The sequence below is a fragment of the Bos indicus x Bos taurus genome, chromosome 10, assembly GCF_003369695.1.
Source record: "Bos indicus x Bos taurus breed Angus x Brahman F1 hybrid chromosome 10, Bos_hybrid_MaternalHap_v2.0, whole genome shotgun sequence".
Lineage (NCBI taxonomy): Eukaryota > Metazoa > Chordata > Mammalia > Artiodactyla > Bovidae > Bos > Bos indicus x Bos taurus.
The window spans coordinates 44,635,163-44,779,341 of record NC_040085.1 but is presented as its reverse complement, the minus strand read 5'-3'; the positions used below and the strand labels follow the sequence as shown (position 1 = coordinate 44,779,341).

General features: G+C 41.9%; 1 protein-coding gene across 2 annotated transcripts; it reads left to right on the top strand.

Moving 5' to 3' along the window:
• The first annotated feature begins 40,356 nt into the window (after positions 1-40,356).
• FAM81A (family with sequence similarity 81 member A) lies at positions 40,357-125,898 on the top strand. 2 transcript variants are annotated; one of them, XM_027553868.1, is made up of 9 exons: positions 40,357-40,453; positions 62,952-63,048; positions 63,982-64,255; positions 86,858-86,976; positions 107,708-107,837; positions 109,422-109,528; positions 117,381-117,516; positions 119,072-119,267; positions 123,593-125,235. In XM_027553868.1, exons 2-9 carry the CDS (start codon positions 63,029-63,031, stop codon positions 123,715-123,717), a joined length of 1,107 nt encoding a protein of 368 aa, XP_027409669.1. In that variant the 5' UTR covers positions 40,357-40,453; positions 62,952-63,028; the 3' UTR covers positions 123,718-125,235. The 2 variants fall into 2 exon arrangements, with proteins under 2 accessions (XP_027409669.1, XP_027409668.1); XM_027553867.1 differs by having other exon boundaries at positions 40,439-40,453; positions 62,952-63,019; positions 123,593-125,898.
• Positions 125,899-144,179: the final 18,281 nt, after the last annotated feature.

The window sequence follows — 144,179 nt, the reverse complement described above, 5'->3', positions numbered from 1 at the left end:
TCTAGAACCAGAAGAGCAAGCATCAATTCATGACAAGGAGAGTAGTACTCAGAACTGTGCTCTGTACCACTGGTCAAATATAATGTGATAAAGTATCTGGTTCTGTTTATTATGAAACCCTAAGACTAGGGGAGTTTTTCCTGATTTTACCTTTTCATTAACCAGTTTACTCTGTGTCTCAATATGTGGCCATAAGGAAAATTGGAAATGCTAGGGAGGCACTAGGGGGAATTTATTATAAAGACAGAGATAAATCCCCAGAACATAAAGAAGTCTGCTTCTTTTGAGGAAGACAAGCAGGAAGGAACTTCAGACCAGTTTTTCATCTCAACCCCTAACTCTAGTCAGGCAATAAATGCTTTTGTGCTGGACTCTCTTGGGTCTTCAGGACGCTATAGTCCATGGAGTCGCAAAGGAGTCAGACATGACTTAGCAACTAAACATCAACAGTGGTGGTATTATCTTAATATCTCTTAACTGCTTTGCAGACCCAAAACATTTCTGCCTCCAGCTCCAGCAGGAATTTGAGGGTTGAGGGTCTCAGGAGAGCTGCCCATGGAGAGCTACCTTCAGGAAGAAGGGTTTGCTTGAATTCTGTTCCAACAGCTTACAGTTGGAAACAAGCTTCACATCCATTATGCTCATCAGAGGTTACAAATTAGTGGCCTACAGTCCACATTAGTACTTTAAATGTGTTTTGTTTGGCTAAAAGGATGTTCAAAATTTTTTACCGTTTGAAAATGCTAAATGCATTTGATTTTTTTTTTGGCTTATAAAATCCATTTCTGTTGACATGTATGTCATCTGCTCTCTTGGGAACACTGAGTTTGAGACCCTCATGGAGGTGGCATTGACAACATGAGGACTTCTCAAGTGTGAGGCATGTGACCTTGGGTTAAATGAAAATATGGTTGGAAATTGCAGGCCACAGACATAGGGTCCCCAGGTGAGATACCAGAGCTCCCTCTCCATGCTTGTACATAGGAAAAAAGACCATGTGAGGACATGGCGAGAGGTGGCCATCTGCAAGTGAAGGAGACAGGCCTTACCAGAACCCAACCAGGCTGGCAACTTGATCTTGGACTTCCAGCCTCTAGAACTGTGAACAAAGAAATTTCTGTTGTTAAAACCATATAGTTTGTGGTATTTTGTTATGGCAGCCTTAGCAAACTAACAAGCACCTTTCTCTGGGTTACTTTATGGACAAACGCATCTGGCTAGAAAGCCCTGGTCTTCCCAGGGGTGCTGGTGATAAAGAACCACTTACCAAAGGAGACAAAAGAAACTAGAGTTCAATTCCTGGGTCAGAAAGATCCCCTGGAGAGGAAATGGCTACCCACTCCAATATTCTTGCCTGGAGAATCCCATGGACAGAGGATCCTGGTGGCTACAGTCCATGGGGCTGCAAAGAATCAGACACGACAGAAGTGACTTAGTACATCCACAGAAAACCTTACCCAAGGCCTTCTTTTAGTCCAGCAATGGAGATCTGGTTACAGCTGTAGAGATGTTTCAAAAAAAAAAAAAAAAAAGGAAAGATTTAGCATGCATGGCACATGGGGAAGAAATTAATTCTTTCCATGTTAAAACATTTTATATGGTAAATTTGCTCCAAATCATAATAAAAGTTTTCTTCAATGTCTTCAAGACTCAGTGCCAGAGAATTAATGGGGATTAGATTGTTTCTAAAGGTAAATCTTTACAAACAAACAAACCCATTTATTCTTGAGGCTGGAGAGGAGGTGAAAGACACATTCAAGAACCTAAACAGGAAATGGAAGACCCATTGGGACAAGAAAGCAGGAGGGATCTCATTATCCTAGCAATGTGAGACCCACGGTCCTTATTTCTTCCCCACTCAGAGAGTCACTAGGGTTTCTTGGTAGAAGGGGCTGTCCACTCTGGTGTGGAATCTGTACCAGTAGTTCAGTGAGAATATTCCGGCACCTAGAAGTCTGTTCTCTCCATAGCCAGAATGAGCTTCTATACATCACATCACTTGTCTCCCCTGCCCCCAAAGCACTCCTCCAAATGGCTTCCCATCATACCTCAAATGAAATTCATGTTTCCTGTGGCCAGCGAGGCCAACCGGTCTGGGCCCTGACCACTGCCCCGAACTCATTTCCCATCACCATGCCTTCCTCTTACTCCACTCTAGCTACAGAGTGGGAATGAGAAATGTGAAGGTGTGCGTGATGCAACTATATGCCTCTTTTGTCCAAGAATGTCTGCTACTTCATTCTGTCCACCATTGTCCCTAAGAACTTTAGGAAGGAGTATCCTCCACATGCAAGGAGAGAACAAGCCCTCCCAACTGGTCTTGGGACCATCCACCTTCCTCCTGCACTCCCTCTTTCTAGAGGCAAACTCCAGTTATACTATTTTGATCCCAGCAGTCAAATCAGACATGACTTTTCTGGGCTTATTTAGGCATCTCTCAGGAGATAAGGACTCTGTGCACATCTCGTTGCCTCAATCTGGTAGAGCATATGGTAGGGCAGTCAGCTTGGGATAGTCAGCAAGGAGCCTAGAGCATCTGCTCTCTCTGTGTGCCTGGCCACAAATCTCATTCCTGTCTCCTTCACAACTTGATCCAGGACGAAATGAAAGAATGTCTGGGTACTCCTGGACAGGAAAGGTGGAACTGTGGAACCATTGGACACAGAGGCATTGGTGGGCCTAAGAGACTGGAGACAATGCTATGGTAGATCTTTCTAGATCATTCTCATTAAAATATCCAGAATGAACTTCCCTCCCAAGTCAAGAAGAGATTAATATTCACACTTACCTATAGGGCATTCCCTGCCTTTCTAGTTCTGGATAAAATATAGTATTCAAGAAGCAGTGGCTTTTATATTTAAAATGGATAACCAACAAGGACCTACTATATAGCCATGGAATTATGCTCAGTGTTCTGTGGCAGTCTAGATGGGAGGGGAGTTTGGGGGAGAGTGGACACATGTATATGTATGGCTGAGATCTTTTGCTGTTCACCTGAAACTCTCACAACATTGTTAATCAGCTGTACCCCAATATAAAAAAAGACCGTGATGCTGGGCAGATTGAGGGCAGGGGCAGAAAGGGGTGACAGAGGATGAGATGGTTGGATGGCATCACTGACTCAATGGACATGAGTTTGAGAGAACTCCGGGAGATAGTGAAGGACAGGGAAGACTGGCATGCTGCGGTCCATGGGGTCTCAGAGCTGGACGTGACTTAGCAACTGAACAACAGCAACAATACAAAATAAAAGGTTAAAAAAAAAAAGCAGTAGCTTTGTGCCAGCTACAGAACTAAATGCTTTCTGCAAGTTATCCCATCTAATTGCTGTTCTGTTTAAGAGATGTGCCTTGTCACCTTCCGTGTTACACGTGGGGCGGCTGAAGCTGAGGGATGCGAACTACTTTTCTCCAACTCACATGGTTTGCAAGTAGTCAGGACCATAATGGATACTAACTAACCACTGTTATTTGGTACATTAATTTAAACCAGTTACCTACACTATTTTAAAAACAGCTTTATTGAGGCATAATTTACATATCATAAAAGTCGCCCACTGTAAGTTGGCGATTGAATGCATCCATCACCATACTGCAGTTTCAGAATGTTTCCACTGCCCCAAATGTTTCCTCATGCCTATTTGCAGGTAATCCCCCTCCCACTCTCTGCCCTGGGCAACCACCTATCTGTTTTTCATCTCTACAGATTTGCTTCTCTAGATACTTTGTATAAATGAAATCATCCTGCATTATCTTTTATGAAAAAACACACTTGTTTTGTGAAGACTGTTTATCATTTCTCAACATTCAGTTCAGAGGTGTGCTGTGGATAAACCCAAGAAGGAAGGCATTGTACCTCCACTTCCGCAGCAGGCCTGGAGGGGAAATGTGTGTTTGTTAACTGGTCCTGGCTTCTAAGGAGGCAGGCCTGGGTGCTGCCAGGCTGGGAGCAGAAAATCAAAGTAGGGGGAATCATATGTGTTGATTTTTCTGTTTTCTTATTTCTTCAAACATGTGGAATCATTGATCTTAATTCATGAACTTCTACTCGAAACAGTTTCAGGAAAGTTTTCATTTTAAATAAAATGCAGAGTGAAATGAAGCCCTACAAATCTTATTGAAAAAACATAATCCAGGGGACCAACCTACATTGCACCAGCCCAGCTTCTACCCAGTAAGGAAGCGCCTCCCTGGAAGTGGAAGCATGAAAGACAATAGCCAAGAGTCAATTCCTCTGACTCTCTCCCCGATTCCCACCCACGATGGCCATAAAATCTTGTAACATTTATTTCTGCTCCAGACCTGGGTCTCCCTAGGGATCTTGCTCCACTGCTTCCAGACCCTCCGTTACTCCTGAGACATCTTGCTCTGGGGCGAAGACCTAAGTTCCTTTCCTAGGTGGAGAGATAAACAAGGGAGCTGAACCCTTTCCTTCCTGCCAACACCATCCCTGTTCCTCTGAATTAAACTTCCATTCCCCCCAGGGAGAGAACAAAACCCCTGCCAATGACCACTTAGTCATTTCTGACCCCTCTCATACCCAATTCTTTTCTTGCCAAGAACAAATTCTCTCCAGAGGCAGAAAGACGGTAAGTGGGTTCATGAAGCCCTCGGGGCAAAGTGATGCTCTCCCCTTTCCCCATCTCTCAGAGGTGTTCCTTTCTTTACCAAGACCTGAAAACAATCCAGTTTTTTTGAAATATAATTGATTTACAAAATTTCAGATGTACAGCAAAGTGATTAGGTGGGCCTTGGAGTAAAGCAAGCAAAGGCTAACAGAGTTTTGCCAGGAGAATGCACTGGTCATAGAAAACACCCTCTTCCAACAACACAAGACTCTACACATGGACATCACCGGATGGTCAATACTCAAATCAGACTGATTATATTCTTTGCAGCCAAAGATGGAGAAGCTCTATACAGTCAACAAAAACAAGACAAGGAGCAGACTGTGGCTCAGATCATGAACTCCTTATTGCCAAATTCAGACTTAAAAATTTAAGAAAGTAGGGAAAACCACTAGACCATTCAGGTATGACTGAAATCCCTTACAATCAAATCCCTTACAATTATACAGTGAAAGTGACAAATAGATTCTAGGGATTAGATCTGATAGAATGCCTGAAGAACTATGGACGGAGGTTCGTGACATTGTACAAGAGGCAGTGATCAAGACCATCCCCAAGAAAAAGAAATGCAAAAAGGCAAAATGGTTCTCTGAGGAGGCCTTACAAAAAAGAGAGAAGCCAAAAAGAAAAGAAGAGAAGCTAAAGGCAAAGGAGAAAAGGAAAATATACCCATTTGAATGGAGAGTTTCAAAGAATAGCAAGGAGAGATAAGAAAATCTTCCTCAGCGATCAATGCAAAGAACTAGAAGAAAACAATAGAATGGGAAAGACTAGAGATCTCTTCAAGAAAATTAGAGATACCAAGGGAACATTTCATGCAAAGATGGGCTCGATAAAAGACAGAAATGGTATGGACCTAACAGAAGCAGAAGATATTAAGAAGAGGTGGCAAGAACACCCAGAACTATACAAAAAAGATCTTCATGACCCAGATAACCACAATTGTGTGCTCACTCACCTAGAGCCAGCCATCCTGGAATGCGAAGTCAAGTGGGCTTTAGGAAGCATCACTACGAACAAAGCTACTGGAGGTGATGAAATTCCAGTTGAGCTATTTCAAATCCTGAAAGATGATGCTGTGAAAGTGCTGCACTCAATGTGCCAGCAAATTTGGAAAACTCAGAGGTAGCCACAGGACTGGAAAAGGTCAGTTTTCATTCCAATCCCAAAGAAAGGCAATGCCAAAGAATGTTCAAACTATCACACAATTGAACTTATCTCACATGCTAGACTTCCCTGGTGGCTCAGACGGTAAAAGCATCTGCCTACAATGCGAGAAACCCGGGTTTGATCCCTGGGTTGGGAAGATCCCCTGGAGAAGGAAATGGCAACCCACTCCAGTATTCTTGCCTGGAAAATCCCATGGACAGAGGAGCCTGGCAGGCTACAGTCCATGGGGTCGCAAAGAGTCAGACATGACTGAGCGACTTCACTTCACTTCACATGCTAGAAAATAATGCTCAAAATTCTCCAAGCCAGGCTTCAATAGTACATGAACCATGAACTTCCAGATGTTCAAGCTGAATTTAGAAAAGGTAGAGGAATCGGAGATCAAATTGCCAACATCTGTTGGATCATCGAAAAAGCAAGAGAGTTCCAGAAAAACATCTATTTCTGCTTTATTGACTATGCTAAAGCCTTTGACTATGTGGATCACAATCAACTGTGGAAAATTCTGAAAGAGATGGGAATACTAGACCACCTTACCTGACTCCTGAGAAATATGTATGCAGGTCAAGAAGCAACAGTTAGAACCGGACATGGAACTACAGACTGGTTCCAATTTGGGAAAGGAGTATGTCAAGGTTGTGTATTGTCATGTTGCTTATTTAACTTCTATGCAGAGTGAGTGAGTGAGTGAAAGTCGCTCAGTCACGTTAGACTTTTTGCGACCCCATGGACGGTAGCCTGTCAGGCTCCTCTGTCCATGGAATTCTCCAGGCCAGAATACTGGAGTGGGTTGCCATTTCCTTCTCCAATATTCAGAGTACATCATGTGAAATGCTGAGCTAGATGAAGCACAAGCTGGAATCAAGATTGCCAAGAGAAATATCAGTAACCTCAGATATGCAGATGACACCACTCTTACGGCAGAAAGTGAAGAACTAAAGAGCATCTTGATGAAAGTGAAAGAGGAGAGTGAAAAAGTTGGCTTAAAACTCAACATTCAAAAAATGAAGATCATTGCATCTGGTCCCGTCACTTCATGGCAAATGGGGAAACAGTGAGAAACTTTATTTTTGGGGGCTCCAGAATCACTGCAGATGGTGACTACAACCATGAAATTAAAAGATGCTTGCTCCTTGGAAGAAAAGCTATGACCAACCTAGACAGCATATTAAAAAGTAGAGACATTACTTTGCTGACAAAGCTCTGTCTAGTCAAAGTTATCATTTTTCCAGTAGTCATGTATGGATGTGAGAGTTGGACCATAAAGAAAGCTGAGCACTGAAGAATTGATGCTTTTGAACTGTGGTGTTGGAGAAGGCTCTTGAGAGTCCCTTGGACTGCAAGGAGATCCAACCAGTCCATCCTAAAGGAAATCAGTCCTAAATATTCATTGGAAGGACTCATGCTAAAACTGAAGCTCCAATACTTTGGCCACCTAATGCAAAAAACTGACTCCTTGGAAAAGACCCTGATGCTGGGAAAGATTGAAGGCAGGAGGAGAAGGGGATGACAGAGGATAAGATGGTTGGATGGCATCATCAACTCAATGGACATGAGTTTGAGCAAGCTCCGGGAGTTAGTGATGGACAGAGAAGCCGGGTGTGCTGCAGTCCATGGGTCGCAAAGAGTCAGATACGACTGAGCAACTGAATTGAACTGAGTGGTAAAGAATCCATCTGCCGAAGCAAGAAGACGAAGGAGACCTGGCTTCTATCCCTGGTTCGGGAAGATCCCCTGGAGAAGGAAATGGCAATTCACTCCAGTATTCTTTCCTGGAGAATCCCATGGACAGAGGAGCCTGGTGGGCTACTGTCCATGGGGTCATGAAGAGTTGGACATGACTGAGTACATATATATACACACACACACAAACACACTATATGCAATATCTTAATAATAAACTATAGTGGAATGACTCCAAAAAGAATAGATATATTCTTTTCCATTATAGGTTATTATAATATATTGAATATAATTCTCTGTGCTATACAGTAGGTCCTCGCTGTTTATCTATTTTATATAAAGTAGTGTGTATTTGTTAACCCCAAATAACAAATACTTATTATTTGTTACCTGTATCGACCCCTCATTCCTCCTTGAGTGTAACTCCCCCTCATTCCCCTTCTGGTAACCATTAGTTTGTTTTCTAAGTCTGTGAGACTTTCTGCTTTGTAAATAAGTTAATTTGTATTATTTTTTGAGGCTCTATATGTGTGAGATCGTGTGGTATTTGTGTTCTCTGTCTGACTTATTTAACTTAGTATGATAATCTCTAGGCTCATCCATGTTCCTCAAATGAACAAGCCAGTTTTAAGTTTTATTCATAAACTTCTCTGGTGCAAACTTCTCTGGTGCAGGAATTGCAGGGAGACTGACTAGAAGCCTAACAACAGCAACAATAATAATAGCTAACATTTGTTAAGCATCACTCTGTGTCATGCTCTGTATATGTCATATAATGCTCAGAATAACTATATAAAATCAGTAGCATTATTAGCCCCACTCTACTGAAAACAGCATTATTAGTATAGATATTGTTAGCGTAGAAGTTATACAGAATTATTATTATTAAAGTATTAGTAGTGCAGACTTTTAATTATATCTGGAAGATATAGAGTATATATATATATACTCTCTCTATATAGATATATCTGAAAGAGTAGAAATTCTTAGTACAGAAAATAGTATCAGTATTATCACTATAGTGCAGAAATTATTCAGTGTTACTTAGTGGGGGAATTCCCTGGCAGTCCTCTGGGTAGGACTCAGTACCTTCACTGCTGTGACCCCTGGTCAGGGAACTAAGATCACACAAGTCATGCGGTATGAAAAAAATACTATTACTGTAGGACATGCTGCTGCTGCTGCTAAGTCGCTTCAGTCGTGTCCGACTCTGTGCGACCCCATAGACGGCAGCCCACCAGGCTCCCCTGTCCCTGGGATTCTCCAGGCAAGAACACTGGAGTGGGTTGCCATTTCCTTCTCCAATGTATGAGAGTGAAAAAATAAAGTGAAGTCACTCAGTCGTGTCTGACTCTCAGCGACCCCATGGACTGCAGCTCACCAGGCCCCTCCGTCCATGGGATTTTCCAGGCAAGAGTACTGGAGTGGGGTGCCATTGCCTTCTCCACTGTAGGACATAAATTATTGCAAAAACAATATAATACTGTTATTAGTACAGAAAATAGTATCAATACTATTATCACTGGCCCCATTTTTTAGGAAAGTGAGGCTCGGAGAGGTTAAGTGAACTGATCTGAGGTTACAGAGTTGGCAGTGGAGCTAGCTGAATGTGCTCAGCTCTTTAGTTCAGTTCAGTTCAGTCACTCAGTCGTGTCCGACTCTTTGCGACCCCATGAACCGCAGCACGCCAGGCCTCCCTGTCCATCACCAACCCCTGGAGTCCACCCAAACCCATGTCCATCGAGTCGGTGATGCCATCCAACCATCTCATCCTCTGTCATCCCCTTCTCCTCCCACCCTCAATCTTTCCCAGCATCAGGGTCTTTTCAAAAGAGTCAGCTCTTTGCATCAGGTGGCCAAAGTATTGGAGTTTTAGCTTCAACATCAGTCCTTCCAATGAACATTCAGGACTGATTTCCTTTAGGATGGACTGGTTGGATCTCCTTGCAGTCCAAAGGACTCTTAAGAGTCTTATCCAACACCACAGTTCTAAGGCATCAATTCTTCTGCGCTCAGCTTTCTTTATAGTCCAACTCTCACATTCAGACATGACTAGTGGAAAAACCACAGCCTTGACTAGATGGACCTTTGTTGGCAAAGTAATGTCTCTGCTTTTTAATATGCTGTCGAGGTTGGTCATAACTTTCCTTCCAAGGAGCAAGCATCTTTTAATTTCATGGCTGCAATCACCATCTGCAGTGATTTTGGAGCCCCCCAAAATAAAGTCAGCCACTCTTTCCACTGTTTCCCCATCTACTTGCCATGAAGTGATGGGACCATATGCCATGCTCTTAGTTTTCTGAATGTTGAGCTTTAAACCAACTTTTTCACTATCCTCTTTCACTTTCATCAAGAGGCTCTTTAGTTCTTCTTCACTTTCTTCCATAAGGGTGGTATCATCTGCATATCTGAGGTTATTGATATTTCTCTTGGCAATCTTGATTCCAGCTGTGCTTCCTCCAGCCCAGTGTTTCTCGTGATGTACTCTGCATATAAGTTAAATAAGCAGGGTGAGGCAATACTCTTCCCACGTCCATCTTCCCCCGCCCAGGGCAGGGGATGAATGTGCACAGGGGAAGGAGGATCTGAGATGGGACTTTGAGAATTCATCATAGTAGCTGAAGGAGAAAGAATTTCAGGTATTTTCTGGTAACCGAGGGCCTGCAGTGAAATGGGTAACTAACCTGGGAAATGTTCCCACATCCTATGTTGGGAAGAAAGAAACCATCTTGAAAGTTAGAAATGAGTTCTGCTGTATGAATGAACACAAATCTCAGTCCCACAGGTAGGGAGGGGCGTGGACAGAACACAGAACACTGGCTGGGATTTGCTGTGGGAGGGGTAACTGGGGCAGGGGACACACGGGAGGGAGGGGAGTCTGGAACTGTGAGGTTGTGGGGAGCCCGGAGCTGGATGTGGAGGCCTGGAAGAAGAAGCAGAATGAACCTCGGTCCTCAGCAGAAATAGTGTTATGTATGTATCTTCCCATAGAGAACACTGGCGTTCCAGTAAGAATTCAGCTGGAAGCAAGACTAGGGGAAGGAAATTACTCCAAGTATTAATGATAATTTCTTGTTTTAAAAATATTTGTTTATTTATTTGGCTGTGACAGGTTTTAGTTGCAGCATGTGGGATCTACCATCTTTCTTGTGGCCTGCGAGATCTTTAGTTGCAGCATGCGGGATCTCGTTCCCTGACCAAGGATCAAACCTGGATTCCCTGAATTGGGAGTCTTAGCCACTGGACCACCAGGGAAGTCCTTAGGGAATTTCTGTAGCAGTCCTCAAACATAACAGATTTGTCACAACTGCACCACGTCTCCTTCAGAGCAGGGCAGAGACACAAGTGTAGGAGAGGTGACCATCTCTCTACTTCTCTCCACCAGAGGAATCAGGGGCTTTGTCTGTGTCTCTCCTGGGTCCCTGCCTCTGGGTGGAATCTGCTGCTGCCCTTGTTTGAGTGGGTAGGTGAAAAGTGAAGGAGAAGAGACTACACTGGGGAAGAGAAAGGGGGAGAATGGGACAGAGTGAGACAGGAGGGGAGCAATTGGGGGAGGGCTTTGAATTCACGGCCTGGTTACCTAGATGTGTACATGGATTTAGCTTTCTGCTGCCCCCTGAGTGTGGAGATGATGTTGGAGAGAGCTAGGGCTCCTGAGTGGAAAGAGGCCTGTGATGTATAAGGTGGAGAGGAAAGGTTGGAAGTTTGGGGCAGATGGTGCAGCATTTGTGGTGGGGAAGGAACCGTGGGAGTTTTGTTGGAAAGACTTGCTGGAGTGTCGTGGATCTGAGAAGCAGTCTGGGTTCTTTGTGATGAGGAGCCATTGCTTCCAGTCAGAATTCCTGTTCCTACCCTGGAGGCTGGTTTGTGAACCAATCAAAAGCTAGTTCCAAAGGCCCGCTTTGCAGTCAGTGTCCTTCCCTGCACTTTCTTTCCTGCCATCGGCTATGGAGTGGCCTGAGCAGATCTCTTAGCATCAGGGGTGAGAGAACACCAGGGTGCCCTCAGCAGAGCGGCCTCGGGCTTTCTGGACTTCCCTTTTTTGGTATTAAAATTTGCCTTGAACCCAGTGAGAAAGGTCTTTTCTGAACCGTTTGTGGAGAGAAAAATCAATTAAAAAAAAATTTTTTTTTTTGGCTCAGCCATGTGGCATGTGGGATCTTAGTTCCCCCACCAGGGGTGAACCTGTGCCCTCTGCATTGGATTTCCAAGGAAGCCCCAGTCAAAATTTAAAGTGAGAAAAATCAATTAAACACATTTACCCCGTGTTTTAACTGTATTACCTTGAGTGAAGCCAGACATGATCATGAGAGCAACTGGAAAGAGTGTTACAGTTTTGCTGTGCTCACAGCTCCCTGGGGAGAATTGAGAAGCCGTTCCAGGGCCACTCAGAGAAGCTGGGCCACGGCCGGGAAATACTGGGGCCGGCCACAGGCATAAGAAAGCAGAACCACGTGCAAGCACCTTATTGTGGATTCTGTGAGAAGGAACAAGCGAGGTTTAGCACTGGCTGACGTGAATGATTTCAGCAGGTTCTGGGGCACAGGGGCTGTCCTTGCTTGTCTGGTGCCTGGCCCTGGAGTGACTAGTGTGGTGCATAGCAGCATGGAGTATGAGCACCTGATGAGGGAGGGGTGTGGACTCAATCGACTGCTCAGAGAGAGGAGGTGACTGCACTCTAGCCAGGCCCTCAAAACGGAGTCGTCAGTATTTGAATAAACCATATGACACTTTATGAACCTAAGGATGCAACCTTCATTTCCTTATTTTAGGGGACATATAAACCTAGAAGCATACAAAAGTGTCTCTGAAGTGAAAGAAGTGAACACGTTTGTGACCCTATGGACTGTAGCCTTCCAGACTCTTCTGTCCATGGGATTCTCCAGGCAAGAATACTGGAGTGGGTTGCCATGTCCTCCTCCAGGGGATCTTCCCTACCTAGGGGTCAAACCTGGGTCTCCTGCATTGCAGGCAGATTCTTTACCACTGAGTTACCTGAGAAGACCCCAAAATCTCTCTACTTAAGCCTAAATTTTAAGAGTTCTAAGCCATTACCTGCTCTTCCTTATTTGCATGCAGGAGTTCTTACTTAGGCCACAGGTAGATGGTTGTGCTCATTTGTTAGGAAAAGACCTGGAAACTTATTGGTTTGGGAAGCCACAGCCTCCTCCCAGGTGATCCTGTCAATCTTAGGGAGATGGGGATCAAGCTGTCTTGAGGCTCTGATAGGTAGAACAATGGTGTTCCCAAAGATGTCCAAAGATATTCTTGATCCCAGAACTTTAAAATGTGTTACTTGGCAAAAGGGAATTAAGGTTGCAGGTGCAGTTAAGATTGCTAGTCAGTTAATCTTGAGATGGGGCCAATCTAGTCATAGGAGTTATTCAAAATGAAGGAGGGAGGCAGAGAGGGTTGAAAAAGACTCAACCCATTTGCTGCTGGCTTTGAAAGTAGAGGAAGTGGCCACATGCCAAGGAATGTGGGCAGCCCCTAGAAGCTGGAAAGGACAATGGAAGGGAGCCTTTTCTGAAGCCTCCAGAAAGGAATGCAGCTCTGCCAACACCTCCCATTTGTGAAATCTATATAGGACCTCTTACCTATAGAATTGTGAGATGATAATCTGTGTCATGATAAGCCACCAAATTCATGGTAATTTTTTAATGGTGGAAAGAGGAGATATCTTTAAATGACAGAATGATTACTCCTTCAGAACCATTCTTCTGTACCTCTTGTTACTAAATACCGAAGATTTCTCTTTAAGCAGAAATAGATTTATAAAGAGACATTCTGTAGCTTACAGGAACTCTGGGAGGGCCATAGAACAGGCTAGAGAGCATACAGCCAGGAACAACGCCCAACCATACCATGGGGCTGCTTTTCTAAAACATTTTTTAAAAATCTATTTATTTACTTTGAAAAGACAGGAAAGGAAAAACAGCAATAATGTGTGTTTTAATAAGACAGTGGACCATTTGGGCTCAGTCCTGCTGGGGGACCATCTGGGAAACTGTACAACACATTTCACAGTTGTCTCACTAGAGAATGGAAGGGGGGAACTGGGGCTTTGTTCCACTGCTTCCTGTCTCCCATTGGTTGAATGTTGACTCTGAGGAAGTCAACGACCTCAGGTTGCAAGTTGTGTCTAAGCATCAGTTTAACAAACTCCTTTGAGCTGAAAAGAGCTCTCTGGCAGTGAAGCAGAGCTGTGTACCATGTGAGAGATAAAAGTCTTCAGCACAGCAGAAACTGTGCCCCACAGGAGTGCATGAACTCAAACATGGGCTGAGGAGATGTGGTGTGAAACATCGGTATCACCTGCTACAACCCCTCCTAAGACTAACAGCTAACATCTTGCCACCTCTCTCCACCTCTCTCCACACCACATAGACATAGCAAATGCATAGTGTTCATCATGTGCAGGGCACTGTCATCCCTTAAGTCCTTGAGTCTTTATAATGACCCTATCAGGTACATTTCAAAGAGCTTTAGTGCTTAGAGGATATTGGAATCATTCCAAAGTGTGCTGGAACAGTTCAGTTCTAAAATGTTATTGTGCCAGAAATTACATCTTTTGCAACTATTTAAATTTATGGTGAACATTTTGAGATGTCAACTTTAAAATGCATGTGGGGGTTTGTAGTTTTTCAAAATCCTTTGTAAGCAGTTGAAGAGTCTATAAACCACTGTCCTAGACTTCTGCATGTGTGTCTCCCCGAGTGATGTGCCCAGAACCACTGAAAGAGTTGATGGGGGGTAGGGTGGGGAGTGTGTAGTGAAGCAGCTAGAGGAGCTTCTGTCATTACCCTTGAAGAACCTTGGGAAATAACTTAAAGGAAAATCAGAACCGGAGACTTTATAGGTTAAAAACATAGGTGGAGCTCTCTGCAGTTCCAAAGGGATGAATGCTGAGATCTCCAGCATCTTGATTCAGTAGTTTCCCACCCCCCAGAGTCTGTGGCTGCCAAGTCAGTGGCTCCACTGCCATCTCAGCTTGGCATCTCCCTCTCCACTTTTTTTTGGCCAAGCAGTGCAGCATGCAGGCTCTTAGTCCCCCGACCCAGGGACCAAACCTGTGCCCCCTGCAGTGGAAGCTTGGAGTCTCAACCAATGGACCACTAGCAAATTCTCTCATCTCCCCTTTCATATTTACTTGATTTTCTAAATATCATCTCAAATTCTAAGTGTTAAATTTACTCTGGGATCAACATAGCTATCAGTTCAGTTCAGTTCAGTCGCTTAGTCGTGTCTGATTCTTTGCGACCCCATGAATTGCAGCACGCCAGGCCTCCCTGTCCGTCACCATCTCCTGGAGTTCACTCAAACTCACATCCATCGAGTCAGTGATGCCATCCAGCCATCTCATCCTCTGTTGTCCCCTTCTCCTCCTGCCCCCAATCCCTCCCAGCATCAGAGTCTTTTCCAATGAGTCAACTCTTTGAATGAGGTGGCCAAAGGACTGGAGTTTCAGCTTTAGCATCATTCCTTCCAAAGAACACCCAGGACTGATCTCCTTTAGAATGGACTGGTTGGATATCCTTGCAGTCCAAGGGACTCTCAAGAGTCTTCTCCAACACCATAGTTCAAAAGCATCAATTCTTCGGCGCTCAGCTTTCTTCACAGTCCAACTCTCACATCCATACATGACCACTGGAAAAACCATAGCCTTGACTAGACGGACCTTTGTTGACAAAGTAATGTCTCTGCTTTTGAATATGCTATCTAGGTTGGTCATAACTTTCCTTCCAAGGAGTAAGCGTCTTAATTTCATGGCTGCAATCACCATCTGCAGTGATTTTGGAGCCCCCCAAAATAAAGTCTGACACTGTTTCCACTGTTTCCCCATATATTTCCCATGAAGTGATGGGACTAGATGCCATGATCTTCATTTTCTGAATGTTAGCTTTAAGCCAGAGAAGGCAATGGCACCCCACTCCAGTACTCTCGCCTGGAAAATCCCATGGATGGAGGAGCCTGGTAGGCTGCAGTCCATGAGGTCGCTAAGAGTCAGACACGACTGAGCGACTTCACTTTCACTTTTCACTTTCATGCATCGGAGAAGGAAATGGCAACCCACTCCAGTGTTCTTGCCTGGAGAATACCAGGGACTGAGGAGCCTGGTGGGCTGCCGTCTATGGGGTCACACAGAGTTGGCCACAACTGAAGCGATTTAGCAGCAGCAGCAGCTTTAAGCCAACTTTTTCACTCTCCTCTTTCACTTTCATCAAGAGGCTTTTTAGTTCCTCTTCACTTTCTGCCATAAGTGTGATGTCATCTGCATATCTGAGGTTATTGATATTTCTCCCGGCAATCTTGATTCCAGCTTGTGCTTCTTCCAGCCCAGCGTTTCTTATGATGTACTCTGCATATAAGTTAAATAAGCAGGGTGACAATATACAGCCTTGACGTACTCCTTTTCCTATTTGGAACCAGTCTGTTGTTCATGTCCAGTTCTAATTGTTGCTTCCTGACCTGCATATAGGTTTCTCAAGAAGCTCACATGGTCTGGTATTCCCATGTCTTTCAGAATTTTCCACAGTTTATTGTGATCCACACAGTCAAAGGCTTTGGCATAGTCAATAAAGCAGAAATAGATGTTTTTCTGGAACTCTTTTGCTTTTTTGATGATCCAGTGGATGTTGGCAATTTGATCTCTGGTTCCTCTGCTTTTTCTAAAACCAGCTTGAACATCTGGAGGTTCACAGTTCACGTATTGCTGAATACACAGAAGAACTGTACAAAAAAGATCATCACGACCGAGTTAATCACGATGGTATGATCACTCACCTAGAGCCAGACATCCTGGAATGTGAAGTCAAGTGGGCCTTAGAAAGCATCACTACGAACAAAGCTAGTGAAGGTGATGGAATCCCAGTTGAGCTATTTCAAATCCTGAAAGATGATGCTGCAAAAGTGCTGCACTCAATATGCCAGCAAATTTGGAAAACTCAGCAGTGGCCACAGGACTGGAAAAGGTCAGTTTTTATTCCAATCCCAAAGAAAGGCAATGCCAAAGAATGCTCAAACTACCACACAACATGGCTATATGGGGGGAAAAAAGCCAAAAACTCATTCTGCTTTACTAGGAAGGCATTAAGCCCTTCTCTTCTAGGGAACCAAATGAACATTCTAGTATAAGCTTCATGGTACATTGAGGATACAATATGAGCTGGGAGGTAGTTCTAAGACTGGGCTGATGAACTAGTTGCAGAGGTGAGGCAGTGAACAGTGGCAACAGAAAACCTACCTACCTGATGCAGGAAAAAGGTGCTTGGTAACTTACCCAAACTGATTTTCACAATCCATCAAACTCATGAGCTGTAGCTTAATGTTTCCTCTTTTAGAAAACAATATTCTCTACTTCACAGGGATAAGCACAGTAGTTCTGTGATCTCTCTGGAATCTAGTCTTGCCAAGAGTGAGTTAAGAAAGCTGAAACAGGTTGTTAGAATGTAGTCTGATTGATAGCTCATAAGTTGCAAAAGTGCTTCTCAAGACTGGTATAAGGACCACTTCACTTTTTCAGCTATTTTTTCCTCCAAATGTTGTTTATGCTAACAAGAGGCAAGGTAGGGAAAACTTTAATAAATAATATTTCTTGCTGTATGAAATATGATGAAAGTCACTCAGTTGTGTCCAACTCTTTGCAACCCCATGGAATAAACAGTCCATGGAATTCTCCAGGTCAGAATGCTGGAGTCAGTAACCGTTCCCTTCTCCAGGGGTTCCTCCCAACCCTGGGATCAAATCCAGGTCTCCTGCCTTGCAGACAGATTCTTTACCAGCTGAGCCACCAAGGAAGCCCAAGAATACTGGAGTGGGTAGCCTATCCCTTCTCCAGGGGATCTGCCTGACCCAGGAATCGACCTGGGGTCTCCTGCATTGCAGGTGGCTTCTTTACCAGCTGAGCTACCAGGAAAGCCCATTTCTTGCAATGATTCCTTTCAAGAATTAGTTTATTTACTTATTTGGCTGTGCCGGGCTTTAGTTGTGGCATATGAACTCTTAGTTGTGGCACGTGGAATCGAGTTCAATGACCAGGAATTGAACCCAGGCCCCCTGCCTTGGGAGTGCAGAGCCTTAACCACTGGACCATCACTTACAAGCTGTGAAGCTTGGCCAGTGCGGAGTAGTGCTGACACTTCCTCCTCACAGAACCGCTGTGAAGAATCAGCAAGGTCATGAGGACAAAGAGCCCAGGACAATGGGACACAGTAAATGGTGGTCAGTATTATCAGGATCATCACTCTCCTTTTGATTTGTAATTCGATTTCTAGATAGACTGACTGCAGGAAAAAACCTTATGTAGAAGATTGATACAAGTCTTTGGGTTATTTTTTCTCTAGTTAGTCATGAGAAATTGATATTCTGGTTTCAAATCACTACTGATAATTTAGTTACTGAAGTAATTTCATCTGTTTGATTAACTGCTGCTACTGCTAAGTCGCTTCAGTCGTGTCCGACTCTGTGCGACCCCATAGGCAGCAGCCCACCAGGCTCCCCCGTCCCTGGGATTCTCCAGGCAAGAACACTGGAGTGGGTTGCCATTTCCTTCTCCAATGCATGAAAGTGAAAAGTGAAAGTGAAGTCGCTCAGTCGTGTCTGACTCTTAGCAACCTCATGGACTGCAGCCTACCAGGCTCCTCCATCCATGGGATTTTCCAGGCAAGAGTACTGGAGTGGGGTGCCATCGCCTTCTCCGGTTTGATTAACTATTTGGATATAAAACATTTATAAGCATAATCTCATTTAATTCACATTAAAAACCTATGAATCAATCAAAACAAATACTATTAATTTTTTTCCCATTTAGGCAAGTGAAAAGGCAGATGGAGAGAGATTAAATAGCTCATTTTTACTCTCCTTTTTCTCTCTAGAAACTGCTCTAATCCCACTTATATACACTAAAATGCCATGCATTCATTGGAGCCCATTTTAAGCTTTCCTTTCCCCCTTTTCAGAAGAAAAGAACTCCATCTTTTCTGACTTCTCTAGCACTCAAAGTGTGAACCATATAATTTAGCACTGTATTACTCTCTTTCATTTCTTCCCAATGGTTTCTGGGGTTTTTTGTTTGTGTCATTTTGTGTGTGTGTGTGTGTGTGTGTGTGTGTATCTTTTTAATTTTAATTCAAGCCAGCAAGACAAGAAACCTGTCAAGGCTAGGAATCGTAGAACTTAAATACACTTTGGGTCTCACTGCCCAATTCCCTTCCCTTCACCCCTTCACGCTCCCCAGCTGGAACTGGACTCAGAGCAAGTGCCTGGTGCATATTTGATTGATTCACAGAGAATTTCCCTGAAATGATGACCTAGAAAATCCATTGCAAGATAAAAATGGAGAATCACTCCTTGGGGACTGGCATCTAAGAAACAGGACAAAAATGCTCCTGCTGGGAAACTGAAATGCAAAAAGCAAACACAAGCAGCAAACACATCACTTTATACAACTTCTGATTCTGATTCTGGCAATTCCCTTCATATCCCTCTAAGTTAATATGACCAGAACATGCCTTTAGTCACAGTGTCCCCTAGTCATAGCACTGTGACCATGTGTAAGTGGGGACATCCTTCTTGACTTTATGACACTCTGTTCTCCCTTCTGTGGTGATGAGAATCAACTCCATTGTCTATAGGAAAATTAAACAACTCTTAACCAAGGGAGGCTAAATAGCAACTGATATTTTTGGAGAGTCTCTTAAATTAGTACAGCTGAGTTTAATGGAAAAATAAACAGGTTTCATACTGAATATCTGTCGCATATTTGCCTGCTGAATATCAGCCTAGAGAGAATTTTCCCATTTGTTTCTTCCTTTTAATCACATGTCTTCCTGGTTGTTTATAGGAGTTATTATATAATCAAATAGATATTTCTTATAAATTCCAAATGTCAAGACATCACTAGGATTCTTTTTGAACACAACATTCTAGATTTTTTCCAGTGGTTCCAATGACCAGGGTTCCTGCCTTGAACCACTGTTTCTTATCCAGGGAAAAAAACAAAGGTCTTCAAGAATCTGATTCTGGTGGAGTCATGTTGCCAGACAAATGCTTCTCAGTGTTTGAGATACATGTGAGTCAACTGGAAATCTTGTTAAGATGCAGATTCACTTTCACAGACTTGTGGATCTCCATTCTAACACAGAAATGGTGCTGGTGCTCCTGGTGCACAGACCGCATTTTGGGTAGCAATGTCTAACTACTTTGGGTAGTTAGGTCTCTGTGGAGAGGCAGGTCCTTGAAAGCTTGACTGAAGTTTCTTGTGTGCAAGAAGATGTGGTCCCTATGATTTGAGGTCAGAAAGGTCCTTAAGTTTTAGATGGCCCAGTTTTTTCTTTTTTTTAATTGCCATTTAAGAAAAAATGGGAGTATAGGTGTTTTACACTGCTGTGTCACTTTCTGCTATACAGCAAAGTAAATCAGTCATACTTATACATATATTCCCTCTTCTGTGGATTTCCTTCCCATTTAAGGATAGCCCTGTACTGAAAGCAGAACAAGCTGAGGATGACCTGAGTTTCTGAAGGAAAATGGGTAGCTTGTTCTTAAGTAGGCAGAAATGCCTACTGGCTGGGAGCTCTCCCTGGTGCTGCTTGAGACTTCTCCCAAGTCTCCTTTCCTTGCAGGATCCCCTCCTGAATTTTAGCTCTTATCCAAAACATCAATCTAAATCCTTGTTTGCAAATGTGCCCTTCTTGGACTTTGATGCTTGACTACCCCTCGTGTTTATTTCTAGCTAACATCTGGAGCCTTTGGTCCTGCCTGGGAAAAAATATTGATGTCTTTAAGCTCTTTCCTTGGGGATAGACTCTCTAAACCATGAAACCCTGATCATTTGTCTGTGTCTTGTCTATCTATCTTCTACTTATCCATCTATCCATCCACCTATGTATCATCCACCTCTGCTTTAATTTGATGTTCTTGACCAAGAAAGGAAAAGAAAGTTCTTCGTGGCTTTTCCAGGGGATCTTCCCAACCCAGGGATGAAACCTGGGTCTCCTGTATTGCAGGCAGATTCTTTACATCTGAGGCACCACCAGGGAAGCCCACATTGTGGCTATATTTTCATAAACAAAATAAAATAGAGGCACAGAGTATGTGCTTTGCACATAGCAGGTATTCATTGCACACTTTTTAAAAAATTGAGGTAAAATTCATGAAAATAAAATCAAGCATTTGCAAGTGTGTGATTCATGTATTAAAGTGTACAGTATACACTCATGCTTGGTGCAACCACCTCTGTCTAGTCCCCAAAACAATTAACACTTACCTTTTGAAAGCTGTATGAAAGTAAAGATTACTTGGGTAATTCAGAAGAAATTTCTGTCATTTATTGAATTCATTAGGCAAATCATTAACTCTGAAAATTGTAAATATTTTAACTGCATGAATATTTTTTCATTTTGTTTTTTATTTGCTTCAGTGGTAATGATAATATTAGCTGTTATTTATGGAATGCCTACTACATGCCAGACGCTTTTCGTATAGCTTCTTATTTAAGCTCAGAATAGCCTAATGAACTAGGTATTATCATGAATGATAGAAAATACCCCTGAAGCTCAGAGTTTAGTTAACGCATGTCAAGGCCACTCAGCTACCAAGTTGCAGTGCTGTGTGGTGCTTAGTTGCTCAGTTGTGTCCGATTCTTTGTGACCCGAGGCACTGTAGCCAGGCAGGCTCCTCTTTCTACCAAGTGGCAGAGCTGAGGCTTAATCCAAGCCAATCTGACTCCAGGACTCGATCTCTTAATCACAACAAAATAATACCTCATGTGGACACAGACTTATTATCTGTGACAAGTATGGATTATAAAGAAAGTTAAACTCTCAGAAAGCAAAAAAAACTAGATACGTGTAAACTCAAGTTTAAATGCTTAAAAACAAGGAATGAGAAAAAGCTAACAAAACACCAGAAATCATGCGTGCATGTGATTACTCAGTCATGTCTGACTCTTTGCCACCCTTTTGGACTATAGCCCTCCAGGCTCCTCTGTCCATGGGAATTTTCAGGCAAGAATACTGGAGTGGTTTTCCATATCCTCCTCCAGGAGATCTTCCCAATCCAGAGATCTAACCTGAGTTTCCTGTGTTTCCTGCATTGCAGGTGGATTCTTTACCCAGGGAAGACCCAGACATCTTCATAGAACTATTCAAAGTTAGGGAGTTTTGCTGCAAGTTTTTCATATAATTTAATGGACTTCTATTTAATTATTCAACTGTTAGGATTCTTTTTTTTTTTAACTTTTTTTTGGTTGCACCCCATAGCATGTGGGATCTTAATTCCCCAACCAGGGATTGATCCCACACTTGTGTTGGGAAGTGGTTAAGCTGGACTACCAGGGAAGTCCTGTCAGGATTTTAAAATCATGATTCTCTTGCATCACCCAGGTGATCTTTTCCTGATCACCACTATCAGAAAGGAAACTTGTTCTAATGTCTTCTGTTTTAAAAAACAAAATAAAAAGTCATTCTGATTACTTTCCTGTTTTTCTGCTCCTCTTCACTGCAGGCCTCCTTGAAAGCATTGTCTGTGGTCACTCCTTCAATCATCTCCCATCTTTTCGTCAACTTGCTCAAATAGATTCCATCCCCATGACTCCATTGAAACAGCCCTCATCAAGGTCTCCTTTGACCTCCATGTTGCTAAATCCATCATTCTCTTTTGGCGCCTTCTGAAACTTTTTGGCAGCCTTTGCCCCTGCTGATTGCAGGGTCAACACCCTCCTTGAAACTCCTCTTTGCCTTCTGCATCACCATACTTCCTTGACTCTCTTTCATCTACACAGGCTCCTCCTTCTCAGTCTCCTTTCTGATTCTTGGTTGTGGATTCCAGCATATAGTTTGTTTTTCTCTGTCTCAGGGCTTGGTTCCAGGACACAGACTATTCCTCATCTGCCTGTCAGTATTCCCTATATGATCTTATCTGGTCCCTTGACTGGAAGTACCTCCCATATGCTAATGCTAATCCAATTATATCTTCTGCTCAAACTCTCCCCAAGAGTTCAAACTCATAGTTCCAGCATAGTTCTTTCTTGGAGGTCTAATAAGCATGTCATACTTAACATGATTAAAACTGAACTCTTGATTTCTACCCCTAAACTCGATCCTCCCAGAGATATATATCCATCTTATAAATGGCATCAAAATTTACCCATCTGCTCAGATTTGGAAAAAAAAAAAAAAACCTTAATTTTTTTTCCTTCAGAATTAAAAGATGCTTGCTCTTTGGAAGAAAAGCTATGACCAACCTATTAAAAAGCAGAGACATTACTTTGCCAACAAAGGTCTGTCTAGTAAAACCTATGGTTTTTCCATGTATGGATGTCATGTATGGATGTGAGAGTTGGACCATAAAGAAAGCTGAGCACTGAAGAATTGATGCTTTTTAACTGTGATGTTGGAGAAGACTCTTGAGAGTCCCTTGGACTGTGAGGAGATCAAACCAGACCCATCCTAAAGGAAATCAGTCCTAAATATTCATTGGGAGGACTGATGCTGAAGCTGAAACTCCAATACTTTGGCCACCTGATGTGAAGAACTGACTCATTGGAAAAGACCCTGATGCTGGGAAAGATTGAATGCAGGAGGAGAAGGGGCCGACAGAGGATGAGATGGTTGGATGGCATCACTGACTCGATGGACATGAATTTGAGCAAGCCCTGGGAGTTGGTGATTGACAGGGAGGCCTGGCGTGCTGCAGTCCATGGGGTCGCAAAGAGTCGGACATGACTGAATGACTGAACTGAATTTTTCTTTCCTTCATCCCTAACTAATTCTTGGTAAGTTTAAATCTGTCTTTACATTGTATTCCAAATCAGTACAATCCATCTCCCCTGCAACCATTGTAATCCACCCATACCTCATTACAATACACACAATAGCTTAAAACTAGCTTCTCTGCTTTCTCTTATGCCCTCCTGTAATTCATTTTCAGAACAGCCATCAGAGCAAATCAGATCAGGTTATTCCCCTACTTAAAACAGTCCTTTGTTTCTCTTCTCAGATAAAACTCAAACTCTTTCCTGTGGCTTTCAAGCTCCTGCACACAATGCCCTCTGAATTCATTCAGTAAACAGCCCTCCCTGTCCCTGCCCCCATTCTGCATTTAAGCCGCACCAGCTTTCTCTTTTCTTGCCTGGAGAATCCCAGGGACACGGAGCTGGTGGGCTGCCCTCTATGGGGTCACACAGAATCGGACACGACTGAAGCGACTTAGCAGCAGTAGCAGCAGCAGCTTTCTCTTAGCCTCAAGCACGCCAAGCCCCTTCTTGACTGGCTGTTCCTTCTGCCTGGAATTCTCTTCCCCTAGATCTTCACATAGCCGACTTTGGATCATCCAGGTGTCAAATGCCAGTTTCTCAGAGAAGTCCATGCTGCTGCTGCTAAGTCGCTTCAGTCATGTCCGACTCTGTGCGACCCCATAGACGGCAGCCCACCAGGCTCCCCCGTCCCTGGGATTCTCCAGGCAAGAACACTGGAGTGGGTTGCCATTTCCTTCTCCAATGCATGAAAGTGAAAAGTGAAATCACTCAGTCATGTCCAACTCCAGCGACCCCATGGACTGCAGCTCACCAGGCTCCTCCATCCATGGGATTTTCCAGGCAAGAGTACTGGAGTGGGGTGCCATTGCCTCCTCCGGAAGTCCATGCTAGCTCTCCTTTTAAAGTTGACCGACATTGCTCCACATTGGTCACCATCTTATGGGTCTTTAAAAATATATATCTATATATTTGGGTGCGCAAGGTCTTAGTTGCAGTATGTGGGATTTTTAATTGTGGCATGTGGAATCCTTTTTTTTTTTCAGTTGAGGTATGTGGGATCTAGTTCCCTGACCTACTTTGGGAGTGCAGAGTTTTAGACACTGGACTTCCAGGGAAGTTCCCCTATGGCTCTTTTAGTTTTCTCCAGGAGCCTCATTACTCTAAAATTGCTTTGCTTGCTTAGTGTTTTCCCCTTTTAAAATATGAATTTCATGAGGTCATAAACTACGCATGACTACTGTACCCCCATGCTTAGAATAGTGCCTATTACAGTCTAGGTTCTCAACAGATGAAGCAATTAAGGCTCAAAGAAATTAAATGATGTGTACAAAATCATCCAGTGAGTGAGTAAGAGATGAAGCCAAAATTTGAACCTAAGTCTTTCACATTGAATTCTGGAGCCCTTCTATTACATGATAATGCATGTAATATACATTCAGAATGCAATTATTTTCATTATCTGAGTAATCTAAAAAAGTCCCCTGGCTTTTTGTTATTTGTATAGCTTATAAAAAGCTAACTAAAATAATTTTCTTCTTTTTCCTTGCTGTAAAACATTATTATATTCATACACACACACCTTAAATGAATACTCTTATGTATCTGGAAAATGTTTTTGTGTTAATAAAATAGGCCTTACCTCGACTATCCTATTTTTAATGGGCTAAAACTGATAGGAAAAGCCATATACTGATTTTTTTGTCAGAAAGTTATTAAAATAAATTTGGAACAATTTACTATGCAGTCAATGGGTTTATGTTCTTTTGAACAAAATTGGCTTTTAAATTAGTGTCTTACGTCCTCTGAAAAAGGTTTCATAATGCCATTCTCAAAGGGGAGAATTGTGGTTTGCTAACCACACATTTTGAAAGTGTCTGAAATAGAAATACAGAAATTATGTCCTAGGAAGAAAGGCGGTAATAAGACAAATAAATAACCTGAGGATTTTCAAAATAATAGGTACATGTATTTTTAAAATACTCTATAATTTTCTCCTCATAACTCTGGATTTTTTCCTTTAACTTTTTTGCATCAAAGAAATATATGTACTTAGTTTATAAAGTCAAAGATGCTTCAGCAACATAAATGGACCTAGAGATTGTCAGGCTGGATGATATTACTTATATATGGGATCTTTAAAAATGGTACAAATGAACTTATTCACATAACAGAACAGAGTCACAGGTGTAGAAAACAATCTTTTGGTTACCAGGAGGGGAAGGGAGAGAGGGATAAACTGGGAGATTGGGATTGGTGTATACACACTACTATATATAAAATATATAATAAGGACCTACTGTACACCACAGGGAACTCTACTCAATACTCTATAATGATATACGCAGGAGAAGAATTTAAAGTAGAGGGGATATATGTAGATGCATCACTGATCCACTTTGCTGTCCACCTGAAACTACCACAACATTGTAAATCAACTATACTCCAATAAAAAGAATTTCTAAAAGTTGCTTATATGATGTTTCTTGGTCTTTCACAGTTGCCTATGGACTTTCTGCCACATATGCTTTTCCTCCAATCTTCCCAATTTGGCAATGTACCAGCTTTTGATTAAACTGGTAATCAACATTTACATTATGTCTGTTGTTCACAGCTGAGCTATGTATGGTTGTACAACTATTTTTCTTCTCTTCATATTAATAATTGCCTTCTTTGGCCATTGCTTTAGTTCTTTTTGCACTTCTCACCAGTTCATCTATAAACTTTTTGATAGAATTGTAACTCCTTTCACTGTGGTACAAACATACTAGGTAAGCTGTTTTGTCTTTCTCTCACACATTCTCTCTAGCTCTCTTTCATTTTCTTGGGAATATCTTCCTTGTGGTGTTCCACTTCTTGCTTCTGTCTGCACTAATTGCTCTCCATAAGGCCTGCTGGATATCAGTCCTGGGATGACTTTTGTCATAATCCTAAGAATTTTCTTTTGGAGTGGATTTTCTACTTCTTGGACCCATGTCTATTTTTGGTTCACTTTCTTTTAAAATTATTTTTATTTATTTAATTTTTTAGGTGTATAATGAAGGGATTCAGTTACAGATACATATATGTGTGTGTATATATGTATATATATATTTTAGATTCCTTTCCCATATAAGTTATTATAAAATATTGAATACAGTTCTATGTGCTGTATAGTAAATTCTTGTTGTTTATATATTTTATACATAGTGTGACTTGGTTTACTTCTCACATGGTTTACATTTCTAAGTAAATTCCTTAGGAAGTGTGCAGATGGGGTACATTTGTGGGAAGAAGCATATATGACAATGTCTTTGTTTTGCCCTCAGACTCAATGGATAGTTTATCTGGATGTAGAATTTTAGAGTGGAAATATGCATCTCTCAGAATTTCACAGGTACTGATCTTGCTTCCAGTGTTACTAAAGTGGTGGCTTCTTCAGCCTGAACGCAGATGTGATGGCCCTTCCCTGCTCCCTCCCTGGTGCCAGTCTCAGTGCTCTGTTGAGGCAGGAGCTGCTGACCCTAGGCTCCACCTAGCCCACTAGGCCAACCTGCTCCCACCACCCACCCACTAGGCAAGCGGGCAGGTGGGAGCTCTGCTCCAGGGCACCAGCTTCCAGGCCTCCTCGCTGGCACAAGCTGACTGCTGGGGCCAGTGGTGAGCTGATCCCTCGGCGCCCGCAGCCTCAGACAGTGATCCTGGTTAACAAGCATGTCCGCTGCCTCTGCATGGCCACTGTGGTCTCTGCCGCTTGCATGCCTCTCTACACGGAGGGTGGAGGAGGACGTTCTGCAGCAGCAGGGTCCTTCAGACCAGCCGCTTTCTGGAGTTGCACCTTTCTGCTTGTCCTGCAGAGGCACTCAGTAATTGGTTGGTGCCATTAGCGGTCCTGCTCAGCCATTGGTTGGTGCCATAGTGGGCCCCGCCCCTTCCCTCTTGTATGTAAAAGTTGCCTGAATTCAGACTGAGGGAAGCTGGTTTTTTGAGCTGCTGTCTGCCATCTTCTCCATCTGCTAGCTTTCTAATTAAAGTCGTTATTCCTTGTTCCAATAACAGAGTCTCTCAGTTTATTGGCCTGTCGTGTGGTGAGCAGAATGAGCTTGGGCTTGATAATATTACTACCAAGATGTGCTTCTGACGTCTGATTCTTTGTATGTGGTTCTTACAGCCTGGAAGATTTTAGGATCTTCTCTTTATCTTTGGTGGCCTGATATTTCAAAATGAATTGCCTTGATATGAGTCTTTTTTCATTCACTGTCCCAGGGACTTGGTGAAAGTGAAAGTTGCTCAGTTATGCCCAACTCTTTGCGATCCCATGGACTATATACAGTCCATGGAATTCTCCAGGCCAGAATACTGGAGTGGGTAGCCTTTCCCTTCTCCAGGGGATTTTCCTAACCCACAGATTGAACCTAGATCAACTAGTAAGGCGGATTCCTTACTAGCTGAGCCACAAGGGAAGCCCTTGAAGGGACTTGGTGACTCTTTTCAATCTAGATGATCATGTCCTTCAGTTATAAGACATTTTCTTGTTTAATTTCTGCAACTTTAAAGGGCTTGCTTTGGGATATCTGATTGGTTGGCCTGTCATCCAATACTGGTCATAAAATGCCTGTGTTGAAGTTTTTTTAAGGCTTTACTTATAATTTTCTCTCTTTCAATTTAATAAAAGGAAAGTTGATATTTCTTGAGAAAAATTTTCTACAGATACCATTATTATTTCCTCCCCTTGGAAAGAGAGTAAGCTCTTCTTTGCAAAAAGAAATGTCAAACTTATTATATTAAGATTAGATAATATGTTGAGAAGGAAATGGCAACCCACTCCAGTATTCTTGCCTGGAAAAGTCCATGGACAGAGGAGCCTAGTGGGCTGCAGTCCATGGGGTTACATGACTGAACACATGTGCATGGGGGTGGAGGGAGATGGGTTGGTAGCAATAAACTGGGAGAAGTAAAAAAAAAAAAAAAGATTAGATACTATGTATGCTTGTGTTTTAAACTTATAATGAATTAGCAAGAAATTTGTATTTGTCAACTCCTCAGCCATTGCTGGCTACATTCAGCCTCATAGATGTTCACTGTGAGTAGAATGACTTCAATTTGCAGTGGGAGGAAGGAGGATGGACTAGTGATGTCATTTGCACTTTTCCCATGGCACCAGATACATAGGCCTCTTTCCGTTTTCAAGGGCCTGGGTGTGTGCTTAATTTGGTTGAATCATATAGGTGGGACAGGAAGGACTCAGATAAATAAGGCAGGAGCTGTACTGTGACAATCTCACTCATTGTTCTTAGAGGAGACCTTGGCATTTGTATTAGGTGCAGCCCAAAATGATCTAGGATGTTGGAACTGTACATCCACTGACTAGGACTTGATAGTTTCATGCAAGGGAAAGAGATGGTTTGGGATGTGGCTGACACCAGAAGGAAAACTTAGAATTGTTCCAAGACAAGCAACATCAGAAAACAGTGTGGGGTGTGAGTCAACCAGATTAATTACCAACTTCTGTCTGCATATGTAAGATAAAATAGTTGAGCCAATATTAATTAGACTTCCACTCTTCTGATTGGGGCCTTGGAAAAAATAGTAATAATAAAACATATATGATATTAAGTATGCTGCTGCTGCTGCTGCTAAGTCACTGTCTGACTCTGTGAGACCACATAGATGGCAGCCCACCAGGCTCCCCCGTCCCTGGGATTCTCCAGGCAAGAACACTGGAGTGGGTTGCCATTTCCTTCTCCAATGCATGCAAGTGAAAAGTGAAAGTGAAGTCGCTCAGTTGTGTCCAACTCTCAGCGATCCCATGGACTGCAGCCTTCCAGGCTTCTTCGTCCATGGGATTTTCCAGGCAAGAGTACTGAAGTGGGGTGCCATTGCCTTCTCTGGATATTAAGTATAACAAACAACATTAAAATAGTAACTTAAATGTTCTAAATTTTTTTACATGAATTAGTGCTTTTGTTCTCAATTAGAACCCAATGAAGTAAGCACTGCATTACCCCCATTTTACAGATGATGCAACTGAGTCAAAAAGAGGTTAAGTAACTAGTCTAAACACATATCAATAGTGTTCAGCAAGTTCACAGCATGAATCCTCCTAAAGAAAAAAAAGTGTCAAGTTTACAATTTATGATTCTAAGGGGAAGAAAAAGTTGCTTCCTGAGTCTGTAGTGATGAAAACCTGCTACATGACTATGTGGGGTGGGGGAACCACAGCTTCTGCTAGAAAATCCTAAAACTCATTTATATTACCTTGGGAAATCTGTTATATGTACATGAATACAAAGTATCTAAATGCTAGAGAGGAAACAAAGAGGATTATACTTGATATTTCTCTCTTAAGAGCAATCAGATAATATTAAAGTACAGAATGTGTACTGTCTATCAATTAGGACTTAAAAAATCACTCTGTGTACGTTTTGCTAGCAAGCATGCACTCATAAAGCTCTTGGTTCAGTTTCATTATTTAAGAAGGTGCTCAAATCCCAAAATGCTTTTGGTTCTTTGTATATCAAACTAAAGATGCTTTTATCAGGTTCATTTGGAAAATGACACTAAATCTTCACTCTTTTCCAGGGTAGACCTGGGTGAAGGGGTAAGAAATCAGAGTGTTAAAATTAATTTGCTCTCCCCCAAATAAAATTTTTTATATGTTACTCTTCATATTCTCTGATAGGTGCAATCCTTGGGGGAAGAAAAGGGGAACAAAACCAGCATTTATTCACAATTCATGTTTCCACACGCTTTATGTACTGAAGTTTGTGATGCATTGTTCCCTCCCAGACTGATGTGGTCATCGGAAGGCCATCAAGCATCATCTGGTTAAAAAACAGGCTGTGGCATCAGAAGTGCCCAGGTTCAAATTCCACCATATAGTACTTCAAATTCCACACAAATAGTACTTAAAAGTTATACTGTATCTATTTCGTTTTCTCTATTACTATTTTTACATGAAATCTGACTAGGGCCAATAACATGAAAAATTGTCATTATATTTCAAATACAGAAACATCAAATACCAACCTCTGAAAATCCCACCCACGAATCAAGATTATTGCCAATTAATTTATTGATCTACGAGCCCTGTCAAATATCTTATCATGATGAAATTCCCACTGTTAGAAATCTGCCTAACATTGCAAATCCCAGCAGGAGTCTTTCTAGTTATACTCAAAACATCAGACACAGTAACTACCTTTTCAGCCACGACTCCTATCTGCCCATGAGCTACAGATAAATTATTTGAAACTTACATGCAAACAGAGCCTCCATATTCTTCATCTGTGTATTTGTTCTTCTAGTGCTAAACAGCTTTGGGACTTGGACAAGACTTAGTAATGTCTTTAAGTCTCAGTTTTATTCATGGATTGTTGCAAGGAATAAATCAAATACTATAGGTAAAGCATTTAGCCTAGAGCCTGATATATAAACACTGGCTATTATAGCATCAGAGCTAGATAGGGCCCACGTGAGGTAAAGCACTTAAGTGTGAAATTTAAGGGGGTGCCCCAAACACTCAGTAATGAAGATAAATATAATTTTAATGCAATATTTTGAAAATTGACAATTAACACCAAAAATCAGTGATGAACAAAATATCAAAAATTTCAACAACTACAGGATTGGTAGTCTTGATTTTTATTTATTTATTTTTTTGATAGTCTTGATTTTTCTTTGCCTCACTTCAATGTGGCTTAGCACACTACTGTATAATGTATCATGTGTGTGGTGTGCATTGTTATGTAGTAGGTATTGTCATTTCTTTTTTGTTGTTGAACAGAACTGAAAACTGTCTCTTAATTCTCCTACCTGTGAGGATCACTGTCTAGTAATGTACTACTTGACACAGAAGCTGAAACAAGGGTGTCAGCTTATGTGGGGTTCCATTTTCTAAACTGTGCTGTCCTGACTGGTTAATACACAGTAAACAAACATGTTTGCTCAGCTATACTAAACTGAACCATTGTGACATGAAACTTCAGGAAAGCTTAAAGATTATACAGTGTATAATATACATATATATATGTCTATTTTCTGAAAATTACTTTAAGGAAAACCTTTCCAAAATCAATGTGCAATGGACTTTTCTTTGTTAAATTTTATTTTTTTTAAAGTTCGTTTAATTGGAGGATAATTACTTACAATATTGTGATGGCTTTTGGCATACATCAACATGAATTGGCCATAGATATGCATGTGTCCTCCCATCCTGAACCCCCCTCCCATGGGAAAGGAGTACATCAAGGTGACAAGTATATTGTCACCCTGCTTATTTAACTTCTATGCAGAGTACATCATGTGAAATGCCAGGCTGGATGAAGCACAAGCTGGAATCAAGATTGCCATGAGAAATACCAATAACCTCAGATATGCAGATGACACCACCCTTATGGCAGAAAGCAAAGAGGAACTAAAGAGCCTCTTGATGAAGGTGAAAGAGAAGAGTGAAAAAGCTGGCTTAAAACTGGACATTCAAAAAATGAAGATCATGGCATCCGGTCCCATCACTTCATGGCAAATAGATGGGGAAACAATGGAAACAGTGAGAGACTTGATTTTCTTGGGCTCTAAAATCACTGCAGATTGTGACTGCAGCCATGAAATTTAAAGATGTTTGCTCGTTGGAAGAAAAGCTCTGGGCAACCTACACAGCATATTAAAAAGCAGAGACATTACTTTGCCAACAAAGGTCTGTCTAGTCAAAGCTATGGTTTTTCCAGTAGTTATGTAGGGATGTGAGAGTTGGATCATAAAGAAAGCTGAGTGCCGAAGAATTGATGCTTCTGAACTGTGGTATTGGAGAAGACTCTTGAGAGTCCCTTGGACTGCAAGGAGATCAGTCCATCCTAAAGGAAATCAGTCCTGAATATTTATTGGAAGGACTGATGCTGAAGCTGAAACTCCAATACTTTGGCAACCTGATGTGAAGAACTGACTCATTGGAAAAGACCCTGATGCTGGGAAAGATTGAATGCAGGAGAAAGGGCTGGCAGAGGATGAGATGGTTGGATGGCATCACCGACTCGATGGACATGAGTTTGAGCAAGCTCTGGGAACTGGTGGACACGGAGGCCTGGCGTGCTGCAGTCCATGAGGCCGCAGAGTCAGACATGACTGAGAGGCTGAACCTCACTGACTCATTTATTTATCAGGCTGCATCAGGTCTTAGCTGTGGCCTGTGGGATCTTCACTGCGTCATGCTGGATTTTTTGTTGTGGTGCACGAACTCTCTAGTTGTGGCACCCAGGCTCAGTAGTTGTAGTGTGTGGGCTCAGTTGCTTCCTAGCACATGAGATCTTAGTTCCCTGACCAGGGATTGAACCTGTGTCTCCTCTACTGCAGGGTAGATTCTTTTTTGTTTGTTTATTTTATTTCTTTATTTTTAATTGAAGGATAATTACAATATTGTATTGGTTTCTGCCATACATTCAACATGAGTCAGCCATAGGTATATATATGTCCCCTCATTCTTGAGCATCCCTCCCACCTCCCACCACATCCCACCCCCCTAGGTTATCAGAGAGCCCCAGTTTGAGTTCCCTGAGTCACACAGCAAATTCCCACTGGCTATCTATTTGACATGTGTTAGTGTATATGTTGCTATGCTACTTTCTCCATTTGTGCCACCCTCTCCTCCCTACTCGTCCCTCTCCACCTCCGCCCTGGCCCCAGTGTCCATAAATCTATTCTCTGTGTCTCCACTGGCAGGGCAGATTCTTAACCACCGGACTACCAGGGAAGTCCTTGCAATGGAATTTTCTACAAGGACTCCCTTTGTCACTGAAGTGAGTTTGGGATGAATCAGTTTAATTATAGAATTGTTCTAGAGCTTCTGTCCATAAGTTCTTTAGATAAATTTTCCTTTATTCCAGATTTCACTTTCTAGTGAGTAGTATCATGTTAAAGCTCAGTTGTTTGGTATTTCAACACAATCCAAGCTGCCTTTGCCCTTCTATGTACACTAGCAATTACCTAAGTTAAGACAAAGATGACATCTCCTAAGTTAACACTATTATGAAGAATCTTCCAATATTTTATGCTTCCCTGCTGGTTGTGCCCTAATTATAATTACTTTAAAAACCCTTATAAGATGGATAGGGAACAACAAATTCAGAAGCAAAACATAATATTTGAGAGAATTAGCCAACACATGAAGGGAAGTTATTAGCAATAAAAATAAGTCAATTACAATTTACTCAAAACATATAAAAAAATCCATTATTTTAACATATAAAACAGGAAAATAAGGGATTTCCTTAATTCTAAGGTGTTATTATTCAGTTCAGTTCAGTTCAGTCACTCAGTCATGTCCAACTCTTTGTGACCCCATGAATTGCAGCATGCCAGGCCTCCCTGTCCATCACCAGCTCCCGGAGTTCACTCAAACTCTTGTGCATCAAGTCGGTGATGCCATCCAGCCATCTCATCCTCTGTCATCCCCTTCTCCTCCTGCCCCCAATCCCTCCCAGCATCAGGGTCTTTTCCAATGAGTCAGCTCTTCGCATGAGGTGGCCAAAGTATTGGAGTTTCAGCTTTAGCATCGGTCCTTCCAATGAACACCCAGGACTGATCTCCTTTAGGATGGACTGGTTGGACCTCCTTGCAGTCCAAGGGACTCTCAAGAGTCTTCTCAACACCACAGTTCAAAAGCATCAATTCTTTGGTGCTCAGCTTTCTTCACAGTCAAACTCTCACATCCATACATGACCACTGGAAAAACCATAGCCTTGACTAGACGGACCTTTGTTGGCAAAGGAATGTCTCTGCTTTTGAATATGCTATCTAGATTGGTTATAACTTTCCTTTCAAGGAGTAAGCATCTCTTAATTTCATGGCTGCAATCACCATCTTCAGTGATTTTGGAGCCCAAATAAAGTCTGACATTGTTTCCACTGTTTGCCCATCTATTTGCCATGAAGGGATGGGACCAGACGCCATGACCTTCGTTTTCTGAATGTTGAGCTTTAAGCCAACTTTTTCACTCTCCTCTTTCACTTTCATCAAGAGGCTTTTTAGTTCCTCTTCACTTTCTGCCATAAGGGTGGTGTCATCTGCATATCTGAGGTGATTGATATTTCTCCTGGCAGTCTTGATTCCAGCTTGTGTTTCTTCCAGCCCAGTGTTTCTCATGATGTACTCTGCATAGAAGTTAAATAAGCAGGGTGACAATATACAGCCTTGACATACTCCTTTTCCTATTTGGAACCAGTCTGTTGTTCCATGTCCAGTTCTAACTGTTGCTTCCTGACCTGAATATAGGTTTCTCAAGAGGCAGGTCAGGTGGTCTAGGATTCCCATCTCTTTCCGAATATTCCAGTTTATTGTGATCCACACAGTCAAAGGCTTTGGCATAGTCAATAAAGCAGAAATAGATGTTTTTATGGAACTCTCTTGCTTTTTTGATGATCCATCGGATGTTGGCAATTTGATCTCTGGTTCCTCTGCCTTTTCTAAAACCAGCTTGAACATCAGGAAGTTCACAGTTCACGTATTGCTAAAGCTTGGCTTGGAGAATTTTGAGCATTACTTTACTAGGGTGTGAGATGAGTGCAATTGTGCGGTAGTTTGAGCACTCTGTGGCATTGCCTTTCTTTGGGATTGGAATGAAAATTGACCTTTTCCAGTCCTGTGGCCACTGCTGAGTTTTCCAAATTTGCTGGCATATTGAGTGTAGCGCTTTCACAGCATCATCTTTCAGGATTTGAAATAGCTCAACTGGAATTCCATCACCTCCACTAGCTTTGTTCGTAGTGATGCTTTCTAAGGCTCACTTGACTTCATGTTCCAGGATGTCTGGCTCTAGGTGAGTGATCACACCATGGTGATTGTCTGGGTCGTGAAGCTCTTTTTTATACAGTTCTGTGTATTCTTGTCACCTGTTCTTAATATCTTCTGCTTCTGTTAGGTCCATACCATTTCTGTCCTTTATGGAGCCCATCTTTGCATGAAATGTTCCCTTGGTGTCTCTAATTTTCTTGAAGAGATCTCTAGTCTTTCCCATTCTGTTGTTTTCCTCTATTTCTTTGCATTGATCTCTGAGGAAGGCTTTCTTATCTCTTCTTGCTATTTTTTGGAACTCTGCATTCAAAGGTCAGGAGGGGCAGCCGTGAGGAGATACTCCTCATCCAAGGTAAGGAGCAGCAGCTGCGCTTTGCTGGAGCAGCCGTGAAGAGATATCCCATATCCAAGGTAAAAGAAACCCAAATAAGATGGTAGGTGTTCCAAGAGGGCATCAGAGGGTAGACACACCGAAACCATAATCACAGAAAGCTAGCTAATCTGATCACACGGACCACAGCCTAACTCAATGAAACTAAGCCATGCTGTGTGGGGTCATGGTGGAGAAGTCTGACAGAATGTGGTCCACTCGAGAAGGGAATGGCAAACCACTTCAGTATTCTTGCCTTGAGAATCCCATGAACAGTATGAAAAGGCTAAATGATAGGATACTGAAAGAGGAACTCCCCAGGTCGCTAGGTGTCCAATATGCTACTGGAGATCAGTGGAGAAATAACTCCAGAGAGAATGAAGGGATGGAGCCAAAGCAAAAACAATACCCAGTTGTGGATGTAACTGGTGATAGAAGCAAGGTCCAATGCTGTAAAGAGCAGTATTGCATAGGAACCTGGAATGTCAGGTCCATGAATCAAGGCAAATTGAAAGTGGTCAAACAGGAGATGGCAAGAGTAAATGTTGACATTCTAGGAATCAGCGAAGTAAAATGGGCTGGGATGGGTGAATTTAACTCAGATGACCATTATATCTACTACTGTGGGCAGGAATCCCTTAGAAGAAATGGAGTAGCCATCATGGTCAACAAAAGAGTCCGAAATGCAGTACTTGGATGCAATCTCAAAAACAACAGAATGATCTCTGTTCTTTTTCAAGGCAAACCATTCAATATCACGGTAATCCAAGCCTATGCCCCAACCAGTAACACTGAAGAAGCTGAAGTTGAAGGGTTCTATAAGACCTTTTAGAACTAACACCCAAAAAAGATATCCTTTTCCTTATAGGGGATTGGAATGCAAAAGTAGGAAGTCAAGAAACACCTGAATTAACAGGCAAATTTGACCTTGGAGTACAGAATGAAGCAGGGCAAAGGCTAATAGAGTTTTGCCCAGAAAACACACTGGTGATAGCAAACACCCTCCTCCAACAACACAAGAGAAGACTCTACACATGGACATCACCAGATGGTCAACACCGAAGTCAGATTGATTATATTCTTTGCAGCCAAAGATAGAGAAGCTCTGTACAGTCAGCAAAATTAAGACCGGGAGCTGACTGTGGCTCAGATCATGAACTCCTTATTGCCAAATTCAGACTTAAATTGAAGAAAGTAGGGAAAACCACTAGACCATTCAGGTATGACCTAAATAAAATTCCTTATGATTATACGGTTGAAGTGAGAAATAGATTTAAGGGACTAGATCTGATAGACAGAGTGCCTGATGAACTATGGACAGAGGTTCGTGACATCGTACAGGAGACAGGGATCAAGACCATCCCCATGGAAAAGAAATGCAAAAATGCAAAATGGCTGTCTGAGGAGGCCTTAGAAATAGCTGTGTTATTATTATCAACAAAGAAAGCCACCAAAGAAAAGCCATCAGGAACAACACATATTTTATTAACTAGTTATTAACAGAATAGTGTCCCAAGGTGTGAACCCCACCTTTGTTCAATGTAAGATTTTTCTTATTTGATGAAAGATTTTTAACAAGGAAATGGATACGGTGATGATGAAATTAGTGGCAGAATTTAGATTGAGTTAGTGCAAAATGATGTATTATGCTCTCGTTTCTTCATGAGTCCAACAATACATATATGCAAAGACTATTTTTTCCTATCTTGAAAATGTTCACTTAGCACCAAAAACCCTTCTCCTGACCTATGTCTTACCCTCCCTGCACTTCAAATTTCTTTAAACAGTGACCCACACCTGCTGCTGCAGTTTTCTAGCAGCCAGCCTTTTGTTAACCCACAGCAGTCCGAGAACTCAAAAATACCCTTGAAGGTCATCAGTGACCTTCTATTTCCTACATTTTCTTGACTTCTGTGGGACTTGTCACCTTGAGCTTTTCCCCCCAGAGCCTCTCTGAGATTATCCCTAATGTCTCGTATTCTTCCTCATTCCTTTGTGGGAACCCTCTTCCACTTTCTGGTTCCTAGATATGACCATTGCTTGTGGGTAAATCTTTTGGCACTTTATTATTGGTGAAGAACATTGTGTGATACACCTCAGAATGGATCTTGACACCCCACTGAGTTATAAGCCTTAGTTGAGAATTGCTGACTAGAAGATAAAGTGTTAACCACCCTGCAGGGCTCACCATATACTTGGCCTGTTTTCCAGCCTTTTTACAAATACCAGTTTTGACCTATACAATCCCTTGACCTGTCCCTGGATGAGCCTGTTCACTGGCCTCAGGAAAGCCCCTTATATTGTATCTTCATGACTTTTTTTGCTTCTGAAACACAAGTAGGACTAGAACTCAGTTGTGGGAATTCCTTGGTGGTCCATTGTTTAGGACTCCATGCTTCCATTTTAGGGGGCATGGGTTTAATCCCTGGTCTGGGAACTCAGATCCCGTGAGTCATAAATCACTTAAAAAAAATCTCCACAGCATCTAGCAAAATATATCGCACTTGTTATTTGTATTTAATAACTGGTGAGAAGTACGATAGCCATCAAGTTTATAAAATTGCTCTCTTTGATGAAATTATTTTTGGTAATCTTTGCCAGTATTAAATAATTTGTAATACACAGCTTTTTACTTTAATGCAAAAAATCCATTTCCTGTAATGAGTCACAATCAAACAATTCTGGAAAAAGATAGTTCTTTGAAATTTATCCTACAGAAATTGTTTGAGCTGGAAAAAAAATAAGATAGGCTTACATCATTGTGCACTGTGTCTCCTCAGGATTCAGAACACGTCACCTGAACAGGGGTAAAAAAAGGTCAGAAGTGGGAAGTCATGGTGCTAATTCAAGGCTACTATGAGACTTCAGGATTCCTATTGAGGAATTCAGAGTTTGAAAGAGCTACAATTAAGTGTCTTCTTACTAATGAATCTTTTAAAATTTTGGATTCTATTTATGCTATTTGATATGATTTTTTAAAAGTCAGAATAAAATGGTGTATATATGTAGCAAGGGCCCTCACTCACCAGGTCCTCTTCTTCTCTACCCTTGAGAGTGATGGAGTCTTGTGGCAAATACAGCAAACAGTTATGCTTCAAAGGCAGCAGAAGTACAAGAGAGAGTTTTCTCTGTTTTATAGATGCTCTACTCTGAGGATTTTAAGGATGCAGCTGCTCTCCCAGGAAGTCAGGAATGGGTGTCCTGCAGCTCTGTATCAAGGGGAAGTGGTAGAATGGAGCTGGGACCAGAGCAGAGAGTGGAACAGTAAGGGGAGAGGGATGAGGCAAAGAGGACTTTCATGTGCTCATCTGAGATGCACACCTTACTACGGTAACCCCATGTGGATAGGCAAGAAACACTTTGAACCTTTCTTGAGACTCTTCATGATGGGCTCTGGGTTTGAATGAGTACTTTCTGATAAGACCTGCACATCTTTCCAGACATAGCAGCCAGTTATGTATGTTTCAAATATATTTTCAGTGGCAAAAACTTAGTGCGAAACTGCGTGATACTGTTATGACCATGACATAGCATTGAATTCCATATGTATTTCCTGAGTGCATACCATGTGCCAAACAGTGGGAATCAAAGGGAAAAAAGGGAAGAATAATCACTGAGCTAAAGGGATGCTCCTAGGTCAGATCTTCGCACCACAGGTCTCAAGGTCATGCACTCTCCTTATGGCAATGGCAGTTTCAAGGGTGTCTGTTGTTATTTGACTGGTGTGTCTCTTGCTGTAGGCTCTATGAGAACAGAAATCTGTTTCTTTTTCTTCTTCACCATTATGTATTAGGGCTAACTAAGCACAGTTTCCAGCATTTGACAAGCATCCAATAAACATTGTTCCCTGAACGTTATGGATGCATTAACCCTTTATGGGGGTATTATTCCGTTTTATACGTAAGGAAACGGAATATCAAAGACCACACAGAAATCACTGCTGGAGAGAGGATTCCATAATAGCCCAGCCTGACTCCACAGCCCAGGGTCTGTCTGCCAAGTCCTACTCCTTTCCCTGGATTGGAGAGGCTGCGACTGGTGGGGTAGACGGTTAGGAACACCTGTACTGGGTAAATACTAGCGACGCGAAAGAGAGGTGAACCGGAGGTGGCGAGGCGGGCATAGGTGGGGGTCCCCAACTCTGCTACATCCCGCCCACAGACAGGAAGCAAAATTCTGAGTGGATCGGCTTGTGCATCCTTCTCAGAATCCACATTGAGAGGAAGGTGGAAAGAGTTAGGACGCTCTGGGAAGGAGATGAGGTAGAAAGGAGGAGGAAGGGAGGTGAAGAAGTCGGGTGGTGACAGATCTTTTTTGCGCTCGCGTCTGCTGCAATGAGACACCACCCCTGGTCCCAGTGGCGAGTGTCAAGGTGATTCATTAAGATGTCACTTGGCCGCCTCGAGGGTTACTTAGCTCCCCTGCACAGGTGGGGCGTCAACGCACAAGCTGTTTCCCAGACAGTGGCCTCGTAAAATAACTTCTCCCCAATGTGGAAGAAAGAGGGTGGGGGGAGATAATAACGCTTGGTTGTGGGAAAGAGGTTTGGTAAAGGGACGTGAGGGCTCTGAAGAGAATTACAGTGCAGCCACCACGGCTATTATCTTAATCAGGCACCATTTCAACACCTCTGCCTTCAAATCAAGCAGCCCTACAACAGGATTTATTTTCCAATAAGCGAAATCCCCGCCCGCCGACTCGGAGTCGCTGGGCTGCGAGCTGGGTGGGAAACAGCAGCCGGAGGAGAGGCTATTTTGGGTGTGGGAACGAGGAGGGAGGAGGGGCGGCGCCGCGGGGCCGGGCGCGGGCGCGGGGAAAGCCTCCAGCTCGGGCTGCCACGGCAACCGCGTCCAGGCAACGCGCCCGGAAGCCGCTCGGGCGGCGCGCGGCGGCTCGCGCCCCCCGGGAGCCGCGAACCCGGCCGGGCCGCGCGCCGGGCCAGGCGGCAGGCGCGCGCTGATTGGACGGCGCTCCCCGCGGCGCGGGCCCGCAGCCGGGCGCCCCGCACAGCCCGCGCCAGCGGCCGCCGCACCCAGCCGCGCCGGCGAGGACATGGGCAGCCGCGGCGCGCCCGCCCCCCGCGCCGGTGAGTGCGGCGTCCGGGATCCCCGCCCCGGCCTCCTCCCGTCCCCCGTGGCGGGAGCGCCCGGGGCCAGCCGGTGACCTTGGGACGGCCCCCGGGGTGAGGTGGGCCAGGCTTAGGGGAGAGAGAGCTGAGTGTGGCCCATGTGACTTGCTGCCGGCGAGAGGGTTAACTGCATGCTGACGCGAAGGGATGAAGTTGGGCATCGAGCACGACTGGCATTGCATTTTTGCGGGGGCCGGGGGAGGTTGCATGCTGGCACACCAGCAGAAGCCCCGAGGGACTGTTTGGGGGAGCTGGGGTGGAGCACACATTGCCAGGGGGCAGTGTTCCCAGTCAGCTGTCCCGCTACTCAGAGCTGAGTGACCTTCGGTGGATTCATCTCTCTGCCCCCTCCCCACCCTTCTCTCATCTTTAAAAGGAGGGGCTCGGGTTCTTTGCAGTTCCGGGGTGCTGCCATGGTACTGAGCTGAGAAGGGTCCCCCAAGTACTGCAGGTGCCGGACATACAAGCCTTAGCCACTACCAGGAGTTTCCATTAATTTGCTCTCAAAGTGGTAAGGTATGTTACCGTTTTGTGAAAGATTGTGGAGAGAAAGCAGTGGCTTGATTAGAGAGTGGTTTCTCATGATGCACAGGTAGCCTCTTGGGTGCTCTAAAGTCGTGAAGAAAATCAGGGTTAAAGCTCCTAGGTTCTTGTTTCCTGTAGTTAATCTAATAGGAAAGTTTGTATTTGAACAGGTAGAATCAAAACCCAATAGTGGCAGGCAGCAGCAAATTAAGTGAGTCATTTCTTCAGTATGCACGAGGTTGTGTGTGTGCGCGCGCGTGCTTGTGTGGCTGCGCTCACGCCCTCATCTTAAAGTCTGTGTGTCAGTGTCAGAAATTATTTCATAGGAGTAAGCAGAAATAATGCTCGAATGATTTGAATCCACGAAAGTGCAGCTCTCTGAGAAGCAGGGATGAACGTTTGCTGCTTGTTCTTTAAATGAGTTGGGTCTGTGAAGGTAACTCAGCTTTTACTGAGAAACCTCCCTAAGCATTTGCCCACTGGGGTATGTGGGGGGTGGGTGGGTAGTAGTGCTTCTGAGACTCAGTCAGTTGTATCACCTCTTCTGTCCTTGACGTTGTCTGGGGCCCGTTTCTATATTCTCAGTTCATGAATTTCTCTCTTCCTGGGAGAGGGAAGGGAGGCAATGCTCTGTCCGGCTTTCTGCTCCAAAGCAAACCTTGATACTCCTTCCAGTGTGATTTCATCTGTATAAAAATGTGGTTTGGGAAGACACATTTTTCAATGTTAATGAATAAGCTTCTGCAAACTTGTTTACCCGAAGGTTTAATAATCTTAAATGGTTTACATATTAGAAATCTGATAACATTCAGATACCAAATCATTACTGCCCAAGAATACCGCCACTAAGCCCTAGGAATCCTTTAATGAATCACACCTCATTACCCTTGGATCCCTTAGTAACAAACTATTCAGCCTCCTGTCCTGTAGGCTGCTCGCCTGTGTGCTCCAGCCTGCCTTTCAGTCTCTTGTTTTTGTACCTCCTGCAGCCACTTGCCTTTGTGGTCATTTTGCTGCAGCTGAGTCCATCTCCTGTCCCTTCCCTAGCTCCAGAGGCTGAGTGAACAAGTTCCCTCAGAACATCCCTCTCTCATCTCACTGGTGCACTCGCTTCCCAGTGCCGCCTCCAAACCATTAACCCATCCCTAACAGTCTTCTCTACAGTTCTTGCCATCTGCTTGTGCTCCAAACCCTCCTTCTTATTGTCTGAGACAGTGCTTGCCCAACCTAGTGGCTCTTCAGAATCACCTGGAGCACTTTGAAAAACATGGCGCTTCAGACTCTCCCAAACATACCGCATTAGAATCATCAAGGTTGCTGCTGCTGCTGCTGCTAAGTCGCTTCAGTCGTGTCCGACTCTGTGCGACCCCATAGACGGCAGCCCACCAGGCTCCCCCATCCCTGGGATTCTCAAAGCAAGAACACTGGAGTTCTTGGAGCTGGTGGGAGTCGGGGTTGGAGAACAGGAATGAGGCAGTCTGTGCTTTGGGAAAACTGGCAGAACAGGTCTTCAGATATTTTCAGGAACTGATTTTATGAATCCAATCCTTGCATCTCCTCGTATCCCTTCATGGTGACATCAGTTCCTTGTGACTAGCAGAAAACCTTTGCAAAGATAAGTTCTTGTTTGTGTGAACTCCTCCTTTTCCAAAAAGTGAACTGATGTGCCAGTTGCTCATCGGGTCCAACTCTTTGTGACCCCATGGACTGTAGCCTGCAAAACTCCTCTGTTCATGGGATTCTTCAAGCAAGAATAGTGGAGTGGGTTGCCATTTCCTTCTCCAAGTGATCTTCCTGACCTAGGGATCGAACCCGGGTCTTCCCGCATTGCAGGCAGATGCTTTACCTTCTGAACCCCCAGGGACGCTTCACCAAAGTCACATATATTGACCTTCTCCTACTACCTCTTTGGAATAGTTTCTCAAAGCTATCTGAGGTGCTGCCCTGCTGGCTGCAGTCCTCTTTCTGTGCCAAATAAAACTTAACTCGAAACTCTCACATTGTACATTTTTTCTAAGTCGACAGAATCATTTCATTTGATGCTACAAAAAAAATTAACAAACAAACATGATTAACTAACTTGGTTCTCTTTTCTACCTTGTCTCTTGCGGATGATTTTGGTGTTTATGTTGAGGTTCTATTAATTCACTGAGTTCTTGAAGGTCATTCCTATCAACTCCTGTGGCCTTAGTTTCCACATCAATGCCTCACTTCTTGGACTTGTGTAGTCATGGGGATTTTTTCCACCTTCAAGATCTGGATGTCAGTTTTCTTGGCTGATTTTTCCCACCTACTACACCAGACTAACCATCACTGAGGACTCTGGTCCCTTAGTCACTTGGTGTTCCAATCCTTTTATGGCTCTCTTTCTCTATTTGGAGGATATACTATCCAGCCATTTTGGTTTTGTCTGGAATCCCAAATCCTTTGTCTTAACATGTTGGGCTTCTCATATTCCAGTCGTCAGTCCAAAATCACCCTCAACATCTGCTTTTTCTTCTCCCAGTCTGCCATGTTATCTGCCAAGTTATCACAAAGACCTTTCCACTGGTTCCGCTGCAGATTTATGCGAGCTCTAATTTCACTAGGTCTTACTTTTCTGTTAAAAAAGAAATCCATCTTTTATGAAATCCAAGCTGCATTTCTTTAGAGGTGATGCCAAACTTTTCCATTCCTTAAACATCCAGTCAATTTCCTTCTTCTTTTTTTTTTTATTGATGAGATTAAGGATGTTTACATTGGAGCTAACTGCCCTTTGCTTTAATGTAAGTTTCCACTGTACCCTCTTCACTACCCCAAGCGTTTTTTTTTTTAAAATATATATATATTAGTTATTTATTTGGCTGCATCAGGTCTTAGTGAAGCATGCAGGATCTTTTAATTGAGGCATGTGGGATTTAGTTCCCTGAGCTGAGACCCCTGCACTGGGAGCTTGAAGTCTTAGCTGCTGGACCACCGGGGAAGTCCTTAAACAAATTGACCGAGGAAGAAAATGTCTGTCAGGCCCTTACCCAAGATTAACTGGAGCGCTCTGCATGCTGTACCCTGTGGACTCTGCCTGTTTCTTCTGCCTCTTTTGGGAACTTGCTCCATTTGTTATTCCCTTTCTCTAATTTCTTTGGTCCCTCCTTCGTCCCAGCCTTCGAGCTCCGCTTTTAGCCAGATTTTGCTCAGCTCCCCCAGATGCCTTCAGACTTCCATTTCCAGCCATGCCTTCTGAATTTCATTCAGAATTTTTAAAAAAGAATTTCATTTATTTATTTTTAGCTGTGCTGGTTCTTCCTCGCTGCATGATCTTTTCCCAGGTTGCGGAGATCGAGGGCTACTCTCTAGCTGCGGTGCATGGGCTTCTCATTGTGGTGGCTACTCTTGTTGTGGAGCAACAGGCTCTAGGGCGTGTGGACTTCAGCAGTTGTGGCTCTCAGACTCTAGAGCACAGGCTCAGGAGTTGTGGTGCACAGTCTTAATTGCCCGCGGCATGTGGAATCTTCCCAGATCAGGGATCGAACCCGTGTCTCCTGCATTGGCAGGTGGATTCTTTACCACTGAGCTGCCAGGGAAGCCCCATTCAGAATATAACACCCAGAAACCCAGCTATTTTGTCTCTAAAGAGCTCTTCCTCCTAGCTTCCTTAATCTTTTTTCCCTTTTTAACTTTTTATTTTGAAATAATTCAGATTTACAGAAAAGTTGCAAGAATGATTTAAATAATTCCTGTATACTTTTCATCCAAATTCTATAAATATAACTGTTTACCACACTTGCTTTTTCTTTCTCACACATTCACTCTCTCTCTACACACACACGCACACATCATGCACAGACTCGCACATATATATTTGTCATTTTTCCTGAAACTTCAGAGTAAGTTATAGACATGATGCCCCTTTACCTCCCTCTCCAGTATGTCAGTGTATAGTTCCTTAAAAGAGAGACATTTTCTGATATAACAAGCAGCAGAATCAGTACATTAACATCGATTCTATTGGTACTGTTATCTATTCTATAGACCTTATTCAAGTGTCACCAAAAGTCCTAGTAACATGTTTTAGAGCAAAAGAAGGGGAAAAATCTTAAAAAAAAACAAAACAAAACACAAAAGCCTCCTACTTGTCCAGGATCCATTCCAGACCTTGTGCTTTTCTAGTTGCCTTGTTCACTGCCTTTATTCTGGAAAGTCCTCAGTCATTCTCTTGTCTTCCATGATCTCAGCACTTAGGAAGGGCGAGGCTGGTGGTTTTGTAGAATACCCTTTAACTTGGGTTTGGAGTTCTCTTGGGGTAGATCCAGGTTATCCATCATTAGGGAAGCCTCCTAAAGGGAGATCCCATCTCCCTCTTGGTGCACTGACACGATTTACATGCTGTTTTATGCTCTCTGGGACCTGCTTTTGCTCTCTTGGGTTATTCTGACTTTGCTACTCTTCACACCCCTACATCCAACCGGTTGCTGAGTGTTGCAGTGCTCCCTGCACCGTCTCCCTTAGGACGTCCCTTCCTTTCCATTCCTCCTTTCTGTCCTGTTGTGGAGTCAAGGCCTCTGTACGTGGTCCTGGTAACTGTTTATCGTGGCTTACCACCAGGAGCCCCTGTACATGGCAGTTTTCAGCAGTCAGTATGTCCTCTGCTCTGTCCTCCCTCCACCTTTTCTCAACCTGTCCAGCCTTTACTTGACCCACCTCTTTGAATATCCCACTCACATGCCTGATTCTCAACTGCACTTCTGGCTGGCCCAGTTCAAACCCATCCTGCCTCTTGCCTGGAGGCAGCCCCACCCCTCAGCTAGTGAGAGTCTCTTCACTCCTGCACGGTGGCTTGTCTGTTCTAGTTCCCTGTTGAAGCGAAGCTCTTGAGTGCGGGGGCTGTGTCTTATTCAGCACTGCAGAGGCTCAATGAGTATTTGTTGACTGGACTAACTGACTTGATTAAAATCATTAAGCAAAGGCGCAGGCTGACCTTAGAGTTATCTGCCATGTGGTACATGGTGGTGGGTGTGAAACCTGTGCTTTACTCCAGGAGTCAGGTGGGTGTGGGCTCAAAATAAGGCCTCTTAGCAAAATGATACGTAATTCAGAAAGGTATTTCCATGTTGTAAGTGGAGTAAATGATTCTCTCCCGATGACATCTTAACTTCGCATCTACGTGTCAAGACAAAGAGAGGGCAGATTGGCTTGAAAAAGAGTAGAGAAACCTACTAGCATATTAAAAATGGCCCATCGATTTCTTCACACCCCAAGTGAGCAGCTGAATGTGTGAGGAGCAGTTTCTCAGGCTCACATCCTCCCTCGAGCCCTGGAACCACCTGTTCTCTCCTCCCCATTGTCTGGCCTTCTCCCCTGCTCCCATCAGCACTGCCTTTCTCCCTCCACACTCCCTTCACTGTCTCCTCTTCCTTATTTCACTCTTTCTGCCTATTCCTATCTCTTAATAAATCCGTGTTCTTCCCTCTTTCTAGTTTGATGATTTTATTTTTTGACTTCTTGGATACCGTTTGACATTCTGTGGGTTTTTAACATAAAAACAGGTGAAAAAGGATAAAACAATTTGGCTTTGTATTTCAGTGGGGTTTTTTTTTTTTTGACCCCCTCCCCTCCAAGGGCCAGGCTTCCCAGGTGGCACAGTGGCAAAGAATCCACCTGCCAATGTAGGAGAGCCGGGTTCTTCCCCTGGGTAAGGGAGATCCTGTGGAGCCGGAAATGGCCACTCAGTCCAGTATTCTTGCCTGGGAAATCCCATGGACAGAGAAGCCTGGCAGGCTACAGTCTATGGGGTCACAAAGAGTCGGACATGATTGAGCACACACATACTCCCAAGCATCAGTAGTTCTTGGTATTTAAAAATGTAGTTATCAGTGATAATGAAATTTTGTTTTTTCTTTGCCACACAGAATGTGGGATCTTAGTTCTCCCAACAGGAATCAAACCTGTGCCCTTGAAGTGGAGGCATGGAGTCTTAACCACTGGACTGCCAGCAAAGTTCTGAAATTGGTTTATTTGATTATCTTTCTGCTACAGCAAGAAAATTACCAGGAACATACTGGTTGATAAACATCGAAAGACCTGAAGTTTTCAGTCTCTGTTAAGGCAAAATTGGTATTTGTGGATCTGATTGCAGGATGGTGAGTTGTCGAGGTTACTGGAACCACAGTATTCCTCCTCATGATGTACCTCACTGCCTGGCTGTGGTCAGCCTTTTTTCTGTCCTAAGAATGCTTTTGTGTGGATGACGTCTTTGGACAGAGTAGCTACAGAAGTGAAGGCAAAAGATTCTGCTGCTTGACTGAGTGGGGCTGGGAATAACAGGCGTGTTTATGTGGGAGAGAATGAGTAGGGTTGCTTTTGCACTATGAAATTCTTAAAATTGTTTTACCAGGAAGATGTTATTCAGAAACCTCTGGTGCCTTCAGTTCGTTTTTTGTTTATTTCAGATTTCTTTTTTTCCCCCTGGTTTTAATTATCTCTAGAAGAGCTCAGGAGGCCTCCCATACTCTCTCTAAAATAGTTATAATATTAATGTGCTGAACTCAAGTCATTCCTCCAAATAAAAGAGTCTCTCACAGACCCCTGTGTTCATCAGAGAAGTCCAGCCCCTCCCCGCTGTGTGTGAGGAAAAGGGCAGAGACCGGAGGCTGGATCTTTCTTCCCATCCCCAATCTTTAGCTTTTCAGCCAGAGATTCGTGTCGGGTAGAACCCCAGAGTCACGACTAGCGTTGTGTCTGTGTGAGTATAAAGTATAGACTCATGATGCCTTCCCTTCTTCTGTTTGATCCTGGATGCATTGGAGGTGGAGGTGGTTTAGGAGGGGGAGAGTTTACGCTGGTTTTTAATAATACTTTTTCTGTTCTAGCTGGTGCCTTTGGCAGATTCCCTTTTTAACACTCGGTAATGTGTCTTCTCTAATGCCTTCTTTAATGCTAGAAAGAAAAGTTGCCAAATATAGTTGTTGATCATACTAAAACACCTGAAAGGTAATACGAACACACTTGTGGTGTGGGTGTGGGCACGGGCATGGGTGAGAGCCCGTCCCCAGTGCAGGGGACCCTGAAGCAGCCTGCCGAGCTCACAGCTGGAAGGGACCTTGAGTCAGCAATTGATGTGTCACTTGGGCAGGGCCAGCAACTAATTAGAACCATAGGCCTTACCAAGGAAGAACGAGCAAATGAAGAAATGTTTATCAGCGTCTGTGTAGGGACACTGTACTGGGCTTCCGGGGCTTACAGACTCACGGGGTATGTAGTCTTTGCTGCCCCCCAGCAGCTCAGCTGGGGAGACAGAATCCAGGAGAAGTTCAAATAACAATAGAAGATTTAAATAGCATTTCAAAATAGCTGTTATTAATAGATGGGAACAGAAACCAATCTGTTTTTGCAGGGGTTCTCCTAAAATTGTTAGCATCATTTTAAGCTGTGCAGAGTGGATTAGAGCAGCATTGTGGCCATTCCTTGGGTTCCAGGGGTCCTGGTGATTTCAGTTTCCACTCATGAATCCCTCTGGGCCTGCCAGAGTCACATGTGTGCTGCATATTTACGGGATCCCACCAGTTATGCAGTGGTCCCTGACTTGACCGGAAGGCCACTGTAAATACTTTGAACATTTTGAAGTTCGTTTTTGCAGGGGTCAGAAATACAGCCACGCTTCACCTTTCCAGTCTCAACAGAATTCTGGTGAATGCATTAGCGTGGAGGGGAAAGGAAAGAATTCTTGCAAAGTGAAATCAAGGCCATTTGCACAAAAGCAATTGGAAATATCTGTCTTGGGACCCTGTGGCATAGTTGGGTGGGAGGGAAATCTCACACTCTCCCTGGAGCCTAATGCATTTGGAACGCTGTGCTGCTGTCTCTTACTGGGCAGCCCAGAGCCTGAAATAAGGGTGATCAGGGGCTCCATGAGGGCTTTAATGAGGGTCCTGGGTGCAAGTCTCATTTGGTGCCCACAGGTGTGTGCTAAGTCACTTCAGTTGTGTCCAACTCTTTGCAATCCCATGGACTGTAGCCTGCCAGGCTCCTCTCCTGGGATTCTCCAGGCAAGAATACTGGAGTGGATTGCCATTTCCTTCTCCAGGGAATCTTCCCACCCCAGGAATTGAGCCACGTCTCTTTAAGTCTCCTGCATTGGCCCACAGGGAACAGGTGCAAATTAGCAAACTGGGAGTTGTTCAGCTGATACAGAATTTCAGTTTTAGAAGATGAAAAATTTCTAGAGATCTGTTGCACTGTGTGAATAGTTAACACTGTGTTGTAAACTTACAAATGTTTAAGGTAAATTTTTTTACATGTTTTTAACCACAGTAAAAATTGAACAGTAAACTTACTTTAACTGAACCATTTTGTCTTTTAAATCCAGGATCAGGTGTGTTTCCTTGGTTTTGATAGCTAGAAATGGGCAATTTCTGCAGTTTTTGTTTGTGTGTCTTCTCTTGGTTCATTCTTTTATGCAATAAATTTTTACTTAAAGTTTTGTCTTGAAAATAGCATACTCATTGAAGTATTTTGAAAAGAAGGAAAAGTAGAATAGAAATGTATCCAGTGCCATTGTTTATATATTGATTTATTTCTTTCCACTATTTAAAAAAAAAAAAACAACATTATTGTAATAGGACTTCTAACTTGAACCCCTGCCACAGTCTCCAGAATGGCTGAGGGATTTCTGGGTTGCTGGGGTAATGTGCTGTTGAAAAAAATGTTAGGCTGTGCCAGGTAAGCTTCATTTGCCATTGACCTAATGTGTCCAAAGAGGGACGTTTTGGTATGAGAATGCCCAGCATCCTAGAGGGAGAAGGCGATGGCACCCTACTCCAGTACTCTTGCCAGGAAAATCCTATGGATGGAGGAGCCTGGTAGGCTGCAGTCCATGGGGTCGCTCGGAGTCGGACACGACTGAAGTGACTTAGCAGCAGCATCCTAGAGGCTGTGTAGGGCTTTATAATGGGCTTCCCAGGTGGCACTAGCGGTAAAGAACCCACCAGCCAATGCAGGAGGTGTTGGAAACACATGTTCAATCCCTGTTTGGGAAGATCCCCTGGAGGAGGGTATGGCAACCCACTTCAGTATTCTTGCCTGGAGAATCCTTGGACAGAGGAGCCTGGTGAGCTATATTCCATAGGGTTGCAAAGAGTCAGACACTATTGAAGTGACTTAGCATTCACACATGCAAGGCCTTATAACATTCCATCCTTTGTGACTTACCCAGATTTCCCCCCGATCCACCTCATAACCATAATGCATCTACCTCCCAAAGTATGCCAACCCAGTATATTTTAGTAAAGATGCTCATTTCTTCTCCAAAATTCTGACCAGGTGTTGGGAGAGGGAAACTGCCTGTCTTTAAGTAGGAGACAAGGGGTGCTTATTTGTGCACATAATTCAGAGACATTCCCCCAGTCTGCACCGTGTCTTAATTTATGGAAAGCTCTTTGACTTTCTTATCAATCTGGATACTTTGGCTTTGAAAGTCATCATCTGTGGCCTCAGTTGCACAGCCCTCTTCCTCTTCCTTTTACTGAAAACACATCATTTGCTCAGATATGGGCTCTTCACACCACAGAACAATATTAGTGATTTGGCACAGAGTGGGGTGGGTTGGGAAAGCAGCCCCAAGTCACAGGAGCAGGCAAGCATGCAGAGAGGGGCCCAGGGGTGTCCGATGGGAGAGGGATGGAGGCAGGTGAGGGTGGCCTATGCACCCGGAGGGGCAGTAGGTGTCTTGTCCTTGATGACTCATCCATCTCTCCTGGCCCCAGGTTGGGCGAGTGCCCCACCTTGGAGAGGTAGAGGAGAGGGAGGTGGCAGAGGTAGAACTTAAAAATTTATGGGGTCACCTAAATTGTGGTGCCATGGAGTAAAGCTCTGTTTCCAGGCCCTGGTTATGGTTTTATATAGTATTGAAAATCCATTTTCAAATCTTGTTCTTTAAAAAAAAAAAAACCCTAACATGATAGATAGTAAATCTTTTCCATGTTACTTCATACTCTTTATAACCATTATTTTAAATAGCTATAGATATCCTTTGAGTGGATGTGCCATGTTTTAATTTTCATTTCAGTTCAGTTGCTCAGTGGTGTCTGACTCTTTGCAACCCCATGGACTGCAGCATGCCAGGCTTCCCTGTCCATCACCAACTCCCAGAGCTTGCTCAACCTCATGTCCATCGAGTCAGTGATGCCATCCAACCATCTTATCCTCTGTCATCCCCTTCTCCTCCTGCCTTCAATCTTTTCCAGCATCAGTCTTTTCCAGTGAGTTAGTCCTTCACATCAGGTGGCCAAAGTATTGGAGCTTAAGCTTCAGCATCAGTCCTTCCAATGAATATTCAGGACTGAGTTCCTTTAGGATTGACTGGTTGGATCTCCTTGCAGTTCAAGGGACTCTCAAGAGTCTTCTCCAACACCACAGTTCATTTTAATTTACTACTCTTTTATTGGTGGACATTTAACCAATAGGTGTTTATAGAGATGTTAACGTCTAGATGAGATCACATATTAAGTATGGAAAAAGGCATGAAGGGTAGAGATTTGATGGAGATTAGTTACTATTGCCTTGTAATTCTAATCTGGTGCTCCCCAGAATGTACAGGGCAAGTTTGAGTTCTGTGCATGTCCTTGAAGGACTAACAGTTTGACTCCCTTCAAGCTCATGATCTTTACAGATTTGTGTTTTTTTTTAAGGTGGGGACAGGAGGAACTACTTTCTTTTTCAGTGATATAATGACAAATAAATTGAAAAAGTAAAGTGTTATACGTTGAGTTGAAGCCTCCTGTAGTCCTCTGTCTCCCACTGAGAGATGAATATGACCCTGATTTGGTGTTGGTCATTTCCTTGTTCATCTTTAGATATTATAGATTTGGCAGGTTAATAAACACATTTTAAACCTTTATGATGTCATAAATGTCAGCCTTTAAAATGTCATCATCGTGTCCATATCCTTCTTCAGCTTGCTTTTTTACTTAGTATGTGAGATTCATTCATTTTGGACTTGACATTTTGATCCAATTTTTCCACAGCTACTAGTTCTTTCATTTCATGACTGTCACAGTTTATCCATCCATTTGCCTAATGATGGGTGTTCAGCTCCCCTCTCTGCCCACTTTTTTGCTCTTAGAAGACAGTGCTGCCTTAAGTATTCTTCTAAAGGTCTCCTGTGGACGTGTGTGAGAAGCTTTTGGGGCAGTTCTTGGCAGTGGAATTGTTGGGCCATGAGGCTTGTGTATCTTCAGCTTTCCTAGATCTTGAAGGTTGCTTTCCAAAGTCATGGTACTGACTCTCATTCCCAGCTGGTGTTTCCATTGTCCCTAGGGTCCCCTGTGTTCCTGTTCACACTTCACCTGCCAATCTGATGGGATAAATTGGTATTTCTTGTGTTTTTATCTTTTGCAGCAAGCTAGATTTATTTCATAATTTGCTTTTACTGGCCACAGCAGAGCCAATGTTAGGGAAAAAAAACCTGTTAAAATTCTTATTCTTTCTACAGTATCCTTTTGAGATTTTTCTAAGCAAGGAAGCCATTTAGAAATCTATAAAGAGACTTAAATGTTAGATTATGACATAGTTATTCTCTTCCCAGTAAGCAGAACCACACCCTGTATAATTTGGTGTCATAATCCCAGGTGACTACACCTGCTGGCGGAGACCAGGTAATTGCCACTCAGCTGGTCTCTGCTGTAGTCTGTTGGTTAAGAGCAAGTCCCAGGTTCCTCCACACTCAGGGATGGGTTTACACTGGTATGAATTCCTGAGAGTGAGGAGCGTGGGGGCCACCTACATAGAAGCCTGGCTTTCACAATAGGTAGTACGTTGTGATCACCATGTTTCAGCATCGTGGTTTAAATAGTCATCCCTGTTAGGACAGTCAGAGACGTTCAGATTTCAGAAGACTGACTTACCCAAGTCCAAGTCTCATCAAGGGTGTCATTTCAGAGTAGTAATTCATAAGAGTAGCTGGCTGTTAGCCTGGGCCTCGAGTTTGCTGATTCCTGTGTCTTCTCCTTTTATGCACATCCGCACTGGAAACTAGATGATGTGCTTGAGGAGTGTGGGCTCAGGGCAGGAGGAGTGAGCAGGATCTTCTTAGTGGTCCGTGTCACTGAGCCCTGAGAGCTTAATGCATCCCTCTCCATAATAGGGTTCTTCCTGCTGCCCCAGGTTCTTGGAAACACTGATCAGTTTTGCCTCTCCGTACTCTGCTTTTCCTAGACATGCTGTATGTCCCATCTCCCTTTCTGGTTGCACATTCCTTCTTTTGTCAGAATATAATTTAAATGATTAAATTCAGCATTTTGAAATGACTTCATTTTAGTCCTCTATCCTTGAGATTGATTCATCCAGCAAACACTTATTGATCAGCTAGACGCCAGGTGCTGGGAATTGAGCTGTGGACAGTACAGCTTCCCATGGAGCTCACAGCATAGAGCCGAAGACTGACAGTGAGCCAGTGATCACAGGTGTGGTGACTGCCGTGTTTCACTTGTAAGCATTGGCAGGATCTTGGGTTGTTCTGACAGGTCTGCTGACTTCATCCCTTCTTGATTCTTTAGGTTTCATGGTCAGTCTTATCTAAACTTCAGTTTTGGAAATAGCTTGCAATTTGCCCCACTGACTTTTTAATACTACCTGTGTTATTTCATAGAACAAAGGGAAAACAAGAGACCAAAAAGTTGAACCAAACCCTAATTATAAATAGTATTTCAGTGTAAATACCATCAGCCAGGAGCTGCCTAACAGTGACAGTATGTCCATTTAATGGAATATTATACAGGCATTAGAAATTGTGATATGTATCTTCATATATTGATAGAAAAATGTTCAGGATATAATATCATTTAGGAAATGCAGGGTACTTATAGTAAGTATAGAGTAGGATGTTGTTTTTTTCAAAAAGGAAAAATTATATATATCCTGAAAAGAGATCTCAAAAAAAGGTAAACTGATATAAACATCAACACTTACTGAGTGGTGATTTTCAATTTGTTCTTCATGCATTTATGTAGAGCCTAAATTTAAAAATTACTTTATTAACCATGAAAAGCATTTTTTCACGTTAAGAAAAGGTGTTCTTTAAAATGTTCCAAATTTCTTCATACAAAGTACGTGTGTTGCAAGGCATTTTGTGTGTGTGTGTGTGTGTGTGTTGCTCTGGTTTTGAAAGTACAAGTGATAGTGTGGTGTCAGTCCAGCAGTAACCTCAGTGTATATTTGTGCCAGGAGAAACAGCTTTGGCCAAATGAAAGAGTGATAGCAAGTACCTAATGATTTCCCCCACTAGCTCCCCACAATAAACAGCGTCACTTTAAGCAAATGAATACTATTTGCTGAACTTTTTATATGTTTTAGTTTTAAAGGTAGATACATTTTCTATCAGATGTGATGAAGGGATATTAACTATGGGAGAGAAAGGAAGTGCCTTTTCTGGAAGCATATCAAGTGCCCTGAGGCCAGACTGTTCCGGACACCCTGCCACCTCCTTGTGGATGATGCCTGCTGATGAAGAGGCAGGGCCCTTAGGCCCAGATCCCTGCTGTCTTCCTTCCTGTGATGTCAAACCAGTTGCTGAACATTTGTAAATCTCAGTTTCCTCTGGTTAAATGGAGGTGATAAGATCAGTCCCTTCACGAATAATTGTGAGGATGAATTTCATTAATGTCCATAAACACGCTGCTTGAGTGCCTGACTAGGGGTCAACACCCCAAAAAGGGAGCAGCTGTTAGTTCTGTGTCCCCAACCCGGTAAGTTGAGGCCAGCCTGCTAGGATCATACAGTTACTGGGGGAGCCAGGCTCCAAGTAAGGACCATGCTGATCCCATCACCCTTGTCTTCCATGATGGAAAGGTATGTCAGACTGTAGCCATAGAAAGGGAGAGGGGAAAGGAGAGACAGTGCAGGGAAGGAACATGGCCCGTGGAAAGGGGAAGTGAAGAAGAGGGAAAGAGAAAAAAGGAAGATGGATGGAGAGGGGTGGGTGGGAAAAAAGAGAAAGAAAATCAAATGACAGGAGGCAGTGAGGGGAGGAAGAAGAGCTGAAGAGCCATGGGGAGAAAGGCGGAAAGGGGCCCTGGGGGAACCCTCTGTCCTCCTCCCTCCCTGGCCCCATCCCATGCCTCCTAGTCTGGATTCTGGTGCAGCATCTACCACTGTGACCTCTCCCCTATTCTGAGCTGCTCTCGCAGCTGGCCATTCACCACCCTTGAGTCTTCCATCTCTGGTCACTCCTCGCTGCACCAGGACAGAGTCCATGCTTGAGCCTGGCCTCTGAGATCAGTTAGGGAACACTCCCACCTTCTTCCTAGACATGCCTTCCACTGTTCTCCGCCCTCTATCTTTTCACTATTTTTAACTATAAGAAAATCAGTTTTTTTTTTTTCCCACCACCTCGTTACAACCACTTTATTCATAAATGCTTTGCCCTTTTTTTTTTTAATTCTGACACTTGGTAGAACATATCAGTGCTGTATTTTAATAGTAAACTGAAAAACTACATTTTAATTTTTCTGTAAAAATTGTCATTTTAGTTTGTTCATGTATCATTTTACATTAACATATAATAATAAATAAAGTATAATAATAATATTAAAGTATAATAATACTCTAGTGTCATCTTGTTTAGAAAAATAGAACTATTGCTTGGCATTAATATCTCCTTTTGTCATTAAAATATCATATATATGTATCTGAGAATATATATACATATGTATATACCCAGGGTCTTCCTAACCACAAATAAGTGTTTTGGTTTAGATAAGAGCATTTTCCTTTACTCTTATGTGAACCTCCAAATTCTATTGATACATTGCATATTTTAGGCATTGAGATTTTGTTTTTTCTTATTTCTTTTACTTCTCCTGTCCTTGCTTCACCTACCTTCCCTTCCCTAAATTTTCCCAAGTTTCTAACCTCATAAACTGGAGTTTGATACTGTAACAGGGAAACATGGCACAATCAAAACAGTGTACCCCCTAGACGTCCCTGTTCATATTACAGACCCACTCGTAGTGCTGCAGGGCAGATTTATAAAATGCGCAGGAGCTGGAAACTTAAGGCAGTGGGCAGAACTGACAGTGGGAAGATCTGGAAAGAATATTTGAGATGTCACTTAATCCAATGACTTTGAATCCAATTAAAAATCCATTGTTTATTTTGAATCCTTCAGTTCAGTTCAGTTCAGTTGCTCAGTCGGGTCCGACTCTTTGCAACCCCATGAATCGCAGCACGCCAGGCCTCCCTGTCCATCACCAATTCCCAGAGTTCACCCAGACTCACGTCCATCGACTCAGTGATGCCATCCAGCCATCTCATCCTCTGTCATCCCCTTCTCCTCCTGCCCCCAATCCCTCCCAGCATCAGAGTCTTTTCCAATGAGTCAACTCTTCGCATGAGGTGGCCAGAGTACTGGAGTTTCAGCTTTAGCATCATTCCTTCCAAAGAAATCCCAGGGCTGATCTCCTTCAGAATGGACTGGTTGGATCTCCTTGCAGTCCAAGGGACTCTCAAGAGTCTTCTCCAACACCACAGTTCAAAAGCATCAATTCTTCGGTGCTCAGCCTTCTTCACAGTCCAACTTTCACATCCATACCACATGGATGTGATTCCATGACCACAGGAAAAACCATAGCCTTGACTAGACAAACCTTTGTTGGCAAAGTAATGTCTCTGCTTTTGAATGTGGTTGGCAATACAGATCGCCAAAGATTGTTCCAAAAATAACACTAACCAACTAAAAGACCTGACAGATAAACACATCTGCCACACTCATGAAAGGGGCGCCAATTTGGAACAGACCTCAGTATGTGTTGTGGACTCATGCTTCGTGACATTTTCTGTCATGGAGAGTGCACAGTGCTTGGTTTGTTACAGGGAGGTGTGTTATTGAAAAGCAATCTCAGGGAATGAGTGGTGGATAGACTTGTTTTTCAGAAAGAGGGTATGACTGGGTTTCTATAGCTCAGGCAGGATAATTCCAGGTGGATGAAATGACCTTTGGAAAAGGGTATTGCAAAGGTCTCCATTCATTCACAGGTATTATACTGAGTGGCTAATGTTGGGGATGGAGTCTCAGTAGAGAATGATTCTTTTTTAAAAAAAATATTTATTTATTTGGCTGCGGCACAGGGGATCTTCATTGAGGCATTTGGGGTCTTCCGTTGTGGTGCATAGGCTTCTCTAGTTGCGGTGCGTGGGCTTAGTAGTTGTGGTGAGCAGGCTCCATGGCATGTGGGGTCTTAGTTCCCCAACCAGGGAACAAACCCGAGCCCACTGCGTTGGAAGGGGACTTCCAGTGGGCCAGTAGGGGAGTCCTGAGGACCATGTGTTGTGTTCTAGTCGCTCAGTTGTGTCCGTCTCTTTTCGACCCCATGGACTGAGGCCTGCCAGGCTCCTCTGTCCTTGGAATTCTCCAGGCAAGAATATTGGAGTAGGTTGCCATTTCTTTCTCCAGGGGATCTCCCCGACCCAGGGTTTGAACCCAGGTCTCCTGCATTGCAGGCAGATTCTGTACCACTGAGCCACCAGAGAAGCCAACTGTACGTTTAACTAAACCATTATCTTTAATGCCTTGTGTGCGTGCATGTGTGCTAAGGTGCTTTAGTCCTGTCTCACTCTGTGCGACCTTATGGACTGTAGCCTGCCAGGCTTATTTTGTCCATGGGATTCTCCACGCAGGAATACTAGAGTGGGTTGCCATGACCTTCTCCACTCTAATGCCTTTCTTGCTGCAGTTTCTGATACTGGAGTGCTAGTCATGCTCTCTTTGTGTAGCTTCTTGTAGGTCAGCTCTGTGTCCATTAAAATTTGAGGGACTTCCCTGGTGGTCCAGTGTTTAAGACTTTACCTTCTGATGCAGGGGATTCAGGTTTGATCTCTGGTTGGAGAGCTAAGGTCTCACATGCGTTATGGCCAGAAAACCAAAACATAAAACAGCAACAATATTGCAAAAAATTCAATAAAGACTTTAAAAATGGTCCACATTCAAAATATCTTTAAAAAAGAAAAAAAGATTTGATACACGCCCTTAAGTGGCATATAAGTAGGGGGAGACAGACTGCTAAACAGCTGATATATAAATATAAAATATAAAACTCATAGGATAAAGAGCTGAAGAATAGAGACAAGCCATTTTATTGACTTGAAGGGCAGGTGGGCTCTTTCAGGATCAGGGTGAGTTTTCTAGGCGGGCAGGGATGAGAAAGGCATTTCTGATAGAGCACACAGGCAAAGTTATGATGGTAGTGAAGTGCATTACATGCTAAAGGACAGTGGTGGGGAGCGTGGCCATGCAGAAGGTTAGAGTTGACTGGAGAAGATGACTATGGTATGAAGTGGCCTAGGATGAGGCGGAAGAAGGAGTTAGGCCAGAGTATGTTGAGAGTAAAGGACATAGAGGTAATGCTGGAATGTGGAGGAGAGAAAGTATGGCACAATCTCTCCATTCTCTACTTTGGGAAATCCTGTCCATTTTCATCAGTTCTTTCCTGACCTGGCTGCTAACCAGGAAGAAAACAAAGCGCTCTCCCTTTTTTCCTCCCCATTTTTTTTTTTTAATGTTAAAAACTTGTAAATTGCGGTTTTATTGACATAGAACATTATATTAACTTCAGGTACATAATAAAATGATTTAGTATTTGTATATATTGCAAAATGATCACCATAATAAGTCTTATGTATCAACACACATAGTTACAAAGTTTTGTATGTATGGGATGAGACCTAACAGAAGCAGAAGATATTAAAAAGAGATGGCAAGAATACACAGAAGAACTGTATTAAAAAATTCTTCACGACCCAGATAATCACGAAGGTGTGATCACTCACACTCACCTAGAGCTGGACATCCTGGAATGTGAGGTCAGTTGGGCCTTAGGAAGCATCACTACGAACAAAGCTAGTGGAGGTGATGGAATTCCAGTTGAGCTATTTCAAATCCTGAAAGATGATGCTGTGGAAGTGCTGCACTCAATATGCCAGCAAATCTGGAAAATTCGGCAGTGGCCACAGCACTGGAAAAGGTCATTATTCATTCCAATCCCAAAGAAAGGCAATACCAAAAAATGCTCAAACTACCACACAATTGCACTCATCTCACATGCTAGGAAAGTAATGCTCAAAATTCTCCAAGCCAGGCTTAAGCAATACGTGAACTATGAACTTCCAGATGTTCAAGCTGGTTTTAGAAAAGGCAGAGGAACCAGAGATCAAATTGCCAACATCTGCTGGATCATCGAAAAAGCAGAATTCCAGAAACGTCTATTTCTGCTTTATTGACTATGCCAAAGCTTTTGACTGTGTGGATCACAATAAACTGTGGAAAATTCTGAAAGAGATGGGAATACCAGACCACCTGACCTGCCTCTTGAGAAACCTATATTCAGGTCAGGAAGCAACAGTTAGAACTGGACATGGAACAACAGACTGGTTTCAAATAGGAAAAGGAGTATGTCAAGGCTGTATATTGTCACCCTGTTTATTTAACTTCTATGCAGAGTACATCATGAGAAACGCTGGTCTGGAAGAAGCACAAGCTGGAATCAAGATTGCTGGGAGAAATATCAATAACCTCAGATATGCAGATGACACCACCCTTATGGCAGAAAGTGAAGAAGATCTAAAGAGCCTCTTGATGAAAGTGAAAGGGGAGAGTGAAAAAGTTGACTTCAAGCTCACCATTCAGAAAACGAAGATCATGGCATCTGGTCCCATCACTTCATGGGAAATAGAAGGGGAAACAGTGGAAACAGTGTCAGACTTTTATTTTTCTGGGCTCCAAAATCACTGCAGATGGTGACTGCAGCCATGAAATTAAGAGATGCTTACTCCTTGGAAGGAAAGTTATGACCAATCTAGACAGCATATTGAAAAGCAGAGACATTCCTTTGCCAACAAAGGTCCGTCTAGTCAAGGCTATGGTTTTTCCAGTAGTCATGTATGGATGTGAGAGTTCGACTATAAAGAAACCTGAGTGCAGAATTGATGCTTTTGAACTGTGGTGTTGGAGAAGACTCTTGAGAGTCCCTTGGACTGCAAGGAGATGCAACCAGTCCATCCTAAAGGAGATCAGTCCTGGGTGTTCATTGGAAGGACTGATGCTGAAGCTGAAACTCCAGTTCTTTGGCCACCCAATGCAAAGAGCTGACTCATTTGAAATGGCCCTGATGCTGGGAAAGATTGAGGACAGGAGAAGGGGACAACACAGGATGAGATGGTGGGATGGCATCACCGAGTCAATGGACATGAATTTGGGTAAACTCTGGGAGTTGGTGATGGACAGGGAGGCCTGGCGTACTGCAGTTCATGTGGTCGCAGAGTCAGACATGACTGAGCAGCTGAACTGAGCATGAGAGTGAATATAACTTAAAAATATTTGTTTATGTATTTATTTATAGTTGTGCTGAGTCTTCATTGTGTGGGTTTCCTCTAGTTGTATTGAGCAGGGGCTACTCCCTAGTATGTGGGCTTCTCATTGCCGTGGTTTCTCTCGTTGCAGAGCATAGGCTCTAGGGTGCACAGGCTTCGTAGTTGCAGCCTGTGGGCCCTAGAGCGCATGGGCTTCCGTTGTTATGGCGCATGGACTTAGTTGCCCCAAGGCATGTGGGATCTTCCCAGACCAGGGATCGACCCATGTCCCCTGCATTGGCAGGTGGATTCTTAACCACTGAACCACCTGGGCAGTCTAAATATAACTTTATGAGTTAGTGTTTTCTACCCATGCTTTTTTGTTCATATGGTTAGTTGGCCACTTAGTGCATTGTTTCAAAGTTGCTTTAGATGTCTACTGTTTCTGTAGGCTAGAAAGCCCTTCAGGGAGGGGAGTTTTGTTGTATCTATTCTAGGTTAGGTGGCTATATGCTGCTGCTGGTGGCTATATCAGATCAGATCAGTCGCTCAGTCGTGTCCGACTCTTTACGACCCCATGAATCGCAGCACGCCAGGCCTCCCTGTCCATCACCAACTCCCGGAGTTCACTCAGACTCATGTCCATCAAGTCAGTGATGCCGTCCAGCCATCTCATCCTCTGTGGTCCCCTTTTCCTCCTGCCCCCAATCCCTCCCAGCATCAGAGTCTTTTCCAATGAGTCAACTCTTCGCATGAGGCGGCCAAAGTACTGGAGTTTCAGCTTTAGCATCATTCCTTCCAAAGAAATCCCAGGGCTGATCTCCTTCAGAATGGACTGGTTGGATCTCCTTGCAGTCCAAGGGACTCTCAAGAGTCTTCTCCAACACCACAGTTCAAAAGCATCAATTCTTCGGCGCTCAGCCTTCTTCACAGTCCAACTCTCACATCCATACATGACCACAGGAAAAACCATATCCTTGACTAGACGAACCTTTGTTGGTGGCTATATAGTAGATGCCAAATGTCTTTTTGCTGTTTTTGTTGTTCAGTGGCTCGATCTTGTCTGACTCTTTGAGACCCCATGGACTGCAGCGCACCAGGCTTCCCTGTCCTTCACCATTTCCTGGAGCTTGCTCAAACTTGTGTCCATTGAGTCAGTGATGCCATCTAACTGTCTCATTCTCTGTCATCCACTTCTCCTGCCTTCAGTCTTTCCCAGCATCAAGGTCTTTTCCAGTGAGTTGACTCTTCTCATCAGGTGGCCAAAGTATTGGCGCTTCAGCATCAGTCCTTCCAAAGAATGTCTCTTAGGTTGGGTTATTCTAAAGATTAGTATCTCAACTAAGCTATTTTACAACTTTAAAGTTGTACAGATTCTGTGATTCTGAATATTCCACACTGGCCTAATTTTTGTGGTTTAAATGACAGAAATTATTTTCTTTAACACTGAAGAGCTCTTTTGGCATCATAGCTTGTTTGGCATGGAACACTTTTTTTTCTTAAATGTAATTTGTTTAAATTCAAAGTTATTTGTCTAAGAAAGGGAAAAGTTCACATTTTGAAACTCTAAAAATAACATACTGGATGGATGATGCCAAAACAATGGTTTCAGTCAGAAAACCATTTCTCAATCCAGCATCTAAATGAGAACTAACTACTGAATCTTATCATAGTTACTAGGCTTTCACTGTTTTAAGGCAATTAACAGCAGTATTGAGAAACCTAAGTAATGAAATATTTTTAAAACCTCTAATTTTTTCAGATGTCTAATGCATTGTGATGATCAAATGTTCCTTATATAAGCCTGATGTAATGTGAACGATCATATCTTATAATACAGCTTTAAAGTTTTAATGAAAAGTATGATTTCATTCTCTTAGTAGATAGATAAATTCACCCAAATCAGATCCCGTCGATCATGCATTAGTCTATTAAGATTATTTTTAAAATAATGCTCTTAATTGGCTATGGAATTTACTAAATTTGCTGAGATAAATTTCCTAGGATAGTTTTCTGTACAGTTCTAGGGAGAAGTACAAGAGTGACTTAAGTCTGTTTAAGGAACTATCTTATTTCTATAAAAGTGGTTTTTCAAACTTGAGATGCAGATACGGGGTGAGAAAACTTCAGGAAACTTGACTTAGCATGTATGCATACATGTTGACCTACCCAGCAGGGCTTATGGTATTAGGTTCAAAAGCATTTTGATTCTTGATTCTTTTCTCCTTATTTTGAGACATCTTCTGTTTCTATCATATGTAGGATATTTAATAATATAATTAATCAGCATGTCAGCATAATTTTTGATCCCTTTGGTAACTTAATAATAAGATTTGTGTGTATGTATGTGTTAGTCACTTAGTCATGTCTGACGCTTTGCGACCCCATGGACTATAGCCCACCAGGCTCCTCTGTCCATGGAATTCTCCAGGCAAGAATACCTCCAGGCAAGTGGGTTGCCATTCCTTTCTCCAGGGAATCTTACCCACCCAAGAATTGAACCTGGGTCTCCAGCATTGCAGGCAGATTCTTTATTGTCTGAGCCACCAGGGAAATCCCCAAGGTCATTTATGTTCTAGACATAAACTGTTAAATAATTTAATGCTTATTTTTTCAACAGATGTGAATTATTAAAAAGAAAATGGCCCAACGGAGCACTGTATTTCCTTCTCTTGTCACCGAGGAAAGGTATAATATATGGAAAATATGCATCTAAGGTATACTTTTTCTTTCCACCAATTCCATGAGGGCTGCTAGTGGGCATGATGGTCATTATAAAAGAAGCCTTGCAGCTTCTTTTATATCCAAGAATGACTTTTCTTAAGGGCAAGAGTAGTACTCTTGTGTCCCCTCTCCAGCTTCTGACTTGTAGGACACTGTGGACCATTCAGTGATTGTGACCGGTGGAGATTTCACGGTAGCCCTGCATTACAGTTGTACTTCTGATTAACAATAAAATGTACCTCTGGAGGCTTATGGGCGGATATCCCCACTAAAACTTTTAAATGAGAAGTTGCAAATTGAGCGTCCATAGGCCAAAACTGGCTCATAGAAGTAATACATTGTTTGGCCTGGATCATCTTAAATACTTTTTAAATGAGTTGTTAACATTTTAAAAATCAGGTGGGGACTTCCCTGGTGGTCCAGTGGTTAAGACTCGGTGCTTCTGATGCAAGGGGCACGGGTTTGATCCCTGGTCGGGGAACTAAGATCCCACATGCCTTGTGGCATGGCCAAAAATACATAAATAAAAATCAGGTGACTTCACATACAAGCCTAAATTTCTTGGTTCTTCTTGAACTATCAGATGATCTGGAAAAAAGAATCTGGGTTCCCAAATGGTTACTCATGGGTGGAACAGAATTGTGGCTCCCTTAGGTGAAGAATGCCCCTTTCAGTTTCTCAAAGTCCCTCTTGCGTTGGGAGGGCATGGAGCCTGCTACCAGCACACTTGACTCTCTGTGGACCATTGATTAAAGATGCTGCCTGTCTCACAAAGAAAACTCTTTGGGGCAGAAATTCTGCTTCAAATCTTCATTTAGCTTGTAAGGATAGATACTTTGCCTTTCCTGGGAAGTCTTGAATCTGGCTTTAAAAATGATTTTTTTTCCTAACTGACAACCCTAGTAATGTGGGGCTCCCTTCTGTAGGCGAGTTCGAACGATGCCCCGACACAGCCAGTCCCTGACCATGGCACCCTACTCATCCGTAAGCCTAGTGGAGCAACTTGAAGACAGGATCCTCTGCCACGAAAAAACCACAGCCGCCCTTGTGGAGCACGCATTCCGGATCAAAGACGACATCGTCAGCAGCTTGCAGAAAATGCAGAACAAAGGGGGAGGCGACCGCTTGGCCAGGCTGTTCTTGGAGGAGCACATCAGAAACATCACTGCCATAGTGAAGCAACTGAATCGGGATATCGAGGTATGGCATGTGGAAGTGTGGTGCGTTCCCACAGACAGATCTGCCCCACACCTGATGACCCCTCACAGGCATTTCTGCCGTCAGACCACAGCCATCTGTCTTGTCCAGTCTTAATGATTGCCAAGGAAACAGCTTGAACAAATACATTAAGTATATTCCAGTATCTGGTAGCAGTTACTGTTAGTGTTATTTGTGTTTAATCTCTGTGTACCTTGCTGATTACTAAATCACTTTGTTTTGTTTGGCTCTCAATGGAAAGAGAGGAGAACTCATCAGATAGTTTCCCTGTAAAACCCTTCCTGTCGTTGAAGACAGCTATTAAATCAATTACTAGGTCAGCCTTTGCTGCTTCAGATGAAATGTTTCTAGGTCATAATGATTATATATAATACAGTTGATTACTCAGACAATCTGGGGATTTGAATTGCTTCTCAGGCTTGCTTTTATTGCTCTATTTTTCTCTGAAATGAGCCCAAGAAAAGGCCAATATTGTCTATTTTTAGAGTTTGTAAATTTACTGCTGTTTATTGGGCAATCACAGGGACCACAGAATTTAATTCAGAAAGCTTAAGATCATTTAGGGCCCGGGCTAACATCACTGAACAATGTCAGTACTTCCCTGGTGGCTCAGATGGTAAAGCGTCTGCCTACAATGTGGGAGACCCAGGTTCAATCCCTGGGTTGGGAAGATCCCCTGGAGAAGGAAATGGCAACCCACTCCAGTACTCTTGCCTGGAAAATCCCATGGACAGAGGAGCATGGTAGGCTACAGCCCATGGGGTCGCAAAGAGTCGGACACGACTGAGAGACTTCACTTCCTCACACATGTAGTTTGAAAATATACGAATAAAAGGTATATGGCTAGATTAAGGAAAACCTTTGTCTTATGTCATGGAGATTGTATTTTAATTATGCTTCCTGAAATCAAGACTCTCTTTTCAGTTTCAGATTTGTATTTATTTATTTTAAGAGCTTTACTGAAGTACAATTGAAAAGCCACAGAAGTCTACCCATTTTAAGTGTACAATTCAATGATTTGTAGTAAATTAATAGAATTAATGTTGTGCAACCATCAACACAGTTCAGTTATAGAACATTTCAATCACTCCCCAAATTTCTATCAGCCTGTTTGCGAGTAATCCTTCCTTCTACCCCAGACCCAGGCAGCCACCAGTGTGCTTTCTGTCTCTATAGATAATTTGTCTTTTCTGGACATTTCATATGAATGGAATCTTACAATATGAAGTCTTTTGCATCCAGCTTCTTTCACTTAGCATAATCTTTTTGAGGTGCAACCATGTTCTAGCATGTATCAGTATTTCGTTTCTCTTTATGTCTGAGTGGTATCATATTGGACTTTCCTGGTGGCTCAATGGTAAAGAGTCTGCCTGCAATGCTGGAGACCTGGGTTCGATCTCTGGGTTCAATCCCTGGGTCAGGAAGATCCCCTGGAGAAGGAAATGGCAACCCACTCCAGTATTCTTGCCTGGGAAATCCCATGGACAGAGGAGCCTGGAGGGCTACAGTCTGTGGGATTGCAAGAGTCAGAAATGACTTAGCGACTAAACCTACCTAATAGTATCCTATTATATGGATATACAGCTTTCTGTTTTTCCACTTATCAGCTGATCGACATTTGGATTGTTTCCAGTTTTTAGCTATTGTGACTAAAGGTATTGTGAATATGTGAACATGTCTTTGTATGGAGATATATTTTAATTTTTCTTGGGTAGATGACTAGGTGTGGAATTGCTGGGTCTTGTAGTAAGCTTATGTTTAACTTTTTAAAATGTAGCCGAACAATTTTCCGGAGTGGCTATGCCGTTTTACAATCCCACCAGGAATGTGTGAGGACTCCAGTTTCCCTACTTCATCCCCAGCACTTGCTATCATCTCTCTTTTTGATTATAGTCATTATAGTGGCCGTGTAGTGGTATTTCATTGTGCTATTAATTTGCATTTCCCTAATAACTAATGATGTTTTCATGTCCTTATTAGTCATTTGTGCGTCTTCTTTGGTGAAGTGTCTACCCAAGTCTTCTGCCCATTTTTTAAAATTATTTTTTATTGTGGTAAGATACTTATCGTTTTAACCATTTTAAAGTGTGCAGTTCATTGACATTAATTACATTCACAATGTTCACCTCTGTTGATTTTCAAAACTTTTTGATTATCCAAAACAGAAACTGTATTCCCAGTAAACAATAACTCTCCATTGCACTTTCCCCTCAGCCCTGGGCAACTTCTGTTCTGCTTTCTGTCCCTATTCTAGGTATATCACAGAAGTGCAGTCATACAGTACTTGCCCTTTTGTGTCTCGGTCATTTCACTTATAATGATTTCCAGATTTTTTATCCATGTTGTAACATGTGTCAGAACCCATTTTTAAATTAGGTTATTTTATTATTGAATTGTAAGATTTCTTTGTATATTACAGATACAGGTCCCATATCAGATAGGAGATTTGCAAAATATTTTCTCCCATTCTGTGGCTTCTGTTTTCATTCTCCCAGTGGTGTCTTTTGAAGCACAAATTTTAATGAGGTCCAACTTACAAGTTTTTTAAAAAAATGGTTTATATTTTTGGTGGTATGTCTTGAGAACTGTTTGCTTAACCCAAGGTCATAAGGCTTTTGTGCTCTGTTTTCTTCAAAAGTTGATTTTAGTTTTTACCTTCAGGTCTGTGAGTTACTTTGAGTTAATTTTCATGTATGAAGTGAGGTTAAAGATCTAAGTTAATTTTTTTTTCAAATGGATATCCAAGGAAAATCGATCATTTTCCCGTTTGCCCCTTTGTCAAAAATGAATGGATCATAAAATTTAAGGGTTAATTTCTGAATGCCATTGATTTGTATGGCTTTCCTATGCCAATACCACATTGCCTTAATTTTTAGCTTAAGAGTACATTTTGAAATCATACAGTGTAAGCCCTCCAACTTTGCTCTTGTCAAAATTGTCTCTCTCAGCTATTCTAGGTCCTTTGTATTTCCTTATAAATTTTAGGATTAGCTCTATTAAAAAACTCTGCCGAGATTTTGACAGAGATCACTTTGAATGTATAGATCAGTTTGTGGAGAATTGCTGTCTTAATACTGAGCCTTCAGTGTTGCAAAGCATCAGCTCTTGGTTTTATTTTTTTCACATTTGCTTTTTTGTTTTCTATTTCATTGCTTTCAACTCTAGGTTGTTTCATTTTTCTCTGCTTATTTTAGGTTAGTTTGCTTTTCTAGTTTCTTCAGGTAGAAGCTTAGGGAATTGGTTTGAGATCTTTCTTCTTTTCTGATAATGGTGTTTAAAGCCATAATGTGGCCTCTGAGCACTGCTTTGGCTGCTTCCATGAGTTTTGGTACGTTGTGATTTTGTTTTCATTTGGTTTAAAGTATCGTAAAATTTACCTTGTAATTTCTTTTTTTTTGGTACATGTGTTACTTAGAAGTATGTTATTTAATTTCTGAATGTTTGGAGTTTCCCTATATTTAGTGGATATTTTGTGGATTTCTAATTTAATGTGGGCAGAGAACGACTTTGTATATCTTTAATCTCTTTAAATTTATTTAGACTTGTTTTTAGAGATTTTTTTGATGTGCATCTTTTGTTTTAAGTCTTTATTGAATTTGTTACAATATTGCTTCTGTTTTATGTTTTGGGTTTTTTGGCTGCAAGGCATGTGAGATCTTAGCTCCCTGACTAGGGATCAAACCTGCACCCCCTGCATTGAAAGGTGAAGTCTTAACCACTGGCCCACCAGGGAAGTCCTGAGACTTTTTTTTTTCAGTTATTGAATGTCCGATTTTTATTGTTGAATTGCCCATTGCTCCTTTCAGTTCTGTCGGTTTTGCTTCATGTATTTCAGGGCTTTGTTGTTACATGTGTATACATTTATAATGTGTATTTTTTCCTGATACAGTGATTCTTCTGTCATTATAAGATGTCTCTCTTTATCTCTAGTAACATTTCTTGTTTTCAAGTCTCTTTTGTCTGACATTAATATAGCTATTCCAGCTCTTTATGTGGAGAAGGCAATGGCACCCCACTCCAGTTCTCTTGCCTGGAAAATCCCATGGACGGAGGAGCCTGGTGGGCTGCAGTCCATGGGGTCGCAAAGAGTCGGACACAACTGAGCGACTTCACTTGCACTTTTCACTTTCATGCATTGGAGAAGGAAATGGCAACCCACTCCACTGTTCTTGCCTGGAGAATCCCAGGGATGGGGGAGCCTGGTGGGCTGCCGTCTGTGGGGTCCCACAGAGTCGGACACGACTGAAGCGACTTAGCAGCAGCAGCAGCAGCAGCAGCAGCAGCAGCTCTTTATGACTATTGTGTACGTAGTTGATTTCCTTTTCTGAGAAGTCTCACTCAGCTTATACCCAAGGGAGAACCTAGAATACCACATGATTAACCATTTTCACTGTCTTTGGAGATTACAGCACACCTTTACTAAGGACAGAGATTTACTCAGAGTTGTATCCTACTGGAGTACGTTTGTCTTTTTTTAATAAGGGGATGGAGTTGATCTTTGTTGCTTTGGTGACTGATGGCATCCATTTCAATTTCTTTGGATCATAGCTTTATTCCATTGGATACAGGCTAAGATGGCTATTAATCAGAGTGCCTTATCACATTTTTTGATAATGAGGATTGGAGTCCATAACACAGACCAGAGCATTGAGACTCTCATTTCCTGGAGTCTGAAACCTGAGCAGAGTGTTACAAGGACATGAGTATCTTTCCAGCAGCTGTACCTGTAGGATGTTAGGTAGTGGTCCTACTGCCTTGACCCTAGGAATTGCCTTTTGTGTCTTTTTCTCAGTCTGGATCCCCAGCTGTCCTGTTGATTGTACGCACTTCTCCCCTATAGCCTTCCAGTAAATTCCAGATTTTTCACCTAAGCCAGAATCAGGTTCAGTTTCTGGCAGCCAAAGAACTCTAATGGTATCCAAGAGGCATAGAACATGTAAGAGACTGCTGCAGATAATTTACTTGTTTTCGGAAAGTGGTGTCTATATTTAGAATGATCTTTTCAGTATTATATTTGAGTGCTAAAGCAGTTTTATCCCAGAGACTGAATAATTTGGCAGCCCCAAGTTGGCACCTTCTCAAGATTGAAGAACCCCAACTTAAACATTTCCATTTTGAAGAGAGAGATATATTAGGAGGCTGATAGCCCTGCTGTACTCCATTCTATAAAGGGTGATGGATAAAATCAAAGTGATTGGGGAGAAACAATGATGCTCAGATCCCTGATCCTTCTACCAGTGGTGAGAAATGTGTTGCAAAAAATTGCAAACCCTCCTGTTTCATGTTAGAAAATGGTGTGACCTCCCCATTCTTCCCACACCCAGCATTTCACTGTGGGTACTCTGCTTGGTTCTCTTTGCTTATGTGGGTGGTGGACAGACTAGAGACTGGAAACCATCCATTCTGCAGTACTATCCTCAGGTAAAAGCAGAGAGTGTAATTCTACCGTTAGAATTTTTTCTGTCTGCAAAAGAGGTGATAGTACTTAAGCTGCAGCTATGGGGTATCTGGAGGATAACTTCCCTTTTGGTAGCTGCTGTGTACTAATCCAACAATCAGAACCATTTCAAATATGTAATTTCCAACTTCAGCTGAGCCCCCAGTGCTGTTTAATAGCTCCTTCATTCTAGGAAGCCTTCACCACCAGTTCCCTCCCTGGCCTCACTTCTTTTTCCCTTAATTTATCGTGGGCACCCAGCACTTGGCACTGTTACCACAGCATTTACTGATTAAGTCTAGCATTGTTTCTTTGCACGTCTGTATCCCTTGATAGAGTGGGAGCCCTTCAAAAAGAAAGGAACTTTGTCTTTCTCATCTTTCCATTGTCCAGCACAATGTTTGGAACAAAATGCCATGAATGCTTTTTAAGTGAATAAATGCCCTGTTCAGATGGAAGCCCGTTGCAGATCTTCTGGTAGCAAAAAGAACTGGAAGAGACCCTGAGGTCCTTTGTGCAAACTCTGTCCTTTTCAAATGATGCATCCAAGGGCCTGGGAAGTGAAGAGACTTCTCTGAGATCTCTGTTGTTGTTCAGTTGCCAAGTCGGATCCGACTCTTGTGACCCCATGGACTGCAGCACGCCAGGCCTCCCTGTCCTTCACCATCTCTCAGAGTTTGCCCAAGTTCATGTCCATTGAATCAGTGATGCCATCCAACCATCACATTCTCTGTCGCCTCCTTCTCCTCCTGCCCTCAATCTTTCCCAGCATCAGGGTCTTTTCCAATCAGTCGGCCAAAGTATTGGAGCTTCAGCATCAGTCCTTCCATTAAGTGTTCAGGGTTGATTTCCTTTAAGACTGACTGGTTTGATCTCCCTGTTGTCCAAGGGATTCTCAAGAGTTTGAAAGCATCAGTTCTTTAGCACTCTGCTTTCTTTATGATCCAGCTGTCATATCCGTACATGACTACTGGAAAGACCACAGCCTTTACTATATGGACCTTGGTTGGAAAAATGATGTCTTTACTTTTTAATACACTGCTTAGTTTTGTCATAGCTTTCCTGCCAAGAAGCAATCATCTTCTAATTTCATGACTGCAATCACAATCCACCATGATTTAAGAGCCCAGGAAGAGGAAATCTGTCACTGCTTCTACCTTTTCCCCTTCTATTTGCCATGAAGTGATGGGACCGGATGTTGAAGCTGAAACTGCAATACTTTGGCAACCTGACGAGAAGAGATGACTTATTTGAGAAGACCCTAATGCTGGGAAAGATTGAGGGCAGGGGGAGAAGGGGACAACAGAAGATGAGATGTTTGGATGGCATCACCGACTCAATGGACATGGGTTTGGGTGGACTCCGGCAGTTGGTGATGGACAGGGAAGCCTGGTGTGCTGCGGTTCACGGTGTCACAAAGAGTCGGACACGACTGAGTGACTTAACTGAGCTGAACTGATGGGGCCGGATGCCATGATCTTAATTTTTTTAATATTGAGTTTTAAGCCAGCTTTCTCATTCTCCTCTTTCACCCTCATCAAGAGGTTCTTTAGTTCCTCTTTGCTTTTTGCTATTTAAGTGGTGTCATCTACATATCTGAGGTTGTTGGTATTTTTCCTGGAAATCTTGATTCCAGCTTGTAAGTCATCCAGCCCAACATTTCTCATGATGTGCTCTGTGTATAAGTTAAGTAAACAGGGTGACAGTGAACAACCTGTTGTACCACTTTCTCAATCTGAGCCAGTCACTTGTCCCATATGAGGTTCTGTGATGCTTCTTGACCCACATACAGGTTTCTCAGAAGACAGGTAAGATGGTCTGGTATTCTCATCTCTCCAAGGGTTTTCCACATTTTGTTATGATCCACACTGTCAAAGGCCTTAGTGTAGTCAATGAAACAGAGGTAAATGTTTTTCTGGAATTCCTTTGCTTTCTCTGTGATCCAGCAGATGTTGGCAGTTTGGTCTCTGGTTCCTCTGCCTTTCTTTCTCTTAGCTCTCAGGATCTAAACCCAGACTGTTAAACTCTAAAGATGAGCTCCTTTCACTTTTCTACTTTGCCTCTTGAAAGCTCCTCTAAACTCTGATCTTAGGTAACTAACTCTCAAATGTGACAGGCAGTGCTATTCGTCATTCTTTGCTTTCTGAGTATTTCTACCCTTGGCTCCCCCTCCCACCCCCAGGAAGAATTTCTTCATAGAACTAGGTAATTACAGATGAAGTTCGCACTGAGTTATACCCTACCCTCTCTTTCCTTTGGTGTGAGTTCATTGAGCTGCTTAGATAATTTGAGTTAATAGCAAGCATACCTAGAAATCCAAAATCATCAATCATTCAGGCTTTTGCTAATTATTTTTCTTTAAGATATGTTTTTAACATGATTTTTCTTTAAAGTGTATTTAAGATGATTTTTTAAAAATAATTTACAATGGGGGTTTATAGTAATTTCAGTTCTTCTGTTTTTTCCATCTGAAACACATTTTGAGTAATGATTATTCTTTCCTTAACCAGACAGCACTCTTCCATTTACATATATTTTTGGAGTGTGTAGTTTGCAAATGAATAGATGATTTCCATTTTAGAGAGGGAAGTCTGAAGAAAATCTATTTCTGGAAAAAAATTTTACTTTGCATATATGAGCACGCACTTTTTTATAACTAGTAATAACTGTATATCATTATGAAGTAACAGAAGATAGTTTGGAAATTTAATAGACTTTTATATGAAACAGTAATTACATAGTTTTTTATATATTGTGAGCCTAAGCATGTTTACCCAAACATAACTAAAATTAAGGTGCTTAATGAGACATCAGAATTGCCACATTGTAGCCAAACTCTGTTAAAATGAAATCATAGTGTAGATTAGAATTTTTAAAGTACTAAAAGTAAGTCTTTATTTATAAGCAACATAAAATTGGAAGGATGGATGCTATGAATAGGTGATATGCACATTTAAAGCAAAGAGATGTGAAGATACTCAAATTGTATTTAAATGATATGAAAGGTGTATTTTTTGTCTGTAGATTCTTAATTTATTCTGTAAATTGCCTTTTAAAAAAACATTCTTGTGGCTTCCCTGGGTCTTCGTTGCTGTGTGTGGGTTTTCTCTGGTTGTGGCAAACAGGGCTACAAGATCTCTAGTTGTGTTGCACAGGCTTCTCACTGTGGTTGCTTCTCTTGCTTACAGAGCATGGGTGCTGGAGCACGGACTCAGTAGTTGTGCGCATGGGCTTAGTTGCCCCCCAGCATGTGGGATCTTCCTGGGCCAAGGATTGAACCCATGTGCCCTGTGGCGCAGATTTAAAGAATCTGCCTGCTAAGCAGGAGACACAGGTTTGATCCCTGGGTCAGGAAAATCCCCTGGAGGAGAGCTTGGCAACCCACTCCAGTGTTCTTGCCTGGGAAATCCTGTGGACAGAAGAGCCTGGTGGGCTATAATCCATGGGGTCACAAAAGAGTCGGACATGACTTAGCGACTAACAACCACCACCACTGTATTGGAAGGCAGATTCTTAGCCACTGGACTACCAGGGAAGTCCTTGCCTGGTTTTTAGGTTATTTTCATCACTGGTTCACACTGGTTTTCCAGTTCACTCAGTAAAATTTACTGGGTATTTGTTTTGTAAAAATATATCCCCACAGAGTGATTTTGTAATATAAAGTAAAGCTGAAACCATTCTCAACATGTACAGCTCACTTCAGGCTCCTGATGGAGCTAGTTGAATTGAGGTGTGTTAATACTGCATCCTGGGACTTCCCTGGAGGTCAGTGGCTAAAACTCTGTGCTCCCAATGCAAGAGGCCCTGGTCTGGAAATTAGATTCCCATGTCACAACTAAAGATTCTACATGCTGCGATGCAGATCTGAGATTCTGTGTGTTGCAGCCAAGACCCAGCACAGCCCAATAAATAAATAAATATTAAGAAAGTACTCTATCTTGGTAAGTTTGGCTCAATAAGTCTTTATGATTATCATGTGGCTCTGTACACAGTTATATACAAGAAGAAAAGTAAAATATATTGTTAAACCACTGGCCTATGTGATCCTCAAGAACTAGAAATGAATCTTAATTTATTTTTAGCACCTCTACAGTGTCTAGCACATCGTAGGAGCTCAAGAAATCTTTCATAATCAAAGGCTCTGGGGTCCTTGGTTCTTTGAGAACCCTATAGTTATTGCCCATTTTCTTTCAGCAGATACAAATATCAAAACAGATGATTCCTGTGGGCTAGTATCTAGTAGGTGCCTGATAAATATTGACTAAAAGCATCTATTGTTTTAATACATCCTGACTCATTGTCTCCATTGGCAGTTTGCATTGCTATATGGAGTATGTTATCAATTATGTATTCCTCAGAAACTTTCCACAAATTATCATCATCATAAATTCAGAAGAGGTAATGTAGTCAACTATGAATTATACATGTCTGGATTATCTATACTGTTTTTGATTTAAGCTGATATCAGTCCCTGGGAGCCAAGTCCTGGTAAGCAGTCCATGGCCCCTTTTTTGGGAAGGGAAGGTGAGCTTTCCCTTTCCTGCCGATTTGATGGCTTAGGGAAGTATTTGGGACCCCTGTGTCTCCTCGGGGCTTTCATCGTGTCTTTGGCCTTTGGGGAGCCAAGCAGTGGGGTCTGCTACCCAGCTGGCTGGAATCTGAAGACCTTCTCCTGGTTTCCCTGTGCTCAGGTTTCATAATGGCCTGCTGGCTTGGAGTGTTTCCTTCGACTGAGTTGGGAAATGGGAAAATGTATCAAACCCTTATTTAATTCACTAGATGATACATAATTTTCTGTCTTAATAATTTGCAAATGGGCTGTTGAAGAGTTTGCTAAGGTCAAGTGATGAGTGCATAGGGGCCCTTATTAACATGTCACAGCAGAGTTGTGGACAAATGATGTTAACGTATCGTTGGGATGAACAGACAGGAGCTTGGTTCGTCTTGAATCTAGCGCACCGTCAGTGAGGAGAGCCCCTTGGCCATTGGACCTCATGTAGTTACCTAAAAAGGGGGTTACAGCTTGTAGCTCTATCGTCTTGTCCCATTGCAACAGACGTATTAATAGAATAACATTGATGATTGTCATGTGTATTAGTCTGTGACCTCCAAAGAAATAAAACCAATAGCACATATTTACGATGAGGTTTTGGCTCACATGATTATGAAGACTGAGAAGTTCCACCAGTCTGTAAGCTGGAGTACAGGAAAGACGGTGGTGTAATTCCAAGGCTTGGGAGCCAGAGAGACGATAGTGTGGATTCCTTCAGTCCAGGTCTGAAGACCTGACAATCAGGAGTGCTGAGGGCAGGCCAGTATCCCAGCTCAGTTAGGCAGAAAGCAAATTCCACCTTCCTTCTCCTTTTTTTTTGGATTATGACACTCAGTGGATTGGATAATGCCTCCCCAAGTTGGGGAAGACCTTCTGTTTTACTGACTTCACCAATCCAAATCCTAATCTCTTCTGGAAACACCCTCACAGACACCCCCAGAAATAATGTTTATCCAGCTGTCTGGGCATCCCATGGCCTAGTTAAGCTGACATAATTAACTATAATGTTATCCAGATTCTTTTTTTTTTTTAAACTCTACCCACTAGACTTGGCTTGTCATGTGGCTTGACTCTAGGGGGAGAAGATAGTGAATGGAGTTTGACTATTTGTTTAGTTCTGAATATTTGATAGAGATTTTCCATGTAAATTAACAAATTGGTGTTTTGGTGTCTGCCCTGCCTGTAATACATTTTAGCTTGTCTGTCTCCATCTTTGAGGGCCTGATCAGCTCCAGGCACCAGCTAGATAGAGTCTTGGAGCCTTCAGTGTAGACGATCAAACCCTGGAACATGGAGGTAAAATAATTAATAAATTACTCAGCCATCTATGGGGAGCCAGGCCTTATGTGAGGTACTGGGGCTAAAGCTGTGACTCAGGCATACAAGACCCCTGCTTTTAGGCCTGCTGCACGTTCTAGTGGGATTTATAGGTGCAAACCCTAAGTGGCCAGGGTAGTTTCAGCCTAAATCCAGGGCTCTGAAAAGGTAATTTGATGGAGAGTGATTGTGGGCTGTTGTAGGTGGGCGTATAAGGTGACATGTAAACTGAGACTGGAGTGACAGAAGAGCCAGCCAAGCCAAGGTGATGGGGTGGGGGAGGAGACACGCACGGAAGAGAACATTCGGAGAGGAGGCACTGCTGGTTCCAAGGCATACGCTGTAAGAAGCTTGGCATGTTAGAGGAGCAGAAAGAGGACCAGTGGGACTGGAGTGTCATGGGTGGGGGGTGGGTGGAAGTGGGTGATGGGACGCCATTATTTAAACAAAAGAATTTAGAGAAATTATTCATATGTTTGGTTCTGAGGATACACTAGTTAATAAAACAGATGAAAAACCCTTGCCCTCATGCTGCTTACAGACTGATTTGTATTTCAGAAAGATCGCTCTGACTGCTGCCTGGAGAAGGGAATGTAGGGAAGCTAGAATGGGGGCAGAGGGCATCCAGAGTGGCTTGGATTCGGGAGTCAGGGTAGAGATGGAGAGGAGTGGATGGGTGCTAGATCTGTCTTGGAAGTGGCGCTGATAGGACTTCCTGCACATTAGAGTTAGAAAGACTTCTGCTTAGGACTTGGCAAGTTTTAGGGCTCCATCAGGGCTTCCCCTGTGGCTCGGTGGTAAAGAACCCACCTGCAATGCAGGAGTCGCAGGAGACGAAGGTTCAATCCCTGGGTCAGGAAGATCCCCTGGAGGAGGAAATGGCACCCACTCCAGTATTCTTGCCTGGAGAATCCCATGGACAGAGAGGCCTGTGGGACTGCAGTCCATGGGGGTCACGAAGAGTTGGACATGACTGAGCAACTGAGCACACGCGCATCGGATATCCGGGTGGACATGCCAAGAAGGCAGTGGATATACGAGGCTGGAACTCTGGGGATTTTTAAGTCTAGTGTGAAAATTAAAGAGCCATTGTCAGGAGATGCTGTCGCCCTGCGCTGCCGTAATTGGGTCCTTCTTCGTGGGATTTTGGAGTTATATTTTCATTTCCAAGTCCTCACAAATCTGAGGAGAGTTGAAGAGAGAAGCATGGAGGGCTGTTCTTCTTGGTCATTCCTAGGCACCTCTGGCCTGTCTGTGGTGAGATCCCTGGGCATGGGTCTATATCTCCTTTGCAAAAAAGGCATGATAGAATGCTGTGAGGCTCACACAGGGCGGGTCTTTCCTACTGCCTCTGGCAAGGGATCATCCTTAAAGGTAGGCCACATATTAGAAAAAATACATGAAGACTCAGGACATCACTTTTTCAAGGTGACTGGCCTCTTCTCTCTTCTTATGTGAATTTAGACCATGTACTTCCCACCCTGTAGTCTTACTTGCTACAACTGAGACTCCTGAAGGCATGCTTGGTGCTCAGCACATAGTAGGTCTGCAGAAAAGAGTTTCTTGAACTGAATTGGCAATAATGGAGAGTTGATTATATGCTTTTTAAAGTAAACACATAATGATGACATATTGTCCCAAAATGACAAATTAAGAGAACATTTCTGGCTTTACAGAAGGATTGTTTTTCTAAGACTTCATCATGTGGGGGTGTTCAGTTGCTCAGTCATGTCTGACTCTTAGACTTCATCATAGAATTTCTTTAAGTAATAAGCTCTAGAATGCCTTCTGTTTTCACGTAACTTTTCAGTAATGTGAATGTTGTGTTAAATTCAGACATAATTCTCTCTGTATTATTCAAAGAAAACACTTCTAATATAATATCTCATTCATCTGCATAAGAATTCTGAAAGTTAAATGGGGTTTTCTGAGCATTGAATCACACACACATATACTCTAAGCATTAACACACACACACACACACACTTACTTTTTTTCTGGTTATAAAAATAATGTAAGCACATTGTGGAAAATACAAAAAAGGAATCAACTGTAATCTAACCCTAGAGATAAGCGAGGCGTTAATATTCTAGTATTATTTTTTATGTACCTTATACACAGCAGGAATCATGCTGTGTATTTATTTATACTCTTTCTTTTTGCTTAATAGTAAATTGTACACATTTTCTCTGGTTTCTAAGAGCACTCCATGAACCTCTTACTGGTTGCATAATAATATACCATGTAAATACCTTGTAAAATACTTGGTCTATGCATCACACTATGAAGACATCTTTGTGCATTCATTTTTGTCATAATACTTATTGTTTGTTTTAAGATTTATTTCAAGAACTGGTCAAAGGTTATGAACATTATGAATATATTTTTGAAGGACTGTGCTCTGGAAACGTTGTAGCATGAGGGCCAACTGTGCATTTTCAATTTTTGATACATATTTTAAAATTATAAATTTACTAAAGTATTTACTTCTTTAATAGATGGAAGTGGTACAATTTAAAATGTTTTACTTTTAAATAGACATCACTTTTTAGAGCCACTTTAGGTTCACAGCAAACTTGAGCTGAAAGTGCAGAGTTGTGACTTACATAACCCCTGTCCCCACATAAGCACAGCCTCCCGCACTGTCCTCATCTGCAGCATAGTGGTGCATTATAACGGTATGGTTTTATTTCCTGTTTATTTGCTTATAGAAATACTGGATGTTTAAAAAAAGTGTCATTTATTTTTAGCACCTGTTTTGTGAATTGCACTCATGTTCTTTGCTTAGTGATTTTTTACAAAGATTTGTGTGTTTTATTTTTTGGCTGTGCTGGGGCTTCATTGCTGCATGCAGGTTTCTTTAATTTTGACTGGTGGGGGCTACTCCTCATTGTGGTGTGGAGGCTTCTGTTGCGGTGGCTTCTCTTGTTGTGGAGCACAGGCTTCAGCAGTGGCACAGGGGCTTAGTTGCCCTGTGACATGTGGGATCTTCCCAGACCAGGGATTGAACCTGTGGCTCTTGCATTGCAAGGCAGATTCTTAACCACTGGACCACCAGGGAAGCCCTGCTTGGTGACTTTTTTGATTGAGAAACAAATGAAATGATTGGTTGGAGCCTTTGTCATTTGTACAGTGTCTAATGCAGTGTTTTTTCCAGGAGGGGTCTGTGAACCATGACCTTCTACATTTCTGGGCCCTTGCTTTGGTTCCCTTGGAGTGGGGTCCAGAAACCTGTGTGTTTAACAGGCCATGTGGCTGTCCTTACACACCCCAAAGATGGCTGAGAATCCATAGTCATAAGCTTTATTAGAAACAAAAATTTGAAGCATTATGTACCAAAAAATAAATATTTACTTTCTATTAACTGTAACAATAAGCATTATTTCCTATTAAAAGATAAAGAGCTCACTAGCACATTCTCATCAGTGGGAGAGTGTCAGAACCAGATTAGTCAGATCTCAAGTTTTCTTGCAAGATTGTGTTCTGATGACTAACATTTTATTATTCACAGGTGATTGTAATTGGGATTGCATTCTTCTATTCTGTTGAGCAGGTTCATTCAGAAAAAGCTGGAAACTACAGCAAACAAGATAGGTCTCGCAGTTCCAAATTCCTTTCAGTGAAATTTTTTTTACTGTCACTATCAGTGTTACTCAGTCTATAGTGACTTCAGCCAGATTTCCAAAAAAGAAAATGCAGAATCCTCATATTCCTCATTTCTGTTTTTTACAAGGAAATTTGAAAATCCTTAAAAACATGTATGTAAGTGTACTTTTCTGCCTATACGTTATACTTAAAAAACAGTTGATAGTGGGACTTCCCTGGTAGTCCACTGGCTAAACTCTGTGCTTCCACTGCAGGGGCATGGGTTTGATCCCTGGTTGGGGAACTAAGATCTCTCATGCTGCATGGTGTGGCCAATAAATAAACTAATTAATTAAATTAAAAAAATAGTTGATAGAAGGGAGCACAGAAGCAGTTTATGCAAGGCATAAACATATTTTCTAGTGGAGCTTGCCTGTTTATTTGCAAATTGGACTGCAAATTGTCATAATACCAGAAATCATCAAATTTCCAGAAATGGTAGCAACCAAGTAGTTATAACCTCAGATATGCAGATGACACCACTCTTATGACAGAAAGTGAAGAGGAACGAAAAAGCCTCTTGATGAAAGTGAAAGGGGAGAGTGAAAAAGTTGGCTTAAAGCTCAACATTCAGAAAACGAAGATCATGGCATCTGGTCCCATCACTTCATGGCAAATAGATGGGGAAACAGTGTCAGACTTTATTTTTTTGGGCTCCAAAATCACTGCAGATGGTGACTGCAGCCATGAAATTAAAAGACGCTTACTCCTTGGAAGGAAAGTTATGACCAACCTAGATAGCATACTGAAAAGCAGAGACATTACTTTGCCAACAAAGGTTCGTCTAGTCAAGGCTATGGTTTTTCCAGTGGTCATGTATGGATGTGAGAGTTGGACTGTGAAGAAAGCTGAGCGCCAAAGAATTGATGCTTTTGAACTGTGGTGTTGGAGAAGACTCTTGAGAGTCCCTTGGACTGCAAGGAGATCCAACCAGTTCATCCTAAAGGAGATCAGTCCTGGATGTTCATTGGAAGGATTGATGCTGAAGCTGAAACTCCAGTACTTTGGCCACCTCATGCGAAGAGCTGACTCATTGGAAAAAGACACTGATGCTGGGAGGGATTGGGGGCAGGAGGAGAAGGGGATGACAGAGGATGAGATGGCTGGATGGCATCACTGACTCGATGGACATGAGTTTGAGTGAACTCCAGGAGATGGTGATGGACCGGGAGTCCTGGCGTGCTGTGATTCATGGGGTCGCAAAGAATTGGACGTGACTGTGCGACTGAATTGAACTGAAGTTGTTATACATGAATGTATCCTTAAATGTCTAGATTGGTGCAGGAGGCAATAGGAAGGTCAGTGGCTTGGTGTGCCTTCTTTCCTATCGCCAATTCTAGAGCCACCTTCTTGATCAGCTGGGATGGGCAGGCGGGAAGGCCTGGGGGAGCCAGCAGAGACCTGGCCTGAGAGAGCATGACAGTGAGGTCCTGGACACGGTGGTTTAGGAGTCAGAGAGAGAAGGCCAGTCTCCCTGGGCTCGTGCACCCTGTGATTGAGCTGGTCTTCTGCCCTCACAGGCTAGGCAGGCTTCAGAGAGGAGGGTGCAGAGATGCTTCCTCCTGGCTCCTCACCTGGATGCTGGCTCTGTGAGGTCACTGGCTGCACCTCCAGCTCTTCAGCTTCTTCCACCATACTCTTCCACTAATCTTACTCCAGTGAGCAGAGAACAAGAAGAGATGTCACACCTAAGGGGGCCCAGCAGCGAAAGGGAGGAAGAATAAGCACAGCTGTTAGAACAGACCTAAATGAAGTAGGAGACAGGTGGACCTTGAGTGAAAAATAATTAGGGCATGTTATGGACTGAATGTTTGTGGCCCCCAACCCCGCCCCTACCAAATTCATGTCTGAAGCTCTAACCTCAGTGTGATGGTATTTAGAGGTGGGGCCTTTGAGCAGTAAGTAGGTTTAAGATGAGATCATGAGTGTGGGGCCCTTATGGGATTAGTGCTCTTATAAGAAGAGGTAGAGCTCCTTTTTTCTGGCATGTGAGGACCCAGTGAGAAGGTAACTGTCAGGAAGCCAGGAAGAGAGCCCTCATAGTACATGCTGGCACCCAGATCTCAGACTTCTAGCCTTCAGAACTGCAAAAAAAAAAAAAAAAAAATTATTGTTTATTTATAATAGTCTGTTTATTATTTATAAGGTGTTTTGTTATAATAGCCTCAACTGAGTAATAAGACAGAGATTAAGGAGATCTGAATACAACATAAAATTTCTTCCTTGAACTTAAATTTGTAAAAGTCAGTAGAGACACAGATGATTGCTTTTATGAATTGAATCAGTTGCCTATGAGGGAAAGTAGATGAAGTGCTGAAAAATCAGTGCCAGACACAAGGAGAGGAAAATCATGAGGGGGAAGATACAAGACTTGGAGGGCAGATCCAGGACAGCCAGCATGTGAATAATAGGAACTGCAGAATGAGACAAAAAGTAGAGGGAGAAAAAAAACAATAATAGAAGAAGAATGTTTACCCGAGTTGAAGGTAAATCTGAGACTACAAACTGAAATGTTCAATGAGTTCTAGGTAGAAATCAATTTTTAAAAAAATCCACAGTTTTTTTCCTGATAAAAATCCTCAACTCTGAAGATGAAAAACAAGCATCTAGGCATAAGGAGGGAGAAGGCAATGGCATCCCACTCCAGTACTCTTAACTGGAAAATCCCATGGATGGAGGAGCCTGGTGGGCTGCAGTCCATGGGGTCGCTAAGAGTCGGACACGACTGAGCGACTTCAATTTTACTTTTCACTTTCACTTTTCACTTTCATGCATTGGAGAAGGAAATGGCAACCCACTGTTCTTGCCTGGAGAATCCCAGGGATGGCGGAGCCTGTTGGGCTGCCGTCTATGGGGTCGCACAGAGTCGGACACGACTGAAGCGACTTCGCAGCAGCAGCAGGCATAAGGAGGCAAGGTACTTTTAGGGGAAGAAGCATCAGACTGCCTGTCAGCTTCACAGTTCACCAGGAGGAAAGGCATTTATGCCAAGAATTTCATACCCTTTCAGTTTATCACCCATCCTTCACCAGGAGGGAGGAAGAGAACAGACACAGCAGGGATCCAGAGGGTCTTTCATCCAAGTGTCTGGTCTAAGGAAGATGCTGGAGGAAGGACCCTAACCAAAACACAGTGATGGTGCCCAGAGATCCTAAGATGGGGGAAAGGAAAAGGAGAAACACAAAAGATAATCGGTGATCTTTAGGAAAAGACCTATCATTTCTAATGAGAACTAAATGTATACCACAGGGAACTCTACTCAGTGCTCTGTGGTGTGGCCAATTCATTTTGCGGCACAGCAGGAACTAACATTGTAAAGCGACTATACTTAAAAAAAATCCCAAACCCTATCATTTTATGTAAATGGATATCAGTAAATTTAACAGAAGCCTTAAAATAAGAAAGAAGAAGAAGAAAAAAGATAATAAAGAAGGGCCATTCAAGCAAAATTCTAATTGTATCTCAACTAGAAGTACTGGGTTATTTTAGCAAAGAATGGTTGGTGTGGGGAAGAGCAAGAGGGGACAAAAGTAAAAATCCCTCCACGTAAGTCATCCTGGGTGAAGGGTGAAGGAGGGTAGGTGTGCCTTATGTGGAGGAGAGCAGTGCTGTGCAGGGAAAGAGCCGGGAGTAGGTGCAGATATGGTTATAAAGGTTGGGAAAGGTGAGCTGAGCCATTCATGGACCATCGATGGCCAGGGACGCTCCCCAGATAACAAAGGGGAGAAAAGGTAATGCATGGTAACCTGATTAAACCAGGCAAAACAGGGGAAAGGAGAAAGGAAACAACAAAAAGCAACATAAGTTGTAAATATAAAGTGAGGTGTAACAATAAGGTCCTGCTGTATAGCACATATTCATTTAACTATATTCAATATCCTATGATAAACCATAATGGAAAAGGATATGAAAATGTATATATATATGTATTAATATGTATGTATGTATAACCGAGTCACTTTGCTGTGCAACAGAAATTAATGTAACATTGTAAATCAACTACAATAATTTTTTTTTAAAAAGTGAGATGGAGGGACTAACAAGAACAGAAAGCAGCATAATGTCATGAGTGAGAGCCCAGTCAGTGGAGCCAGGCTCCTAGTGCCAATCCCAGCTCCCTCATGTACTGACTGTGGCTTTGGGTAAGTTACTTGACCAGTTAGAGATTTCACCATCTGTGAAATGAGGGTAATAACAGTCCCTCCTTCATAGGGTATTGTGAGGATTAAACGAGTTAACATACCTATAGCATTTAGAACAATGCCTACTGTAATTAGACCAAGCAAGTGTTTGCTTTATTATTTATAAAGTCTAGTAGCAATTTTAATATTAGGTAAGATGAAGCAACATTACAAGCACTAAATCAGATTAGGAAGGTTATTATATAATGGCCATGGCCACTTTGATCTTAAATCTGTATGTGCCAAATAAAATGGCAGCTAAATGAAGTAAACGGCATTACAAATGAAAGGAGACCTTGAGGAAGACATTTTACAGTGAGAGAATTCAAGATCTAGTAGGCAAAAATAGACAAGGTCTAGAGAAAGTGAATAATGAGTACTTTCTTAGTGGTCCACTGGCTAAGACTACTTCATGATCCCAATGGCAGGGGGCCTGGGTTCCATCCCTGGTCAAGGAATCAGATCCCACATGCTGCAACAAAGACTGGGTGCAGCCAAATAAATAAAAACTCTTAGAAAAGAAAATGAGTAATGGAATCAGCAAACTCAGTCTAATATGCAATATTGAAACTTTTGTTCTTCAAATAGTTTTTTTGCATGGAACTTTTGAAAAATCAGTCATATGTGACAAAGCAAATTTTAATACGTTAAAAAATTAGGTTTACAGACCATACTTTTGATCATCAGTTCAGTTCAGTTCAGTCGCTCTGTTGTGTCTGAGTCTTTGCGACCCCATGCATCGCAGCACGCCAGGCCTCCCTGTCCATCACCAACTCCCGGAGTTCACTCAGACTCATGTCCATCGAGTCCATGATGCCATCCAGCCATCTCATCCTCTGTCGTCCCCTTCTCCTCCTGCCCCCAATCCCTCCCAGCATCAGGGTCTTTTCCAATGAGTCAACTCTTTGCATGAGGTGGCCAAAGTATTGGAGTTTCAGCTTTAGCATCATTCCTTCCAAAGAAATCCCAGGGCTGATCTCCTTCAGAATGGACTGGTTGGATCTCCTTGCAGTCCAAGGGACTCTCAAGAGTCTTCTCCAACACCACAGTTCAAAAGCATCAATTCTTCGGCACTCAGCTTTCTTCACAGTCCAACTCTCACATCCATACATGACCACTGGAAAAACCATAGCCTTGACTAGATGGACCTTTGTTGGCAAAGTAATGTCTCTGCTTTTGAATATGCTATCTAGGTTGGTCATAACTTTCCTTCCAAGGAGTAAGCATCTTTTAATTTCATGGCTGCAATCACCATCTGCAGTGATTTTGGAGCCCAGAAAAATAAAGTCTGACACTGTTTCCACTGTTTCCCCATCTATTTGTCATGAAGTGATGGGACCAGATGCCATGATCTTAGTTTTCTAAATGTTGAGTTTTAAGCCAACTTTTTCACTCTCCTCTTTCACCTTCATCAAGAGGCTTTTTAGTTCCTCTTTACTTTCTGCCATAAGGGTGGTGTCATCTGCGTATCTGAGGTTATTGATATTTCTCCCGGCAATCTTGATTCCAGCTTGTGCTTCTTAATTAATACAATTAGAAATAAATAATAGAAGTGATGAAAAGAAAACTTGAAAATGAAGAAATCCTAAGTAATTCTAAAGATACTTAGATATCCTTAGACCAAAGAGAAGTTCAAAACTGAAATTGAAAAACTTTACACCCAACCTATGCCCACAGCAAATGCTGTACTAAAGGAAAATATCTTCATTATTAAGGAAGAAATAGTTAAAATAAAGGAATGTCGTGCTCATCTTTTAAAATTTAAAACCACAAGTTAAAAAAAAGGTAAAGAGAATTCATAAATACTTAGGCTGACATCAGACAAATTGGAAATTTAAAAAAAGTGACTGAAAGGGGAAGGATATACTGTGAGAAGTCAAAAACATTCTCTTTGGAAAGATGGAAAGAGAGTGGTTAGTGGGGCAGGGAGTGTAGAGGAGAGAATATGGGGAGTGGAGGAGGGAAGGGAAAGAAAGGGATGAGCAAAAGAATAACGAAGTGTTCAGAGAAACATCTGATACAGACTTTTGCTTTTGAGAGATCTCCTGTTCCCTAGGATTCAGGTTTTCTTGTCTGTCTGTCTCTCTTTAGTGCTTCAGTCTCAGATTCTTTGCTGGTTTGGCAGGCAACATTGCACCATGGTTAGGAGCACAGATTCTGGAGCCAGGCAGCCTGGGCCAGTCCCAGCTAGCCACTGGCTCTCCAGATGTTATCCGTTCAGCTGTTGGTGCCTCACTTCCTGGTGCAGGGATCCTGAGAGTACCTCCCTCACAATGCTGTGTGGATTTGTGCATGTCAGCATGTAGTGCAGCCCCAGGCTCCTCCCAGGACGTGCTCAATAAACTTTAGGGGTGTCTTCTTCATCGCCATCATTCCTTTGCAGATTTCCCAGGATGGATGCTCCTTGAGGTCATGTTTTGTGCTGGGTCACTCTGTCTTTCAGCAGTTCTGCTTTCATTTAATGTCTTTTCTCTGAGATGCATTCTACCATTCCAGTATAAATATTGTTACCAAATAGGTACTAGAAAGAATCATTAGCATTTGTTGTATTTACCATGTAGTGGGCATTGTGCTTGGAGAAGGCAATGGCACCCCACTCTAGTACTCTTGCCTGGAAAATCCCATGGAAGGAGGAGCCTGGTAGGCTGCAGTCCATGGGGTCGTGAAGGGTCGGACACGACTGAGTGACTTCCCTTTCACTTTTCCCTTTCATGCATTGGAGAAGAAAATGGCAACCCACTCCAGTGTACTTGCGTGGAGAATCCCAGGGACGGGGGAGCCTGGTGGGCTGCCGTCTATGGGGTCGCACAGAGTCGGACACGACGGAAGCGACTTAGCAGCAGCAGCAGCAGCAGCAGCAGGGATTGTGCTTAGTGCTTTATATGCATTATCTTATGTAATTTCCCATAAAGTGGCCTTAAGAGTATAGTCACCGTTACTATCAACAGATGAAGAAAAGGAAGCTCAGAAAGCTCTAGACATTTGCTCAGGATCACACAGCTAGAGGGACTGACATTTGAACCTCTTTGTCTGATGTTATTCTTCGCCCCTTTTTCTTGATTTATTACTTCTCAGATTTAGGGATTGTTTGCCTAAAACAATGACAATCAAAAAGCACACTGGAGTGGGGTAAGACCTCTGTACCACCTTCCATGAGTCCAAGTTCCTAGTCTCAGCTTTGCCTCTGCCTACGGCGGAACCTCCATCCAGTCACCTGACATCTGAGTCCAAATGTTTTTACTGGTAAATGCAGGACCTTGGTCTGAGTGACATCTCTGAGGTCTCTTTCCAAGCCCCTGGTTCTCTGTGGATGTGTACATCAGGTGATGCTTATAAAGGAGCCTCTTCTGAAAGGAGTTAAGCATTGCTATTTTTGCCAGAAGTATCAAATGCGTCTGTGGTACCTCGTGAGTTCCCAGATGACCTCGTTGGTGTTTTTGTGTGTTGCCCAGGTACTCCAGGAGCAGATCCGTGCCCGGGACAACATTAGCTACGGAACTAATTCTGCCTTAAAGACCCTGGAGATGAGGCAGCTCTCTGGCCTGGGGGATCTCCGGGGAAGAGTGGCCAGGTGGGTTGTCAGGTATTTGTATCTCTGTGTATCAAGAGTGATTTCTCATCAACTTCATTTTAATGGGGAATATATTTATGAAGCACCAAAGCAGAGTCGTTGTCTTCTCCTAGTACATTGTCTCCTTTGCCCATAAAATCTACTGGTGGAAGTTAGACTTTGTTTTGAGTAGCCCTGGTTCAACTGTACTTCTGTAGTTGGAGCTGTGTGTGTGGAAGGTGATGAGCGGAGGGCTCAGTTGACCTGTGTAATTTGCTAGATGAATGTTATATTTATTGAGCTCAATAATACAATGTTGGAACTTATAGTTTGTATGTCTTTTTTTGGAGGGGAGCATTTTACATATCTCATTTATTAGCTAAGATGATCAGGACTAACTGATTTAAAAAATTTTTATTAATAAAGTAAATCTAACATCTATTTTTTCTTATTTTAAATTAATTTTTATTGGACTATAGTTGCTTTACAGTAGTTGGTGTGTCTTTTTAAAATTTCATTTTCTCCGAGGTATGGCAGAAATCAACACAATATTGTAAAGCAATTATCCTTCAATAAAAAATAAATTTTTTAAATCTTTTCATTATTCTTTTTTATTACCTTTTCTGAAAGTATCAGTCCATGGTAGATTGTACACTTGAAAAAGAGACCTTTCCTCTCGGGTCTTAGGAAGGGTGCTGTTCCAGGGACTCACTACTGAAAAAGTGCCCCATGGACTGACCAGCAGCGTCCCTGTCACCGGAGGTTTGTCAGAAATGCACAATCTCTGAAGCATTCTCGGGCCTCTTCTGCCCTCTGCTGATATTAAGAGTCAAGCATGCGTGTACATGGGAGCCATGGAGTTAACAGGCAATTTGAATCAGCTTGCAGTGAAAGTGAGGGTGGTCTGCAGAGAGTGGGAAGGGAGGAAAGGATCCAAGGTCTCTTTGGACCAGACAGGGTTTTAGAGGATATTTGTGCCAACAAAACTTGAAGCACTCTGAATATCGGGCCTGTGAATTCAGGTTTGCTGGATGACGTCGGTCTCATGGCAGAGGGCTCCCGGTTGCCACTCTCCTGAGTTCTCTCCTCATCCGGGTGAACTCCAGTCTCTGTAAGGCCCGTGGTGGCAGATGCCCCCTTGAGCGCCTTATGTCTCTCTCCGCTTGCACTGTACTTTCAGCAGTAATCACCTGCTTGTTATTCCCCGATTGGATCAGGCTCTCCTATATCTGTGTCTTTGTGCTTGCTGTTCTTATACCTGCCCTCTCCTTTCCTGACTTCTAGTCAGCCTTTAAAGTTCAGCTTAAGTTTTACCTCCTCCAGGAAGTTTTCCCAGATCCCTTTCTCCTGAACTTACCTACCACTCTCTGTGCTGTTGAGTCTCTCTGTTGCCTTGGGGCAGAGTACTTCATCTTTTTGTAACCTCAATGCATAGAACAGTCTCTGGAAGACAGTAGATACTCAATAAATGTTTATTTGGATGAATTAAAGATTTGGAAAATCACTGTTAACTGGACTTGAAGTTTTTTTTGTGTGGAGATCAGCTGAAAGGAAACCCCAGCTCTGTTATACCTCTCAGAATTGGGAGGATCTAAAGAGCTTCCGAGCTACAAGGCAAGAGTAGGAACTTCAGGAGAACTCTAGAAATTTTCCTAGTCACTTGAGTTGCAGATGAAGATTGAGTGAGGTGATATATGGAAGGGGCTTAGTGTGTACATGAGATGGAGTGAATATAGAGCAGATAGGACCTGTTATTGTCTCAGGGGCAGCTGCCATGAAATTATCCTTGTAACACTGGTTCTAATTACAAAATGGAGAAATTGTTTTGAAATACTTTCAGGAATTTTACATTTTTCCTCTGCAGTTTCTTATTAACGGCTCTACCCAGCTTGTTCCTTCTCTGTAGCAAATGCTTTTACTCTGAAACAGTCAAAATAATGTGTTGTGAACACCACATATTTTTGCTTTATTTTGTGGCTCTATTCATTTTTCTTCTGGAATGCTAATGAGACTTTGATTGTTGAAACAAACTCATGTGAAATAATTCCTGGGGAAAGTTTCAACTTTCTTCCATTAATTATGTCATGGTTTTGAAAGGATATGAACTCTTTAAGTGTTAGTCTTGGATTACCAGGCTGCAGCCTGGTGGGCTGCAGTCCATGGGGTCACTAAGAGTCGGACACGACTGAGCAACTTCACTTTCACTTTTCACTCTCATGCCTTGGAGAAGGAAATGGCAACCCACTCCAGTGTTCTTGCCTGGAGAATCCCAGGGACGGTGGAGCCTGGTGGGCTGCTGTCTATGGGGTCGCACAGAATCAGACACGACTGAAGAGACTTAGCAGCAGCAGCAGCAGCAGCAGCGGTATTATTTCAGGTTTTAGTTTATAGTGTTCATGGATCCATTGGTGAAGTAATTGATATGAAACAAACCCTGACCTCCCTGGAGAGCCAACAGGAAAGGGCAAAGGATAATTCTCTACAGAAATGATAGACACCCTTACTTCACTAAGCAGAACACACCTGAACAGGACTGTCTCAGAGAGTTTCCCATTCCTCCCTAACCCAAAGCCTGGAGTCTAGCTTTTCTGTTCCTACTGGGACATTTGGTCCATTTTTTGGCTTACCATCTTTATTTGTCCAAGACTCAGTGGCTTCCTCCACTTTCCTGTCTGAGATCTGTTTGCATGGTATCAGAGTTTTAGAGGAAAAATACCTGTGTACTGAGGCAAGTGTGCAAGTTCCCTCAGATTAAGTCCAGGTGCAAAGAAAAAACAGATGGGATATCATCAAGTTAAAATTTTTTGGCCGTTATAAATAATGCTGTTTTGCACATTCACATACGAGGTTGTGTGGTCATATGTTTTAATTTCTCTTGGATGTGTATACCTAGGAGTGTAGCTATTGAGTAATACGCTTTGTATATATTATAACTTTTGTTAAAAACTGGATGTTTAGGTAGTATATTGTAGCAATCCTGGAAACTGATGCCCTTGGGCTTGTTTTTATTGTTTGTTTGGTTAAGTGACTTAGCTGGACTATGTTAGTGATGTCTGTTTCTCCCACAACACGAAGCCTCTAATGTTAGGATAAATGCCGATCCTCAGAGGCTGCACAGTCAGCCTGTGATGATAGCAGTTTTTGCAAGGCTGTCTGTGACCATCTCTTTCCTTAATATTTTATTAAGCTGCCTGCTTCTGTTGGTGACACACCCAAATCTTAGGCTCCACTGATTCCTTGCAGATTGCTCTACTGTTTTTTTCTTTCCTGTTTGCTTACTTTTTTCTTCTTTGCAATTTAGTCACTTTAAAAATTGCTTTTATTGTATTATTATACAACCTGGTATCCCCAATATATTTCTTTTTTAAGTTGTAGTATAATTGATTTACAATATTATGCTAGTTTCAGATGTATAGCACAGTGATTCAATTATACAACTATGTGTATATATATATATATATGTATATTTTAAGATTATTTTCCCTCATAGATTATTACAAAATATTGAGTATAGTTCCCTATGCTATACAGTAAGTCTTGTTGGTTATCTATTTTATGTATCTCAATGCATGCGTGCTCAGTCATGTGCGATTCTTTGTGACCCCAAGGACTATATATAGCGTGCCAGGCTCCTCTGTCCATAGAATTTCCCAGGCAAGAATATTGGAATGAGTTGCCATTTCCTTCTTCAGGGGCTCTTCCCTACCCAGGGATCGAACCTGTGTCTCTTGAGTCTCCTGCATTGGCAGGCAGTTTCTTTACCACCTGAGTCACCAGGGGAGCCCTATTTATATACAGTAGTATGTACCCATTATGCTGTACTGTTTTTGACAATGTCCTAGGATGTAAATTGCTGTGTAGTCTGATTCAGTTAAATCACAACCAGCATTTAAGGGCTAATGATGTATACATATAATCAGTTCAGTTCAGTCGCTCAGTCGTGTCCGACTCTGCGACCTCATGAATTGCAGCACGCCAGGCCTCCCTGTCCATCACCAACTCCCAGAGTTCACTCACACTAACGTCCATCAAGTCGGTGATGCCATCCAGCCATCTCATCCTCTGTCGTCCCCTTCTCCTCCTGCCCCCAATCCCTCCCAGCATCAGCGTCTTTTCCAATGAGTCAACTCTTCGCGTGAGGTGGCCAAAGTACTGGAGTTTCAGCTTTAGCATCAGTCCTTCCAATGAACACCCAGGGCTGATCTCCTTCAGAATGGACTGGTTGGATCTCCTTGCAGTCCAAGGGACTCTCAAGAGTCTTCTCCAACACCACAGTTCAAAAGCATCAATTCTTCGGCGCTCAGCCTTCCTCACAGTCCAACCCTCACATCCATACATGACTACTGGAAAAACCATAGCCTTGACTAGACGGACCTTTGTTGGCAAAGGAATGTCTCTGCTTTTGAATAGGCTATCTAGGTTGGTCATAACTTTCCTTCCAAGGAATAAGCGTCTTTTAATTTCATGGCTGCAGTCACCATCTGCAGTGATTTGGGAGCCCCCAAAAATAAAGTCTGACACTGTTTCCACTGTTTCCCCTTCTATTTCCCATGAAGTGATAGGACCAGATGCCATGATCTTCGTTTTCTGAATGTTGAGCTTTAAGCCAACTTTTTCACTCTCCACTTTCACTTTCATCAAGAGGCTTTTTAGTTGCTCTTCACTTTCTGCCATAAGGGTAGTGTCATCTGCGTATCTGAGGTTATTGATATTTCTCCCGGCAATCTTGATTCCAGCTTGTGCTTCTTCCAGCCCAGCGTTTCTCATGATGTACTCTGCATATAAGTTAAATAAGCAGGGTGACAATATACAGCCTTGATGTACTCCTTTTTCTATTTGGAACCAGTCTGTTGTTCCATGTCCAGTTCTAACTGTTGCTTCCTGACCTGAATATAGGTTTCTCAAGAGGCAGGTCAGGTGGTCTGGCATTCCCATCTCTTTCAGAATTTTCCACAGTTTATTGTGATCCACACAGTCAGGCTTTGGCATAGTCAATAAAGCAGAAATAGATGTTTTTCTGGAACTCTCTTGATTTTTCAATGATCCAGCGAATGTTGGCAATTTGATCTCTGGTTCCTCTGCCTTTTCTAAAACCAGCTTGAACATCTGGAAGTTCACGGTTCACATATTGCTGAAGCCTGGCTTGGAGAATTTTGAGCATTACTTTACTAGCATGTGAGATGAGTGCAATTGTGTGGTAGTTTGAGCATTCTTTGGTATTGCCTTTCTTTGGGATTAGAATGAAAACTGACTTTTTCCAGTCCTGTGGCCACTGCTAGTTTTCCAAATTTGCTGGCATATTGAGTGCCACACTTTCACAGCATCATCTTTCAGGATTTGAAATAGCTCAACTGGGATTCCATCGTCTCCACTAGCTTTGTTCATAGGGATGCTTTCTTTGGCCCTCTTGACTTCACATTCCAGGATGTCTGGCTCTAGGTCAGTGATCACACCATCGTGATTATCTGGGTCATGAAGATCTTTTTTGTACAGTTCTTCTGTGTATTCTTGCCATCTCTTCTTAATATCTTCTGCTTCTGTTAGGTCCATTCCATTTCTGTCCTTTATCGAGCCCATCTTTGCATGAAATGTTCTTTTGGTATCTCTAATTTTCTTGAAGAGATCTCTAGTCTTTCCCATTCTATTGTTTTCCTCTATTTCTTTGCATTGATCACTGAGGAAGGCTTTCTAATCTCTTCTTGCTATTCTTTGAAACTCTGCATTCAGATGCTTATATCTTTCTTTTTCTCCTTTGCTTTTCACTTCCCTTCTTTTCACAGCTATTTGTAATTATATATAATAATTACTATACGTGAAAGATGGGCAATCTGATGTTTTAAGTTTCATTACCTTTGTTTTTTTCAACTTACATTAGCTTTATTGCTGTTGATTGAAAGAGATCAAACTGAAACTAGAGCTATTTCATGCAAGTGCCTTTCACTGCAATTTAATAACTAGAAGAAAACAAAACTAAACCCCAAAACCAAAGCCCTCTGTCAGTGTGTATGCAGTCACGGGCACCTGGGAATTTAAGTTTATAATAGTCATATAATGTGTTTTTATATCATGAAACCCCTTTTACTTTTTTTAAAAATTAATTTATTTTTTAATTGAAGGATAATTGCTTTACAGAATTTTGTTGTTTTCTCTCAAACCTCAACATGAATCAGCTATAGGTATACATATGTCCCCTGCCTTTTGAGCCTCCCTCCCATCTTCCTCCCCATCCCACCCCTCTAGGTTGATACAGAGCCCCTGTTTGAGTTTCCTGAGCCATACAGCAAATTCCCATTGGCTATCTATTTTATATATGGTCATGTAAGTTTCCATGTTACTCTTTCCATACATCTCACCCTCTCCTCCCCTGTCCCCATGTCCATAAGTCTGTTCTCTACACCTATTTCTCTATTGCTGCCCCGTAAATAAATTCTTCAGTACCATTGTTTTAGATTCCGTCTATATGCATTAGAATACAATATTTATCTTTCTCTTTCTGACTTACTTCATTCTGTATAAGAGGTTTCAGGTTGATCCACCTCATTAGAACTGACTCTAATGCATTCATTTTTATGGCTGAGTAATATTCCATTGTGTATATATACCACAATTTCTTTATCCATTCATCTGCTGATGGACATCTAGGTTGCTTCCATATTCTGCTGCTGCTGCTGCTAAGTCGCTTCAGTCGTGTCCGACTCTATGCGACCCCATAGACGGCAGCCCACCAGGCTCCCCCGTCCCTGGGATTCTCCAGGCAAGAACACTGGAGTGGGTTGCCATTTCCTTCTCCAGTGCATGAAAGTGAAAAGTGAAAGTGAAGTCGCTCAGTCATGTCCGACTCTTTGCGACTCCATGGACTGAAGCCTACCAGGCTCCTCCGTCCTTGGGATTTTCCAGGCAAGAGTACTGGAGTGGGGTGCCATCACCTTCTCCGAGATTGCTTCCATGTTCTAGCTATTGTAAATTGTGCTGGAGTGAACAATGGGATACATGTGTCTTTTTCAATTTTGGTTTCCTCAGGGTGTATGCCTAGGAGTGGGATTGCTGGGTCATATGGTGGTTTTATTCCTTTTAAGGAATCTCTATACCATCTTCCATAGTGGCTGTATTAATTTACATTTGCTCCAAAAGTGCAAGAGCGTTCCCTTTTCTCCACACCCTCTCCAGCATTTATTGTTTGTAGACTTTTTGATGATGGCCATTCTGACCAGTGTGGGGTGATATCTCATTGTAGTTTTGATTTGCATAGCTCTACTAATGAGCGATGTTGAGCATTGTTTCATGTGTTTGTTAGCCATCTGTATGTCTTCTTTGGAGAAATGTCTGTTTAGGTCTTTTCCCCACTTTTTGATTGGGTTGTTTGTTTTTCTGGAATTGAGTTGTATGAGCTGCTTATATATTTTGGAAATTAATCCTTTGTCAGTTGTTTCATTTGCTATTATTTTCTCCCATTCTGAGGGTTGTCTTTTCACCTTGCTTATAGTTTGCTTTGCCGTGCAAAAGCTTTTAAGTTTAATCAGGTCCCACTTGTTTACTTTTGTTTTTATTTCCATTACTCTAGGAGGTGGGTCATAGAGGATCTTTCTTTGACTTATGTCATCAAGTGTTCTTCCTATGTTTTCTCTAAGAGTTTTATGGTTTCTGGTCTTATATTTAGGTCTTTAATCCATTTTGAGTTTATCTTTGTGTATTGTGTTAGGAAGTGTTCTAATTTCATTCTTTTACATGTAATTGTCCAGTTTTCCCAGCACCATTTATTGAAGAAGCTGTCTTTGACCCATTGTATATTCTTGCCTCCTTTGTCAAAAATAAAGTACCCATAGGTGTGTGGGCTTATTTCTGGCTTTCTATCTTGTTCCATTGGTCTCTGTTTCTGTTTTTGTGCCAGTGCCATACTGTCTTGATGACTGTAGCTTTGTAGTATAATCTAAAGTCAGGGAGGTTGATTCCTCCAGCTCCATTCTTCTTTCTCAAGACTGCTTTGGTGATTAGGGGTCTTTGGTGTTTCCATATGAATTGTGAAATATTTTTGTTCTAGTTCTGTGAAAAATGTCATTGGTAATTTGATAGGGATCGCATTGAATCTGTAGATTGTGGTTGGTAGTATAGTCATTTTCACAGTATTGATTCTTCCTACCCAGAAACATGGAATATCTCTCCATCTGTTTATGTCATCTTTGATTTCATTCATTAGTGTCTTATAATTTTCTGTGTACAGCTCTTTTGTCTGCTTGGGTAAGTTTATTCCTAGATATTTAATTCTTTTTGTTGCAATGGTGAATGGGATTGATTGCTTAATTTCTCTTTCTGATTTTTCATTGTTAGTATATAGAAATACAAGTGATTTCTGTGCATTGATTTTATATCCTGCAACTTTGTTAAGTTCACTGATTAGCTCTAGTAATTTTCTGATACTATCTTTAGGGTTTTCTATGTACAGTATCATGTCATCTGCAAATAGTGAGAGCTTTACTTCTTTTCTGATCTGGATTCCTTTTATTTCTTTGATTCCTTTTATTTCTCTGATTGCTGTAGCTAGGACTTCTAGAACTATGTTGAATAATAGTGGTGAAAGTGGACACCCTTGTCTTGTTCCTGATCTTAGGGGGAATGCTTTCAGTTTTTCACCATTGAGAATAATGTTTGCTGTAGGTTTATAATATATGCCCTTTACTGTGTTGAGGTAGGTTCCTTCTATGTCCATTTTTTGAAGAGTTTTAGTCATAAATGGGTGCTGAATTTTGTCAAAGGCTTTTTCTGCATCTATTGAGATAATCATATGGTTTTTATCTCTCAATTTGTTAATATGGTATATCACATTGATTGATTTGTATAGATTGAAGAATCCTTGCATCCCTGGAATAAACCCAACTTGATCATGGTGAGCTTTTTGATGTGTTGCTGAATTCTGTTTGCTAAAATTTTGTTGCGGATTTTTGCATCTATGTTCATCAATGATATTGGTCTGTAGTTTTCTGTTTTTGTGATGTCTTTGTCTGGTTTTCATATCAGGTGATGGTGGCCTCTTAGAATGAGTTTGGTAGTGTTCTTTCAGTTCAGTTCAGTTCAGTTCAGTTGCTCAGTCGTGTCCGACTCTTTGCAACCCCATGAATCACAGCACGCCAGGCCTCCCTGTCCATCACCAACTCCCGGAGTTCACTCAAACTCACGTCCATCGAGTCGGTGATGCCATCCAGCCATTTCATCCTCTGTCGTCCCCTTTTCTTCCTGCCCCCAATCCCTCCCACCATCAGAGTCTTTCCTAGTGAGTCAACTCTTCGCATGAGGTGGCCAAAGTATTGGAGTTTCAGCTTTAGCATCATTCCTTCCAAAGAACACCCAGGGCTGATCTCCTTCAGAATGGACTGGTTGGATCTCCTTGCAGTCCAAGGGACTCTCAAGAGTCTTCTCCAACACCACAGTTCAAAGGCATCAATTCTTTGGCACTTGGCTTTCTTCACAGTCCAACTCTCACATCCATACGTGACCACTGGAAAAACCATAGCCTTGACTGGATGGACCTTTGTTGGCAAAGTAATGTCTCTGCTTTTGAATATGCTATCTAGGTTGGTCATAGCTTTCCTTCCAAGGAGTAAGCATCTTTTAATTTCATGGCTGCAGTCACCATCTGCAGTGATTTTGGAGCCCCCCAAATTAAAGTCTGATACTGTTTCCACTGTTTCCCCATCTATTTCCCATGAAGTGATGGGACCGGATGCCATGATCTTCGTTTTCTGAATGTTGAGCTTTAAGCCAACTTTTTCACTCTCCACTTTCACTTTCATCAAGGCTTTTGAGTTCCTCTTCACTTTCTGCCATAAGGGTAGTGTCATCTGCATATCTGAGGTTATTGATATTTCTCCCGGCAATCTTGATTCCAGCTTGTGCTTCTTCCAGCCTAGTGTTTCTCATGATGTACTCTGCATATAAGTTAAATAAGCAGGGTGACAATATACAGCCTTGACGTACTCCTTTTCCTATTTGGAACCAGTCTGTTGTTCCTTTCTCTGCAGTTTTTTGAAGGAGTTTTAGAAGGATAGGCATTAGCTCTTCTCTAAATGTTGGATAGATTTCTCCTGTGAAGCCATCTGGTTCTGGGCTTCTGTTTTTTGGGAGATTTTTGATCACAGTTATCACAGTTTCAATTTCAGTGCTTATAATTGTATTGTTCATAATTTCTATTTCTTCCTGATTCAGTGTTGAAAGATTGAACTTTTCTAAGAATCTGTCCATTTCTCCCAGGTTATCCATTTTATTGCCATATAGTTGTTCATAATAGTCTCTTATAATCCTTTGTATTTCTGCATTGTCTGTTGTAACCGCTCCTGTTTGTTGATTTGATTCTTCTCTCTTTTTTTCCTGATGAGTCTGGCTAAAGGTTTGTCAATTTTGTTTATCTTCCCAAAGAACCCACTTTTGGTTTTATTAATCTTTACTATTGTTTCTTTCATTTCTTTTTCATTTATTTCTGCTCTGCTCTTTATGTTTTCTTTCCTTCTACTAATTTTGTGTTTTTTTGTTGTTGTTCTTTTTTTCCAGTTGTTTTAGGTGTAAAGTTAGGTTGTCTAGTCTGTTTTTCTTGTTTCTTGAGGTAGGATTATATTGCTATAAACATCCCTCTTAGAACTGCTTTTGCTGCATCCTATAGCTTTTGAGTTGTCATGTTTTCATTGTCATTTGTTTCTAGAAATTTTTTGATTTCCCTTTTGATTTCTTCAGTAACCTATTGGTTATCTAGCAACATATTATTTAATCTCCATGTGTTTGTGTTTCTTACAGTTTTTTCCTTGTAATTGATACCTAGTCTCATAGCATTGTGGTCAGTGAAGATGCTTGACATGATTTCAATTTTCTTAAATTTACTGAAGTTTGATTTGTGACCCAAGATGTGGTCTATCCTGGAGAATGTTCCATGTGTACTTGAGAAGAAGGTGTATTCTGCATTTGGATGGATTGTCATGAAGATATTAATGAGATCCATCTCATCTAATGTGTCATTTAAGACTTGTGTTTCCTTATTAATTTTCTGTTTTGATATGTCCATTGGTGTGAGTGGGGTGTTAAAGTCTCCTACTATTATTGTGTTACTGTTAATTTCTATTTTTATGTCTGTTAGTATTTGTCTTATGTATTGAGGTGCTCCTATATCATGAACCCCTTTTATTAATGTTGAGTTATTTTCTAATATAGATATGTCCCAAGGCTCTCTTACAAAATGCAGTGAAAACATGGGAACAGACCAAAATTTACACAAAATGGACAAACAAGTTGTGGAGCAATAATAAGGTCTTCTCAGGATGATTTAGGGTGTTTCTCTCTTTTCTACTCCTGTCTCTCACCTCCTTTTTTCTTTACTTTTTTAAACTTTTTATTTTGTATTGGCATATAGCTGATTAAAGGGCTTCCCCAGTGGCTCAGCATTAGAGAATCTGCCTGCAATGCAAGAGATGTGGGTTCAATCCCTGGGTCAGGAAGGTCCCCTGGAGGAGGGCATGGTAACCCACTCCAGTATTCTGGCCTGGAGAATCCCATGGATGGAGGAGCCTGGCTACAGTCCATAGGGTTGCAGAGTTGGACATGACTGAAGTGACTGAGCACACACATAGCCTAAATGTTGTGATAGTTTCAGGTGAACAGTGAAGGGACTCAGCCATATATATGTATCATAAAACCTCTTGGTAATGCCAATATTTTGTTAGGCCATAACCCCCATATTAGAAGCTTAGATTATGATACAGTAGTCCCAAGGGAATACACCCCAAGACTGCCAGTGGGTGCCTGAAACTGGGAATAGCACTGAAGCCTCTCTCTATATATATACTATGTTTTTTCCTATATACTATCCCTGTGAGAAAGTTTAATTTATAACTTAGGCAAAATAAGAGATTAACAATAATTAATTATAAAATAGAATAATTCTAAGAGTTTACTGTAAAAAATATTGTGTGAATGTGGTCTCTCTCTCAGAATATCTTATTGTAGTGTATTTACCTTTGCAAGGTTGTGAGATTATAAAATGCCTATGTGAAGAGAAGTAAAATGAATGACATAGGCATTCTATAAGTGTCATTGCTTTTTAAATGCCATATACTACCATGTCACAAGCTGTAAGAGAAGATCTGCCTAAGCATGAAACTCAAATCATGTCTGTGGTTAGACATTTGGGACCCTGTTCTGGACTTTTAATCACCTCCTTGCCGTCGTTGATCAGACAGCCAAGTGATAGAGTCATTCTGCCACCTAATTGCCACAACCAAGAGCTGTACCGGGAAGACAGCTGCCCAAAGACCCGAAAAGGGAAATTTTGGAATGAATACATTAGCAGTTCATTGATAATATTACATCAAGATAAAACAGGACAACTGGTCGGAATTCATTGCAGGTTCTTGTTTAACTAAATCTACTGTGTCGTGCCCACAGCTACATGCGAGCCCCAAGGCTGCCTTTTATGATGTGTGTTTTTTGAAAAGAAAGGAAGGGGGCTTCCCTGGTGGTCCATTGGTTAAGAGTCTGCCTGCCAATGCAAGGGACACAGGTTTGATCCCTGGCTCAGAAAGATCCCACATGCAGCTCAGCTCGTGTGCCACAACTATGCACCTGCACTTTTCCATACTATTCTGTCACTTGTTTCTTCATGACCATATACTGTGGGCCTCCTTCCAGTGTGCACATGGATCTGACTTACTTTTTGATTAAATATGGGATATTCTGTTCCATGTATGTATCATAATTTAATGTATTTAGCCACTCCTGTATTAATGGAAATGTGTGTTGTCGCTCTGATACTTTGACCACCTGACGCAAAGAGCTGACTCATTGGAAAAGATCCTGATGCTGGGAAAGATTGAGTGCAGGAGGAGAAGGGGAGACAGAGGATGAGAGGTTGGATGGCATCGTTGACTCAATGGACATGAGTTTGAGCAACCTCCGGGAGATGATGACAAGGAAGCCTGGGTGCTGCAGTCCATAGGGTTGCAGAGTCGGACATGACTAAGTGACTGAACAACAGCAATGTTGTAGTGTTTGTGTTTCCAAGTGAGACAAAATATGGAAGCCAAGCTATAGCTAGTGCAAATCTGTGAGCCATGAGCTTTAGGATCATTTTGAGACCTTTTCAAGTAACTTATTTAAACATAGTCTGTCCCATGAACTGCTTTGTGAAGATGATGAACTGGTATGATGTAAATTTCCATCCAATAAGCTGTTATTTGAATTGGAAAATAATATTTTTGTATTTCATGGTAATTTAACACTTCAGATTTCCCCAGATATAATTTAGATAATGTATTGCTCAAAAATTTTGAGCTCAAAATTAAAAAGAGGGGTCTGACTTTGATATTGTTTTTAAGCATCATTTGTGAGTGGGGATGATTTTGAGGACTAAATGAACTAATATTTTGTTCCTGCATGTTTAATTCATGCATAATATTATGCATCTTGGACAGTGCATGCTGCTAAGTCGCCTCAGTCGTGTCCGACTCTGTGCGACCCCATAGACAGCAGCCCACCAGGCTCCCCCATCCCTGGGATTCTCCAGGCAAGAACACTGGAGTGGGTTGCCATTTTCTTCTCCAATGCATGAAAGTGAAAAGTGAAAGTGAAGTTGCTCAGTCATGTCTGACTCTTAGCGACCCCATGGACTGCAGCCTACCAGGCTCCTCCATCCATGGGATTTTCCAAGCAAGAGTACTGGAGTGGGGTGCCATTGCCTTCTCCGTGGACAGTGCATGGTACGTAGTAAATATTCCTTATAGTCATTCATTGGCAAGTATTTATTGAGCCCCTACTACAAGCAAGGCAATGTGCTCGGCACTAGGGTTTTAGTGATAGAAAAGGCAGTTGCCCTTCTTCCTTAAATGTAGTTTATATTCCTTCTAATAGGAGAGCTAGACATTAAGCAAATTATTGCAAAATAATTATTTATTTCACTTATGATTCTGGTTTATAGATTTTGGGGGAGTTTCTATAGAAATGATATCATGTGCATATATTGGCAGTTTAATTTCTTCTTTTCTGATCCTCATATCCTTCGTCTCTCTTTTTTGTCATCTTGTACTGGGTAAAATCTTCAGTACAGTTAATTAGAAATTTAAAAATGGGCATCTTTCTCTTGTTTTCAACTTTATGAGAATACTTCCAGAGTTTTTCCATTTTTTGGATGATGATTAATCATGGATTCATCAGATTTGGGAAGTTTTCTTGCACTCCAGATTTACTAAGACTCTTTATAATCTGTACTGAGTTTTCTCAAATGTTTTTGCATCTATTTGAATCACAGATTTCTCTCTTAATCTGTTAATGTAAATTTAGCAAGGTGGTTACTAATATTAAAGTACAAAGATCAGTTTCTTTACTATAAACCAATAGGAAACAACTAGAAAACATACTTAAAATGAAGATGTTATTTAAACTAAAATCAGAGAATGTGTAGTAACTAGGCATATATCTAACAAAAATTGTTCAAGACTTCTTGAAAATTAAAAAAAAATTGGTTAAGAAATAATAAGAAAACATAAATAAATAGAAACATATTATATTCAAGGGTAGGAAGTCTTTAATATCTTTAAAAATATCAGTTTTCACAAATGAATCTTCAGAATCAATGAAATTCTAATTAGATTCCAGACTTTTATGGAGAAACTTGATGATTATAATGTTTGTATGTCAGAGTTAAGAGTCAGAAACATTCAAGATACTTATGAAGATGACCAAAGAGGGGAGAATTGCCCTACTAGATACCAAGACTTGCTATGAAACTGTAGTTGTTAAGATGTTATGTTGGTGGCTTAGGGATAGAGAAATTGAACAATGGAATGGGATAGAAAGTCCAGAATTGAACCACACATGTATGGGACTTTGATATATGCCATAGATGGCATAGCAGATCCGTGGAGAAAGGAGAGACTGTTAAGTAAATGGAGCTAGAAAATTTATTATCCATTTCAAAAAAGATTCATTTTTTCCCTATCTCATACCAAATATAAAATCACCTCCAGATGAGTAAAGGACTTAAATGCTAAACATAAGACTTAAAACTTTTAATAGAAACATATAGAGAAATATCTTTTAGACCTTTTGGTAGGGGAGGATTTCTTCTTGATATATAAGGCATTGAGATGTTTGATAATGTTAAAATTTAAAGTATTGCTCATCATTTTTAAATAAGAAAATGAGACGTTACAAATGGAGGAAGACATTGTATAGTAAAACGTGTCAAGAATATATGTACAAGTTAAGAATAATGCAAACAATCCAATGCAACAATGGGTAAGAGACATGAACTGACATCAAAGAATAAACACGTATGGCCAATAAACATGTGAGGAGATTCAGTTTCATTGGTTGATATTGAAATAAAAATGTAAAAAATCAGCAATATATGCTTTCTCACTCCCAGTAGATTGGCATCTAAAATATCCCAAAATGCCAAGCATTAGAGAGGATGTAGGTGCCCAAGATCTCTTACCTATTGTTAGTAGGAGTATAAACTAGTGAGGGCTGATATTACCTCTGAGTGCTGAACATCCACATACTTTGAGATCCATCAGTTTATGCCCAAGATAAATTGTTGAACTTGTACCACAGGAGGGTATGTTCATAGCAGCATTGTTTGAAATAGCAAAGTCTTGCAATAACCCAAAGTTCCCATTAGTGGAGGTTTGGAAAATAAATTGTAACGAACAATAGAATATTATTTTGTAGTTAAAATGAGTAACTACTGTAGTGTTTAACAATATAGTTGAGGCTTAGCAATAAGTGAAAACAGTAAGTATCAAAATATTACATATGACATAATGGCTTTTGTAACAGTTGAACTCAACTAATACACACATACACATACTTTTAAGAAATATATATGTGTATATATATATTAATAGATAAACAGACATGTATATGTGTGTGCAATACAGTCTTAAAAGGAGAACAAGGGAATGATGACACAGGATTTAAAGTAGGAGCAGTTATTTAAAAATAATTAACTGAATAAAGTGAGCCATGAATAAAGTGAGCTGCAGATGGTGATTGCAGCCATGAATTTAAAAGATGCTTACTCCTTGGAAGAGAAGTTATGACCAACCTAGTCAGTGTATTAAAAAGCAGAGCCATTACTTTGCCAACAAAGGTCTGTCTAGTCAAAGCTATGGGTTTTCTAGTAGTCATGTATGGATGTGAGAATTGGACTATAAAGAAAGCTGAGCACTGAAGAATTGATGCTTTTGACCTGTGGTGTTGGAGAAGACTCTTGAGAGTCCCTTGAACTGCAAGGAGATCCAACCAGTCCATCCTAAAGGAAATCAGTCCTGAATGTTCATTGGAAGGACTGATGCTAAAGCTGAAACTCCAGTACTTGGCCCCCTGCTGCAAAGAACTGACTTATTTGAAAAGACCCTGATGCTGGGAAAGATTGAAGGCGGGAGGAGAAGGGGACTACAAAGGATGAGATGGTTGGATGGCATCACCGACTCAATGGACATGAGTTTGAGTAAACTCCGGGAGTTGCTGATGGATAGGGAGGTCTGGCATGCTGCAGTCCATGGGGTCGCAAAGAGTTGGACATGACTGAGCAACGGAACTGAACTGAAAGTGAGCCATACACGGGCCAATGATGAGTGCATGTCATGAAAACAGGAATTAGAGATAAATGATAATATAGTAATTCTTTAAGAGATGGGAATACCAGACAACTTTACCTGCCTCCTGTGAAACCTGTATGCAGGTCAAGAAGCAACAGTTAGAACTAGACGTGGAACAATGGACTTGTTCCAAGTTGGGAAAGGAGTGCATCAAGGCTGTATATTGTCACCGTGCTTCTTTAACTTATATGCAGAGTACATTGTGGGAAATGCCAGGCTGGATGAAGCACAGCTGGAATCAAGATTGCTGGGAGAAATATCAATAACCTTAGATATGCCGATGACACCACCCTCATGGTAGAAAGCGAAAAAGAACTAAAGAGCCTCTTGATGAAGGTGAAAGAGGAGAGTGAACAAGCTGGCTTAAAACTCAACATTTAAAAGACAAAGATCATGGCATCTGGTCCCATCACTTCATGGCAAATAGATGGGGAAACAAAGGAAACAGTGACAGACTTGATTTTCTTGGGCTCCAAAATTACCATGAATGGTGACTGCAGCCATGAAATTAAAATACACTTGCTTCTTGAAAGAAAAGCTGTGACCAACCTGCTGCTGCTGCTGATGCTAAGTCGCTTCAGTCATGTCCGACTCTGTGCGACCCCATACACGGCAGCCCACCAGGCTCCCCTGTCCCTGGGATTCTCCAGGCAAGAATTCTGGAGTGGGTTGCCATTTCCTCCTCCAATGCATGAAAGTGAAAAGTGAAAGTGAAGTCGCTCAGTCATGTCTGACTCTTAGCGACCCCATAGACAGCAGCCCACCAGGCTCCTCCATCCATGGGATTTTCTAGGCAAGAGTACTGGAGTGGGGTGCCATTGCCTTCTCCGGTGACCAACCTAGAGAGCATATTAAAAAGGAGAGACATTGCTTTGCTGACAAAAGTCTGTCTTGTCAAAGCTATGTTTTTTTCCAGTAGTCATGTATGGATGTGAGAGTTGGACCATAAAGAAGGCTGAGCACTGAAGAATTGATGCTTTTGAACTGTGGTGTTGGAGAAGATTCTTGGGAGTCCATCAAACTGCAAGGAGATCAAACCAGTCAATCCTAAAGGAAATGAGTCCTGAATATGCATTGGCAGGGCTGATGCTTAAGCTGAAACTCCAATACTTTGGCCACCTGATGCGAAGAGCCGACTTGTTAGAAAAGACTCTGATGCTGGGAAAGATTGAAGGCTGGAGGAGAAGGGGACGACAGAGGATAAGATGGTTGGATGGCATCATGGATTCAATGGACATAAGTTTGAGCAAGCTCTGGGAGTTGGTGAAGGACAGGGAAGCCCGGCATGGTGCAGTCCATGGGGTTGCAAAGATTCAGACACAACTGAGTGACTGGACAACAACAGCAAGTAGAAAATGATAATAATAATGGTAGTAATAGTAATAATAATAAATTTTAAGAAGTTCAGCAAAAGAAAAATGTGGGGTATCTGGAAAGTATTTAATTGCTATATCTGATCTCCAGGAAGGGTTCAGTAAGGAAGAGACTATTGTACTTAGCTTGAGGGATGTATAGTACCTAGTCAGGTGACAGGGTCAAGGAAGAAGACTTCATCCAGAGAGAACAGCTTGGGTCAAGGCCTTAGAGTAGGGAAGAAGTGAAGTAAGTTCAAAGGCTTGCAATGTAATGGTGTGGCTGAGTACAGAGGAAAAAAGGGACAGAATATATAAGATGATGCAGAGAGGTAGGTGGCTTGGGACTGCCTCTTTCTAAGCATTTTAAAGGATTTTGGTTTTATCCTAGAATAGCAGGAAATTGTACAAAGAATTTATACAGAATTTGGTTTGGTTTTTCTTTGCTCACACCTTTGTTTCTTTGGGGTTAATACCTAGATTGCAAGGTACATCGAAATATATTCACGTTTCAAAATTTGGAGTATATACTGCCAAGTTACCCTCAAGAAAACTTGTAAAATTTACTATTCCTCCTGCAATGTGTGATGTAGCTTAATTATACAAACTCCAGTGTTGGGCAGTAAACATTTAAAATATTTCCAATATAGATGGATAGTGACATGATTGCTGCTTTGTGTCTATTTTATTGTGAATATTGAAGTTTACACATGTATATATGCAGTTTTTCAGATTGTGTTTCAAAATATTAAAAATATTTTTATCAGTATTAAAATTTTTTTTATCCTAATACATTTTCTGTTATTTCCAAAGAGGATTATAGCATTTTAGTCAAATGATTAAGCTAAACAGGTTGTTCAACTTAGAGAAAATGTGAGTCATTACCAAGTAAAATCTCAAGAAGTTTGAAGTAATTGAGCTGGTAGCTTACTTTTTTCAGAGTCTATAAAAAATTAAATTTTCCAAAAATTTTCTCAGTTTGTTGTTTCTTGCATCCTACTCCTTCTCTCTGGGTGTTCTTTTCTTCTTACTGAATTCATTATTTAATGACTTTTTCAATATGAGTGTGTGGGCGATGCATTTCTTAATCTTTGTATGTCTGAAACGTCTTTATTTTGCACTTATTCTTATATGATGGATTTGTTCCCCTCAATCCTTAGACGCTGTTTCTCCAATATCTTCTGATATTTATTGTCTTCTGGTGTCTGTTGTGTGCTATCAATCCTATAGTCAGTCAAAAAATCATTTTGTCTTTGGTATTTGGTAGCTTTTAAGATTTTATCTTTATCTTGGGTTGTATGAATTTCACCGTAGTCTGTTTAGTTTTACTTACGCCACTTGGCATTCATTGACTCAGAGAAGGCAATGGCAACCCACTCCAGTACCCTTGCCTGGAAAATCCCATGGACAAATACTTTAAAACTCATGTCTTTCTTCAGTCTTAGCAAATCTACAGCCCCTGAAATATTGCTTCTTTGCCATTCTCTCCATTTTTCTTTTTAAAATTCTTCAACCTCCCTTTGACTTATGTTAGCATCCCTTTATTTGTCCTCTATCTTTCTTCACTCTTTTTTCATGTTTTGCATCTCTGTCTGGCTTTGGTGCATTCTGAGCAGGCTCCTTGCTACTTTCTTATAATTCACTGATTTTATCTTCAATCATGTTTAGAGTTTGTCAGATCTACTAAGAGAATTGTAGCTTATTTTTAGGATTTCTAATTTTTTTCTCTTAACCGCTTATTCTTTATTTTAACCTCTACTTAAAAAAAAATAGAGTTCTCGTGATGGATGTTAATCTATCTTTCATTTTTGAGTACCTAATACGTATGTATTTTAAGCTCAATTGATCTGAGGCCATACATGTGAGTTGAAGGAAAGCTGGCAGTAGTAAGAATAGAAGCCACAGGAGTCCAGGCTCATGTAATTTACTTCTGACTTTAGGACCATTAGGCCTGATGTCTACATATTCCTTCCCCTCCAAGATAGCGTCCTGCCTGTGTGCCCACGTCTGGGGCTTGGTGTTCGTAATGGGCTGCCCAGATTGCCTGGTCCCCCAGTGGCCCCTGCTTAGGCATGTCGTGTCTACTGGAGCCCAGTAGCAAGCTGGCAGGTCCTTCTTAAAGCAGGAATGATTGTGTTGGAACAGGACATGACTTTGCTCTCGATTCCTAGGAGGTCATTCTGTGACTCCCCTATTAGGGTTTGACAGAGGCTTCATGGCCCAGATTATCTATCACAGATACTTTGCATACCTTTAGAACTGCCAAGTCATAAGGCTCAAGGGCAGAGTACCTGGGACCAGCTGCAGAACTTTCCCGTGCTCTGGAGCACACTCAAAGCACATAGCCTTACCGGTGGTTTCGTAAAATGGGAATAGTACTTTCAGATGTGGTAGAAGTTGCCTCCAAAATCCAGAGGCCCCGAACTTGAGAGGTAGAGGTGGCACTGTAGAGTGACGGACCACATCTGGCTCACTCTGTAAGCTTTTTGCTACTGGGCTCTCACTGCATATTCAGTTTTGTACTGATGAGCATTGTAAAGCCTTGTTGTGTTGTTACATCTCTAGTCTTATTGAGCAACATCCCTGTGGTTTAACTTAAAAACCATAATGTGAGCAGCTCTCTGAATTCATCCAAATCTCTGTTAAAAGGGATGATTCATAGTGTAGTTTCTCGAAGTGGGATCATGCACCTTGTAGTATGCAAGGAAGCTTCAGCACATGTTTTAAAATTTTGATAAGAATTTCCTTTGTTGTTTATCTGGATAGATGTGACGCCAGCATAGCCAGACTCTCTGCCGAGCACAAAACAACCTATGAGGGCCTCCAGCACTTGAACAAAGAACAGCAAGCTGCCAAACTTATCTTGGAAACAAAAATCAAAGACGCAGAGGGACAGGTATGACCTGTTTCAGGTAGCTTTTTTTTTAGGTAGCTTTTTGAAAGTGGGTATTTGTTCTTATCTAAGAATAACATGGGTTTAATTATTTCCTGCAGGAGAAACTAGTCAGGGCACTCAGCATAAGCATCCCTCTTCTTCCTCCTCCTTCTATTTCACTGGAGTGGCCCTTTGTAAGAATGCAACCAAAATGCCAAGATTGTCAGTACACTCCTAATTTTAAGTATTCTTTTCCCTCATTCTTCAAACAATATGTTCCAGAAATTCTAACTTATATTTCCAAAACCATGTCTTAGACAGGTAAGTGATAAAAGTGTTGTTTTACAGGCTTTTACAGGCCACTAATCCCAATTTTGGATTCAGGAGATAGTTTATTCATAGGATTTATGGGCTGCCTCATCACATAGTTTGTATATGGGAAAAGATTAGAACAAAGCTAGAGGGTTGCTAGCTTATAAATTTCAGAGTATTCTACCTTGCAATTCACAGGTTAATTTCTTAAAGCAGAATTCTTGGCATTTCACAGTTTGTTTTTTGGCTACTTAGAAGTTTTCCTTTGCCGTAATGGGGCCTGTCTTCTAGGACTTTCTCTACAATGTCTGTTTTACTTGCTGTTCTGCATTTGAAGAGAGACCACTCCAGTATTCTTGCCTGGAGAATTGCACTTCATGGTTTTATAATAATTAATTTTTTTACAGAAACAGCTTTGGATCCTTATTGGAGGCAGCTGGGACACAAATATGTCTAATCCAATAAATTGACTAGGTACCCCCTTTTATTAGAATGAAAAAAAAAAAAGTGTTAGTCTCTCAATCATGTCTGACTTTTTGTGACCCCATGGACTGTAGCCCACCAGGCTTCTCTGTCCATGGGGATGCTGCAGGCAAGAATGTTGGAGTGGTTTGCTATACCCGCTCCAGGGGATCTTTCTAACTCAGGGATTGAACCTGCATCTCTTACATGCCAATGCCAACAACATTGGCAGGTGGGTTCTTTACCACTAGCCCCACCTGGGAAGCCGAAAAATTATGTTTCCTGATAACTTAACCTGCATCTGGAGGTAAATCTGAGACCTAATAGGTTTTGTAAGTGATAAGAATTCCATCCTTTATGACTAGTAGCCACACTAACGGTAGAAATTCCAAGGTAAAAATGACTTCTATTTTATGCCAGCAGGTGGAAGTCTTGGTCCTGGGCAGGAGCTGGGCTTGCTCAACACAGACCTGTAGTTGAGTGCTCACTACATGATGAATATTTTGGCAGTGCTGCTGGTCTTGATATTTTTTTTGGCTATGTCCTGCAGCTTGTTGGGATCTCAGTTCCCTGACCAAAGATTGAACCTGGACCACAGCAGTGAAAGCCCAGAATCTTAACCACTAGGCCACCAGGAAACGCCCCTGGTCTTGACTTTTGATGGGTGTGTGTAAAAGAAATGGAAGTAGAGAGATTAGGTGGACTCCTAAATGAATTTATTACATTAGATTGAATTTAATGCCATGGAGGAGAATACATGTCACTAATGTTTTTTGAAATTAGCTCTGAAAAGGTTTGATATGGTATTTACAAGCGAAGTTTCTTTTCCAGATCTCTCAGCTTTTAAACAGAGTGGACTTGTCAATATCAGAACAAAGCACCAAACTGAAGATGTCCCACAGAGATAGTAACCACCAGCTTCAGCTTTTGGATACTAAGTGAGTAATCAACTTAGAAAAATCTGTTATGGTTGATGTTCTTTATACTACAGTTTTTTCCCTTTTGATTTTTATTTATTGTACAAAGTGAAAACCATAATGGAAGTTCACAGGGAAAGTTTCCTTGTAGCCTGTTACCACTTTACCTTGCTAATTATTGTTTTTAGTGACTGGATAATAATCCATCTATTCATCCAATAAATATTTCTGGGCCTAGATGAACATGGCCTGGGTGCTGAGAATCTGAAGAAGAACAGGCTTTGTTTTTATCCCTGGGGAGCTGATAGTCTAGGGAGTTGATGAATGTTAATGGAATAATCACTTAAATGAGTGCATGCTATGTTATTACTAAATGGTGATACATGTTTTGAAGGAAAGATACATGGTTGCGGCAGGCTGATTAATGGTTCCTGCAAATATCACCATGTTCTAATTCCCGTGAATATGTTATGGCATTGTTGTTGTTCCATCACTCAATCATTCCAACTCTTTGTGACCCCATGGACTGCAGCATGCCAGGCTTCCCTGTTCTTCACCGTCTCCCAGAGCTTGCTCAAACTCATGTCCATTGAGTCGGTGTTGTCATTCAACCATCTCATCCTCTGTCGTCCCCTTCTCCTGCCTTCAATCTTTCCCAGCATCAGGGTCTTTTCCAGTGAGTCAGTTCTTCACATCAGGTGGCCAAAGAAACTTCAGTTTTAGCATCAGTCCTTCCAGTGACTATTTAGGATTGATTTCCTTTAGAATCGACTGGTTTGATCTCCTTGCAGTTGTAGGGACTCTCAAGAGTCTTCTCCAACACCACAGTTTGAAAGCATCAATTCTTTGCAGTCAGCTTCTTTATGGTCCAACTCTCACATCGATACATGACTACTGGAAAAATCATAGCTTTGTCTATACAGACCTTTGTCAGCAAAGTAATGTCTCTGCTTTTTAATATGCTGTCTAGTTTTGTCATAGCTTTTCTTCCAAGGAGCAAGCGTCTTTTAATTTCATGGCTGCAGTCACCATCTGCAGTGATTTTGGAGCCCAAGAAAATCAAGTCTGTCACTGTTTCCTTTGTTTCCCCATCTATTTGCCATGAAGTGGTGGATCAGATGCCGTGATCTTTGTTTTTTAAATGTTGAGTTTTAAGCCAGCTTTTTCACTCTCCTCTTTCACTTTCATCAAGAGGCTCTTTAGTTCTTCTTTACTTTCTGCCATAAGTGTGGTGTCATCTGCCTATCTGAGGTTATTGATATTTCTCCCAGCAATCTTGATTCCAGCTTGTGCTTCTTCCAGCCCAGCATTTCACATGATGTACTCTGCATATAAGTTAAATAAGCAGGGTGACAATATACAGCCTTGACATACTCCTTTTCCTATTTGGAACCAGTCTGTTGTTCCATGTCCAGTTCTAACTGTTGCTTCCTGACCTGCATACAGATTTCTCAAGAGGCAGGTCAAGTGGTCTGATATTTCCATCTCTTTAAAAATTTTCCACAGTTTGTTGTGAATCACACAGTCAAAGGCTTTAGCATTACCAATGAAGCAGAAGTAGATTTTTTTCTGGAATTCTCTTGCTTTTTCTATGATCCAGCGAATGTTGGCAATTTGATCTCTGGTTCCTTTGCCTTTCCTAAATCCAGCTTGATCACCTGGAAATTCTCAGTTCACGTACTGATGAAGCCTAGCTTGGAGAATTTTGAGCATTATTTTGCTAGTATGTGAAATGAGTGCAATTGTGTAGTAGTTTGTACGTTCTTTGCCATTGCCCTTCTTTGGGATTGAAATGAAAACTGACCTTTTCCAGTCCTGTGGCCGCTGCTGAGTTATGGCACATTAAATGGCAAATAGAAACTTTGCAAATGTGATTAAATTAAGATGAGTAATGTCATCTGTATCATCATTATTGATGTAATCTTTGGAGTCCCTGTAAAACGGAGGCAGGAGGGTCAGAATCAGGAGAGAAGGCTATGTGACAATGAAAGCGGAGATTGTAGTGTGATGTGCTTTGAAGGTGGGGAAGGGGGCCACAAGCCATGGAAGACAGGCAGTCACTAGAAGCTGAAAAAAGCAAGGGAATGATTCTCCCCTCAGAGCCTTCAGAAGGGACTGCCTCCGCTCACGCCCCAACTTTAGTCCAGTGAGACTGAATTTAGACTTCTGGCCTTCAGAACCAAAAGGGAATAAATGTGTTGTTTTAAGCCACCAAGTGTATGGTGATTTGTCACAACAGCTGGGGGAAACGAATACAGTAATGCTGCTGGGGTGAGTGACAGAGGCCTGGTTGTAGGGCCTTCCTGAGCAGGTGGTGTTCTGAGTGAGAGCTGAAGAATGAATGGCATTCACTAGCCCTTGGACTACAAGGAGATCAAACCCATCAATCCTAAAGGAAATCAGTCCTGAATATTCATTGTAAGGACTGATGCTGAAGCTGAAGCTCCAGTACTTTGGCCATCTGAAGTGAAGAGCCAGCTCATTGGAAAAGACCCTGATGCTGGGAAGGATTGAAGGCAAAAGGAGAAGGGGGGTGGCAGAGGAGGAGATGGTTAGACAGCATCATCAATCCAATGGACGGAGTTTAAGCAAACTCCAGGAAACAGTGGAGGACATAGGAGCCTGGCATGCTTCAGTCCATAGGGTCGCAAAGAGTTGGGTTTGGCTTAGCGGCTGAACAACAAAGTAAACAGTGCGGTGAGGACCCCGGAGATGGAAGAGCCTGTCGTGCGAGAAGTGTGACGTGAGGGATACGCACAGTGCACAAGGGGCTGGGACAGAGCCTGAGGGTGGGGAGTGGGGATAGAGGGGAGGCAGGCCAGCGCACAGGACTTCACACAGTCAGGACTTGCTGTTTCTTTCCCTAGAGCAATAAGAAGCCACCGAAGGATTTTAAGCAGGTAGGGTGATATAGTCAATTTATGTTATTTTTTTAAATGGTCTTGATTGCAGCTGGAAGATGGATCACAGGCGCTGAAGCCGAGTTGTGGCTTGGGGGCACTGTAGGCGTTTAGATGAGAGAGGTCTGTGCAGGGGGGAAGCTGAGCTGTCTCGTTAGGACACTGTGTGGTGTTACACTTTGCATTGTGTTTCAGTGACACTTTAAACTGGATTTGCCCCCAGCGAAACTCATCTGCTGCTCTTCTGCTCAATCATAGAACCATATACTTTTCCCTGTCGTGAATCTTCATAAGCTTGGCAAATTTCCTGCCAAAGCAGAGCCCATAGTGACCATATATGTTTATTTATGTATGTTTGTATTTGACTATTACATTTGTTAGAAGCTGACTTTGTTAGAGATTTGTGACAATTTTTTATTATCATTATTATTTTTGTGGCCACACCATGAGGCATATGGTACCTTAGTTCCCTGACCAGGGGTCAGACCCCTTACCCCTGCAGTGGAAGCACAGAGTCTTAACCACTACACTGCCAGGGGAAGTCTCTGGAAATTTTAAATTAATCATTCTTCTGGTTCTTCTATCTCACTATCTCCATGCTTAATACCATTTCAAGGTCATTGATGATTTAACAGGAATTCCCTTACAGAAACTATGTTTCCTTTCCTCTAATTATCTGTACTTATATCATTCCTGAGTTATGTTACTCTTTCTCATAGATCCTACAAGCTTGCCAAGTGCAGAAAGATCTCCTGTCCCCTTCCTTCCATCGTACAGGAAGAAAATAAACATATTAGTTTTTTTTTTTTCTGTGAATTTTCTCCCTAGCAGATATTACTAGTCAGCAGACATGAACATCTTTATTTTTCTTCCTACAATTTAAAGTCCAGAAGTCTAGACACAAAGGCTGTTCACAGAGGAAAGGGTACTAAGCCTGGGGCCTGTGTGGGGGAGAAAGACAGATTAGAGACCCAAAGGTAGAACCCTGGTTGAATGAACTAGGGAAAAAATAAACAAAAACATTCTGCAGAGAATTCATAAAGAAACTTACCTGTCTTAGTCTTGATTCTGAGTAGAAGTGTAAAAGATATTCCTAAAAAATTCTAAACCACAGTACAACCTTTATGTGGATTTAGACTTAGAATTCACATTACCCAACCACTTTGAAGAAACCACAATAGATATTTTATCTTAGAATGATCTCTGGTAGTGGCCTAAGATGCTTGGCAGAAGCAAATACAAATATGCAGTCTTCAAGGCTCCCCGCAGGCAAATTAAGTTCTAAGGAACATAAATGAAAATCAGAAATTATAGACCAACACAAGGAAAAAAAGTCACATAAATAATAAAGTGAGAAGAAACAACAATAAGCAGAATCAGACTCCTAAGTACTGCATATATAGGAATTATTGGATAAAGTGGTTGTGTTGTGTATATATGTATGTATGTGAATGTGTGAGTATTCACACACACACTTTTTGAAAATATGACAAAGGAATAAGAGCTTACCAAAAATGAACAGTCAGGGGGATTTCCTGGTAGTCCAGTGTTTGGGGCCCTGTGCTCTTGTTGCTGAGGGCCTGGGTTCAATCCCTAGTTGGGGAACTAAAATCCCACAGGCCACATGGTGTGGCCAAAAAATAAAAAGTCAAAATTGACAACCAACCAAATTGGGCTTCTAGAAAATATAGTCACTGAAAGTAAAATGTAACTTCCCTGACCAAGGAGACCAACAGTGACCCAGGTGCCTTGGAGTCCAGCCTGTAACTCTACCTAGAAGTGGAACCTAGCCTATTACCCCACTTTATTGCTTAGCAGAGCCTTTGGCCTTGCCCTAGCAAGGAACCCAACAAACAACACTTCCTAAAAGCAGAACATGCCCTGTGACCCTACCTGACTAGGGAGCCCAGATAGCAATCCCACTCAACCACAAGCACAGCCTCCGGATTCACTTGACTTCACAGTACAGCTGGTGGCCCTGCCTGACCAGGGATTCTGGCCAGTGACCTTCCTTACCAGTGGTGCACAGCTAGCACCCTACCCAACTGTGGAGCCTAAGCCCTATCATGGGGGTCCAACCACCCTACCAGGGAACACAGTGACCCCACCTGACCAGAGGGAATGGCAGAGTTCAGTTAGTGGCTCCATTTGACTGTGCAGCCCAGCCAGCAGCCCTGCCTATGCTGAAAGTCCAGCCAGTAGAATGACATGACCATTGAGCCCAGTCAACAGTCTCCCTCCACCTGTACTTCAGAGCATGGGCAATAGCCCTCCCCAACCAGAGACCTAACCAACAGATATAGAACATCTCATCCAACAGCAGCAGAATACATATTCTTCTGAAGTACACACAGAACATTCCCAGGATAGATCATATATTAGGCAACAAATAAGTCCTAAGAAATTAGATCGAATCATGTCAAGTAGCTTTTCAAACCAAAGTGGTATGAAACTAAAAATTAATGACAGGAGTAAATTTGAAAAACTCACAAATATGTGGAATTAAACAACACATTCCTGAACAACCAGTGGGTCAAAGAAGATCAAAAGGAAGATTTTTTAAAATCTTGAAACAAATGAAAATGGAAACACAGCATATATAGACTGTAGCCCCCCAGGCTTCTCTGTCTGTGGAATTCTCCAGGCAAGAATACTGGAGTGGGTTACCATTCCCTCCTCCAGGAGATTTTCCCAACCCCAGGATTGAATCCAGGTCTCCTGCATTGCAGGCATCTGAGCCAGCAGGGAAGTCCACCAAAACTTATGGGATGCCACAGAGGCAGTTCTGTGAGGAAATCTGCAGTGTTAAATCCTTACATTAAGAAAAAAGAAAGACTTTGAATAAACAACCTGACTTTATACCTCAAGGAATTTTAGAAAAAGAAGAACAAATTAAGCCCAAGATAGCAGGAAGAAGGAAATGATTAAGATAGGCCAGAAATAAATGAGAGAATAGTAAACAACAGAAAAAAAATGGGGGAAAATAAAAAAAGTAATTGTCAAGCCAAAGAGACAAAACTTTCTCTAGACTAAGCAAAACAAAAAGAGGGTTCAAATAAATAAAATTATTAATGAAAGAGGAACTACTACAACAGACAACACGGAAATACAGAGGATCATAAGAGACGGCTACGAACAATTGTATGTCAACAAATTGGATAACTTAGAAGAAATGAATAAACTCCGGAAACAAGCTACTAAGACTGAATCATGAAGAAATAGAAAATCTGAACAGACTAATGATGAGAAAGGAGATTAAATCAACAATCTAGAATCTCTCAACAAAGAAAAAGTCTGGGACCAGATAGCTTCATGAGTGAATTCTATCAAACTTTTAAAGAATTAATGCCAGTCATTCTCAAACTCTTCCAAAAAGTTGAAGAAAACACTTCCAAACTCATTTTACGAGGAGCATTATTCTGATAACAAAACCAGATAGACACTACAAGAAAAGAAAATTATTGACCAATTATCTCCGATGAACATACTTGCAAATGCTAACAAACCAATTCAACAGCATTTTAAAAGAATCATGCACCGTGGTCAAGTGGAATTTATCCCTTAGATGCAAGGATGTTTCAATATATACAAGTCAATCAGTGTGATACATCACATTAACAGAATGAAGGATAAAAACGATATCATCTCAGATGCAGAAAAAGCATTTGACAAAATTCAACATCATAATAAAGACTCCCAACAATTTGAGTATATTAATAGAATGTATCTCAACATAATAAAGGCACATATGACAAGCCCACAACTAACATAATACTCAGTGATGAAATTCTGAAAGCTTTTCCTCTAATATCAGAAGTAAGACAAGGATACCCATTCTCAGCACTTCTGTTCAGTATAGTGCTGAAAGTCCTGGCTAGAGCAGCTAAACAAGAAAAAGAAATGAAAGACATTCAAAACAAAAAAAGAAGCAAAGTTATCCCTGCTTGCAGATATTATCTTATAGAGAAAACTCTAAAGACTCCTTCAAAGAACTGTTAGAATAAATGAATTCATAAAAGCTGCTGTGCTCTGTGGTCAGGCCCCCAGGTCAGGTGGGTCTCCACAGTTGGGCAGGGCTGCTGGCTTGACTTCCTGCCCATGTAAGGCTGAGAAGCTTTGTTTTTGATGATATGACCAGGAAGTGTACTTATCACTTCAGTGCATGTTCCATTGCCTGACTTAGTCATATGGCCACACATAGCTGCCAGGAGGGCTGATAAGTGTGGTCTTAACTAGGTAGTTGCACACTCAGGTCACATTTGAGGATTTCTTAATAGGGAAGAAGAGGAGAACAGATATTGCAGAGAATTGGGGACTTATACCACAGGGGGGGTATACATTTTATTATTTTTATTGTTAAGTCACATATATTCTTGTGTACTTTTATTGTTTTCATAATAAAAATAATTCAAATGGGGAGGCAGTGGGATGTTATTTTAAGGTATTTGGAAAGGGAGAGGACTATAGGAATGGAAATTTGAGTTTTTAAAAAATTCTCTCTTTGATTTAAACTAAGAAATATCTTTATGGGACAAGAGCAATTTGCAGAACATAAGAGAGAAAGGGATCCAGGCTCCAGTCCTGGGAGAAAAGTTGGAGAAGGAGAAAGAGTCCTGGGCAAGGAGGAGCCTAGAAGAGAGCCAGGCTACTGTGTCCTTTGAGCCAGGAGTGGCCTGGGCCTTTTAAGCTGCAGAGGTAGGCTCTTGGAGCGGCTCTGCATGTGACGCCTTGGTACGCACACTGCCGGGCCTGCACGGGTGGGAGTGCTATCAGGCGCTTTTCTGTTATATCCTCCTCTTCTCCTTCCTTCTCAATTTAGTGCCAAGTGCAATTCTATGAAAAAGGTAAACGTGTAATTCTCAGTGAACTGAATTTAATGCTTACGTATTTCCAAGAGATTTGATAGAGACAGAGGTTGTTTGATGTCATTTTAAAGTTGTTTTATGTATAACAGCTAATTTTTCTTGTTTTAGATTTAAAGGTACAATCGAGGAACTCAGTAACCAGATTTTATCTGCGCGGAATTGGTTGCAACAGGAACAAGAACGGATAGAAAAAGAACTTTTGCAGAAAATCGATCAGCTCTCCTTGGTTGTTAAGGAAAACAGTGTAGGTATTGATGTTCAACCATAACATAGTTAAGTTATTCGGTGAGACCTGCAATGTTTGAATAATACCTTGTAACGTATGTTTGATTTATTTAGCATTACATTAAGCTGTTAATGGTTGTTTCTTGCCTTATAATCTCTTTCCATGGTTCATACTGATTCTTTGTTATAAAGAGACAGAGCACTTTGACTTGTTTTGATTAACAAAGAAAAATAATAGAAAATTTCAGTACTTTCAACTAAGACAAATCCAAATCAAGACCTTAAAGAACCAAGTTGTCCAGCTGCATTTCCAAATAAAAATAGCAATTACATATTTCATCTTAGTTTTAGTTTCATGGTCTGGTCAAAGCCGCCTTGACTAGATTTCTCCCCCCAGGCCCCTCCATCACATTATAAACCCAGCATGAGGGGTCACAGGGCAACATCTAAACAGAATCCAGTTTTCTTCCTTCTCATTTCACCCTACTCTCCTGTAGGCCTAAGGTTTGCAGAAGTGCTCAAAAACCATACCCAGAAAGCCTTGCATGTATAGTATTCAGTATCAGGACTTGGAAAGCAAATGCTTTTTGATTTGGTTATCTAGCCTGACCTCCCTCTCCCTTCTCTTTTCTTGCACTGCTTCCTCTCCCTTGGACTTTGATGGAGCATAAGTGACTGGTGTAGATTGCATCTCTGGCTCTGCTCTCTCTTGATGCCGAGCTGTTGAATTGCAGACTGTGCACTGGGCACATCACGAGAGTTTTGTTATGCTTTAGCCCACTTACAGCTTGGTATCTGTAGTCCTGGCCTCTAAAGCTTGCCCACAGACCCAGATTCTCATAAGAACCAAGCGTGATGGAGAGAAGAGGAAAGAAAATGTTCTTTTTGAACTGTTTCTTTACATGTCTCCATATTTTTGTCAGATCTGCTGATTGATTTGTAGTCATCTGTGTCTTTGGATCACTATTTTTACATCTGAGGTGCCTTAATAACTAACAAACTCCAGGATAATGGTGACTTTAATATGATAGAAGCTTATTTATCTTTCACATAAGAGAAGTCTGGGTATAGGGATTGCAGGGCTGTTATGGTAGCTCATCAATCCTCAGTGACCCATGATCTTTCTGGCTTACCAGTCCTAGAGAGTGACCCTTGCATACATAGTTCAAGATGGCTGCTAGAGCTCCAGCCATTACATCTGAATTCCAGGAACAGAAGAAAGAAAGAAGAGGTTTTTTTTATTAATGTCTCAGCTATTTTTGTTTTTTTAAGTTTTCCTAGAAGTTGCCACGTATGTTTATACTTATGTCTCATTACCCAGAACTTAATCATATGGCTACACCAAACTCAAGAGACAATAGAAAAGGTAATCTTTATTCTGAGTGCCCTTATACCCAGCTGAAAACTGGAGATCTGTTATGGAAAAAGGGGAGAGTGGATATTGGGGTGAGCATCAAGCAACCTTTTTGATTCTGTTCTCTGCAGATTGTTCTTAAATGATGATATTATGACTGATGTGAATGCAATGCAGACTCTTTGGAGTAATCACATGCCATTCTTATCATGGATCTCAGGGAGCCAGTGAAAGGGACATGGAGAAAAAGCTCAGCCAGATGTCAGCCAGACTGGACAAAATAGAAGAGAGTCAGAAGAAGAATATGGAGGTACAGAGGACAAAACAAGAGGAGGAGAAGGTGCATGGGCGGATCAGCAAGCTTGAGTTACAGATGACCGAAGACATGAAGGAAATGAAAGCCGAAGTTGATGCAGGTAGGTCAATAAGAAAACAATTCTTGTGCTTCATTTTCTGTATGATCTAAAAGTCAACTAATTAGTATTCCCCCACAACTACCTACAGACCTGGATAATGGAATGTCCTTAGGTAATTTTCCAAGTAGAACTAAAATATTGCTTCAACTTCAAGGACATGAAGACAGATAGACCTCGAGAGACAGGCGAACAAACCTAAAATTGCTTAGCTTGCATACATAGCTTCAGTGCCATCTGCAGATTCTTTTCTGATCATAGCCAAGGTCAGTATGCCTCAGAAATAAGCATATATCTTTGAGAGGCCTTTGAAGGCTTATGTTATACTGCTGGCAGTATCCCACCATGGCAGTGAATGGTATTCCTCTGCTCAGAAGCCCACAGGGCTCATTCTTCCACACTTGTTAGGAAGACAGTGTCAGAGCTGATTTCAAGTTTTAAAGTGCTGCCAGATAAAGGAGGTGTTAGATTTACATTTTAAATTTTTATGTATTTGGCCGCCCTAGCTCTTGGTGGCAGCTTGCAGTATCTTTTAGTTGTGGCATATGGTTCCCTGACAAGGAATTGAACCCAGGCCACCTGCATTGGGTGTTCGGAGTCTTAGCTACTGCACCATCAGGGAAGTCCCGAGAGGGATTAGATTTATACTCTGAACTCTAGAATACAGAACTGGGACCAATAATCAGAAGTTACCTGAATACATATTATAAAGCAGAAGTGTCTACAGTTAGAAGTCTTAGAAAGACACGGGTGCTTTGTGAGCCTGGGAGTTCTTTACTGAAAGTATTTAAGTGAAGGTTGGTTGACCATGGTCAGGAAGGAGAAGACAGTCAGGTAGTATGGGAAGGGGAACTAAATTATCTCCTGATTCCTTCCTGTTCCTCTGGTTCTGTGAATTTTCTTCATGGAATTGTTCTATTTTGGCCACATGAGAAGAAAAGTAGCCCCATCCCAAGAATAATTTTGTTGTAACCACCATGGAGTCTCAAGAGTTGGGCACAACTAGACGGCTAACACTTACTTGCTTATTTAACTACCGCAAGTTAGTTTATTTTATTTAAAGAGACGCTGCCATTAAATTTATGACTTTTAGAACTTTGTGGAGATAAAAGTGAATTTTCTTTCTTGGTCTTTTGGGCTAGTAGAGTATGATATTTGACTATTTCATTGGTGGTTAATGAGATGGTGATAAGAAATGCATATGAGCCTTTAAAAAATTAAAAACATTTACTTTTTCTTGTTATGAAAACAGATTTCTTAGTGGAAAATCATAAAACACAAAATGTATTTTAAAAAACCCTTCTATTATCCAGAAGTCTTTTTTATGTATAGTATCTTTCTATACATGTAGGATATATATATTATTTTGTCTGTGCCACATGACTTGGGGTACCTTAATTCTCTGACCAGGGATTAATCTGGGGCCCTCTGCAGTGAAAGTGTCCAGTCCTAACTACTGGTCTGCTAGGGAATATTTAATAAGTAATTTTTATACTTCTTTTTCTTGAATTGTTGCATAAAGAAAATTTTTTGAGAGAAAATTCTAAATTTGCTAAGGAAGGCAAGATAATTTTGACATTTATTTTAACACATTATCGACCAGGAGTTTTTTGTTGTGGCTGATGATTTGTTATGTAAGTGAATATTGAAATGTCTTCAGTCTGTAATATTTGGGTAACAAAAGATGTATTAATACCTCTCTGGTAAATAAGATATTAAAAACCAATAGAAATACAGAATAATATGAATTTTATTGGGTTTTTTTTTCTATTTTGCTTTTTATTTTGAAGTAATTTCAAATTTAGAAAAACCGTAAGACTAGTCCAAAAACTATACATCTTTCAATTAGATTCAGCAATTGTTAACATTTTGAAATTTGCTTAATGTATATGTATGTATGAATGTGGATGAATATAATTTTCCCTGAATCATTTGTGAGTAAGTTGCAGAAGCCAGAATACCTTTTTACCCCTTTGTTATTTCAAAGTATATACCCTCAGAACAAGCACATTCTCTTTTTTAAAAAATTATTTATTTATTTTAATTGGGGGATAATTACTTTACAATATTGTGGTAGTTTTTGCCATACATCGACATAAATCAGCCAAGGACATTCTCTTAAACAACTGTGTTGTTATTTAGTCACTAAGTTGTATCCGACTCTTTTCTGACCCCATGGACTGTAGCCTGCCCGTTTCCTCTGTCCATGGGATTTCCCAGGCAAGAATACGGGAGTGGGTTGCATTTCCTTCCTCAGTGGATCTTCACAAGCCTGGATGGAACTTTCCTCTCCTGCATTGCCAGGCGGATTCTTTACCACTGAGCCACTGGGGGAGCCCTAAACAAGTATCCTACTATGTACTATTGACATTTTTCAATATTCAGTTTTCAAATTTCACCATTGTTTCCTTTACGTAGCAAGCCATCCCTAGTCCAGGTTCTCATCCAGAATCACTTCATCATATTTAGTTACCACGTTGCTTATCTAGTCTCTCTTAATCTGCATCAATTTCACAGTAATGTTGTCATCATTAAAGAACACAGGCCAGTATTTTGTGAAATGTCCCACCGTTTCGGTCTTCTTGCTTCTTTTTAATTCGATTCAGGTTGTGTGTTTTGGACAGACATGCTGCAGAAGTGATGTGTCCTTCCCAGGGTTTTTTCTTTCAGTACCTTAATTATATCCTGCCATTCCCTTCTGGCCTGCCAGGTTTCTGCTGAAAGATCAGCTGTTAAATGCATAGAGTTTCCCTTGTATGTTACTTATTGCTTCTTCCTTGCTGCTTTTAATATTCTTTCTTTGTGTTTAACCTTTGTTAGTTTGATTAATATGTGTTTTGGTGTGTTTCTCCTTGGGTTTCTCTTGTATGAGACTCTTGCTTCTTGGACTTGATTGACTATTTCCTTTTCCATGTTGGGGAAATTTTCAACTATAATCTCTTCAAAATTTTCTCATACCATTTCTTATTCTCTTCTTCTTCTGGGACCCCTATAATTCAAATGTCGGTGCATTTAATATCTTACCAGAGGTCTCTGAGACTATCCTTAGCTCTTTTAATTCTTTTTACTTTATTCTGCTCTCCAGCAGTTATTTCCACAATTTTATCTTCCAGCTCACTAATCCATTCTTCTGCTTCAGATATTCTGCTAGTGATTCTTTCTAGAGTATTTTTAATTTCAGTAATTGTGTTGTTTATCTCTGTATGCTAATTCTTTAATTCTTCTAGGTCTTTGTTAATTGATTCTTACATTTTCTCCATTCTATTTTCAAGGTTTTTGATCATCTTTACTATCATTATTCTGAATTCTTTTTCAGGTTGTTTGCTTATTTCCTCTTTATTTGGACTTCTGTGTTTAAGTTTGTTCCTTCAATTATGCATTATTTCTCTGCTTTTCATTTTTTTTAAAAACTTATTGTGTTTGAGGTCTCTTTTTCCTAGGTTTCAAGGTTGAATTCTTTCTTCCTTTTGGTTTCTCCCCTCCTAAGTTTGGTCCAGTTTTGTGTAAGCTACACATAGGGTGAGATTTGTGCTGAGTTTTTTTTTTTTATTTCCTCTGATGGGCAGGGCTGAGTGACGTGGTAATCTTGAATGCTGAGGATTGGGTTTGTATTTTTGTCTTGTCTGTTGTTTGGATGAGGCGTCCTGCACAGGGTGCTACTGGTGGTTGGATGATGTCAGGTCTTGTGTTCAAGTGGTTTCCTTTGTGGGAGTTCTCACTATTTGATACTCCCTAAAAGGTTAGGAGTTCTCTGATAGTCTAGGGTCTTAGAGTCAGTGCTCCCACTCCAGAGGCTCAGGGCTTGATCTTTTAGCAGACTGAAACTGAAGGACTCTACTTCCAGTAATGATGTCATGAAGCAGTACTGAAATCCCTTCTCCAAAATCAATGTGAAGAAAGAAGACCATGAGCATCCTACTAAGGGAGACACAGAATTTAGCTTCTTGAGTCAGAGAGCACTTAGGTGCAGACAGCGCTGAGGTGGTCTATCTTAGCGTGCAGAGCCCAGGCTTCTTTCCAATTCCTCATCAGGGGTACGTAATGTTGGATCCTCCCAGTGTTGGTGAAGATAGCTTTGACCCTTGGTTAAAGTGGTGTCTGTCATATTTCTCTATGGTAATATTTCATGTTTCCCTTGGTATCTGTAGGGAGACACTGTGAAACTATGTAACTATTCTGTTTCCCATTAAACTTTTATTCCAGTACTTTGAGAATCTATTGATAATTTTTGCCCAAATCAAGCAGTAGTATCTGCTGTAGGATTTGATACAGCATTGTTGTTGTTGTTTTTTAATATTAACTCTTGTGAAATTTACCCTTTCTTAAAGGGTTTACCGCCATCTATGAAAGCATAGGATCCCTCAGGCAAGTTCTCGAAGCCAAGATGAAGCTGGACAAGGACCAGCTACAGAAGCAAATCCAACAGATGCAGAAGCCAGAAGCTCCCATGTGAAGGGACTCGGGACATGGACCTCAAAGGTGGTTTTGCCAGTGGGGCCAGAAGCTGGATACCTCTGTAGCCAGGCTGTCACTACATTCAGGATTGTTCTATTCATGGTGTGCATGTGCCAAGAAATGTTTTCATGGGTCTAAATGTTTACCTTGAATCTTGAAAACACTCTTCTTTAAAAGGATTACATACAATTTTTACCACTTTATTCCACTTACCTAAATTCAAGTGATAATCCTTCCTTCCCTGGATTTTAAAAGGCTTTTATCCCTTTCATTTTATGAATGAAAAGACTTAGCAGTTTCCCTTTGATTCATGATGCTCTCTAGCCAAGACTTTACTCTTGAAAATGTCATGGTGATTTTTTTAAATTAAGAAACTAATGAATCATCTTGGGAATGTGTTGCTCCTCACTAAATTTAGAGAATGTTTTAATGGATTAGAATTCAACCTTTGAGTCCATATTTGGATTTTATTATTGTTGTCTGTGCATTTCTTATATTGGTTCTCTTCTTGTAAATCTTCTGTCTTTTGTAGGGGGAGGGGATTTAACATTTGGGAAAAGAATCTACCACTTATGCAGTGAAAATAGTTTAAAAATTGATAACTGCCATATAGATTACAAATTAAAATGGAAACTTAAGACAGTTACTAGATAATACAAGGCACAATTATCTGTATCAGCCACCTAGTTATACCAGGTTTTAATACTGAAAGCTTTTTCAATTATCCTTTTTCAATTAAGCTTTTTCAATTATTCACAGCCTATATAGTGATAGCCATATATTCAATAATGGAATGGTGGTAATAGTGTATTACATAATTGATTGTTCATTAATCATATGGGATGTGAAAAACTTTCAAGCTTTTTGATCTCCTCTCTAAATTTTTCCAAAATTGGCACAGAGTGCTAAAGGTCTATATACAATTATTGTAGCTGTATTCTTGTGCCTTGGTTTTATCACATCAGTGCACTGTACCCTATAGAAGTTTTGCAGACAAAATAGAAGGCACAACAGCACATCAGAATTATGATGTAAAAACGGGATCCTATGTATTTTTTAAATGTTTTAAAAATTTTATCACTGTTATGATGTTAATCATTCAGTATCATTAATGGAATAGAAATTCATACTTTTGTATGGTCAGAAAATCAAATTGATACTGCATTTATAACAATGTCAAGAAATGTTCATTTTGAGCAATTTCGTAGATGATGGGTGTTTTTTTTCAATCGCCATATTTGATTAGTCGTTGGAAATTGGCACCAGTGGTATCTGTTCACCTGTATATGTAACAACTAACAGTGAGACACGTGCCATTCCGAACTGTGAGGGTACCCAAGAAAAAGCAAACAGGAATACTTTGAAAATTTTAAAAACTGTTTTTTTGTCTGCCAAGGACTCAGGAAAATTAAAGCATTTTCTATTTTAGAATAAATCGTGAATGAAATCTGTAACTGGCTATTACTGTTTACCCATATAAATTATGCTGCTGAAGTACATAATAGTTTACCCTCAATGGCTTGACAAAGTTTTTTCTTTTTAATTTGTACCTGAGAAGTCATACAAAGAATATGTCATCCAACATATATTTCCTTATTTTGTCACAGATCTTCCCATCTCTATTCAGGAAGACTGCTTCCACTTAACAATGAAAAAAAAAAAAAAAGTTAATGCTCTTTTGCAATTACAAAGTGAGTTTCTCTTTGTGATCAAGTAACCGTGTTTATACAGTTCTCCTGGTTTAAGCACAGACCAGCACAGACAGCCTCGGCTCCTCAAGCATCTTTCTCCTCTGGGGGCCCCGAGGAGGAGGAATCAGCACACGTCACACCTGGGAGAAGGGGAACTGGCGGGACCAAGGTCAAGGGGTGACCTGACCAGGTGATGCTTCTGTCCCCCTCTCGGGAGTTCGGCGGGGATTCTCCCCTCTGGCTGATTGAAATCACCTGGGCACTTCAAAAAGCTGTCAGTGCCTGGGCTGCTCCCCCAGACCAGCTAAGTCAGAAGCTCTGCAAGGGGATGCAGGCAGCCGCACGCGTCAGAGGCCCCCAGGTGACTCACGTGTTGTGAGTCCCTAAGCTCCACGTCCTCTTTTCACCAAAGTTTAAATGAGAATCAGCTTCCCTGTACTTTCCTTTACCAGAAATTTGCAATAAAAAGAATAAAACTTCCAAATCAATGTGGTGTATGATTCTTAAAAGCCTTTTCGTGGGCGGTAAATTAGGGTAAAATACGGTAGGAAATCTTGCTTCCTGGGGAAACATTTTGGTGGTTGCAGTAAAGTGCTCTGAGTCCTGGCAGAGCTGCTGGGACCTGGAAAGTCACAGGGAGCTGCTCCATCCTTGGGTCTCCGGAGCTCTGGGTGCCGTCTCGTCTCTGAACTAATGGCAGCGGGCAGTTCCCAGCATGTGTGGTATGCCCACGTTGCGACCTTGGTGGGTATTTGTTCATTTAATTATAACAATAGTGCATGGAGTTGAATACTGTTTGTTTCCGCATTTTACAGATGAGAAAACTGAGTCACGTAAAGGCGAAGCAACCTCCCCAAAATCCTGCGGCTGGTAAGTGGGAGCCATGATCCAAACCAGGCAGCTTACTTCCACAGTCTGGATGCCTAACCAGTGCACTCCCCTACCTCTAAAGATACAGCCTTGCTTCCCACATAACTTGGACTTGCCAGACCACTGACTCCAACCCCATCTCTGTGTAACCTTACAGTTCTGCCGTCTGAGTCCTTTTGCATTTTAATGCTCCAATTCCAAGGGCTTCCCAGGTGGCGCAGTGATAAAGAATCCACCTGCCAATGCAGAAGATGGAAGAGAAACAGGTTTGATCCCTGGGTCGGGAAGATCCCATGAAGTAGGAAATGGCAACCTGTTCCAATATTCTTACCTGGAAAAATTCTATGGACAGAGTAGCCCCAGTCCATGGGGTCACAGATTCGGAGAGCACAGCCCATGGGAGAGGCAGTCTTACTACCTTTGCTTGGTCAGATGTCTTCCTCTGGTGGTTTCAGTGAAGGTGGGGTAGTTGACGCCACAGGACTATAGTATCACAGGCATTTCATCCCCTGTCTTTAGATGTCCAAGGTAGTGGCTCTGTGCATTTGGGGATGGGTTGTATTGGGTGAGTACATAGCAGACAGAATAAGAAAGACAGACCCCTCTAAATTGTGGTCATCCCACTAGGCTTTCAGCCTGAAAAAAAAAAAAAAAACAATCACATACCACTCAGGACATCCTGGGAGCTCAGTGGTAACTATGGGGAGTTTTTCTGTTACTGCTGTGTGACCTTGGGCAGTTCTCTTAACCTCACTGAGCCTCATTTTTCTTATCTGTAGAGTGGAGATTATAATAAAAGAAGGAGCTGGTTTATCACTTTCAAAATGCTGAAGTAATTTATGCAATATTGGGTATCAAGTGGTTTGATGGGCCTGGGGGATTAATATTGGTGGTGAGACAGGAAATATATGGGGGTCCCTGTTTTGGTCCAAAGTGTCCCATTATCTGTGGGGACTGTATGGGCAGTGATTAATCTCTGAAGAAAGTGATATCCTAGCCTGAGACAGGAAAGAACAGTACAACCAGGGTGAAGCTGTTAAGATCAGCGTGGGACAGTCCCTAAGTGTGGGGAAGGGCAGGGCAGATCCTTAAGTTGTTGGTCTTATCCATGGATCAGAGCTGGGAAAGACAGACTCCAGGTGAAGAAGGGTAAAGGTAGATAGGGAGGCTGAGGGTGCAGAGCCCAGAGTTCTAGTTGGGAATTGAAAAGCAGAACAGGCGGGGCTGTGCCCAAGTGGCTGGTTGGCATTTGAGACTTGTTTGTGTATAGATTGTATCAGCCCAAGTGTCCACTGACAGTTGAATGGAGAAGTAAAACCTGGTGTATGCATACAATGAAATACTCTTCAGCCATAAGAAGGGAGACAGTTCTGACACATGCTACCACAAGGACACTATGCTAAGCGCAATAAGCCAGTCACAAAAGGGCTAATATCCTATGACTCCACTTGCATGAGGTACCTGTGCACGTGCTCAGTCATGTCTGACTCTCTGTGACCCCATGGACTGTAGCCCACCAGGCTCCTTTGTCCATGGGGACTCTCCAGGCAAGAATACTGGAGTGGGTTGCCATTTCCTTCTCCAGAGGATCTTCCCGACCCAGAGATCGAACCTGTGTCTCCTGTATCTCTTGCGTTGGCAGGTGGATTCTTTACCACTGAGCCACCTAGAGAAGTCAAAGTCAAAGGGACAGAGAGTAGAATCATAGTTGCCAGGGGCTGAGGTGTGTGGTGGGGAAAACGGAGTTAATATCTAATCCATACAGAGTCTCAGGTGGGGAAGATGAAAAAGTTCTGGAGTTGGATGGTGGTGATGGTTACACAACAGTGAATGTATTTAATGACACAGAACTGTACCCTTAAAGCTGATTAGAATAGTAAATTTTATGTATAGTTACCACAAGAATATTTTTTTTAAAAAATGGATTCCTCAACCACTGAATAAAGACTTCAGGTAAGAGTGCAACCCTAGCAGTTTTATTACAGTCTCAAAGGAAACAGTGAGTCAGAAATACCCAGCTAAACCACATCTGAGTTTTTGACCCACAGAAACTGCCAGGTAATAAATATGTGCTTTTTGAAGTCACTGCATTTTAGGGTAATTTGTTTTACACAATAATTAACACAACAACACTCAGAAATCTTGACAGAATTATTTTGTGGAAATGTCACAAATTATGTTACAAATTGCATTGTCCACATATATAGTCTCGTTAGTACACTTTCAGAGCCGGGAATGACCTTGAAAACATCAAATGACATATATACCTTATCATGTTTAATCTTTGTAATTACCCTATAAGGTGTGTACTATTATTTCCATTTGTGATGGAGTGATTATGGAAGGTCATACAGCTAATTAGAGCAGGAGCAGGGATTTGAGTCTTATCTTTCTCCAAAGCCCAGGCTGCCATTTCGCTCCAAGGCTTCCAAGGTGGCCCTAGTGGTAACTAACCCGCTTGCCAGTGCAGGAGACATAAGAGACACAGGTTTGATTCCTGGATCAGGAAGATCCCCTGGAGGAGGAAATGGCAATCCACTCTAGTATTCTTGCCTGGAGAATTCCATGGACAGAGGAGCCTGGCGGGCTACAGTCCATAGGGTTGAAAAGAGTTGGACATGACTGAAGCGACTCTTGAGAGACCCTTGGACTGCAAAGAGATCCAACCAGTCCATCCTAAAGAAAATCAGTCCTGAATATTCATTGTAAGGACTGATGCTGAAGCTGAAATTCCAATACTTTGGCCACCTGATGTGAAGAACTGATTCATTGGAAAAGACCCTGATGCTGGGAAAGATTGAAGGCAGGAGGAGAAGGGGACGACAGGGGATGAGATGGTTGGATGGCATCACCGACTTATTGGACATGCTGCTGCTGCTGCTGCTAAGTCACTTCAGTCGTGTCTGACTCTGTGTGACCCCATAGACGGCAGCCCACCAGGCTCTCCCATCCCTGGGATTCTCCAGGCAAGAACATTGGAGTGGGTTGCCATTTCCTTCTCCAATGCATGAAAGTGGAAAGTGAAAGTGAAGTTGCTCAGTCGTGTCCCTTAGCGACCCCGTGGACTGCAGCCTACCAGGCTCCTCCATCCGTGGGATTTTCCAGGCAAGAGTACTGGAGTGGGTTGCCATTGCCTTCTCCATTATTGGACATGAGTTTGGGTAAACTCTGGAAATTGGTGATGGACAGGGAGGCCAGGCATGCTGTAGTCCATGGGGTCGTGAACAGTTGATCACGACAGCGATTGAACTGAAGCAAGTTAGCATGCACATGTGCTAGCTGACACCCACAACATAATGTGATTGGTTTAATAATCCCATAGCTTATTGGAATCATAATCCTTTCTGCATCTGTGGTCTCAATGTGTCTCTAGACTAGCAGCATCGGCATCACCTGGGAAGTTGTTAGAAATGTAACCTCTGGCGCCCAACCCTAGACCTCCTACTGCGTCAGAAATTCTGAGATGGACTCAGCAGTCTACTTTAACTAAAGTCCTGCAGAAGATTCCAATGCAAGTGAAGTTTGAGGATCGCTGCTCTAGAACTGCACTGTAATACAATAGCCATTAGTCACGTCAACCATTTAAATTTAATATGTTGTTATTTAGTTGCTAAGTTGTGTGCAACTCTTTTGTGACCCCATGGACTGTAGCCCACCAGGCTCTGTCCATGGGATTTCCCTGGCAAGAATACCAGAGTGAGTTGTCATTTTCTTCTCCAGGGGACCTTCCTGACTCGAACTGAACCTAAGTTCAGTTCCTGCATTGGCAGGCAGATTGTTTACTGCTGAGCCACCAGGGAAGCCCAAATTTAAACACAAATTAGTCCAAATTAAATAAATTTAAAAACTCAGTTGTTCAATTGCACTTGCCCTATTTTACATGCTCAGTAACCACCTGTGGTTAGTGGCTACAGTATTGCCCTGTGCAGATATAGAATATTTACATTGTCACAGAAAGTTTTATCAGATAGCCCTCATCTACAGCAATAATTCCCTCATCTTTTCAACTGACATCTCTGTCCACAACTCTGTACCTTCATTGGTCAGCCTGAAATGAGCTTTGGATCTGGAATTTTCCTCCAGCCTCATCTTTACAACGTTATATCAGTTGTCCCTGATAGAGATGATTTCCCAGGTCCTTATATGGTTTTGTCTCGTCTAGCAGTTCTGATCAGTAGATACTGCTGCCTGGACTGAGGCAAGAAGGATCCAGAGGCTGGTGCTGGACTCTGGGGGAAAAGCCAAGGCATGTGAGCCAAGGCGCAGGGCTGCCACCTGGGTGCTGCGCCTCTGACAGGTTCTCACAAGACATCCCAGGCATGGAGGATGCCCTACAAGAGTTTGTCAGCCAGGGGACTTGAGTGACTCTGATGCCCCCTAGGGAGACAGACCCGGCAGGCCTGGGTTGCCTGCATGCATGCTAAGTCGCTTCAGTTGTTTCCAACTCTTTGTGACCCCACGGCTCCTCTGTCCATGAGATTTCTCAGGCAAGAATACTGGAATGGTTTGCCATTTCCTTCTCCAGGGGATCTTCCTGACCCAGGGATGGAACCTGCGTCTCTTTACATCTCCTGCATCGCAGGCTAGTTCTTACCACTAGCACTCCCTGGGAAGCCCCTGGCAGGCCAGGAATTAGGGTGAGCCAAAATGGAAAATATGAAGGGACACCAAAATCTCTGTAATTAAGATAAATAGTATGTTAATGCAATGTTTTTTAAAAATCAAAAATAATGCCAAAAATTGCACAATGAACAAAATATGTTCAAACCATGCTGTATGAAGCTATTTTCGATCTGAGGCAGAAATAAAATTATGTGCCCCATATACATGTTTTATGTAATTTTATTAAATATTTTACTTTTGTGCATCATAGTGTTTGTTGTTTTTTGGTTACTTTTTATTTTTAGAAATATTGCACAAAAATACTATTATCTTTGGGCTGCTCTTCTCCTTACACTTGGTGAATGAGATGAGGGCTCACTCACCTCATCCTAAGCCCGGCCCTGCCCAGATGTCTAGAAATTTGTGGCTAAATTCACTTCTCAATGATTGTTATTAGCTTATCTCAGGGACGTCTAATTGCTTTAGAGGGCTTCTGGTCTGTTTTTGTCCCTAACTGTCATGCCTGGTCTAATTTTCAAACTTGTGACCCAGTTTCCTTGGTGATAGGATGGGGACACAAAGAAAGCTAAGCTCTGACTCCTTTCTGAGACTCTGGAGGCCATAGTGGAGCAGGATGGAAGGAGGTGAAAATGTTTGCTCCGTCTCATCACTTGCTGGCATCCTAGAGAGAGCTCGCCACCTGGCCAGCCCTTCACTGTCCTTTGCTGCCTCCATGTGGAGGGAATAGAAACTTCTTTTTGTTGATGAGTTGATAAACTGTGTCTGACTCTGCCACCTTGTGGACTACAACATGCCAGGCTCCTCCATCCTCCACTATCTCCTGGAGTTTGCCCAAACTCATGCCCATTGAGTCAGTAATGCTATCCAACCATCTCATCCTCAGCTGCCTTCTCCTTTTGCCTTCAGTCTTTCCTAGCATCATAGTCTTTTCTAATAGAATAACTTTTGGAAAACCTTGTTTTTAAATTGCAGTATATGGCAATCCACTCCAGTACTCTTGCCTGGAAAATCCCATGGACGGAGGGGCCTGGTAGGCTGCAGTCCATGGGGTCACTAGGAGTCGGACACGACTGAGCAACTTCACTTTCACTATAGTTTATTTACAATATTAGTTTCAGGTGTACACATAGTGTTTCAAAATGGTTCAAGATTATATTCCATTTATGTTTATTATAAAACACTGGCTGTATTCCCTTGCCGTCCAATATATCCCTGTAGCAGCAGTTTGTACCTCTTAATTCCCTACCCCTATCTTACCCGTCCCCTTTCCCCACGAAAATGAAAGTGGAAGTTGCTCAGTCGTGGCCAACTCTTTGCAACCCCATGGACTATACAGTCCATGGAATTCTCCAGGCCAGAATACTGGAGTGGGCAGCCTTTCCCTTCTCCAGGGAATCTTCCCAAGCCAGGCATCGAACCCAGGTCTTCTACATTGCAGGCGGATTCTTTACCAGCTGAGCCACAAGGGAAGCCCAAGAACACTGGAGTGGGTAGCCCATCTCTTCTCCAGCAGATCTTCCCAACCCAGGAATTGAAACAGAGTCTCCTGCGTTATAGGTGGATTCTTTACCAACTGAGCTATCAGGGAAGCCCATCTTAATTTCTTGACCAGGGATTGAACCTGGGCCTTCAGCAGTGAAAGCATAGAGCCATAACCGCTGGACCACCAGGGTTCCCTGGTCTCTCTCACCACTGGTAACTGCTTAGTTTGTTCTTTATATCTGTAAGTCTGTTTCTGCTTTGTTATAGTCATGTTTGTTTTATTTTTTAGATTCCACACGTAGGGAATGTGTTCCAGTTGGAAGAACCCAGAACCAAAGAATTCCTCTGTGGAAGAGCCCTTGGAGATCCTTGAGCTCAGCTCTCGTCTTCTAGAACGGGAAACCAGAGAAATTAGAAGTAGGCTTTGCAGGTGAGGATGCATGACAGTACTGTAGACAAGCTATAACTGTGATGGTGACTCAGCGCCAACTCTGCACTAGCTGGGATGTGGCATGAATGCAACAGACCAAAACTTCTGCCTTTATAAAGTTTCAAGCCTAGTGTGAGGTGAGGCTGGGGAGAAAAAACAATAGGCAAGTAAAGGCCAAGCTGGTCGGTTGATGGTAAGGAGGGAAATAAAGCAGGGGCTGGGAATAGGGAGTTCCAGGAAGGGAGGTGCCAGGTGAAGGAGGATGGCCAGGGAAGGCCTTGCTTAGATGCAAAGGCCTGATGGAAATAAGCGGGGAGCCAGGCAGCTACCCAGGGGAAGAATTCACCTCTATCTTCTTATTTTTATAAAACAACACAGTTTACAATTGAGACATTCCATACGCATCTAGCTACTAATGTGTTGGCCTTCTGGCTAAATAGTAGCTTTTTTACCTTTCATGCTTTTATCATCCCTGATTGCCTCATTGTTCCCTATTTGGCTTCTCAGTTTCCATACCGTGGATGACCAATTCTCTGTAGTAAATTCTGTGCATGAAATATTGATCCTAGGCAGGTTCTGTCTTCCCAAATGGTGCCATGCTGACATAATGTGTAAGGAGTAAATTGCACCTGGGATCATCACATGCTCGGCCCCATCATCCGTGTGTTTCTCCTCCAGTGCCATGAAGATCTTTGTGAAGAAAGAAGTGTTCACCCATTGAGATATGGGGAATTCATTCTGGCTTATATGTGGTTTGGCTTGAATTTGGATGTGCTTTTCCAGTGCCATGAAGATCTTTGTGATGGAAGAAATGTTCACCCAGTGAGGTATGGGGAATTCATTCTGGTTTACACATGGTCTGGCTTGAATTCAGGTGTGCTTCTCCCCCAGTGTCATGAAGATCTTTGTGATGAAAGAAATGTTCACCCACTGAGCATTCATTCTGTCTTATACATGGTCTGGCTTGAATTCGGGTATTGAGAATGGCCTGTCTTATAGCCTTTTTATAATGCATTCTGCATCTGCTTTAGCCATTCAGAGAAGAATGCATGATCTGGAACTAAAGTATGTTCATGGTGAGGATAAGGATGAATGCCCCCCAGACCGTGCCCAGGCTAGTACTCCTTAAAAGACAAGATTCCCTTCCCAGGTATTGAGGTCACATTGACTTGCTGTATATGTGCTAATCTGTTTCATTTGAAATCTTTAAAGAATATATTAATACCTCTACCATCATTGATGTTCTTCATTCTGACAAGATATAAAGCTCTACTGAAAACCATGCTTCTCCAGAGGGCTATCTTTCTTGGTAGAGCCTGCACTCCTGGGCTGTAGTCCTCAGTTGGGCTGAGTGAAACTTTTTTTTTTCTGTTTCTTTCGCAGATTGTCGATTGAGTATTTGCATCGACGTTTGGAACTTCCAGGCTTGTGCTCACTGATAAGCCAATACCACCTCTATTAGCTGAGATTGTTTGAGTGTGTCCCACATCATGCTGATCCTTGTATCTACCCAGAAGTCTGGACAGAGCAGTCCCTCTGTCCCTGCCCAGGTCTGCCAGCAGTTCCCTCAGCTGAGCACTCTAGAATCTAGCCAGGATCTGTCCAACAGCTGCTTGGTTGCTTCCCAAACCAGGTTGGACAGGGCTATATGCTGAGTTTTCTTAAGTACGAACCTGTGAATAAAAAATATCGCCTGCCATATCAGAATGTTGCAGCGATCAAACCTTTACATTACATCCACCCAGAAGATGAGCCCTGACATAACTCAGGAAGGAGGCCCAATCCCCCTCCATCTAGCAGTTAGCCACTGCAGCTATCCTTGTCAGCGCACCCCGAGGAGAGTCTGGATAAGAACAGAATACTGGCTGCAGATAGCTGAGATGCATAGCAAAGGAATGATTTCAAAAAGCCCAGGCTTTGTATCTTCCCATATGTAGAAAAGTGCTAAATTCCTTTGAGATACCTAGTTTTCCTTAATTTACAGTAATGTTTTGATGTTCTGATTACCTGGTCTTGGTTGCAAAAACTCCTATATATCCTGGCTCCCCTCCTTGCCTCTTTGGAGCAGTCTCTCAGAGTTATCTGAGATGTTATGTCCCAGGCTTAAGTCCTCAGTTTTGTCCACCAAATAAAATGTAACTCTTGGGCTTCCCTGGTGGCTCAGTGGTATTTCTCCTGCCAGTGCAGGGGACACAGGTTCGATCGCTGATGCAGGAAGATCCCATGTGCTGTGAGAGGCAGCTAAGCTCTGCCACAACTACTGAGCCTGTGCTCTAGAGCCAGGGAACTGCAAGTACTGAGCCCACGTGTTACAACTACTGAAGCCCGCATGTCCTAGAGCCCATGTGATGAGAAGCTGGCACACCACAACTAAACGGTAGCCCCTGCCCACCACAACTAGAGAAAACCCCATGCAGCAATGAAGATCCCGCACAGCCAAAAATAAATAAATCAACACTTTAAAAAAAACATAACTTTTAGGTTGTGGATTTTTTTTTTCAGTTCACAGACCTCAGCCTCATCTGCTGTCACCACAGTTCTCAGCGTCTTCAGACACATGTGGGCGTTTGGACCAGTTTTCCATCTCTAGGTTTCACCCCAAGAGTGAGAAAAGGGATGGCATGTTTGTTAGCTGTCCTTTTTCCTCCTCACACCGCCCCCCAACCCCGGGATGAAAGAGAGGGCTGTGCTTCTTGTTTCTGCTTCCTATGCGGACCAGGTCGCCACTCAGCCTCATCTTCCTCACTCCAAGCCCTTGATGGTAGAAGGCATATTCTTTCTGTGCCATGGAGGCCAGTTTGCTTTATGACCAAGTCCATGGCCCATGCTCCTACTAGGAGTTAAATTTAGAAAACTCTCTCTCATAACAAAGCCTGGCTTTTGAGATTTGTCTGGGTGTTCAAGATAGCTATTCTGGGTTTCAAAACTTAATGTGGACTGCTTTCTCTTGGCATCCTTGCTATCACTGTCCCAGTTCCCTCTTTGGCCAATGGATACTTCCGTAGAAGAGGGAACAGGTGAAATGCAAGGATATGCAAAGACACGATTACTAAATTAGCTAATTTCAAAGTATTATCCCATTACATATACCTGGATATACTCTAGACTTTGATCTACTTGAAGGCATTGTCACATTTCCCCAGATATCTCAAAATGTCTAAGAGAAGTCAGATACTAATTATGAGAAGATGTATGGATTTACTAACTTTTTTGGCTTTCTTATGTTGTCTCCCATTATAGCAGCTCCTTGTAGGGCAGCTTCCTGCTCTAGATTAGTTAGAAATTCCAATGAGTAGTTCCAGATGGGCTAGGGTCTTTGATGAATGAAAAGTGAAATGAATTAACTTTAATGTACTTTAAAAATTTATTTATTTTTGGCTGCGCTGGATCTTTGTTGCTGTGCTTGGGTTTTCTCTAGTTGGCAGCACGTGGGCTTAGTTGTCCTGAGGCATGTGTGATCTTCCTGGTCCAGGGATTGAACTTGTGTCCCCTGCATTGGCAATGGATTTTTTACCACTGGACACTAATGAACTTTTAAAAAACTAATCTTTCTAAAGGGTTTGTGTCTGGGGTAAAATTCTAAACGGAAGGCAAAAATTTGGGGGATCAACTGTATTAGTCATTCACTGAGCACTTACTCTATGGAAAGTGTCTTTTGCACATTATCTCATTTACTGTTATTTATGAACACTGTGAAAAATAAATTTTATGGCAGACCTGTCTTAAATAGGCATTCTGAAAGCCAGACAGTATAAGTTTATCTGGCTCAAGAAGAAGAAATCATTTCAGCTCAATCTCATTTTGGCTCTGTTTTCTAACCTGTAGAAATTATAGAGCTATAAAGTCTATTACTAGATGGAACAATAGGTAGATTTTAAAGAAGCAACAAAGAAAAACTGACACCCCATAACTACCACCCCAGCCCTCAAATTTCTTAAAGAATGATGACCTGATTACATGTATAGGACTTTGTAATTTACAAAACACTGTCTAAAATACTTAGCCCTCATAATTCCCCAGAATTACTGTTACTATTATTATTCTCATTCTCAGATAAAGAAAGCAAAGTTAATCATTTTAATTGAACATCTACTATGTGCTGGACACTTTAAAATTGTTTTTCGCATTTATTTTGACCACAATCCAATGAGTAAGAGATTACTATTTCCATCTTACAAATAGGGAACCTATTAATAAACCTCAGAGAAGTTTGGTCAAAGTCATACAGCTGGCGAAGGAAGGCTGAGCACCCACACATTCTTTGATGCCACGTTTAATGCATTTCCTACTCCAACCTATTACATCCCTCAAGCTGCTGGGGAGGAATGCGAATGTCAGAGCCTCCTGCACAGATCCACTTAGCTCTGCATCTCACAGCCCTGCAAAGATGTAGAGGGGAGGAAGGGAGAGTGAGAAAGGAGAAGTTTCCATTATAGCATCAGTGTGAAAAACACAGGCGGTTCAGCCTGAAAAAAAATTCCTCTCCCTTTGTCTCACTTCTCCTGCTGCCTTTCTCAGATATTTTTGTAACACCTCCTTTTGCTTGTTTTCTCCTGCCAGTCGTAGGTAGCTGTAGGTGGCTTGACTCCTTGAATAAAGCCTCGTGGGTGCTCATTACTCTCAGATTGAAAATGCTTTTTGGTAGTAAGAAGTCCTTTCTTTACATGGTGATCCTCCCCACTTCCATAGTCCTGAATCCCTTTTATTTTTTTAAAATATTTATTTATTTATTTGGCTACACAGGGTCTTAGTTGCAGCATAGGGGATCTTTAGTTATGGCATATGAACTCTTAGTTGCAGCATATGTGATCTAGCTCCTGACCTAGGATCGAACCAGGACCACCTACATTGAAAGTGTGGAGTCTTAGCCACTGGACCATCAGGGAAGATCCCTCTTAAAATATAAAAGTACTCTAATGCCTAGAAAAAGGACAGGTGACACTCAGTAAGCATTGTTGGATAAATGAACACATATTGAAATACAAGACTGGATGGTAGTGTTTCTATTTGAAGCATCAGCAAATTAACAAATAACACTAAATATATGGAACACTCATTATCCTAAAATTTACAATCAGGAGTCCTTATGTGACTTGGTAACCTTCTGAATTATTCTAGAAATGTCAGTTTGGGTGAGTACTTTGATCACAACTCTTTAAATGAAATAATTCTGCACACAATATTTTGCCCCTGGTCATAGCCGATTGGACCAAAGATGGACACCCTGTCAAAGACAGTCACAGGTAAACAAAGCTGAGTTGGGTCTACAGCTATTTAAACATGCATGTAATCCCTTCCACTTGCCAGGGGATGAAGTGGTGAAGAAAGATTGATATAAATTAGCTAATATCTGGGTTATATGGATATTTACAGCTGCTTAGTATAGATTCTATTGTACAAAAATCTGTACAAGAATATTCATAGAAGTATTATTCATAATGTCCAGAAGGTGGACCAAAACCCAAATGGCCATCCAGTGATGAATGGATAAACAAAATGTGGTATATCCATACAATGAGATATTGTTTAACCATAAAATAGGAATGGGATTTTGATACACGAAAGGACAAATATTCTGATTCTACTTATATGAAATGTCCAGAGTAGGGTGGTTGTCAGGGGCTGTTGGGGAGAAGGAATGAGGAGTGATGGCTAATGGGAATGGGGTTTCTTTTTGGGGTGATGAAATGTTCTGGAATTGGATGGTGGTGATACTCAGTAAATATATTAAAACACTGAATTCTACTTTTTTTTTTTTGCAGTGCCACGTGGCAAGCAGGAGTTAGTTCCCCAGTCAGGGATCAAACCTGTGCCCGCTGTGGTGGAACCACAGAGCCCTAACCACTGGACTGCCAGGGAAGTGTCCTGACTTGTAAACTTTAAGAGTGAATCTGTCATTAAAAAAACATTCAAAGAAACAATAGCTTCCATTAAGAAATGTAGTGGGGGTACTTCCCTGGAGGTGCATTAACAGTCCATCTTCCTATGCAGGGGATGTGGGTTTGATCCCAGGTTGGGAAACTAAGATCCCACATACTCAGAGGGAACTAAGCCCTTGAGCCACAACTACTGATCAGCTCACGAAACAGAAGACCCCATGTGCCCCAGCTAAAACCCAACACAGCCCTCCCCCTACATGTAGTGGGACTTCCCAGGTGGTTCAATGGTTAAGACTCTGAGCTTCCACTGCAAGGAGCATGAGTTTAATCCCTGGTTGGGGAACTAGGATCCCAAATGCCCCACAGTCAAAAAAACAATAATAAAAAATAATATAAATATGTAGTAAGAATAAATGACACCACCCTTATGGCAGAAAGTGAAGAGGAACTAAAAAGCCTCTTGATGAAAGTGAAAGAGGAGAGTGAAAAAGTTGGCTTAAAGCTCAACATTCAGAAAACAAAGATCATGGCATCTGGTCCCATCACTTCATGGCAAATAGATGGGGAAACAGTGGAAACAGTGTCAGACTTTAATTTGGGGGGCTCCAAAATCACTGCAGATGGTGACTGCAGCCATGAAATTAAAAGACGCTTACTCCTTGGAAGGAAAGTTATGACCAACCTAGATAGCCTATTCAAAAGCAGAGACATTACTTTACCAACAAAGGTCTGTCTAGTCAAGGCTATGGTTTTTCCAGCGGTCATGTATGGATGTGAGAGTTGGACTGTGAAGAAAGCTGAGCGCTGAAGAATTGATGCTTTTGAACTGTGGTGTTGGAGAAGACTCTTGAGAGTCCCTTGGACTGCAAGGAGGTCCAACCAGTCCATCCTAAAGGAGATCAGTCCTGGGTGTTGATTGGAAGGACTGATGCTAAAGCTGAAACTCCAATACTTTGGCCACCTGATGTGAAGAGTTGACTCATTAGAAAAGACCCTGATGCTGGGAGGGAATAGGAGCAGGAGAAGGGAATGACAGAGGATGAGATGGCTGGATGGCATCACTGACTCAATGGACGTGAGTCTGTGTGAACTCTGGGAGTTGGTGATGGACAGGGAGGCCTGGCGTGCTGTGATTCATGGAGTAGCAAAGAGTCGGACCCGACTGAGCAACTGAACTGAACTGAAGAATAGATGTGTGGTCCTGCCTTTGGATCCAAGAATTAATGAGATAAAGTAGACATCTCCTTTTGTCTGACCAGCCTCCACGTTCTCTAGGTGACAGTCTCTGATTTCTCTGGACAGTTAGCTTCCTTCTGATGGTCCTGTTGAGAGCCTGAGTTGCAAGGCCCCTTCACTCCCTCCCTGACCGGAGAAGTCTGTGACTTGGAAACCTGAACCCCAAGCTGAGTGGCTCATGGATGCTGTTGAGACTGAATCCTTCCCAGGACATCACTGCAAGTTTCCCAGTGAGACCCCTGCAGCTGGCTCCATTCCTGTGTTTAGTTTTGGGCATGTCTTGTGATACATTTCTCTTCTGCCCAGAATTGGTTAAACTGGAGTTCCTTGTGAAGGGAAACCTCGATGCATACCTCGAGTCCCTGTGCTGTAGCAGCTGCACATGCAAAATATCAGAAGTTTAAGTGTCACTGTTAGTAACTGCAGTGAACCATTGTCTATCACGTGTGGGACTGGGCTGTGCTAAGAACTGTGCTTGCTTCTTCTCATTTAATTCAACATTCACAATGATTTTAGTTGGTAGGTATTGTCTTAGCTCTAGTTTACCAATGAGGAAATACAGCACAGAGAGATTACGTACATTTTCTGAGATCATGCAGCTAATTAATGTTGGACTCCAGATTCAATCCAGGTCTGCCTGACTCCAGAGTAGTGCTCCTAACTGTTTCTTTGTACTGCCTCAAAAAGAGTCAGCGTTGTTGTTACCGAAAGTGGGGTCTGGCTACTCACTGCTCAGAGGCCAATACTTGAGAGGCAGACGTGGTAGAAAGGAAAGTGCTTTTTTTCGGAGGCGGGCAGCTGGGGAGGATGGCAGATTCTTGTCGGAGGTCAACTTTCCCCTGACAATCAGTGGGCAAGAAATTTTAAAGGGGAGTCTCAGCAGTGTAGAGGGCTTCCCAGGTGGCGCTAGTGATAAAGAACCCACCCGCCAATGCAGGAAACATTAGAGACTTGGGTTCCATCCCTGGGTCAGGAATATCCCCTAGAGGAGGGCATAGCAACCCACGCCAGTATTCTTGCTGGGAGAATCCCATATACAGAGGAGACTGGCAGGCTGCAGGCTATAGTTCATGGGGTCACAAAGAGTTGACATGACTGAAGCTACGTGGCACGCGTTCACAAGGGTGTAGGCAGAAGGAAGTGACTACATATAGAAGTATCAGAGTCCACTCTGACAGTCATCTTGAAACTGATTATGCAGTGGTCTGATCAGTGTCATCTTGATCTTTTAAAGTTCAGTTAAGTTAATCATTAGTTCCAGAGTCAATTTGTTCTCATTGCCTTGAAGACAGTTCTCAGAACTTTTGCAGCTTTTTTGTTGTTTTTGTTGTTCAGTTACTAAGTTGTGTCCAAGTCTTTGGTGACCACATGGACTGAGCACTCCAGGCTTCCCTGTCAAGAACTACCTCCCGGAGTTTGCTCCAATTCATGTCCATTGAGTCGGTGATGTTATTTAACCAACTCATCCTCTACCACCATTTTCTCCTTTGGCTTCAATCTTTCCTAGGGAAAGATTTCCAAAAGTTGGAAAAGCCAACCTTTTCCAGTAGGTTGGCTCTCCTGTTGCAGAAACCCAGTACTCTAAACCAAACTCAGAGAGTTGGAGAACTCAGGTTTATTACACTGGTGGGTCCAGAGGATTTAACACTGTAAGCTCTGAGCCTTGAACAAAGGAGTTAAGAGTTCTTATAGACAAACTATAGTGGGCAACTCTAGCTGCTAATAGGCTAGTTTAAACTGAGGGATTTCGTACACACAGTAACAGCAGTCAAGTTGGGGAGGGGGATGCCTGACCTTTACACGAACAGGCATGATTAAGCAGGTTTACAGAGGCTGGGCAATTGCAAAGAGCAGGACAAAGGTGAGTGAGATAAGCTCCAGTTCCTAGTATTTTAAGTCCCCACCTTCTGAGACTCTGTGACCTTCATGATCCAGACTTTGCAAGGAACAAGCTGAATTACAGAGGCAGAACAAGCAGAAGGTTATGTAAAATTTTAACTTTTCCTTTTCGCTCACATCAGGTAGCCAAAGTATTGGAGCTTCATTTTCAGCACCCGTCCTTCCAATAAATATTCAGAGTTGACTTCCTCTAGGATTGAATGGTTTGATCTCCTTGCAGTTCAAGGGACTCTCAAGAGTCTTCTCCAGCACCACAGTTCAAAAGCATCAATTCTTTAACACTCAGACTTCTTTATGATCCTACTCTCACATCCATACATGACTACTGTAAAAACCATAGCTTTGACTATATAGACCTTTGTTGGCAAAGTGATGTCTCTGCTTTTTAATATGCTGCCTAGGTTTGTCATAGATTTTCATCCAAGGAGCAAGTATCTTTTAATTTTGTAGCTACAACCACTATCCACAGTGATTTTTGAGCCTCAGAAAATGAAATTTGTCTCTGCTTTCACTTTTTCACCTTCTACTTGCCATAAAGTGATGAGACTGGATGCCATGATCTTAGTTTTTTGAATGTTGAGTTTTAAGCCAACTTTTTCAGTCTCCTCTTTCACCTCCATCAAGAGGCTCTTTAGTTCCTCTTCACTATCTACCATCAGGGTGATATCATCTGCATATCTGAAATTGTTGATATTTCTCCCAGTAATCTTGATTCCAGCTTGTGATTCTCCATCCTGGCATTTTGCATGATGTGGTCTGCATAGATTAAGAAGACAATGGCACCCCACTCCAGTACTCTTGCCTGGAAAATCCCATGGATGGAGGAGCCTGGAAGGCTGCAGTCCATGGGGTCACTAAGAGTCAGACACGACTGAGTGCCTTCACTTTCACTTTTCACTTTCCTGCATTGGAGAAGGAAATGGCAACCCACTCCAGTGTTCTTGCCTGGAGACTCCCAGGGACGGGGGAGTCTGGTGGGCTGCCGTCTATGGAGTCGCACAGAGTTGGACACGACTGCAGCGATTTAGCAGCAGCAGCAGCAGCAGCAGCAGTCTGCATAGAAGTTAAATAAACAGGGTGACAATATATAGCCTTGTTGTACTCCTTTCCCAATTTTAAACCAGTCAGTTGTTCCTTGTAAGGTTCTAACTCTTGCTTCTTGACCCACATACAGGCTTCTCAGGAGGCAGGTAAGGTGGTCTGATATTCCCATCTCTTGAAGAATTTTCCACAGTTTGTTGTGATTCACACAGTCAAAGGCATATCTGTAGTCAATGAAGCAGAAGTAGATGTTTTATGGGAATATCCTTGCTTTCTGTATGATCCAGTGAATGTTCGCAATTTGATCTCTCGTTCCTTTGTCTTTTCTAAACCAAACGTGTATGTCTGTGAGTTCCCGATTCATGTACTGCTGAAGCCTAACTTGTCAGATTTTTGAGAATTACATATCATGGCTACAGTTTTGTTATCATGTAGTTAACTTCTGCCTGCTTTCAGTATCTACTGAATAGCTCAAAGCATATGGCACAGAATATTATCTAGGGTCTTTGTAGAAGAACTAAAGATCCTACACTTTGCTTAATGACTAGACTTTATTATTTGGTCTTGTTTGACTGTTTCCGCACTTTCTCATTTCTCTGATTAAATTATTTTGACTAACAGTTTTCTACAGACAAAGGCAGGCAGAGGACTGGGGAGGAAGAACCACTGGGTCTTGCTCTGTTTCATTGTGGAGGGCTGCCCTAATCAAATGGGACCTCAGGCCGTGACCTGAGAAGTTCATGGTGACAGAGCACATCTAGCCTTTCCCTGGCAGTGGTCTCAAAGGGAGGGCCTGCATTCTAGGACACTCGATGGCAGAGTTATCAATCCTGGCTGTATGTTACAACCAGCTGAGGAGGTTTAAAACCACTGATGGCTGGATTCCACCCTCTGATGTAATGTGTCAGCAGTACTCCTGGGCCATGGATGGTTTTCCAGTTTCTCCTGTGGTTCTACTATGCAGGGATGATTGCTTGCCAGGGTCCAGCCCCAGCAGGATCCAGGGGTACCCTCAGGATGACAGCTTAGGCGATAAGGATAGCAAAGTGGAGAGATAAGAGGCTTGATCTTCCTTGATTAACACAGAAAGCTAATAAAGCTCCTGTGCCCCAAGGAGTCATCCTGAAAGAAGAACAGAGAGAAAAGGAGGGAAAAGGAAAAAAGAATGACACAGGGAGACCAAGCTTCGGTGAGTGAGGCCTATAACTTTATTTTCAAAAGGAACTTTTATACCTTGACTTGTACATAAAGGGAAATGAAAGATGCAAAGTCATACAGAGTCAGCCCAAACATTACATCTGTTTATCTA

Coding starts and splice junctions, on each gene's coding strand:
- FAM81A (XM_027553867.1), top strand. CDS start 62,973: ATGGCCCAACGGAGCACTGTATTTCCTTCTCTTGTCACCGAGGAAAG. Junction 64,256..86,857: donor AACTGAATCGGGATATCGAG/GTATGGCATGTG, acceptor TGTGTTGCCCAG/GTACTCCAGGAGCAGATCCG. Junction 86,977..107,707: donor CTCCGGGGAAGAGTGGCCAG/GTGGGTTGTCAG, acceptor TTATCTGGATAG/ATGTGACGCCAGCATAGCCA.